We start from the raw sequence: 144,179 nt of genomic DNA on the forward strand, positions 1-144,179 counted from the left end.
ATGATTTAAATTTACATTGTGATAGATTCTACATTTGAAGGCTCTGATGTTGTCTATATTTATAAGCTATTTGTGTGTCGTTGTGTATACTTTGTCTGAAAATTAACAGAGGGTCTCAGCTGTCCCATTCAGGAATAGAGAAGAAAAATTCAGGGACTGTTCTATAGTAGTAATTTGCAGAGGCAGTTGCCACAGTTATTATTACTGTGTACTGAGTCTCCTTAAAAATGGTTTAAAATAATGGAGTCAGATTTAGAAACGGCTTTGGCAACGTTCACTCTTGGTCATGAGGGTGCAATTGGAGGTTGGCTAGGGCTGAATATTTGAGGTTGCTCACACACATGGCTAGTAGTTGACCCTGGCTGTTGGTCAGAGACTCATACACACATCTGCAACACAGCAGTACCAAGGTCACTGGGGTGCTCACCCTGAGTCATTAGCAGGCATGTAGAATGAGCTTCTGGAGAAGCCCAGGGTGAAGTGGCATGGGTGCTTAGCTTCAGCCCTGTGTCACATGGCTACCTTTGCATTCCATTGGTTATAACCAGATACAGGGAGAAAGGACAGAGTTTACATATCATGATGGAAAGCATGTCAAGGAAATTTTACTTGCTAGGAACATTCTCCCAAATGACTGTGTGCATAGGGGATTAGACTACCTTTCCCCTAGTACATGTTTTCTAGGTAATATTCCATGACTGTTTTCTGGCAAGTACTGAAGACATATATATACATTTATATATATATATATATATATACATATATATCTCATATTATATGTTATATATGTGTGGTTCAGATATATTAAAAACAGTATTTGTAAATCTATGAATAAACAGTTAAGATATATTGATTTTAATATATACATTATGTGTGTGTACATAGTTCCTGCCCTCAAGAAACTCACAATACAAGAGAGCCATGTGTTTTGAGTAACTCTATGTATATGTGCATGCAACTTGCAATATTAATGACTATGGTGGAGTAAGAACAATGTTATAGGAGCTGGGAAGGTGACTCAATGATAGAGTGCTTGCCTTGCATGCATGAAGTCCTGGGTTCGATTCCTCAGCACCAAATAAGCAGAAAAAGCCGGAAGTGGCACTGTGGCTCAAGTGGTAGAGCGCTAGCCTTGAGCTGAAGAGCTGAGGGACAGCACTAAGGCCCAGAGTTCAGGCCCCATGACCAAAAAAAAAAAAGTTATAGGAATTGGAAGGTGGAAGTTATTTCTGAGACCTGGAGGAAGGAAGGTGATGAGAGAAGTTAAGGTATCATTTGGGGACTGATATTTTTAGTGTTTTAGGCTGAATCTCTCTCTTCTCTCTCTCTCTCTCTCTCTCTCTCTCTCTCTCTCTCTCTCTCTCACACACACACACACACACACACACATATATACATATATATGTATATATATATACATACACATGGTTAGAATCAGGTATTTGGCATGAATAAGAAAATGTAGAGAGAGAGATACATTATGCAATTTTTAGCTTTCTGTGATCTGTCTAGAGCTCTCCTGAGAGGGAATGGATATTAATAGACATTATTTGACAAGAAAAGCAAGATTCAGTCTAATGAACTGTTTCAAATGTACAGAAAAAAATGTCTTCATGTCTGGTTTCTGTTTGCCTTGTTAGTAAACTACAGAAAATCAGATGAAACTCGTGAAATATTCAAAGGGAAGGCTGAGCAACTTAGTAGGCATTTCTCTTTTCATTTATTCATCTATGCCCAGAGTAGTTACTGAGTGCCTTCCACATTTCAGAAACATGCTAAACATGAAAGATGACATATTGTATCAACCTTATAGGCCAAACTTGTAAAAAATAAAATTATAATTAACATTCAACTTAATTTCATAGTATTCACCACTGAAAGAGAAGCTGATAGGCCTTACCTAGTGTCAAAGAATGTCAAACTCACACCAGATGGTGTAAGAATTACAAGCAGAACCACAAGGTCTGGGATGATGGTATTAGTGTTTGGACCACCAAGACTAGTTGTATGTAGTCAGGATAGAATTGTAACTTTGAACAATGATGCAGAGATCAGAAGGATTAATAGTGTACATTTATTAATAAATATTTCTCCTATGAGTCTTGAGGGAAGTCAACAAGCTGTTACTAGAATGCCGAAGGTAATTTTTCCCTTAACACAAAATTTCACTAGGACAGTCCACGATGAACAGAACTTCATGTCATGTTTTATGAAAGTTAAAAATCTCACTGCATAAATTCCCAATGTTATATTCCCTGTTATACTCTGTGTTATTCTGAGCTAACTAGTATGATCTCTCCTTTTGCAATAAATCTATCTAATCTATTTTCAGAAGTGTATTTTTAACATTGTGTGCTTGTTCACAATTCACTTTGTTCACGCATGTTGTCTTAAAAATGTGTATTCAAACCATTTTCAAAAAGATCTGTTTACTTGTGAAAAAAAGAGCAGTTCCTTCCTTGTAAATCCTATGACATTTTTTAAAAGGTTGAGTAGGTCTGGAGAGAATGGAGTTCACTCATTTATAAAAGAGAAAACATCTGATTGGGCTCTGGCTTCCCCTGGCTTCTCCCTATGAAACTCTTGTAATACATATCTCAAAGTATCTGTGGGACTGGGAAGGTGGCTCAGTGGTAGAGCATTTGCCTTGCATGCCTGAGGCCCTGGGTTCGATTCCTCAGCACCACATAAGCAAAAAGAAAAAAGCCGGAAGTGGCGCTGTGGCTCAAGTGGTAGAGCGCTAGCCTTGAGCTGAAGAGCTGAGGGACAGCGCCCAGGCCCAGAGTTCAGGCCCCACGACTGGACCCCAAAACAAAACAAAACAATATCTATCTGTGGTGTTTAGATCAAGTGTTTCCTGTTGGATATTAGGAGAAGAGAATGAATAAAAGTCTTTTTTGCTGATGGAAGTTATGTCTGAACATGACTCTTTTTTTTTTTTTTTTTGTCAGTCGTGGGGCCTGAATTCTGTGCCTGGACACTATCCCTCAGCTCTTCAGCTCAAGGCTAGTGCTCTACCACTTGAGCCACAGCACCACTTCCGGCTTTTTTCTTTTTGTTTATGTGGTGCTGAGGAATCAAACCCAGGGCCTCATGAATGCAAGGCAAGCACTCTACCACTGGGCCACCTCCCCAGCCCTGAACATGACTCTTAAAATAGCCTCATTCTACTTGGATCTCTAAAATGCTGTCCTGAAAACAGTGTAGTACAGAAAGAATTCAGGTCTTTGGCAATGTTCAATCAGCTTCCCATTTCCTGTGCAAAAGGTTGGTTAAGCCAGTTGAAATAGGATTTGTTGTCATTTGCATTCCAAATCTTTTGTAGAATAAAGAAGAAAAACTACAGGTATGGATGAAAATTATATGCAGAATGTACTTCACAGGGTTGGTAAAGAAAGATCTGATGAAAACAACCCTGTGAATAAATTGCTGTTTATTTGTTTGGCAAAAATTAGAACAATAGTTTGGCTTCCAGAAATTATGATAGAAATTGCAGCAAGGAGTTCTTTGTCTTCAGAGCCATGGGATACTATTTGCTGAAATAAACAATTAGCAGTCCGATTAGGATCACTTTTAAGAAAAGCCATGTCATGAACTTCTTTTAGAAGCTCAGTTTTGAACCAGAAGGCAGGTCATTTGTTGTTTTCCCTCTTTCAGAAAGAGGAAGCATCCTATAACCTCATTTGAGCTGACTAACAAATATTCTTGATAAAAACTTCCAACTTTTAAGACTAATTTCTATCAACTGAAACATTCTAGAAATTGTTTAAATTATTTTATCATCATGAAAATATGTTACCTGGAGAACAAACCTCCACTGCTCCAAGGTCCCCAGTAGAGATTTCTAGCCTACTTCATATAGGCAAAAATAACACTTAAAATTCAAAGCTGGAAATAGCTGAGCATGAACTACAACAACATGTAAAGCCAGATATGTGGATTATTACTGATGAGACACAAAAGAGAACAAGTTTCCTGTATAGTTTCTTAAAGTTCAAAATACAGGAGAAAGTGATCTATCATATCAGAAGTGAGGAAACTGGCTACTTTGAGATAGAGATAGACTAACTGGTAGTTGGCTAGAAATATTCTGGTTCTTTACTTTTTTTTTTTTTGCTAGTCTTGGGGCTTGAACTCTGAGCCTGGGTGCTGTCCCTGAACTTCTTTTGCTCAAGGCAAGCACTCTACCATGTTGGCCCTAGTACCACTTTGGCTTTTTAAAGTAGTTTATTGGAGATAAGGGTCTCACGGAGTTTCCTGCCTGGTCTGGCTTTGAACTGTGATCCTCGGATCTCAGCCTCCTGAGTAGCTAGGATTACAGGTATGAGCCACTGGCACTCAGCTCTGATTCTTTATTTTTATTATCATATGTGAATCATACAAAATAACAGGTTAATACTGTAACATCTTCATATATACTAATAATGTACTTTGATCATATTCATTCCCCCTTCTCTAATATACCTTCCCCTTGATTTCCTTCTTCTTTCCTAATAGTCCTCTTTCTACATCATTTTCCCCATCCTAGATGCTACATAAAAGAAAAAAAATACAATACTTTTCTTTCTGAGATTGACTTATTTCCCTTAACATGATGATCTCCAGTTCCATCCATTATACTGAAAATGACATAATTTTGTTTTTGTTGCTGGATAATAATCCTTTGTGAATTACTATGTGGCATATATACATATATATTTTCATTCTATGGTAGTATGAAAAATACAGGAAGTTATTTCAGTTTTGCTGTATTTATGTTTATTGGCTGCTGAGAATAATATTCTGCTGCTTTTGGGTGGAATATTCTTAAGTCAATTTGATCTATAGTGTTGTTTAAGGGTTACTGAATTTAGGGTGATCTGGATGACCGTTCTATTGGTGAGAGTGGAGTACTAAAATCACCTACTATTATTTCGTTGTAAAGTATCTGAATCTTTATGTTCAATAGTGATTATTTTAAGAAATTAGGTTCACTGCTATTTAGTATAAAAATGCGCTTATAATTATTATGTCTTTTCGATGCAGTTCCTTTTACCAAAAGGTAATAATCTTCCTTGCCTCTTCTGATTAATTTTGGCTTGAAGTCTCTTTTGTCATATATAAGCACACCTATATCTGCTTGCTTCTGTATTTCATGTGTATGGAATGTCATTTTCTATATTTTCACTTTCAGTCTAGTCTCCATTGGTAGACAGCTCAAATGACAGAGTGATCAGCTTATATTGACTGATTACCACTATTTGCAGATGATTTGATCCCATACTTAAAAGGTAAAAGATTCTACCCTACAACAATTTCTAGATCTGATAAACACCTTCAGCAATCTATCAGGATACAAAATAAATATATAAAACCCCAGTACCTTTTCTGTATACCAACAACAGTCTGAAAGAGAAATCTGAAGATCAATTTTACTTACACTTGTCTCAAAAAAAACCTCAGAATAAACTTAGCCAAGGAGGTGAATGATCTCTACAATGAAAACTATAAAACCTTTTACAAAGAAAATTGGATAAGTTACTAGAAGACAGAAAGACCTCCTGTAGCTCCAATGCTGAAAAAAATCTACAGATTCTGTATAATCCTCAATAAAATCCCAATGTCATTCTTTATAGAAACAGACAGTTCAATCTTAAAATTAATATGGAAACACATATCAATACTGGACTTCAATTATACTACAGAGAAAAGAGTGATAAAACAAGCATGGTGTTGGCACTAAAACACACACACACACACACACACACACACACACACACACACTGGAACAGAAGACACAGAAATAAATTTACACAACTTCAGCCAATTGATTTTTTTTTCTTTTTACAAAGACACACAAAACACACTTTTGTGGGAGGGAGGAAAGACATCCTCTTTAACAAATGCTTCTGGGAAAATAACATTTACATGCAGAAGAGTAAAACTAGATTCCTATCTCTCACCCTGTGCTAGTATCAATTAAAAGCAGATCAAGGATATAAGACCTGAAACTGAAACTACTGCAAGAAGTCATAATACACGTACTGGCATAAGCAGTAACTTCCTGAATAAAACCCTAGTACTTAGTAAATAAGAGTAAGGATTGACAAACGGAATTACCTTGAATTAAAGAGCTTCTATACAGCAAAGGAAAGAGTCAGTAGACTGAAGAGACAACCTACAGAATGGAAGAAAATCGTTTCCAGCTGGACATTTGAAAAGGATTTAATGACCAGAATATATAGGGAGCTCAACAAACTAACCAACCCAAAAATCAACAACTGAAATAAAAAACAGCAAAATGAACTGAGCATATAAATCTCCAAAGAAGTACACATGCTCGACACATACATGAAGAAATGCTGAACAGCCCCGTCCATAAAGGAAATGGAAATAACAACATTGAGATTTTATCTCACCCCAGTTAGTGCTGTCATTAAGAATCCAACAGCACCAAAAGCTGGTGAGCACACAATGCTGGAGGGGAAATGAGCCCATTGTTAGTGGGAACTAGGGCAACAACTATGGCAATCTGTATTTCTGAACACGAATGAACAAAATCCTAAAACTACCAGCAGATCCAGGGATAGCCCAGTTGGCCATTTTCCCAAGGGAATGTTAACTGAGCACTGAGCCTGAGAGGAGAGGGTATTTTAGGAAAGGTGTGAGGTGACAGTGTGACACTAGAGCTCTTGCTTGATTTGTCCTTTATATTGAAAAGCAGTCTAGGCTCCATCCAGCACAGTTCTGCCACTTCACAGGTGAGCTCCATATATCATACAGTTTGCCAAGAGATCATGCCAGGAGAAAGGCCAGAACTAGCCCTGGGATCTGCTGCTAGCTCTTGTTGTTGTTTTCTTTCTTTAAATTCCTATCCATGGGGAGACAAGGGGAATGTTTAAGCTTTCCCAAGGGGGTTCCTAGATTACCAGAACACCTTCTTCTGTGGCTCACGGTTGTGACGAAGGAAGGCTGACCTCCTAATGGTATTGGAATCTCGCCTTAATGTTCCCTGTGCCCACTCAAAGCTCTCTTTTTTAGAAACAGTTCTTTTCGCAGAACATTTCCCATGGAACAAATGTACATCAATTGGCATGGGATGGCAATCAGCAATCAGCTCCCTATTCATTGAAGCTAGTGACCCAGGGGCACTGGGTACCTGTAAAAAGCGGCTGGGTGACAAAGGTAACACACAGTTCTAGGGAGGCCTGGCCTCACCATTCCTGACCCTTAGGAGCCTTTCAGACACAGTTCTTTCTCCGGAGGGTGCAGATCCCCAGACAGAATCTGAGATGATGCTTTTCTGCTCTATGATAAAGGGAAGCAGTCAAGGGAAAGGAGATATCAAAGAACTTCCATCTTGTGAGGTAGAAGCGCTTGTCCCTGCAGGGCGTAACAAAGAATCGCAGCGTTGTAATCAGTTCATTCTTGTGTGCCCCACCCACGCGGCTTTGCCTTACGTTTATTCCTTAGCCCCAGAGTGGATCTGCTTCCGCTTATCTACCCTACTGCAGTCTGATGGTGCCCTCTTGAGGCCAGGTTTGGGAACTGTGTAACTCACTTTTGCAGCTACAACTGCAAACCCTAGCCTTGCATGTTCCGTTTATTCTCTATTACACACACACACACACACACACACACACACACACACACACACACACACACACACACACACTTTCTTATAGGAAAGCACTCAGAGGCACACATACAACCCCAACTACATCTAACACTTAACTCTGCCCCTTCCCCTAATCGCAATCTTAAATCAACCCAATACTAACCCTACTCTTACCCCATTAATCCCATTCCTACCGACCTCTAAACACCATCCTTACTTCTAAATCTAATTCTAACCCTACTAACCCCCAACCTACGCTACCACCCTAATGTTCCCTTTCCCCCTTTGACTCTCTTTTCAGGTAGAGTGAGGTTTCCCATGGAGAGTTGCCGGGAAGTGGGGTGGGCGACCAGGGCGTATGGGCTTTGTGAAAATGAGAACGTGTTTTGTAGGACAGCCCTTGTGGAAGTAGCAGGGTTTTGCAGGAAGTGCAGGCTCTGGAGAACCTGGCTGTTTGTAGGAGGGGCTAGCCCTTGTAGGAGGGACAATGCTTTGTTTGGAGAAATGGCTTTTGTAGGAAAAGCAAGGTGGAAGGTTCCTAGAAGGAAAAGCAGGGCCCTGCAAAGATCAGGGGGCTTTGAAGGTGGGTAGGGATCTGTAGGAGGGGTGACTTTTAGGAGAGTTTCCTAAGGTTTAGAGCAGGGTTTTGAATAGTGGAGTTTAGTTAAATGGAATGGGGCTTTGAAAGGACTGTGGCTTTGAGAGGTAATAAATAGAGGGCTTTGTAGGTGCTGCTAGGCCATATTGTTGCTCAGTGGGGCTAGGTGGAAGGAGGTCTTCATAGTAGGTGCAGGTTATTGAAGAGCTATACTTTGGGAGAAGCAGAGGATTTGCAGGAAGGAGTAAGGCTTTAGAGGAGGACTTTGTAAGACAGCAGGATTTGTAAGGAGAATGACAAAAGAAAAGGGCTTGATAAAGAGAAACATGGGTTTGCAGGGAGGGCAGGCATTTGTAGGATATATAAGGTTATGAGAGCACAGTTTGAAAGAACCAGGGTTGTGTTGCTTCTCATTTCTCCTTTTTAGACAGGAATCTCCATCTGACTTTTATGGTAGTCATCCTGACATCTTCAACTCCATGGCAGGGATCTGAGTGCTCAGTAAGGTTTTACATAGCTTCCAAAAATTCTATCTGCAAATTCCCTAGCTATATGCATTGTTGAGCTCTTCAGGCCAAGCCTGAGTGCAAAACCATCCTCCAAATCATTTTAGACTAGTGAGGCAATCAGGGATAAGGCTGGGTTGACAAAAGCATTTTTCAAGTGTGACTCATGTTTTCCTGCTTGGGACCTGGCTTCACTATGTCCTCCAGTCTTTTGCACAGTAAACCATGTTCTGTTCTGGCTGATGACAAGTGAGGAGAAGAATGTGTGCTATTATCTGGGAGCACTTTCATACAAGGTTCCTCAAACTCATTTTACAGCAAGCTTGGGGAAAAGCGTAGCTAAAAGATGGTAGGAAGGTAATCCTGCTAGATCACATTGCACTGAAGGCTCACCTTCAGGGTTCACTTGTAAGTAACAGGATAGAAATACGACTCATTACAACTTTCCAGACTTAGGCCTTACAGGTCCTGCTTTAGCCAGTAGGTGCTCAGTGTGTAATAAACAAAGCCAAGTCCTCTAAAAGGCTGAAACAGATGTCTTTCAATTCACCCTGACCTTTCTTTGGTCTTTGTTTACTTTGATTAATACAATCAGAAATCCTTCAACTCTGTGTGTGTGTGTGTGTGTGTATGTACCACATTTACCTAAGATGTTCATTGAAAGACAGTCTGTCATCTTAAAACCAAATAACACAAGACTCTATATATCAAATGCTCAATAAAACTTGCTAAGGGAATACTACTTCAAGGAGATATTGGAAACTACCATAACAATGTCAGGCTATTAATATTAAATAAATGACAAACAACAAATTATGCAATCAATTTTTTAATAACAAAGATACTATTTTTAACATGGTCAAATATACATGGCTAAGCCCAGATTTAAAAAAAAATGTATCTAGTCCAACAATACAATCATACAGCTTTGTACACAACATTCCATAGATCAACAGAAAATACATCTGAGCACAAAAATAAAAAATATGTAAAGAGAATCTCTAAGCAGCATTTTATTTCTGCAAAACAGACATATATTTTGTACTGATTAAATATCTACAAGTGCTTTCCTTTACAAAAATACATATATTCTTAATAGACTAAGTCATTAACAATGACCTGGGAATTCTTTCACTTCAATTTGAATGATTTATAAGCTAAGTTTTACAACCACAAAAAGGTTTTTATTTGTATTAAGATGTTACCACTTTTGACAAAAAGCTTAAAATATTTTATATTTCAAAGTAAAACTAGCAACGTAACTTTACAATATATGCTATGATAGCTTTATTATGAGGGCTACTCTAAGTAAGAATGATCACTGGTATGTTGTGTTGTCAGATGCAGGAAAGCAGCAAAACACTGGTACTTTCTCCACAAGCTCTTTGTCCTGGACCACAGCTTCATTAAGGACACTTAGACTCCCACCCCTATTCTAAAAAGACACCAAGAAAGAAAACTGCCCCCAAACAATGTTAAGCTGATACTATCACATTTAAATGTATAGAACTCCTGCTCCAGTAGACTGATGAAAAGTTAATTATATAAATTAATTGGTTACTAACTATGTTACTCTGGATTAGTTTCCTATTCTACAAAACTCTGTAAGATCAAAGAAAACTAGACCCAGTTTTTCACATATATCTGTTTCACTTCATTTTAGATTTAAAGATAATTTTCAGAGAGTATTTCTTTTTTTTCATTTTTTAATTTTCAGAGAGTATTTCTGAAAAAATCAGTCTCTCAGTTTTAAATCATAGAAAAAGGGGGCAGAAAATCGTAGAAACTGAGTATATAGATACAACTACATGAATATTTAAAGTAATTATTTTAAAGTTAAATGTCTAATTTCCTGAAGAGGAAATACTCAAGCATTTTAATTCTATTTGAACAAAACAAGGACAGCAAATAAACAATTTGTGAGGACTATTTTAAAGGAGGAGAGTCACTTCGGAATTATCAGAAATTAACTTTGCTTTAAAAAACCACAAATAAGAAAATTCTGTACTAAATACATTTTTATGACCTTTCAAATTCATGTTTTCCATGAAGATACTGAACTAGGATATCAAGTCAACCCAGCAATGCCTGCTTGTTTGTGCTTTGAAAGGGCTTCTGAGCCTTTAGTGTATTAAATATTTTTCAACTGTCCCATGAACCAGATCTAAGAGACATGCTACGTTACTTATTGCTCTCCAAACTTTAGTGATATGTATCTTAAAATAATGGTAACAGTAGTTTAGATATTTTGTGTTTCAAATCTATATAAGTTTTGGCAAAACTCACTCAGTTTTGAAATTCCTACCACCAGCCAGCATCTCATTGCTAACGAAGTTTTGTTTCCTAGAAAACTCCTTATGACAGACCAGAATAATGGGTTGAGGATGTAGCCAGTGACAGAGCACTTGCTTGACCTGGGCATGCAATACAGTGTGCAGCCATTTCTCTCCTGCATGAGGAGGCTTACCCAGTGACCTGTCAGAGAAGACTTTGTGACAAAGGTTTAATCCTAGGGATGGTTAAACCCCACAGCATGGACTCCCACAGAGGGCTGATGTAACAGGACATCTCTCCTGATCTTGTTTTGTGATCCATTTTGTCAAATGTTTTTTTTGCTATATGGCTAAATAATTCTAATAACAATAAAGTCATTAAAAAGAAACAAGTCAGAGTCGTTTCTTAAGAACAAAAATCCTTATGACAATTTTGCTTTGGAATATAGAAAAAGCACTTATGTAAATCCAGTAAAATGTACTATGTTCTACACAAGGAAGAAGCACGTCAGCACTTTCGTCAAAGTCTCTCTGCAATAAAATGTCGCATGTTATTAAGAGCCCAGGAGCTAAACAATTAAAATTTATTTTGTACTGCCGCCACACAATAAAAACACTTCTTAAAAATTAAAATCTCGGGGCTGGGAAGGTGGCTCAGTGGTAGAACGCTTGCCTTGCATGCCCGAGGCCCAAGGTTCTATTCCTCAGCACCACATAAGCAAAAAGAAAAAAGCCAGAAATGGTGCTGTGGCTCAAGTGGTAGAGCGCTAGTCTTGAGCTGAAGAGCTGAGGGACAGCGCCTAGGCCCAGAGTTCAGGCCCCACGACCGGACCCCCCTCAAAAAAAATTAAAATCTCAATTTCAATTTTGTTTAAAAATATGTATTTCTCCAATTTTTCATTTGCTTGTTTCATTTATTTGTTGTGTGTCTCTCTCTCATATTTGAGGAATTCCTAAGAATTATCAGATAGTGTAGAAACAGCGAACATTTTTGAGAAGAAGTGTGTTCTGGGTACTGCAAGGAAAACCTCACCAAGAAGATTTACTTCAAAGTCTTTCTTTGGTGATATTTTAGCAAATAATTAAGGTTATTGCCTAACTATACTAACATTAAGTTGTCATCTAAAAATTCACAACCACTAAACTGTTAAAACTGTCTTTCCAACATGGTTATTAACTTACAGTAAAATGTCTTTGGTGATTATCTATATTCTTATGAAAATCTTTTAAAAAGATCACTCTAACTTGCAAGTGCTTATTTAGATATGAAACTATTCATAAGAGATAGGTGCAGATAACTCAAAATTTGTGTAGTAAGTCTACAATAGAAATGCACTTTGCAATGAGGCACTTCTTTTAAATTATCCAATAAAGCTAAACACTTTCACAATATTATACAACATACATTTTTTTCAAAGAATCAGTTTAAATTTAGGTAACATTTGAGTGTATAATATAGTTGATCAAACTCATTACACTGATAAAATGTGGCACATTCCTGTGGGACAGATGTTCAATGAATAAAGAAATAATATTTAATAATAGTTCAGAGACAATACCCAAATTACCCAAATCCCATACTGAACATTACCTCATCAGTAAATCTTTAATTTCCTCTTGCCGCTTAAGAAAGGGCCTTGTTATGATTTCCCTATTAATTAGTGTGATTACTTCAGTTTAAGGTGATATGTAAAAATCATAGGCATTCTTATATCCAAGATTTCTTCACCTTTTTATTTATTTATTTTTAAATTTTTTACTGTCAAGGTGATGTTCTTCACCCTTTGATATTTGATTTTTAAAACGAATAAAATCTTTTATGAAAGCAAAGTTCTTTTAGTTTATTTCTTAAGAAACAACAGATGAAAGAATAGCTTAATTTAGGCTTATTTCTGATTTTACAGCTTTAGATAATTATAGGTTATTTATAAAAAGAATTTTTTTAGCATTCTATATTTAAAAAGCTAACCATAAAAGGCGTCTGTACATTTCTTCTATACTAGCTTCTTATAAATTCTATAACCTGATGTAAGGGATAACTAATTGGGAATTTAGTGTATGAATGCAGACAAGCAGTCCCATTCTGAGAAACTCATAGTTGACATAAGAGGTCAGGATAAAGAGTCTATGCTTCTTGTAGCAATACCACATTGTTTGTAACAGTCACAAATTGTGTACCTTTTCCCAAATGATGACTGATACCTTTATTTGTCAGCTTTTAATGTATTTTGGCACATATTCCATTGCACTTCAATAACATGTTATTAACATTAAATGAAGTAAATTATATAAACTCTTCTTAATTCCAGAATTCTTTCCTATATATTCCCTTGGAAAATAGTGGAGTTACATGTGATTGGGCAAACAGACTAAATTTCAAATGATCTTAGATGCAAAACTCATTTATGTCCACAGGCTTTGGCAAGGTATTGGCAAGGGAGCCAGGTACCTAAAACATACTCTCAGTTTTCAGAATGTACTTAGCTCGTTTGCAGTTCAATTAAAATTAACTTCCATATGTAAAACACGATTTTATATGATAGTGACAAATGATAATAACTTAAAATTCTTAGGAATATCTAGGAACTAGGTTTCACAGCAAAATAAAATTTTAAAGCAAAGAATTCAGTTTTAAAGAGTTAAAATTTGCCTTTTCAATTTTGTTTGTGAACCCTTTCAAGAACACACAGTTTAGCAAAGTGAGTTTCAGAAGTACTGCCATAACCTTCACAGACATCAGAACAGAAAACTTCAAATTTTTCTGAATTGTTCAATTCAGAAAAGATACTTCCAAACTTTCAGCATTTTATATTACAAAATACATCAAAATTGAGCTGCATGTGTATGTTTTACAATGTTTTATTTCTATGAAGCATCTTGATATCAGAAGGCATTACTCTGTGATACATTTTATTCTAGAACATAGCCTATAGCCAGGTATGCAGTGTCACTGCGCTCATGTCAGATTTCTAAAGCAAATAGTTTTCATTTCTCATTTCCAAGACTCTTTTCTAAGTTTCAGAGGTTAACTTGTTTCAAAAAATGGATAGAGCAATTTTCAAAGAGGTCTTTGAAAACAACTGCACATTTTAAGAGGTTTATAATGAAGTTTTTCATGTAATTGAAAATAACCATACTTTGGCTTGCAGACTAATTTCAAAATGAATGAAAGACTTAGCAAAATCAAGGACATTATCATAGCTCTGACATTTAATGAAGCCATATATAAAACAACAATCCCACTTTCCCCTGATTACTACAGTATCTAAAATAAAGTACCACCAAACCATTAATTTTGGCTAGCATATTCATCTACTATGCTGCAAATTATTCTATTTTATGCATCTGGTTTGGAAATGTGATAGGTAACAAGTTTAATCTACAACTGCGTTGAGACTTTTGAAATCCACAAAATAGCTAATGTTATCTGCTCTAAAAATCCTAATATTTGAAAACCCTCATATATCACCTTCTGGATGCCACAAGGACACACATCTAAGGCCAACTTAAAAACAAGATATTCATTAAACGACAGCAACAGTGTAACGACACACCTATAAAACAGGCTTACAGTGAGGTGCATGGCGACGCACCCACTTGTCATAAGGCATTATGAAAGATTAACCTTACCTACAATGTAATCAGCTGCCAACAATTCAAATGGTTGTGAATCTATCTTCAAGTGTATAAGAAGTCACACCCCATTTTCTACCTGGAGGGCTAACGGGCCTTCCTTGTGCAATTGGTAGACTACACACAGAGAAGCTTAGAATGTGTACAATAATGATGTGATCTCAGGAATAATTGGGATTCTTCACAAAGGGACTTGTACACTCAAGAATAAACTACTTTTTTACATGAAAAGCTTCCAAGAATAGGGTAGTGGCTTAGAAACCACTTTTCTTAATGTATTCCCATACAAAATAATTTCCAGGTATAATTAGTAGGTTCCTGTACAGTACTCTATTTAAACAAGAATTAATAAAATAGTTAAGTATGTGAAAATTGCAACACCACAAAGACTGAGCCATTTTACTAGTGTAATTAAACATTAGAACAATCTTGGAACGGTCAAAGCAAAATATTCAGAAGGCTGAATCATGGCTGCACATCTGTCTGATTTCAGTCATGACTGGCACACTGTGAGACAACACAAATACCTTACACAGATGGTTCAGTAGCAGAATGGCACTTGGTTTGCATTTAATAGAAACATGAATGCAACTGACAACTTACAGAGATAGACAATGGCCTTATTTGCATGCCAAAAATCTGATTGTGTCCCTCCAGTCCACACACCGTTTTTTCACTGTGCAATCTGTCGACGAGTAAACAAATAGTGCAGGATTCATTTCAGTCAAATCTAGGCCCCTTGGTCTAACCGAAATCAATTCTTGGTCGATACTGCAATACCATAGGGTATGACTATAAAATAAAAATAGTGAACAGACTATGTTAACATAAAAGCAATATGATTTACATACAAAAGGTAATACCTTTTAAATATTCTTTTTAGAGTTTGAGGTTCTAATTTATTATATTCCCAGGTACTGGTAGTGATTTCGATAGTAAGGTGTCATTTAAAATGTAAAGGTATCACTTTTAACATTATTTCTTCTGATTGCCATTACTTTTCTTGAATCAGTCAAGTCTTCACTAATATACAATAGAGATCAAAGTTCAAATGCCTACAGAGTATGTGACCAAGGTATTCCTTAGAGAAAGGCTATGTGCACTCCTTTCAGGTTTAACAAGGATATGGCTTGCTGGATTCTCCAGGGCTGGTGAGAACTACTGACACATTCACAAGAGACCCATTTTTGAATCTGTGAAACTGGAGTCTGCACAAGCTACCATGCTTACAATTCTTTTTAGCACTAAAATTTATTTCAATGGTCTTTTAAAGAATTAGAATACAAGTAACTGTTACATGAAATGTTTAGGTCCTTGCCTCCTTTCAATAGACAGTTGATGCCATTAAATACTGAGATCTCTTACACAGTATAATTAAAAGGTACCAGGCACATGGCTACTATAAAGAACCTAAGAGGAAACAATTTCCTAGAAGGTCTATGTCATGCCACCTGTGCATTTATTTTGACCTTTGTTTTCCCTTTCCTATGCAAACCAGGTATCAGTCAGAAAGAGTCTGGAGAAGCCATCATTTTCCTTTGCTTAAAGCTGCAGGTTCCCGTTTTAAAATCAGTTTCAAGGAGCTTTTCTGGTATTAAGAAAAAGGCTAAGGGCTGGGAAGGTGGCTCAGTGGTAGAGCACTTGCCTTGCACGCATGAGGCCCTAGGTTCGATTCCTCAGCACCACATAAGCAAAAAAAAAAAAAAAAAAAAAAAGCTGGAAGTGGCGCTGTGGCTCAAGTGGTAGAGCGCTAGCCTTGAGCTGAAGAGTTGAGGGACAGCGCCCAAGGCCCAGAGTTCAGGCCCGACGACCGGACCCCCTCCCCCCCCAAAAAAAGGCTGATCTCTTCCCCTGATGTCACTGAGTTGCTTGAAAGCTCCAGTGTGTTCAAGATTTGGCTTTGCTCACTGCATAGTGATCCACCACCATAACAGAGCAAGGCATTACTTCTGGAGGTAAAATAAGTACAAATACTGCTTTACGAGAGGAGCTGAAGACCAATCCATGCTCTCTCTCTCCTAGCACTTGGAATTCACAAAACTGCTAGAGCCATGGACGAGCACCAAGATCATCCGCTCCTTCCCTGGTTCTGAGCTCAAGTTTAGTGTTGGTTGGTGTTCTGCCACTTGAGCCAGGTCTCCAGCCCAGCTTTTTTCCTTGTTATTTTGGACATAAAGTATCAATGGACTTTTCTGTTTGGGTTGGCTTCAAACTTGTGATCCTCCTGATCTAAATCTCCTGAGGAGCTTGGATTATAGGTATGAACCACTGGTGCAGGCCCAAGATCATCTTTATGTTCATACGTGGAACTGTCATGAGTCTACATATATCAAGTTTGTAGAGGCCTTTTTCTGAGTTCCAAATTACCTAATAAAGTTTGATGACAAGAAGAAATTAAGGGCTTGGGTAGATCTGTGCAGAAATAGTTGAGAGAAAAGACTATGAAGTGTTGTAGTTGTGAAGTGTTTAAGGATTATGGCAAAATCATTCAGGCCAAGGATGTTGTCAAAGAGTAGGTCAAATACATGAAATGACCATATAAAAATCTGGCTCATTAAAAATGGGCTCAGGCAGGCGCCAGTGGCCCATGCCTGTAATCCTAACTACTCAGGAGGCTGAGGAGTGGTTCAAAGCCAGCCCAGGCAGGAAAGTCTGTGAGACTCATCTTCAATTAACTACCCAAAAACCAGGAGTAGAGCTATGGCTCAAGTGGTAGAGCACTAGCCTTGAGTACAAAAGCTCAGGGACAGTGACCAGGCCCCGAATTTAGGCCCCCAGACCAGCAAAACAAACAAGTAAAAATGGACTCAGATAGCCCCTGACTAATACATCTTTATCTTAGTGTAGGTGAACACAGAAATTTAGTAGGGTGAATTTCCAATTCTTTCATGTAGTTAAAAGGGTCACACTGAGATTCTAAAATCTTGAATTTGCATACTGAATTTACAACTCAATGTTTCAGCTCAGGACAGGACTGGAGGGTAGGAATAATCACATCCCAGGTTGAGCTCTGCCAACTGAAGGAAGGTGCCACTACTAGCTTTTTAAGGGGTACAGAAAAAAAAGTCTTTCTCTCGTGGTCTCCATTATCTTAAATTATTCTGGTTTTAATTTTATTAATTTTATTCTGCTCCTGCAGAATCAGATTATGTGGAAGAAAGGTACATACAAAAAATTCTGCATTTTATAATACTCTCTGTGTGTTTCTGAAGCTCATTTATCTCAGACCACTAGCAGCTATAACTTAATATAACTTCACCATTAACCATTCCAGCTCTCTCCAACCCACAGGTATAACTTGTGTTAGAAAATATAAATCATATACATGGAAATATCTACCTCCCATTACACATGAAAGAAAGAAGTCAAATGACTTGGCTGTCATTGGCTGGAATTTTCTCAGTTTTTGAGTAAGATAATTTGATTTTTTTTTTTCTTCCAAGAAACAATCTGTGTTTGTTCTATGGGTTAGGTTTAATTTTACTGAAATGTGGCAGAATACTAAAACCTCTTAAGATATACTTCAAGTTCTATTTGCTTTTTAGTTGCTTTCTGAAGTAAATGAACAACATTTACTATGGTGGAATACGCATATTACTATCTCTGTGTTAAGTGATTGTACTGAATGGACCTACATTTCATAGAGTTTCTTAGTCCTAAAAAATCTCATTGTGTAATAAAAACCAAGAGATTTTCAAATATAACAATTTTAGGAAATATTACAGGTATCTTTAGTGATAGACTTTTGCTTCTAGTTTGTTCTTTAGAGTTTCATACTAACTTTGTCCAGGCAGGCCCCTAACCACCTTCAGAACAGTTGAACCATAGGCATGTACCCTGACATCCAGGTCCTTCTAGCCCTTTTATTTAAACAAATTAAAAAAAAAACTGGAATCATGCTAACAACCATAGTCCTTGGCAAATAAGTAGTCCACTTGAAATTCCACACTTGTATTTCTATACCATTTAATGTATTATTTTTTGCAGGTAAATTATTTATAATAGATAATGCAATTTTTAAGCAATAGAATGTAAATAGGTTACATACATATATTATGTTTTAAAGTTCACATAAAAGGTTTTTAATGGCTGCATATTACACTGTTAAACGAACCATAAGTTGACTATCTCTTTTTGCAGTCTATTTGAATTTATTCTATTTTTCATAAGTTGATTTTGGCCCAAAGATCAAGAGGAACTACTAGTTCAAGCAACAGACACATTTATAGAGGTTTTTAAATAAACACTGCTGCACTGGTCTTCAAGAATTTTTTTTTGTATGAGTGCCTGCTACTCTAGTGCCTTGTCAATAATAAGTACTATTATCACACTCCTCTTAATTTGGCAACTTAATAGAGAAAATGGTATTTTATTTTTTTCATTTTTGATTTCTAAAGACATTCATCATTTATATATGCTTATTAGCCAATTGCATTCCACTTTTAATGGGGAGGAGGGTTAACTTACTTGGTCACATGCTGTTCATTTTTTCTGTGCAAAGTTAGGCTTGTCTTATAGATTTAAACAAATTCCTCATGTATTAACAACATCAATCTAACATATGCTGTAAATATCTACTTATGAGATTCTTACTTGGTGCCTATCAATATGAACCAGTAATTCAGTCTTTTCTTTTACACTAAACTAAAAGTGAAAGACCATGCCCACTACAAAATCAGTTCCTCAACTATATTTTCTTGCTGTTATGATTTCACTTTTAATATATACTACTTTAAACGAACAGAAACTTATACTTAAATGAGGCATTGGTTGCCACAGTTTTGGTACAATTCATGAAAACAAGCTCAGAATTGCCTTTTTAAAAATTTTTTTTTATGTTGTCTTCCATCCCTGGCCTCCTTGCCATTCTCCAACAATCAGAAAAACCTACAGCTGAGCGCCTCTGCAGAGTTGTTTTCTTAAGTGCCCTACACCACATATTAACATAGCTACATCTCTCACTTCCTTGTGACCAAAACACACCATATATCCAACAGGGAGGCTTCCTTTGGTTACCTTACAAACTATTTGTCTACTTTATATTTTCTTCCAACATTAAAATTTACTTGCCTGATTTTTGTCTGCTACAGCCAGAGTGTAAGTTCCACAAGATAAAAGACTTGTGCTCATTTTTACTTCTATATCCTTGTACTAGAAAGGTGGACCAGTACTTGTTAAATGAATTTTTTTCTCCATTAATGTGAAATACTATCTTTACAGATTCATATGTACATTAGAGGTATTCCTATTAGAGGTATCACTGGACTATTCTTTATCCTCGTATATCTACTGAGCTATTCTTTATCCTCATATTTCTACATGTAAGTTAGAACCTGATTTCTAACTATAATAACACAGTTTAGTATCTGGTGGTGCTTGTGTCTACTTATCAATCACTTTAAAAATGTCTTTCCTGATGATCTTTAGAATGACTTTTTTCAGGTCAAACAAGAATCTGGTAAAAGTGTGTTTGGATTTACATTTAACTTCATAATTTAATCGTGAGGAGAACTAACATTGCTATCCTGTTCAATATACTCTTTAAATTTCTTATGTGTGAAGTAGAATTTTGCATACACACAAGTAGGCCTTTGTTCTTAGGAAATACATGCTAAAATAACTACTGGTCAGTTTTCCTGGTATGTGATTTATTTTTAAATTGTTCCACAAAAAAACCCCCAATCCAGATGCATATAAAGAACATAATAAAAGAAGGAAATGGCAAGAGGAAGAGAAAATGTAGTGAAATGTTAAATACTCCAGTCAAAAATATTTCTTGAAATAACTGTTTCAATCATTTGTTGTTGTTGATCCAAAAAACTTCAAAATAAGAAGCTGATAGAGAAAAATCAGTACTTAACATTGAGTTTTATCAAGTGCCTTTTCAATATCTACTGTTGGTTTTCACTGTGTGTAAATAAAACATGGGCCTGTGTCTGCCTGTCTACCGAACTACCACTATCTTTGCACAAAATCAAGCTGTTCTAGCATTTCTGATAAAAACTGTACTAGGTCTTGGTTTGTTATTATCATTACTTGTTGTCTGATAATAGAACTTGAACTTGCTATCTGATGTTTGCTTTTGCTTACTGGCTGGTGCTCTCTATCCGAGCAATACCTCCAACCCTTGTTATTCTTTTAGTATGTTAGCGTATTATTAACCATCTTGCATTACATCCATAATGAAATTTAGCACTAGTTTTCTAATTGAGAATCCCTTAGTTTTTGCTATCATACTTAAATTGTCTTTGTGAAATAAATTTGGAAGAATGCTAAGTCAATTTTCTTACAAGACTATTATCCATAAAAATTGTTGAAAACAAAAAAAGGAAATCAGGGTAAGTTCTTTAAATCTAGTTCTTTAATCTAGTTCTTTAAAATTTAGGATCAGAGTTTAAGAACATTTTTATTCCACTACCCACCTATGCATGGGTTTGTCAGTATGATTCACCATCCACAAACCAGGCATGAAGCTTACAGTTGAAGTATGTATTTGCTTCAAATTTTATGAATGTCACTAGCTCTACTAAATTACTGCTTACCCTTTGCCCTTATCCGTGTAATGCAAAAAGGATAATACACTTTCCTAAATGATTTTTTTCTTTGCTTTTGTAGTTCTTATATTAGCTTACTCCATTTCAAAGAAACTAAGACTTAAATATTATATACCAAAAGGCTGTCATTTTAACGATACATTCTCAAATGACCAAAATATTGAAAGAAATTTTAGATAAAATGGTAATTTTTTGATTAATTGAAGTACTCTTTTAATTCTAAAACAGATTAAATTTTTTTCCAATCTCCAAATCACAACACTGAAGTTTACTTACTAATTAAACTGTTTCACAATTTCTTATTGGCTACAAGAAAATAGGACAAGGACTATTTTAATTTCTGGAATAAGAGGAACAAGGGATAGCAGGGGTAGGAATCTTATTTTCTGCCAAAAGTCATTTGTGTATTTATAACATCATTCAGGGACCATGCAAAACAAATAAAACCAGACCATTCAAAAAGAAGCTTACTGAGAAACTTGGTGACTGTCTAGTTATTCATCAAATGATTTATACTGTATGTGTATAGCCTGCAGAGATTAGGTTGTGTATAGATCATCTCTGTACCAAACAATGATCCTTACTATACTGTTTTTAGCCTCATCTTTCCAAATAATAATGCATTTTTATTAGATAAAACTTTCCTTAGACACATATTCAGATTTTCCTGGTATATCACTAAATAGCTCATTGTCATTTTATTTTTAAGAGGCACAAGTCACTTAGGGCTTATATCTCCTGCTGCTACTTAGAGCTAACTAATCTAGCATTTCATCTGACTCTGACAGAGGAGTGACTCACTTGAAAAGTATTTACACAAAGAAGATAACCTAATCCAATATGGCTCAGAGATTTCTCTGGGACTGAACTTAGTAATTACTATAAGTTCCTGACGCATAAGTAATGGATTTATTACATATAATTTCATTTTTTTAGTTCAGTACAATTAACGAGTCAATTCAGGATAATCAAAATAATGGGAAACTTATGAGTATTTAAATTTTGAAAAATAAATAAAACTGACATTAGTTTTACCAAGTGACATGCCTGAGGAGCTCAAGTTTGGGGAGAGAGCAGTCACTGCAGGCATGGGGACGGGCATATGTACCGTCGTGAGTGCCTCTTACCTGATACAAAGGGCCATCCTGAGAGCAGACTTGCGAAGCTGAGCAGTTCAGACACCGAAACTGCGGAGGAGACGAACTCATCAGATAAGAGGCATCCACAACTGGACACATATTTAAAACTGATTATTTAAAATAGTTCAATGTCAAACATAAGAGTTAACATGATTAATTTTAAATAACACTTTGAGAAAATGGCAGGGCTTGTTTGTTTTATGTTTTTGAAAAAATAGATGGGTTGAACTAATTTTAGCATCTATCTATGGGTTTATTTAATGCTCTGCAAATACCAAAAGAGTGGCTTGGTCTTTCCATTTCTTTGTCAAATATCACTTCTTGGGAAATCCTCACCTATTAGTACATGGGGACCCTTCTTTCTCCTATCCCTTCTTGATATCAGTCTCTCCTAGGTTTCCCCAAATGACCCATGAAAGAGTACTGTTCAAGATCAGAGCTATGGGTGAGCATCAAGTTCACTCATCCTATGAGGGATAGTGCTCAGATTCAATTCTTAGTCTCCATATTAATTATAATAGAATTACATTGTAAGTTCCTGGAATCTATTCCATATTCATGTAATTTTATTAAGGCCCAGAACTAGCACATGGTAGCCATTCCATGAACATTTTCTAAGTAAGTCAATGAGTTAAAACTACTATGTTAAACATACTAGGAAGTTTCATTTGCAAATTCACTGCCTTTTAATAATTAAACTACCTCACATTTAAAGAATTAACCCTAATTCTGATTTTTTAAAATATACTGCACTTGTGTTGATTTAATTATAATGGACTACAAAATGTTACATTTATATTTTTAAAAATTTTCATGATCTTCAAACTGGAAAAAACAACAATGAAAAATTAAATGCATTAAAAAAGTGAGCTGTAAATTAACCAGGAAATTTCTAAGTTACTAGAGTTTAAAAGATATATGCTGAAATAGCATACGACATTTTCCTTTTCTCGAAAATACTTCAACAATTTTTTGCCTAGATGTTAGCCCTTGATTTTTGTGTCCAGTGCTCATCCACATGCTGTAAGGCATGCTCAACAGCGATCTTTAGTGACCTTTTCCACTCTCTTGGAAGAGTCCCCCATCTCTGGCCCATCAGAGTTTGCCTAACTATAAAGCTGCAAAAAACATGCAATAGGAATACAGAGTTAAGAAGAAAAGAGACAGTCCTTCCTTCCTTCTATCCTTCCTTCCCAACCTTTCTTTATTTTCTGCTAATCTCCCTTATCAAGAATCCGTACCAAAGTGGGATCTGATTTTTTTGTAATCCCACACTCTAATTATGTAGCTGCACAAGTCAGAGGAAGTCAGTAGTGACCCACCATGCTTCCTAAAACTCTGTTATTCAAAGGATGCCCAAAGATCCTGGGGAATTTGCTAGAAATGCAGACTGATGGGCTTATCCAGACCTACTGAGTCAGAATTTTACTTTACCAGAATTCTCAAATGACTTATATTTGCATTAAAGTTTGAAAAATACTTTTTTTTTTTTTTTTTGGTTTGGTCATGGGCTTGAATTTAGGGCCTGGCGCTGTCCCTAAGCTTTTTTGCTCAAGGCTAGTGCTTTATCACTTTCAGCCACAAATCCACTTCTGATTTTCTGGTGGTTAATTGGAGATGAGCATTTCACACATTTTCCTGCGTAGTCTGGCTTCCAACCTTGATCCTCAGATCTCAGCCTCCTGAGTAGCCAGGATTACAGGCTTGAACCACCAGCCTGTGGTGAGAAATGCTATATTAGTTATTTTTCTCTCTCTCCTACTAATAAGCAATAAGTCAGTAACAACCTCGAGCTTAAGAATATTGAAATGGCAATAGTTATGAACTAAAAATATCTCCCTGTTTTGATTCCTAAAGAAAAGATTTTTCAGAGTTGTATCATGATAGAGTGGGTCCAGATAGGGCAGGGAGTCCATAGAAAAGCTGCTAAACCCACAGTGGAACTACCCTAGGATAAAAGAAAACAGTGACACAGAAGCTAGATGGTACAGGACAGATGCTTCATTACTGGAGAACTGGGAGCAAAACTAATTCCCCGGGGGATTCTCAAATAGGAAAAGGAAAGATCTAAACATGGAGCAGCCTTGTCTGAGGCAAAAGACCCATAGGGTAGTGGTGGTACCCAAAACAATGAGGAGAGAAAACTGCAGGTTTACTCAGTCATAGCTGAAGACAGTGTAGAACAGGAGAGGAGACAGTGCACAGAACTGAATAATACGAAAAACTGCAAAAATGTCAATTCCAAGCCAAAGCAACGTAGACTTATATTGCAACACAATCACAATCCCATTAAAAAACACATCTGAAAGTAGACGTGTTGATTCATCCAGGGAGGCTTGGGTGTAAGGATTGTTGAGTTCAAGGCTAGCCTGCGATGCATAGTGAGACCTTGTCTCAAAAAAGAAAAAGCCACAAATGAAAAACAATAATAACAATAAACCAACCAAACTCAAACAGCCAAAGATGAATCTAGGAGAATGAGTGAAAATGCCCAGTTAATAATTATAGTGAGTTTTTTCCGAATAGGCACTAATACTAATAGACGCTGATAGCAATACTAATTAATAATACATAATACACATGATGACTCAACTGAAAAGGCACAAATATTTTCTTCATAAGACATGTTAATTTTCACATGTTAAAATGGACAATTTTCATAAATGCTATAATATATAATGCTAGTTCAGAGTAATCCCTGCTCAAAATAATAAAATAAAATGTCCAGAGACATACATATGTGTATATGCATATACACATATATGTATATATGACATTTATAGATAATGATGACATCTCAAAACCTTGAAGGTAAAGTATGGAACAATTCAATAAATTGTATTTCTGATTAAAAAGTCACTAGGACAAATTAAGAGTTATTGCTATGAATATACGTGAAAAGAAATCAATCTCAGGTGGGTTAAAATGTTTAAGATAAAAAGTACTAGAGGAAAAACAAAGTAATAGACATGATCATAAATTTAGGAAACTAGCCAACCAAAGCCCAGGCAGAGTTAGTCAGCAATGCCTATAGGTAGACAACATTCTAGTTACTTGATGGCAGGGGTGGGAAAAGATGAGATCACACAAATACGCTAGCAGTTACGTACCTAAGAAATAAGATTGCTTTACTACTACTGCTGCATTTGTCCATGTTAAAGCCTCTGTCAGTCTCATGCAACATAATAATCTGTACTTACTAGAACCTGAGCCAGAATTCAAAAGAAGATTAACAGAAGTAATGAAAAAACTGAGATTCAAATGAAGGAAATTGTCTTTAGGCTATGTTTTGTGTAATTATGTAGTACTTTCAAACAGAAAATTTCCACTAAATCTACTTTTTTTTTTTTTGTCGATTGTGGGATTTGAATACCAGGCCTGGGTGCTGCCCCTGAGCTCTTCTGCTCAAGGCTAGCACCCTACTACTTTGGGCCACAGCACTACTTCTGGATTTCTGAGGGTAACTGGAGATAAGAGTCTCATGGACTTTCTTGCCTGGGCTGGCTTTGAAACACAACCCTCAGATCTCAACCTCCTGAGTAGCAGGATTACAGGCAAGAGCCATCAGTACCTGGCTTAAATCTACTTTTGAAATATAGTACACATTTATTCTGGGCAGGCTCTAGCTGCTAGAGATTCAAGAGTGAACAAGTGAAAATTTTAGTTGGGGGACACATAATAAACATATAACTCAGAGGCATAATGTGTCATATAGTACAACACACTGTGGGAAACAAAGAGACATGGAAAGGAATTAAGGATGCTGGTAGGAAGGGACATCAGAGACCTTCTTGAGAAGCACAATTACTTAAGTGAAGGGGCACAGCAAGCTGGCTGGATGAATAACTCAGGGAAGGCAGTGCAAGCAAGGCATACTTGAGAAAGCCCAAAGACCACTGTTGCTGGAGAACATAAGCCAAGGGAGAGGAGAAGAGGAGAGAGGAGAAAAGAGAGGGAAGGAAGGGAGAGAGAAGAAAGAGAGGGGAAAGAGAGGGAGAAAGAGGGGAGAAAGGGAGAGAGTAGGAGAGAGAAGGGAGAAAGAGGAGAGAGGAGAAAAAAGAGGAGAGAGAGGGAGGGAGGGAGAGAGGAGGAGGACATGGCAAGAGAGAAAGAGGAGGGAGATGGAGAGAGGGAAAACACTATCTGTGCAATGTTATATGTATGATACCAGGCCTTATGCTTTCACTTCCCTCTTTGCTCACAGCTGGTGCTCTACCAATTGAGCCATTCTGCTAGTACAGCATTTTACTGGTTAATTGGAGAGATGGAATCTTCAAGCCTTTCTGCCCAGGCTGATACTCCAGGTTTCAGCCTTCTAGCTGGCAGGACTTCAGTTTTTAGCTAAGTGATAGTGAACTCTACTGAGATTGGGGCAGAGTAGTAACATGTCTTCTGACTGTAGAACAGAGAATGGAGAGCTGGTAAGGAAGGATGGACCCAAAAGGAGACTTCAGGGTGGCTGGGACCAGAGTGTTAAGATTGTGATTATAGTATCTGGACCCTCTCTTCTCCTTCCCCTATCCCTCTTCCTCTCTTCTCTTGGTCTCCCCTCTCCCACCTCTGGTAGTACTCAGGATCTTGGGTTTGTTAGGCAGGTGCTATGTCACTTGAGCCACGCCCCAGCCTGGAGCAACCAATCTCAACACTTCTGGGACTTGGAAGACTGGACCAATGAGGAGTGGAAGTTGACATCCAAAAACAGATTCAGTGTAAGAGCTAGTAATTTTTCTTAGTACAGTTTCTACTTGGATGATAAAGCATAAGATTTATAATGATCTTATAATTACTGAGCTAGTTTTTTAACTAATAAAGTATCTCCCCCCAAGAAACAGAATTGAAATTATTCATAAATATGTGATCAGAAAAGCAATCACAGTAACAGATGAGTTAGCTGATATTCTATTGATAGAAAAATTCTATAAATTAGTGTTTCATTGCTTTGACAGTAAAATAACACAGTGTGGGTAATTTTTCAGCAGGGATCTTGAGAAGGACAGGTGAGTCCTGACAGAGGTCACAGAGATGACTATTTTTATCTCTTGAAATTTAGGCAAACCTATTCATAGTGATTTCCAGCAAAGTATATTGAAATGCTATCAAAGAAAGCTAAAATTACATTCACTACAATGTTAATCAGATGTGTAATATTGAAATATCCATTCTCCCAAGGACACCAAGTTCACTCTCTGCAATTTGTACCTGAAATATTTTGATTGTAAATATTAAATGAGAGTAATACATATACAACCCTTAGTAAAAATAAAATAAGACATATTTACCAAATACAAAGACAAATATCTATGTATATTTAATATACATAGATATAATTACATACACACATATATTTTTTTGCTGGTCCTGAGGCTTGAACTCAGGGCCTGGGTGCTGTCCCTGAGCTTCTTTTTGATCAAGGCTAATACTCCACTACTGGAGCAACAGCTCCACTTCCAGATTATTCTGGCTAGTTTTGAACTGCAATCCTCAGATCTGTCTCCTGAGTAGCTAGAATCACAGGCATGAGCCACCAGCAGCCGGCTGACAATTATATAAAAGCAAAACAAAACAAAACCCTAAAAAATGATTTGATGAGATCTTTAGAACATTCAACTAGTTGGTGACAGATACTAGAACACAACTTCCTTCCTGGTCTTGCTAGGGGATAAAGCATTCAGCCTCACAAGAAAGTCTTTACCCACAGGAGAATCATACAGGGAGAAAAAACTGAAGTGTTAGGTGCCTTATTATTATTATTATTACATAAATCAGGACATTTCTTCTGAAAAGTAATCAAATATTTTACCAGAGTAACATAAAAGTTTTGTGGTTTATTTTGTAATAGTCCTACAAATGTTAACATTCAATGTAAGTATGTTTTTGAACTATTAAACAAGGCAGCCCTCATTTTATCTATATTCTACACTATCTATTGTTATGGGAGGTAATATTTCTTAATTTTGTGTGATATTTCAATGTACCTTTCCAAGATGTACTAAAAAAGTTTACTAAACAGGATCATCAAATTAGAGTATAAAATGTATGGATATGTAACAGTGAAGATAAGAAATAGAAGCCAAAAACAAAATTTAGAGTTTAAGCTATGACCCATTGTACCATAAGAACAACAGCATCCTAAGGTCTAATAAAGTAAACTTGAAAGTTCTCTAGTTTGACTTTCTAACCAATCATCAGTAAGATTTATTCATGCACTCAGATCACGAGGAAAAATTTTAGCAACATTCCTACAGTATTCCTTACTCCTGGTATATGTAAATCATACAATACCTGTGCCTCAAATTTCTCTAACATCTCATGTACCTAAGTCAAGTATAAGCAAACTTAGAATTATCCTGATTACAGATATAGTTTAAAGTACAAAAAATTCTCTTTTAAAATAGCTTTTCTCCTTTGAATAATTTCTTCCACATTGCTAGGACCTAAAGGAATAAACCAAATCTGCGTCAGAAACTCCTGTAAGTTCACTTACCCTTCAGCCTAATTTTACATTTTAAACTTTTCGATGTAAAAGAGGTACCTGAAAAAAAGATGATCCTGACCTCTATCTCATCTGTGTTCAATGTCACAGCCCCAAATAAGAATTCTCCTACAAACCATTTGTGGTATTAACCAGAATAGAACTTAAGTGTCCCTGCACCACCCCCCCCAACACACACCTGCCATTCCATAGTCTTTTAAGTTTTTATTAGTTATAGGGCATTAAAGAGATGTGTCATCTTCTCTGCCTTGATGTTAGCAGAATCCTGAACATATTTTGATATACTTCAAATTTACCTTCACAAAACAAAACCATACTTACTGGACCAATTGTACTTGGACCAATTTTCAGGGTACTGGGAGAAACCAGGGAAGCAGTTTCTTCTTTTAAGCATGTTCACTTTATGTTATTTTTACTTTGCTTTTAATAGTTGTTTTATATATATATATATATATATATGTATACACACATATACATATATACATATATAATTAGCATACATAAGTGGCACATATATAATTCTATTCAAATAATATAAGTAAAAAGGCAATTTACGTTTTCTCCTCTCAGTCGCCATCTTGTCATATAGATGAATTCCATAGTATGATCCTTTCCCATAATTTCACCATTGCACAGCACATCCAACTTTAAAAAGAATAGTTATATTAACATAAGTAATTTTGAATTTACTGGTATCATGCATTTTTAAAAATTTTAAAAATCCAAATAGTACGACATTAGTACATTATTGTAAGTAATATTGGAAATATGTTTCTTTTTCCCAGATTAACAATTTAGGTTTAAGTAACATGAAGCATTATTTTCCCATACACACTTAAAGTTCATCTACCTAACTTATAAGTGCAGTATCAAAGTTCACGTCTTAGGATAGCCTTCAAATTTTAGCCATGAATTATGGCTGGGACTGCCCCTTACTTAATTAGTAGACTATAGTAAGCTCACAGTTCCTCACAGTTCTTTTGGCTTCTGAATTTATTTGCTAGAATTTTTTTGACTTCCCAAGATGGAATTTTTCTCATTAGTTTGAGTCCAAAGAGGATAATGAGTAAGGATATGGTGGTTTATGCAGCCTTTGAGACAGACACATAAAAACGTTCAGTAGTTACTAGCAGACATTTAGCAGAATGTACAGGTCTGTATATTCTAGACTAAGTGGTCTCCCTAGCTTGCTTACACAATACTTAGAGGACCCTCTTCCCACCTTGTATAGAACCTCAAAAACGTTGTACTTATAAAATGCCACTTTGCTCTCAGTTATGAGTACCAAACAAATCTTTAAGAAGGCTACAGACACTTTGTTTACAGTTCACTAATTTGACAAAGCATATTTAGCAAATGTTTATCATAAATTCCCATAAATAAAACAATATTGCAGTACTCCAGTTATTCAAAGTAACTGGCAAAATTTCATTTGAAGTGTGGAGAAGGAAAAAAAAATAAGTTTTAAGTTATTCTGGATCTGGCTGACAGAATTACAGTTTTGAACTTTTAAGTCTAAAATGAATAGCATCCTAATTGTATCAGATATATGAAATTATTGATCTTCTGATGATTTATGCTGCATATGAATTTCAAAATTGTTTTAATAACTCTTAAAAGCAGTGAATAACTTCTTTTTCTTTTTCTTATCTATAAATTCACAAGCAAAGAAGCAAGGGTTCTTACTTTTTTACTTACATTAAGCTGTGCTATTTTTCACGTTTTTTTTCTAATATAAAAATCTGTGATGTCTCTGGAATCTTTTTAAATTTGTAGGCACAAATCATAACAAAAATTTTAAACCAGACTAATTAGTTATCTGAGAGAAATGTTAAGTTCAAAATAGAGATGTTTCCTTACACATAGGCTTCTTCTCTGCCAATGCCTTTGTTCAAATACTATTTCTCTTATGATGTCTATTCTTGACATTCATAGTCATTAATGTCATTGCAGATATACCAGAAGAACTATGCTTCATTTGATATCTTTCTTTGTACACAAAACCAGATCTTGTTTTTGCTATTTCAGATGCTACTATTAAAACCAAGGGGGAGGAAGTGGAAGCTAATACAAGTTCTAAGTTTGTCATCTGGGCAGGTGAGAAATGACAGCCATATTTCATCACTATGTCACTAGTTTCTTCACTAAGATCATAAACATTTTCTGAAATGTTTCTGCTGTGATCTATATTAGAGCAATTTGCTTCTTCTATAGATAAAATGGACAACTGTATTTGTGTAGATGAAAAAGGCTTTACATAGGACCAACCAACAAACTTTTTGCACACATGGAATGAATATGAACACCTATGAAAACTGTTTTACATTTTGAAGAATTCTATACAGAATTGGTAATAATTAGCCAGGTGTTAATGGCTCATGCCTGTAATCCTAGCTATTCAGGAGGCTGAGCTGAGGATCATGATTTGAAGCCAGCCTGGACAGAAAAGTCCATGAGACTCCAACTAGCCACTCAAAAACCTGAAGTGGAGCTGTGGCTCAAAGTGGTATAGCTGTAGCCTTGAGAAAAAGCTCAGAGACAGTGCCCCAGCCCTGAGTTCAAGCCCATGACCCCCCCCCCCAATGGTAATAATTTTATGTATATGTAAATATATCACAATAAAACCTTTCACATGCTAATAAAAACTTTCACATGCTAATAAGATTAAGTTACAAAATTAGTAATTGATATAAAAAGTCTGATAAAAAGTGATATACTCTAAAGTATGTTGGCATTAAAACGAAGAGAATCTAACTAGGATATTTGTTTTAGGAATACTATTAAGTTCTTCAAATATTTCCTTTAATTTTATAACACCAAGTGCATTAGCATCCTGACTTTCATAGGCTATATTAAGAAGTTCGTATTATGTAAGTATCACCTTAAAATTACAATTTTAACATGAAAATAATCAGTTTACAAACATTGACTATATCCTCAGTTTTTACTTCTTGTTACAATTTTACTTCAAATCATAATTATCAAAATGACCATGTATGTAGATATTATTTAACTTACCTCATAAGAACTTGGAAGTTTTAGTTTTAAACTTAGAAACTTTTTAATAGTTCCCACAGTTACACGTGTAGAACATCGAATAAATTTCTTCATTAGACCCTAATTAAAATAAAAATAAAAGAACTTAGTTTTAATTAAACCTTAGGTATTATTTTCACTATCAGTTCAAGTATTTTCATAATGTAAGCATCAACTTACAGCTTTTTAGTACTTATAAGTGAAAATGTCCCTAATTACTGGAAAAAATCAATGACATTTTTCAAGACGCACCATCATGTACCTTAGAAAAATCTTGAAAATGTGCCTTTCTCTAAGACACTGTCATAAAACATACATGAGTTTAGGAATAACAAAAGAAAGTAGACAAAATGCATAAATGTTGTTACATATTGTCACCTCTGTAATGGACATTTTCTAAAACATGATGCTGTAACTATTGAATAATCTGGCAAGAGAAATGATTTGAAGCAGAACTCAGATGAGCCCTAAGGGTCCAATAGAGAGGGGCCAGTTAATCTGCAACAAGCCTCAGCAACCAAAAATTATGCAGTGTGGACTTTATGTAGAAGAAAATAAGGCTCCTGGACTGGGCTGAAGCAGCACTTCCTCCTCTATAAGAAAACAAAGTTCTGTGTGTCCTGATGTGTCAATTGAGAAGAGAGGTACTAATTTACTCTTCAAGTTTGGACATTACTGTACTAAAATACAAGAGTTAATCCAGAATGAGACAAAATGAGACAAAATGCAAGATATTGATGTTATCTCTTATTTCACATGTTGTTGTACCAACGTGTGAAACAAAATTACATTCAACAATCTGAAATAAAACAAAAACTCCAACAGAATCTTAAATTTAGCAAACTAACCTAACCTCTGGAACATCTTATTGTTCTTAAGAATAGGAAGTCAAAAGTAGAACAAGTTAATGTTTATTTCCTAGGAAATTGTATTTCTTCACAAAAACTAACAGAAACAAATCCAGATACTTCGTCACAATTCAAATGGTGAATTAAAAGAAAATAGGTTTAAAATTACTTCTAGCTGGACACTTGCTTGCACTTGTAATTCACACACACACACACACACACACACACACACACACACACACACACACACACACACACACACACACACACCTAAAAAGCTGGGCCTGGTCCTAATCCTAGCTACTCAGGAGGTAAAGATCAAAGGATCATAGTACAAGGTTAGTCCAGGCAAAAAGGTCATGAGTTCCCCTCTCAACCAATAGGGCAGAGTAGTCTGCACCTGCTCTTCCAGCTACATGGGAGATTAAACTCAGGAGGATTGTGGTTCCAGCCAGAGTAAAATGGTTCATAACATTTTATCACAAAAAATAGCAAAGCAAATCAGGCTGGAGGGTGGCTTCAAGTAGAGTGCCTTCCTAGCAAGTTCATGCCCCCCATAAAATATTACATCTAGAGCAAAGATACACTCTACCATTTCAAATGTGAAGGAGACATGTAAGACTGCATGAAAACAATGGGCTGAATGTACAAATCCATTTTTCTCTCTTATCTGTCACATATCCTAACTATCCTAGGCTTTCCTATCTATTTTCTTCCTGCTCCAGCAGCTTATAAAGCTCAGCCTGAGAGCGTTTGCCTGTTTATCCCAGCATATAGGAGACTGAGGTAAGAAGACTGCAAGTATGAAGGCAACCTGAGCTACATAGTAAGACATTTCAAAAATAAAGAAAGAAACCAATTAATTCAGTACTTAACTTTTGTACTAAAAATCATACAGAGAAATAAATTTCATGTTTATTTATTAAAAGATCTTCAGCCTTTTTATTGATTTAGCTTTTATTCCATAACAGTCTGTGTATTAGAGGATGACCACAAAGGTGAACAGCAGGGACAAACAGTTAACACCAAATCTGAGTAAAACATTTATGAAAAGGGAGAGATAGCATACCAAAACAAAAAGCAACAGATGAGTTGGTAATGCTCAGTTCTTTAAAGTTGGGTACAAGACTTTATTACATGTCTTGTCCAACCAACACCCTTAAACAAATCAATTATCTTACTATATTATTATTTTTTGCTGATATGTGTAAAGGATCTTTGTTTTTGTTTGGTTTGGTTTGGTCAGTCGTGGGGCCTGAACTCTAGGCCTGGGTGCTATTCCTCAGCTTTTCAGCTCAAGACCAGCCCCCCACCACTTGTGCCACCGCGCCACTTCTGGTTTTCTGGTGGTTTATTGGAAATAAAGAGTCTCATGTTACTTTCCTACCCAGGATGGCTTTGAACTGTGAACCTCATATCTTAGACACCTGAGTAGCTAGAATTGCAGGCATGAGCCACCGGTGCCCGGCTGTAAGGGGGGGTCTTTGAATGATGGCTTTTTACTTTTTTTCTCTAACTACATCATTATAGTTTGATATTTACATAAGGGATAAACATTCAGTGAATTACCATGCTCACATATATTCTTTGTTGGAAGATACTGAAAGGACTTAATCTGATGAAAAAGTATTTTGTTTTCATTTCCTAATAGGTAGAAAACCACTATTAAAGTAGTAAACACCAAAGAAAATCAGTAGGTGGGAGTAGTGTGTTTTAAAGAGCCTTTAAGAAAAGGGCTGGTGGGGATGTAGCCAAAAGAGAAAACACTAGTACACTGTTGGTGGGAATGTAAACTTGTTCAACTACTGTGGAAAGCAGTATGGAGGTCTCACAAAAGACTAAACACAGAAAAAGATTAAACATAGAGCTTCCCCATGACTCAACAATTTCACTTCTGGACATTTACTCAAATGACCACAAACCAGGCCATAATAAAGCCACCAATACAACCATGTAAATTGCAGCATTGTTTACCATAGTCAAGATAGGGAACCCAGATGCCCCTCAGTACATAGATGGTTCAAGAAAATGTAACACACACACACACACACACACACACACACACACACACACACACACACACACACACAAGAATTCTATGCTTCTATTAGAACAAATGATATTTTCCCATTTGTAAGAAATGAAAAGACTTGGAAAAATTATATTAACTGAAGTAAGCTAGACCCCCCCAAAAACATAAGGAGCATGGCTTCCCTTATTTGTAGTAACTAAAATGTGCCTATAAATCTGCAAGTAAACACACTGGATGATAAAAGATAAAAAATATAAGTGGACATGGTAAGTTATACAAGACTCTAGACATTCACACAGTGAGACCAAGGAGGATATTCTTAGGAAAGGATCACAAAGTTTCAATAGCTTTGGGCATATGATCATATAAAATGATATTTATCAAAATGAACTACAAGAAATGGAAATGAGGTTTTGTGTTATTTTGCTTTTTTTCTTGTTTGGCACTGTTTTTTTATTTCTGTAATTTTGTCTTGTATATGTTTATCTGTTTGGGGGAGGGTAAGGGGACTACAGAAATGGTGTGACAAGTGTAACAGTGATACTTACTAGACACTACACTGAAAATGATATTTACAACTTGTGGGGAAGAGGGATCTGGGGGGAAAAGTATGAGAAAATGAGGGAAGAGGTGACACTGTTCAAAAAGAAATATACTCGTTCTCTGACTTACATAACTGTAACCCATGTGTACATCATCATTAAAATAATAATAATATAAAAAAGAATACAATTCATAGAAAAAATGGTTCAATAATCAGAGAGAAGTTAACAGGATCAGAAATGGAGATACTATAAAAACTAATAGAGAGCCTTTAAGGAATCTGAACATTCACAATACTTTGCACAATTCTACTTTTAAATCAATTAATTATATTATTCATAAATATATTAGCCATGATGTTTACTGAATTGAAAACAAAAGTAAAACAATGAAAGACAATATTTAAAGATAATGAATAAAAGGGTTAGGTTAATCATTGCCTGACATGACATTACATGAGCTGAGAAAAGGAAGAAACAATGCATGTAAACTCACAGCAAGAGTATGAAAGAACTACAGCTGTGATATTCCATATGAGCCACTAGATGGTAGGATTGGACAAGGATGGTTTGGAGTTGAGGCAGGAGGAAACCAAACAAATGCCAAGAATGACATTCTATTAGATTTGTTAATAAGTTTTTTTTAAAAAAAGAATTAGAAAATTCTTCAATAAATTAACAAGGGTTTACTAGTAAACTGGTATATTAAAAAATACTCACCTTTACTACATTGTCCCCCGATTGTCCATTATTTCGTAAACAATCTAGACAGATAGCAATCTGTGGGTCACTTCTATGGTAGTCTTTATCATCCTGATTTTCATCACCTTCCTCATCTGCTTTTGGTTTGTCGAGTTTTGAAGTATCATCTTTACAATTTAAACAAAATGAAGACACAACTCAAAGTTTAAAGTTAAGCAAAATACATTACTTATCAAACTATTAAAAACTTTGAGAACACTTCTTAATAGTTTTAAGAATAACTGAGTAGTTTAGTATTTTTAACTACTACTTTAACTCAGCAATGGAAATATTTCTGAAAAACATCGATCAAAAACAACACAGCTTAAGATTTCTAGGCTTATTGGGACATCCAAAGGAATGATCCTGAATTAACTATATTTTGGTCACAAAAATTATTGCAATTACAGATTACTGATTACTTAGAAAGCAGCCAGTAAAGATACTTTCAAATGTAATAATATAATTTTTGTTTTCAAATTTCAAATCAAGTACTCATTGTTTAAATTATAAAATATTCTGTCTATATTTTAAAATTTCAAATTATTAAATATGCATAAAATCAGTTGGTGAAAAAATGAGACTGATTAGAGCTAGGCGAGTATGACACTGCAGAGACCCTCCCTCCAGTGAAAACCCTCAGAGAGGTGAGACAGGCTCTTTTTTCTATATGCTCTCTCCTTTCCTCTCCATATTCCCAGAGAACTCATAAACAAGCAGCCTTTACCCACATCCCCAGCTCCCAGCTCCAATGGAGGAGATGGGGAAAAACAAGTCATTTAAGGATTCAGGTGGACCTGTTGCAACAATGAGAAGTACAAATTGTCACGTCAAAAAGGAGCTTTACAATGTCGGTGGGGGGGAGCGGGGGGGGGGGAGGGAGGAGGATTGGGTGGGGGGGGAGGGGGGAGGCTAGGAAGGGAGGTGAAGGGTAAACAAAGGAGGAGGCTGCAATGCTTGGTAAGAAATGTATGCATTATCTTGCCCATGTAATTGTAACCCCTCTGTACAGTATGTTCACAAATTAAATTAAATTAAATTAAAAAAAAGAAAGATCCAAATTCTCTACTTAAACTAAAGACAAAAATGCCAAAAGTCTTTTAGAAGGGGGAAGCAATGAGAAAAGGAAGCTAAAATACACAAACCTGGTTATAGTCTTTCATAAGTCAATCTATGATACAAAACAACAACACACAAAAAGAACTAATAGACTAAACCTACATATAATTTTTGAGGACTATTCCTGTGTTTCTGGACTCTTGAATATGTTATATTAAAAACTGAAACATTTAATTAACTTTCTATTTTCTATATTTTACAACACTGCTGTCTAATTGTAATGTACACTTAATTAAAACAAGCCTTCCAGTTAAGTCATTGTAGCTTCTTTGCCCATGAATAACATTCATGCTATTTTTAATACACAGTAACACAATGGGCAAATAAGGCAGCTAGACTGCTGCCTTATTTTAGTCATCAAAACTATTCTCAATCTTCCCTCTCCACTTAGGAAACAGTCTAGTTAAATCTAACTCATAAAGCCACAATATCCACTTTACAGTATTTTCTCATCCATCTTGATGTTTATTGGCAATTCTGTGATCTTACAAGAAAACCAAGGGTGGTATGAGTTTGTAAGAACACATACATGTACTTAAAGATCTCATTAGACTTTGGACATTTTGAGTGAAAATAATTTTTAAAAAGTGAAAATAAAAAAGATACAATTTCAGATACCCCTTTGTGTGGATAATGTACATAAATTCCTTTCTTAGTCATTTATGTTGGCTAAATTATTAAAAATTACCTGGCACCCAAAGGAGGAATTTAGACACTTGACATAGGTGATGGCAAAATACCAATAAGCACATAAAACTATTTTTAAAAATGTCTTGAATAGGTAAGTTGATGTCATCTAAGCTTTGTCTATGAGAAACTTCATTCTGAGTATCAGAGCATAGCAAAATCCCCTGATCTAGATTTCAGACACAAGTCACTTCTGTCTCCTAATAAAATGAACTTATAATTTATAACAAGAACTCTCTTTAGTTGCAAGCTAAGACTTCTTAATGTGAGATTACTTTTTCTCTTCAGATATTATTGCCTATATATACTATTCGGTTATAATTACCTATTCAGTTTTCTCTTTATTTTTCTTTTCTCATTCCAAAGTTCAATTCCCTCTTTACAATTACTCTCAACTGTAATGTCTTCAAATTTACATGAATTTAGCTAAAATCTAAAGGGGTACATGAGTTCTATTGGGTGTAACTATAACTTTGAAGACAGCAACCAAAGCCTGAATTTCTGTCAGACACAGACATAGAAAGTTACCTTGTCCATTTTCTTGAGGTTTATTTTTCTTCCAAAACTCAGATTCACGCTCAAGTTCTTCTAATTAAACAAAAAAAGAGTATAAAATCCATAGCAACAAGCAGGGAATGTTTTTTAATTAGAAATACTTATTTCTTATAGCACAGAAATTTAGAATCTAAAGAGTAACTTACGTTCGCGTAGTCCAGGTACTAGTTTAAATATAATTTCCTCCAAGGTATTATCCAACCTTCAGGGGTGGGGGAGGAGAGAAATACTAACAATGAAGATACAAAAATGTAACACACAAACAGTTTGAGATTTCTCCTGTGTACTTAGTATGAAGCAGAGAACACACATGATTTTGCACACCTACAACACCAAACCCTTCAGTATACGCAGCATATCTATTTCTAGGCTAGAATGATGAAAACCTGGTCTCACTTCCTACCTCTAAGTGAACATGCCTTTGATGTTCTGATTAGAGGTGAAGTGCAGAATGCTGAGAAACCCCAACCCTGAAACTATGGACTGAGATGCATGCAATTTGTAGATCAAAGAATGCCATGCAGATGACTTTGTGCTTAGTTCTAACCCTGAGTCTCAAGAGGCACGCCAGGCTTTTGCTCGCTGTCTTGCCCCCAGAATCTGTTAAGCAGCAGAACAAACCCTGAAGATGAGAGGATGAAAGGGAGAGCCACATTGCCCTGCTTAGGCTCAGTCCCATTCTTAGATGATTCATTCCTAACACATGGCTGAATCCAGCTAAGAGCAGCAAAGCAGCCTCCTGGATAATGGACGGTGGAGCCAACTGCAGTTGCAGGAGTGAGGCAAGCTGAGTCCAGAACCAAGTGCTAAGCCAGAGAGTGGTGAGGGAGAATGAGTGCTTTCTTCTCAAGCATTAATTTATGGGTTATGCTATGCAGCGTAACAGATGATGTACCCCTTCAAAATCTCTACCACAACTTTGATCTCTATTCCTCTTTTTGAACAATTTAGACCATCTGCCATTCTGTCTTCCTAGATACAAAATTTAAGCATTTATATTGATGTTTTCCTGTGGTGGCACCCTTTCTTTCCATGGCTTCATTTCTCTGGCCCGTTCTCTTGTCCCCACAACATGTGCCTCTAACTTCATGTTTTCTTGCTCAAGAGCATCACTTCTCTCTGATGTCAAACATGCACGTTTCCACATCTAAAAAAGCCATTTTTCTTGTTTAACTGGTGTCTTTTCTCCTATAGGAGAAAAAAATCTGAAACGTATTCTATATTGTTTCTGTCATATCTTCTGTATTTTACTTCTTTTATCCTCCTGAACTCTTAATACTGAATAAGATTATTTATTTAGTTATTTATGGCTCTGGGGTGTGAACTCAGCAACTTGCATTTGCTAAGCAAGTATACTACACTGAGTCACACTCTGGCTCTTTTTGCTTTAAGTTTTTTTACGAGGCTAGCCTTGGACCACAATCCTCCTTACCAATGTCTTGTACCACACCCAACTCATTTGCTGAACTCTGTGTTCTGTATTCTGTACTCTGAAATGTTCAATGGTCCCTCTTCCTTGAAGACCTCATCTACTTTTGTGACTTGAAAGTAACATGGAGGCAGTGAACCTTTTCTGTCTGTTTATCATGTCTCTCAGCTAAGCTTCAGCTCTGTATTTCCAATAGTGAGAATAGTCAATTACCTCCTCTTGTCACTTGTGAAGAACAGTTCATCCACATGCCAACAAAATACTCAACATTCCTCATACCTTACTTATTTTAAATTAAAGTTTTACATGATACACCTCTTCCAGATAGGCTCAAAATGAATGATCTTAAGTTCCCTCTCTCTTTTTAAATCATTTAAAATCAAATAGATATATAAAATTTTAAATTCAAACTTTTTTTACAACCTAATGTTTCAGGCCCATCCTGTTTCTTGACTCCTATAGTCCTCGAGGTAATTGTTAAATCCAACATCTTTCTTCTAGTGTTTACTTTTATATTTTTATTTTTAAAAATACATTATTATTATCATTATTATAATTTTTTGTCAGTTGTGGGATTGAACCATTATTATTATTATTATTATTATTATTATTATTTGTCAGTTGTGGGATTGAACTCAGGTCCTGAGTACTGTCCTTGAGCTTTTTTGCTCAAGGCGAGCACTCTATCACTTTGAGCCACAGCACCACCTTGGTTTTCCGGTTGTTAACTGCAGATAGAAGGCTCAAGGACTTTTTTGCCCAGGCTGGCTTCAAACTGCCATCCTCAGATCTCAGCCTTCTGAGTAGCTACAATTACATGCATGAGCCAGTGACTTCTGGTTTAAAAAGACATTATTTTTACTGCTGTTTAGATTTCTGACAGGCTGGGAAGTTGGCTCAGTGGTAGAGTGCTTGCCTCGCATGCATGAGGCTCTGGGTTCGATTCCTCAGCACCACATATGCAGAAAAAAGCCGGATGTAGCATTGTGGCTCAAGTGGTAGAGTGCTAGCCTTGAGCTGAAGAGCTGAGGGACAGCACCCAGGCCCAGAGTTCAGACCCTACGACCGGACCCCCCCCCCCAAAAAAAACCCAAAGAATTATAGATTTCTCTGACTTCCTTTTAGGAAGGATAAAGGTTTAGTTTTCATCCATCATCCTGCTATCCCTTTCCTCCCAACACATTTTCCTAATCCCACCTTCCCAATATAATTTTGTTGTTCATCTATATTTAACTAACCTAGTTTTATTTTTGTTTACTAACACTGTTCAGACGATTATCATTATAAATAATTACACAGGTGGGGGCGTACTCAGTGCTAGAGTACATGCTTGGCTGGATTCAATTCCTAGCATGTGTGTGTGGGGGCTGGGGGGGAAGAGGTCCCTGCAGTCAGCTTTGTGTATATTTGTGTGTCTGTGAGTATATACATGCATAGTAACTGTTTCCTTTTCACTGTCTATAGACTTAATCTCAAACACCTTTGCCTTCCAAATAATCTCTCTCTCTTTTTTTTTTTTTTTTTTTTTTACTACATCTAAGCATCAGGAATCAATTAGTTTCAGTTCTTTTCACAGAGACGTTCCTTAATGTTCTTTGTCTTTTTGTTTGGAAGGCAGGGTCCTAAGACTGGGACTCAAAGTCAGTACCTGACTCTTTTGCTCATAACATCAGAGCCACATCTCCAACCCCATGTTCTTACATCTTTTGGGTCCTCTTAAGCCAGTTTAAGTCTGATCTGATTCATGGTCAGTCAATAAAATCTCTTCCTCACACATTTTCTTTTTTCTTCTCTTTTTTGGAAAGGATTTTAGTATGTACATCAGGCTAGCCTTGAACTCACAGTCTTTCCTCCTCAATTACATACACTATTGATTCTCCTCTCTCTTGCTCAAAATTACTTCATACAACTATAACTCCTGGTTAAGTCTACCTCTTGTTCAAAATTATTTCATAGCTATACTTATAACTTTAGGTTATCTGCCTTTTCACAAATTTGCACTTGCACTGTGTCTGGAAGAGAAAATCATCATATCCTTTTAGATTCAGATTCACAGCTCCAACGTGCCTGTGAAGCCTCCAGGAATCTCACCCAAGTTCCCTATGTGTTTATCCTCATGCTCCCCTGGATAGCACACTTCTTTCTCCTACCCATCTCCATTTTCACTCGTGGCTGATGAACTTTTTCTCCTCAATGAACAAAGCATGAAGTAAGAAAGCACTATAGCATATGCATCTGCGAATAACTGAACTAAATTCATATAGAAAGCCCCCATAAAAAGTTGGTTTACCTTGCAAATGTATATTCCAAATATGTAATAGTCTTATTTTTAACTTTTAATAAAATACTTAAAAATGAAATAAAATTCCTTGAAGTTCATAATATCTAAAACATCTGAGTTAAAATATCGAAAATAGTATGATACACAACAAAAACTAGTCTAATTAGACAAACTATACATTTCCTTACCTCAACATTTCTAATGGATTTGTTTCATGAACTTGGTTGCCACACCTTGGACAATCATTGCTATCTTCAAAGTGCTGGACAATGCAAGTCTTACAGACTAAAAAGAAATAAGATAATAGGTAAAATGTATCACTGAACTATCATTGATGCTTAACCTTCAACTGTAACCAGAAATAGTCTTAAAAATTATCGACTCTAGGTAGAATATTATTTCTTTGGTTTTTTTTTTTTTTGCTTTAATTTTTTTATGTGAAAATACCATACAGAGGGGTTACAATTACATGGGCAAGATAATGAGTATATTTCTCATCAAGCATTGCTGCCTCCTCCTTTGCTTCCCCTTCCCATATCTCCCCCCTTCCCCCGGCACTCCCTCTCTCTCCCTCTCCAGAATACTATTTCTTAATCAGATTTGATATAACCTTAAAATTATGTTCAAATGAAACCAACTGAAATGAAAGCCTATTGTTATAATACAAAAAGCATATACCATTTTACTTTATTAAATATCTTCATAAACTAAATATCACTACTCACACTCCTTTTGAGAAGCTGGAACATTTACACAAAAGGTGTTTTTCTCATTTAAAGAAGTAGGATAGAAAAAAATAAACTTCGTTGAGTTACCTTTACTTTTTGCTGAGGATTTATTTGAATGCAACAATAATAAAACTTGGAAGGGCTGGAGGTGTAGCTCAGCCTCACTGAGAAGCACTCACCTCTCCTCTGGGAGTGAGGCACTGAGTTCAATCCCCAGTGTGGGTGGGGAAAGGAGGGGGAAGAGAATTTTCAGTATGTTTGGGAGACTTTCAGGAGTGAGCAGGATGCTTCTGGGATGAAGTGGGAGTGACAGTGGAATTCCTCCTGGCCCTTTTGTACTCACAGGTAACATAATTGCACAAAAATCCCTAATTCCACAAGGTAATGGTTATCTGGTTGGTACAAAAGTACAAGAGGTAGACTGGAAGAGTGACTGAGAAGCTGAAAGTAACATTTTAAACAAAGCTCACAAACACAGATAATGGAAATATGATTGGTGAATCTGGTGCCATAAACCCACACAACCCCACATTTTCTCGAAGTAACACTAATCTCTCTCGTTACAAATCTCTTTCATCTTTTACCCATTATCTATTATGCCAACTGTTTCGCTCCATTTTACATACACACAGCACTTAACTATACATAATTTCAACCCAAATTCCTATCCTGTTACCTCTTCCTTTTATTACTGTGTATAAACCCTCATTTTCTCTGTGTATAGATTGGCTACTCATCTCTTTCTATCACTGCATTCCACATTACTCCTCTTCCTCAACTCAAGCCCATACTATTTAAAACAAGTGAAAGTTTATCTAAACTGGTCAAGAGCAAATACTAGGTAGGATCCCTACCCATATCACCAAGAGTAGCTCTGAAAAGTCAAATGCATCTCATATATTGACCAGAGCAACAATGGCCAAGAAATCTAAAATTACCAAGTATGAAATTTTAGAATCATTGTATAGATATAGAAAATAACATCTTATCATTTCTTCTACTTATGGATGCAATGGATCCATAAGATTTATTGCATGTCAGGCATTATACTAAGACTAGGAATGCATAGGTGCACTTCATTGTAGAACTTACAGTCTATCTAGAAGGGCAAGCAGATAATTTTAGTTAATGATAAATGATGTCTTTATGCTATCCAAATTCCACAAAGTTAGAGACAAAGTCCTGGGGTCTAGCAGCTACTAGACAGAGTGGCCAGGGTAGGCCTCCCTAATATGGTGATGTAGGCAGGTGTTTTGTTGGATGAGTGCACTTCAATATAGCTATTTAGGATGAGACCCCCCTTTGCTATTCTCCCAAAATTGTGGTAAACAATAGCACCTCAAAAAAATCTGTTTAAAAGCTTAAATGTGAAATTACCCTACTGTTATCAAATGCCTATCACTCCTGCCTCCTTAATCTTTTAACCCCAAGAGGATTAGTAAATGCCCATTTCCTGCTGAGTGCTGGGGATATAACCAAGACCTTGCCCATCACATGCTAGGCAAGCACTCACCCTGGGTTCTCAAGCACCATGGGTTATATCCCTGGTCATCTAAATGTCTTTGTAAAAGTCAAAATACATTTCTTGAGGAGTTGCCTTTTAAGGCAAGCTGAAGTAGAGAACGAAGAAGCTACTTCCTTTAGGAACTTGCTGGTATTTATTCTTTTTTCTGGAGACACTAGATAAGTTTCTGAAATTTGGAAAGCTTGGAAGAGAGGCAAAAAAGGACAGAGTGAAGGAGCTTGACAAAGCCTGATCCTGACAGGTGCTCTGAGCCTTCTGGTTCAAAAGCTTTACTACACTCACTGCATTTAGCAACCTCTAGTTGTCTACCAGCCTTGACCAAACAAAAAGGTACATGTCATGTCCCCAGCAAATCCTCATGTAGGGTCAGCTAAAGCACTAAGTGTAGGATCCAATCTTTTTAGGAGCAAAGGTCTAACTGAGGTTGCCTGGTGAAACAGATGTAAGGCTTAAGCATCCAAAGATAATATAGTTTTAAGAATAAAGCTTTAGTAATTATTACCGGCCAAAGAAGCACCACTACCTAGAAAAATGACAGAGAATGTTAATCTATATTCTAGATCGTGTCATGCCTCATTCCTGTAATCCCAGACACCTGGGCAGAAGATATTAGAAGTATTACAGTTTGAAACCAGCCTGCACATAAGGTTAGTGAAACCCTCCCATCCCTTCCCATCCCATCCAACAAGCCAGATGTAGCAGTACAAGCCTATAGTCCCAGTTATTTGGAAAGCACAAGAAAAGGACTGTGACCAGCTCCAGGCAGGAACAATAGACCCTAACTAAAAATATATGTTTAAAAAAAGGCAGGGTAAGAATGATGACATGACTCAAATGGTAGTGCCTGCTTACCAAGTATGAAGTCCTAAGTGCGAACCATAGTACTATAAAAATCACAGCAACATCTGATATACAGTATAGCATTCCACTTTTGAATATGAAAAAGAAAAGCTTTCTGTATGTCCAGTTACCTGCCTGCTCTAGAGAATGACAGTATAAAGTCTTAAATACAAGGTTTCTGATAAGAATTTTTTGGGTCCGGTCATGGGGCCTGAACTCTGGGCCTGGGCGCTATCCCTCAGCTCTTCAGCTCAAGGTTAGCACTCTACCACTTGAGCCACAGCGCCACTTCCGGCTTTTTTCTTTTTGCTTATGTGGTGCTGAGGAATCGAACCCAGGGCTTCATGCATGCAAGGCAAGCGCTCTACCACTGAGCCACCTTCCCAGACTTGATAAGAATTAGAGCTTCCCTATGACCCAGCAATCCCACTTTGGGGCATTATCCAAGTGATCACAAACAAGACCACACTAAAGCTACCAGCATGACTATGTTTACTGCAGCATTATTTACCATAGCTAAAATATGGAACCAACCCAGATGCCCCTCAGTAGATGAATAGATCAAGAAAATGTGGTATATATACACAATGGAATTCTATGCCTCCATCAGAAAGAATGACATTGCCCCATTTGTTAGGAAATGGAAAGACTTGGAAAAAATTATATTAAGTGAAGTAATCCAGGCCCAAAGAAACATAGGTCCCATGGTTTCCCTTATTTGCAATAACTAGATATATGTCTGAGTCAAGCAGAAAAGGTAAGATAAGTTGATGTTAGGGAAATAAATCCTAAGATATGTATTCAAATGTTTTTTTTTTTTTCTTTCATGCGATTGTTTCTAACACATTTATATGATGATTTCTTTGTTGCTTTGTATGTCCTTCCCCCACAGTACAACCCCTGCTTTCACTGTATTTGATATCGGTATAATTTGTGGAGGGGAAGGGAAAAAAACAAATCCTTTAAATAGGGATACAGGTGGACCCACTGCAACAATGAGATGTACAAGTCGTTATGTGGAAAACGAACTTTACAACTTTGTTGGGGAGGGGAGGAAAATTGGGGGAGAGGCGGGGGAAGGATGGGAAGAGAAGGGAAGGGGAGAGGAAAAAAAGAAAAAGAAAAAAAGAATTTTTTTAAAGTGTTTTTCAAAAGGTCAAAAACTAGCTTGTACTACTTCTTAATATTTTTTTCTGTAGCACTGATGATTGAACTACAAATATGCAAAATCGTGCATAAGCTAGGAAAGTGCTCTGCAACTTGAGTTATGTCCCTAGATCCCTTCTGGAATTTTGTTTTTGAGACAGTCTTCTTGCTACCTTGGCCTAGGCTGGCCTCCCACTAAATCCTAGACCAGGCACTGGTGGCTCACATCTGTAATCCTAGTTATGCAGGAGATTGAGATTTGAGGATCAAGGCCCAGCCCAGGCAGACAAATCCGAGACTTTTATCTACAATAAACTAGCAAGAAGCTGGAAGTAGAGGTGTGAAAATGGTGGAACTAAATTTATAGCCATTTTTGAAAACAGAACAATTAAACCTATTCAAACTGTTTTAAGAAGCTGGGAGACAGGATGAAGGAGAGAGATGGAGGAATTAGTTTTGTTAAAATGTATTATATGTATGCATGAAAATATCACAATTAACCCCCCTGGCAACTAATATGTGCTAATTAAAAAAAACCAAAACCTTTTTTTCATCAATAGAAAACTGACCCTGAACATAGTTTAAGTCTTAGTTTATAATCTGAAATCTGTCCTTGTGGTACAGCAATTTAAAAAAAAATTAATAACATCTCTAAATGTTCAACTTCTATACTGGTTAACTCAACTGGTCTCTGAATGATGTTAAAAATTCCTTGTGTATGGTTAGTCTATGTATGGAAACAGACTAGAGTCTCCATTCTCATCAGTCCCTCTAGAGATAAAATACCACAGCCACTTGAAACACCTGGTTCAGAAATAGAGTTAGGCTCTCCAACCACAGCCACAGTTGTGAAACCACTTACATAACCAGTGCTAACATTTATGTCAGACTAACCAAACATGAGGCTCTGGGCTGGGAGCTTTATACTATGGTCTGTTACTGGCCCCCTTTAGTAAAAGAAGAACACAAACTCAAGTGTACTGGATTTGAGAAGGCTGTGCATGGCCGCCAGGCTATCAAGCAGAGATGGCATCCAGGCTTAAAATCTAAATCACTTTGCAACATACCTTAGAATGAAAAACATTAAGGCCATTGTATCAAGATTTCACATATTGGGGCTGGGAAGGTGGCTCAGTGGTAGAGCACTTGCCTTGCATGCATGAGGCCCTGGGTTCGATTCCTCAGCACCACATAAGCAAAAATAAAAAGCTGGAAGTGGTGCTGTGGCTCAAGTGTTAGAGCGCTAGCCTTGAGCTGAAGAGCTGAGGGACAGCGCCTAAGCCCAGAGTTCAGGCCCCACGACCGGACCCCCCCCAAAAAAAAATTCCACATATTGATTGTGATGCTAGAGACCGAGGCCCAAGGCCTCACCCAGGGAAGACAAATGCTCTGAGCTACACCTCCAGTGCAAGACTATCTTTAGCTGCTTTTTTTTTTTTTTTTGTCCGTCATGGGGCTTGAACTCTGGGCCTGGGTGCTGTCCCTCAGCTCTTCAGCTCAAGGCGAGTGCTCTACCACTTGAGCTACAGCGCCACTTCCGGTTTTCTAGTGGTTTATTGGAGATAGGAGTCTCACGGTCTTTCCTGCCCGGGCTGGCTTTGAACCGCGATTCTCAGATCTCAGCCTCCCGAGTAGCTAGGATTACAGGCGTGAGCCACTGGCGTCCGGCTTCTTTAGCTGATTTTTATCTTTTGCTCATCACAAACTAAATGAGGTTTACTAAGTGAATTCCTTACTTCTTAGATCTGATCATGGTCATTATTCAAATTAGTAAGAGAAATGACCACTGTGTCATCTAAAGCAGTTTTTTCTCCAATTCAGAAAACAGGCATCACAATCACCAGTGAGTTTGTAAAGAACAGCTTTGCAGGTTCTCTCTACATCAATTAAATCACAATATCTGGAAGATTAGCACCAGGAATCTAACTCTGCAAAGTCCTTTTACTGATGTGGCAGAAAGATAACTGGGAAACATAGGCCAGGAGGAGGCCAGGAGTTGGTCAGAAACAATCTTTGTGGCTAGCACCGGTTAGATTGCTCCATTACAGGATTGGGATCTCTGCTAAAACATAATGAGAAGTCACTTAATTATTACCACCAGGAAATCAGTGTCACAGGATAAGATATAAGAAAAAGATGTGACCAATGTACCTATATAGCATATTTGCATGAGAAGCTACAGTAGTACAGCATGGCTATTCCAGATAATCTGGGAGACAGACTGCCTGTATCTGAACCAAACTTTGCCATTAGGCATATTACTCTTTCTGTGCTTCTATGTATACAGGAGATAACAAAGGTATCTACCTCACAAGGTTCTTATGGAAATTAAGTGAGATAAGGCATGTGACAATTTGTCTGATATCTTCTAAGCACTCAGAAAGCATTAGCGATTATTATAAATTAGATTGCTAGTTGAGCATAAAATCAACATAAGGAAAATCAACATAAAGTCCTGAATGGCATCATTCAGGATGATTAGTTTGATATACCTATCTTAAAAAATAGTAGATAATCTTGTTAATGGAACTTGAAATGTCTATCATTGTTGGTATTAATTCTATTAATTCTCTGCAGCAATTTCTATATCAATGATAGACTTGTAACTCAAGTATGATGTTTTGTTTCACCTCAGTGGGACTGCCTATCTTTGTGTATAGACACTTCTTTTCCTTAGTTGAAATGGAGTTGGTGGATTTCTATCCAAAGTGACCAGTACTTCTCCATTAGGAATTCCTCCCTTCATCTTCAATCTAACTCCAATATTGTCCCACCTGTCTAGAAATTAGCTTATTGTCTCTTTCTGATCACTGAATATACCTGTTCTGATGCACTATTATGTATGGATTTGGTAGGTGCATGATCAAAGCATTATCCTACTTCAGTACTGTCAAGTTCTTGGGGGCCTCTTGGCAACAGGTGCAAGACCATCTGTTGTTGCCATCTTGGATGTATGGGCCCACCCTCACTTCTTATGTGTTACAGAAACAGAGCATCTCAACTGTGAAAGCTCAAAATAATCTACACAGGGTTCTCTTTTTGATAATTCTGATAATACTGAAAATAAAACTATAGCAGTCTTTCACATGTCCTTTGCACTGGCATCCTTTAGTAATGCTGCCTACTAAGTGGCTAAGTATGACTTCCTTTGTTAAAGTCATCTAGTTGAGTTGGTTTTATCTGTCAACTTGGAAGCATGGTTTGTTTGGGTTTTTTTCCACCTTTTTTAATCACTATGCATGACTTTTTGTTTTGCAGTACTGGGGTTTGAACTCAGGGTCTCTTGCTTGCTAGGTAAGTACAATCACTTGAGCCACATCCTCAGCTTCTTCTTGCTCTATTTTTCAGGTAAGTCTTCATGCTTTTGCCCAGAGCTAACATCCAGACAGTAATTGTTCTACTTAAGGATTTCTGCATAGTTCAAATCATAGGCCATGCCTGCTTTACTGGCTGACATTGAGACTGGGTCTCATTAATTTTTTGCCAGATAGATCTGTTTCTTCATTCATTAATTTTTTGCCAGATAGATCTGTTTCTTCATTTATGTTTGTATTTTTATTTTTTGCTATTCTGGAGACCAAACTCAGGGTCTTGCACATGCTAGGCAAGCCTTCCACCATGTAGTTATATCCCTAATCTCCAAGTACCACTCTTGACAACATTCATTCTACATAATCATTCTATATCATTTCTGTTTTGAAAGCTTTACCTAGTAAGTTTTATAAGTAAGCTGTGATCATGTGCAAAAAGAAGAGGCAAGCTGGGCATGGGTGGCTTACACCTGTAATTCTAGCTACTTAGGAGGCTGAGATCTGAGAATCACTGTTCAAAGCCAGCCCAGGCAGAAAAGGCCATGAGACTCTTATCTCCAATAAACCACCAGAAAACCGGAAGTGGCACTGTGGCTCAAGTGGTAGAGTGCTAGCCTTGAGCTGAAGAGCTGAAGGGCAGCTCCCAGGCCCAGAGTTGAAGCCCCATGACTGACAAAAAAAAGAAAAAAAAAAGAAAAGGCACTAGTTTCTTGTTTTTCATATATTATAAATATATTCCTAAATATGAAACTAATATTTATTTTTAAAATTCTAGAATAGCTGCAATTTGCTTCTATGACTGTATTCTCTATTAGTGAAAATCTTGTCTCTTATGTTGTTACATATGTTACAATAGAAAGCAGAATCGTTTTTTATTGAGTAGAATGCTGAATAATAACAATTATTATTTTAGCTTGGACAAATAGGCTGTAAAATGGACTGAGTAAGACAGAATCTGAGATTTAAGTATGGTCTGGGGAGATCACACTGGGCAGGCCAACAGGTCTTTGAAAGGTCCCTAGTGTGCTAATGTAGGAGGTGGTGGGAACTTGGAGATACAAAATGCAAAGTTGTGTGCAATTTTGTCACATATTTTATTTTGCTCATAGTGATATTTTTGTCCCATGCAAAAGTGAATACACCAATCTTTTTCCTTAAAAAATATATTGGGGCACCAATGGCTCATGCCTGTAATCCTAGCTAATCAGGAGCCTGAGTTCTGAGAATTGTGGTTCAAAGCCAACCCAGGCAGAAAAGTTCGTTAAGACTCCTATCTCCAATTAATCACCAGAAAACCAGAAGTGGAGCTGTGGCTCAAAGTGGTAGAGTATCTAGCCTTGAGCAAAAAGAACTCAAGGACAGTGCCTAGCCCTTAGTTCTAACCCTATGACCAACAAAAATACTTGGTTTGGGGCTTGTGGTTGGGGGGAAGGGAAGAGATGGGTGATTGATCTTGATCTCTTAATAGTTTTACCTAAGAAGTTTGTTCCACAGGACCCATCCCTCCCTGCCCCCTCCCACCTTGTGTGATTTGAGATATGTCTTTCTGATTCTACATATGTTTCAGCTGTGGTATGGAATTGTCTGTAGGCATCACTAAAGGCCAAACTCATGGGACCACTCCATCTTGAACTTTAAACCTCTAGGATGGTGGGCTAATGTCTTTCCTTTGTTAGTAGCTACTCTAAGGCATTTCATTGTAATATTGAAAAGCTGGAGTAAAATGTTCTTCTTTGGTCTTCCTAGCTTAAATATACTAGAATCTTGGCTAAATCCAAATTCTGCTTCCACAGATTAAAGCTGGACATTGTAGAAGAAAAACATGCAACCATGGTGGTCTCTCACCTTAAATTCATGGTCATGAACCTCATGAAGGATTTTCATCTGCAAGGCAGTCATACTCAATGCCCCCAAGTCCATTATTCTCCTTGCCAGTACTTCTCCTCTCTCCTCCAACCCCCATCAAATCCTCCTCCATCCTCACTCTCCACTGAAGACCTCACTCGCTATTTTACTGAAAAAAGGAAAAAAGAAACAATACTGAATCAAAGAGAACTTGCACCAACACACCTTTTTACCTGCCAGCATCTACACTTTGTGCTTCTTGTCTATGAAAGTTTTCAGAATTTTTATACCTATCTCAAGGCAATCTCTGCCTTGCCCACTATACTTCCTTACCATGACCTACCTAAGCACCTACTGAAGATTCTTTTTAGCATGCAAACATAATATCCTTAGTGTAAGAAAACACATTGTGGACTTCACTTCCAAAGCATCAGTTACTCCATTACTTTGTTTTCTTTTGTAGTAAAATTCCTTGGACGAGTCACCTATACTTCCTCACTGAAAATCCTTTCTTCCCATTTTTTTTAAATGAAGGGTTCTGGTTAGCTCAGTGTAGAATATCTGTCTTTCATTTGTGAAGCTCTGGGTTCAATTCCTAGTATTATCACCACTGACACAAAAGAAAGATAAATACTTATCTATTCCTATCAACATGGTGAAAACTAGGGAATTAAAAATTTACCTCCTTCATCTATCCAGACATTCATTCCTGCTATTTCACTGAAACTGCTCTAACCAGAGCAAAGGAAGGGCTGACACGGGTCTTCTACACTCAGACTTTCCAATACCATATGAAGATATATTTATGGTTTCTCAGGCCAGACTCTTAACTTGACTCCTTTATCACCTTTTCATGATCCACAAACAACTCACTAGAAAATATAACTCTACTTTCAGGAAATGACAATTTTACCACCACAAACTCTACCACCACCTTGGTGCAGCCATATTTACCATGATGGACTCCTAACAGGGCTATTTTCAAGAATAGTCTGTGTGGTTCTTTTCAAACATAAGTAAGACCATGCCATTCCTCTACTCAAAACTGTACTTGAGATGAGGCTTCATTTCTCTCAGAATTTAAGTCAAAATCCTAAAGTGCTTCTGTAAGGCCTGTGCACTATGTTTCATGGCTCATACCCATCCTCAATACTAACACTTCTCTGCCCTTTCCTTTACTCACTTCTGTACTGACATATGGACCTCCTTGCCATTTCTGAAAACGTCAGACATATTCCTGCCTTCGTCTTCAACCTTAATATTCCCTCTTCCCCAAACACTCTTCCCTCAGATGTGTGATAGGCTAACTCCTTAAGTCTTTGTTCAAATGTCACTCACAGAGAATTTTTAGGCTTCCTAAAAATTGTAGCACCTCACTGACTCTCCAATTCCCTTTGCCCAGCTTGATTTTCCCTCTTCCTACAGCATTTATCACCTTCAATTATTTGACAAGACCAGGTCTCCAGTGCCTAGAACAGGACCTGAAAGAGGAAGTGCTCAGTAAATATTTATGGCTCCCTTTAGTATTCACAACAAGAGTTAGTAATTAAGTACATTTATTGATTACCTACTGTGTGTTGGGTACTCTGTTCTAGACACAATCTTGGAGGCTGGCAGGCTTGTTAAGAACAGCAAGTCAGTAGAAGGGTATTGCTATAGGTCAGATGGAATAATACAGGGTCCTTAACCAAGGTAATAAAATGTGAGATGGAGGTAGTGAAAAGTGTTTGGACTGTGGACGTTTGGGAGAGAGCACCAGGAAGATATGGCTACTACTAGAGAGGGAATGCTAAAAGGAGTCAAGTCAAAAAGCATAAACTGTTAGTTGAAGAGACACAAAAATTATGTCAGTCCAGAAGAGTGTTCTTGAATTTTAGTCTATCACAGAATCTGGAAGGCTTGTTATTCCAGATATCTGTCCTTCTCCCCAGATTCTGATTCAATAGGTCTACAATGAAGCCCAAGAATTTGTACTTCAATAAGTTCCCAGTTCCCAGGCGATGCTGTTGCTGACGGATGCTACTAATCTGGCCACTGCAACTTGAGCAGCCTAAGACTTTTAAACACTAAATAACAGTCATAAGTTCTCTGTACGTTGATGAAGTTACTGTATTAGTATCTGTTCAAGTAAAATAAATGGTAGTTCTTAAAATTTTGCCATTGTATAATTATTTCTACATACAACTACACAAAATCACCAATTTTAAAATCAATTATATTTATTAACCCTTCTTTTTTGTATGTAAAAAAATAAAACAATATTTTAAATTCATTTTTTAGTTAAGAGATAACTGTTATAATGTCTGAAAGGACTGAAGGAAGAAAGCTTTCCTTTCTTGAACCACAGAATTCATGTCTGTAAACACTTTTTGTTTGTTTCTTTTTTTCTTTTTTGTTGGTTGTGGGGCTTGAACTCTAGTCTTGGGTGCTGTCCCTTAGCTCTTTAGCTCAAGGTGAGCGGTTTACCACTTGAGCCACGGTGCCACTTCCAACACTTTTTTTTTTAAGAAAAGAATTATCTTATTCCTAATGTGACCTATTTACAAAGTTTAAGATCTAATATATTGCATTCATCACATCTAAGCTACAAAACAAATCTACTTTGTCCTTAGTTTACATGAAATCTTTCATTTTAAGTCAACCTATACAATTACTATCCTATACACTCTACATTAGCTTCAAAAAATTTCTCAAGACCTAGTACAATAGAAAAGGCATCTCTAAATCTAGGACCACCAGCCTAGCTTCTAGTCCCTTGAGTCTATCCTCTCCCTTTCTAAGACACACAGAGACCTAAGTAGATTCTAGGAGGCAGACTTTCTAAATTCATAGTTCTTAGCCAACATTGTCTACATACATTTCAAATTACCTACCACTGTTTGAATATTTGAAAAACACACAATAAAATAATTAATTAGCTATTCATTTATTCATGAATGTTTTTATTGAGTACTCCATTCTAGATAGCAAACAAATTTATGTGGGAAGCAAACTTGTAGCACATCTTGAAGGGGATGAGTTTTAAAGGCTGTGTAACTGCTAGCAAGGCCTACACGAAAAGAAACTCAGGCCAAGCAGAGTAAACAGTTGAACAAGTGTCTTCAGATGCATGTGTTAAAAGGTAGGGAAGGAAAGGATTAGGCAGAAAACAATCACAGTAAAGTAGCTTTATATTAAGGGCAACAGAGTACCTTTAGGAAAGTTCTAGGTTATCTGAAAAGTGACAGTAATAAACACTATAAGCTGTTTTTAATTACTGCCACTCTGATACACGTTAAAAATGTGCTGTCGTGGCTCAGGGAAAAGTAAATAGGTCTGGAAATAGTAATGGAGATAGAACTGGAGGGGCAGATGTGAGAAATACCAAAGAGAGAGACAAGACAGGACTTTATCAAGGTTTTGTTAATGAAGGTAAAGAAAAGTGATGATTTTCCATGGAGCAAATTTCTTGCTTGGACAACTGAGTGTTTGCATCCCATTCATTCATTTGTAAATATGTTGAGTTTCAGGTGTGTTCAAGACATCCAACTGGATATCCAGTAGGATTCTGAAGCCAATAAGGAAAGTCTAAGCCAGAAATAAAGATTTAGGAGATATCAGAATAGTATCAGAGTAGAAAAGTTCACATGAAGAAGAAAAAGATATTTCCAAATAAAATATATATTAAAATTTCTTGTGGTTTATAAGAAATATTCTTTGTTTTTGTTTTTTGTTTTTTGTGTCCAGTCGTGGGGCTGAACTCTGGGCCTGGGCGCTGTCCTTCAGCTCTTCAGTTCAAGGCCAGCACTCTACCACTTGAGCTACAGCGCCACTTCCAGCTTTTTTCTTTTTGCTTATGTGGTGCTGAGAAATCGAACCCAGGGCCTCATGCGTGCAAGGCAAGCGCTCTACCACTGAGCCACCTTCCCAGCCCTATAAGAAATATTCTTGATAGAGTGTAAGTTCCAAGTTTACATTATTTACCATTCAACTTTCGTTGACTAAAAAAGTACTTGACATGTAACTATTCCAAAGACAATTATCGGTGAACATCTTTTCTTTAGATTAAAATTATTTCACCATGGTTAATGTGGATTTAATTAATCAAACATTAAGTAATTATTTATAGATAAAATGTGTATTTTAATTTTTAGTTTTAAAACTTTACTAAATGCCTTGGCTTGGATGTGGTTACTAGTAAGTGACATCTTAGTCGAGTTCAAGTGTGGCTTAACGACTCCTTTTTTTTTTTTTAATCTCCTTTCCAGAAGCCTAGAATATAGATGCTACCCTATTTGTGCCTCCTCTTTCCTATTGATGAGCTTGGTTTGCCCCTTTCCCTTTCTCTCACATAACTGGAATGCTTTAGGCAGTCATCCTGCTCATTCTGTGGCCTTTTGTCCTACAGTCTTAGGTCAGTCAGGCAGTGTGAGCTCTAGAATTTCTATATCGAAGAATGAGATAGTGGCAGTATGTCTGACTAGAGGAGAGGTGTCTGTTGCTTTAGAATTTCAGAAACATTCTTTTGCATTCCACTCAAGTTAAATATTCTAACACTCAACTACTATTATATCACTGTTTCACTATGTTCATTACATTTATCAGCATTCACGTTTATATATCTCTTAGCCCTCTTAGTCTTTCTTCACTTAATCAGATAATTCAGGTCAGATTCCATGTCTACATTTTCTCATTAACAACCAGCTTCACTTGCATGTTACTCACTTGAATAGTAGGAACAAGATCCATATTTATACACACACACACACACACACACACACACACACATATGCTCACTCATTCTTACTTCATTCTTTATCTGTGGTTCTATAAGACTGTCTTGGTATAATTATTTTATTTTATTTATTTATTTTTTTGGGGGTCCGGTCGTGGGGCCTGAACTCTGGGCCTGGGCGCTGTCCCTCAGCTCTTCAGCTCAAGGCTAGCACTCTACCACTTGAGCCACAGCGCCACTTCCGGCTTTTTTTCTTTTTGCTTATGTGGTGCTGGGGAATCGAACCGAGGGCCTCATGCATGCAAGGCAAGAGCTCTACCACTGCGCCACCTTCCCAGCCCGGTATAATTATTTTAATATTCTTTTTATAAAGCTAAATCAAGATCTAGAAATAGCCAGGCACCAGTGGCTCATGCCTACAATCCTAGCTACTCAGGAGGCTGAGATCCTTGGACAGAGGTTTGAAACCAGCCAGGCAGGAAGGTCCAGGAGACTGTTATCTCCAATTAATCACCAGAAAACCAGAAGTGACACTGTGTCTCAAAGTGTTAAGACCACTAGAGTGCAAAAGCTCACGCACAGCACCTAGGCCCTGATTTCAAGCCCGATGGTAGACAAAGTAATTTTTTTTGTTGTTGTTGTTGGTTGTGGGGCCTGAACTCTGGGCCTGGGCTCTGTCCCTCAGCTCTTCAGTTTAAGGCTAGTGCTCTACCACTTGAGCCACAGCACCACTTCTGGCTTTTTTTCTGCTTATGTGGTGCTGAGGAATCGAACCCAGGGCCTCATGCATGCAAGGCAAGCAATCTACCACTGAGCCACTTTCCCAGCCCGAACAAAATAATTTTTAAAAAAAAGATTTAGAAACACTATTGAGTACAACTGTATCATTTCTTAATCCCTGCCTTTCTCGACCATTTTGATTTTATACCCATTCCACATCACAGTAGCACTGTATCTGTCCTGCATTGTATGTGATAAAACAAGAAAAAATCCAGAATATCACCCCCATTAAAGAACCAACAAGACAGTAAAGGAATGCTGCTTTATATCATTTATGTTATCAATACAAAAAAGGTTGTACTTTGTAAGTGAATATTTTTCCTATAGCCTCAATATAAATAAAAACACAAAGTACATAGAAATCCAAGAACCTGAGAGTTGGGCTAAATACTTAAACCCAGCATTTACTGTGGATTCTCTGCTGATGATAAGGGCCACATTTTTGATTTAGCATTTTATTTTAATCAGAGTTCTGCCATGTTCACTCTCTCTCAGTAAATGGTAAACAGGATTATGGTTATTAAAAGATAGATTTTCAGGCCAGAATAACTTGTGATAAATTGTCATTTACTTCTTTAAGCTTTAAATTGCTATTGAGAACATAAAAATTATCTTTTCTTATAAATGGACTGTATATACAGCTAGAATCTTTTGTTTCTTCCTTTAAAGAGGTGACACTTACTTTGGGATTTCAATATTTTTCCTTCAGAAGAACATATATAACATTTTTACTACACAGAAACTGGGGAATCTGTACTTTCATATCATCTTCCAGAGTTGGAAGTTTTTGCTACAGATCCAAGTATCAGGATAATGCACAAATTTTAAAGCAGTAAAACAGAAAAGAATGTGGATCATGTCCAGGTACCATGGTTGGCATGATGGGTAATACAGAAGACTAGGCTTAAGTCTCCATCCTTTCACATTGGCTCTCTCCCACAAATACCTATAGTATAATCACTCTTCATCACCTCCATCTCACGTTTTATTATCTTGGTTGAGGACCCTATACTCTTCTATCTGAGCTATAATGACAGCCTTCTAACTAACTTACTGTTCTTTAGGCCTGGCAAGTAGATTCCTACCTCAAAGGTATCTAGAACAGCACCCAACACACAGTAGGTAATCAATAAATGTGTGCTGAATGATGTTGATTAACCATTCACTTTAAATAATAACACAAGGCAATGAGACAGTAATCATTCAAAATGTTTCACAGTATTTCTCCATATATATATATATATATATATATATATATATATATATATCATTACTGGGATAGCTCTTCTGAAATATGTATGCCTAGACTTTCCCATAACACCTAGCATGTTTCCAGGTAGGATCCTAAGCACATGTATGTTTAAACAGCATTCCATGCAATTCTATTGTTTTTTAAAAGATTGTGGTAAAGTATATGTAACATAAATGTGTCCACTCTAACCACTTCCCATTCTACTTTGTACCCTAGTTTAAACTACTGGCACAAAGTACATCACATCAGCTTAGAGAGAGTAACTGAAAAATTTACAAAACAATAAAAACTCCATGTTGTATTAGAACGATCATGGGTTTTGGTGGTAACTTGTTATCATTTTGTTAGATAGGAGATGAGGACAGAGTTACTCAAACTCTTAAGTTTCCAAACATAAAATGAAGATGATTTTTATACCTATCTCCTATATCCACTGTAAACTGCTCAAAAGATTATCTAACTAAAATGAAGTCAAGCAAATAAAGATTCTACATTGGTGCACGTAGCAGTCAATAAATTTCAGCCTACTGGAATTACTTTCATTGAAATAATATAATGGTGGGAAACATAAAAAGTCTGTGTAATTCTGACATAGAGGCTAGAAAAATGTCTCCTCCATTTCCAACGTGGTAGGTAAGAATGAAATTTGTTTGGTGTTGCTTAGCTATGAGCATTCTTCAGAATTCTGGCAGGCTCCTTTAAAAGACAGACTCCTGAGCCCACTGGAGTATCACATTCAGTAAGTCTAGGATGGGACTGATAATCTTCATTCTAACAAGTTTCCAGAAGATGTCAGAAGCTGATGCTGTTTAGGAGTTATCAGAGAGGTAAAGAAAGTATACACATCCTTTGTAACAAAGCCTCTGAGTCCATTAATTCCTTCAGTATGAAAAGTTAAAATAAGAAACCATAAATAGCTCACTTTTTACAAAAGTTATACCAGTAACTTGCTTTTAAAGAGTTTTTTTTTAATTTTACAATTTGATTTTTTTAAATCAACTATGTATTAAACTTTGAGTAACAGTGAAGTTTCATGCTATTGCTGTTCCAATGAAAAATGCTCTAAAAATTAATTCAAAGATAAGGTTGATTCTTCTTAAAATATTCTTTGTATTTTTGTGTGTGCCACTACTGGGGCCAGAACTCAGGGCCTGGGTGCTTATCCCTTAGCTTTTACACTCAAGACTGGCACTCTACCACTTGAATCACAGTTTGACTACTGGATTTTTGGTGGTTAATTGGAGATTAAAAAGTCCCACAGACTTTCCTTCCTAAGTAGCTAGGATTACAGGTGTGAGCCACTGGCACCTGGCAGAATACTCTGTTTCAGTTAAAATCTAGATAAAAAATGAGACATGACAATTTAAAGGAATAAATGGAGGTACAATTTTTGCTGAGTAGGTGGCATACAAGAGTACTAAACAGAGTACTTACAGGTGTGGAGGCATTCTGTCACTGTGGTTGGCTTGATAAGATACCCTTTGCAGATATAGCAGGTAATGTAAGGATTGAAATCTTTCACCAAGTGTTTCCTTTGGGTAGCCATTCGAGGTTAACTGGCTTCAATAGTTCAGGCAAAGAGTGGTAGGTATTAAGTGGATGAAAGTCTGGTCCCAGGAGACGATGTCGTGTTCCCAATAGGATGTCTTGAGGCATGAGAACTAACATCCAGATTTATCATGAGATCAAGGATCATCACTTCTTTGGCTGGTTCTGCTCTTCCATATCTGTTCCACAAACCTTTTTTTTAAAAAAATGAGAGAAAAAGTGTCAAATTCTTCATTATGTATGTCCAAAATTGGGTGAATAAAACATATATTTTACTGTATAATTAACTCAGAATAATGACAAATTCATCCAATCCTGGAGCCTTAACAATCGGTTCCACACTAAAGATAGGCCAGAGCTATCAATTTCAGTTTCATCTCTTTACTAATAATGTTAAAAAAATAGTTAAAAATGCATTATTAGTAAAGAGATCAATCTCCTTGATTGCTCTATTAGGAATTCCTTCCAACAAAAGTTAAAAAAATTGAAAACTTTCCTTCCTATCTAAACGTCCCTATTTCTGTTCTGTACTCTAATAGTTAATAGCTAAATCAAGATTTTTTTTCTATTACATGCATATTACCTCACCACCTACAACCCAGGTTTGTTTTCAAAGAGTGTCAGTGTCTCCTCCTTACAAACAGAAAACCTTTTTAAGTTTGTCAGCTGTCACATAAGTTACAACTCTACACAGAGAATGACCTTAACACATCTTTCTTGAAGGAAATTGGGGGAATCGCTGCCCTCACATCATTAGCTCTCCTACTCAGTAAGCCCCTCCTCTCCTATGGCAGCAACATACCCAGCCTCAGAACCCTCCTCCAATGCTATCCTCTATACCCTGTTCCTCCTTCTATAACTTTGCACTCTATTACGTTTTCTTTTCATTTTGATTTATAGTTATATCCATTCTTAATCTCCACTATTAGAATGAAAAATGCTCAATAGAAACTGGTCATATTTAGTAGATATATAATCTAGGCAGTGTTATCCTCTTCTGTATCTTTTTTTTCCCCGTCTTTTTAAACTGCAAAATGAAAAAGCCAGCTCCTACAGTGGTGAGGATTCACTGAGAATATACACACAAGGCTAGCACACAATAACACTGGATAAATGTCATCATTTTCTCACAACTTTTAACACAGGACACACACCTATGTGTATACATACACATACACATAGACATGTACACACGTTTCTAGAGTTTCTTACAAAGGAGGTTCCCTGTCAGAAAAGAAAGAAATCGCTGATCTCCCCAAGTTCACTCTACAAACAGAACACTCCTCTCCGTTGGAGCGATGAACTCCTGAGCGAGTATAAAGTAACCGGAAAAGTAAAAGGCGTCATTCCATCAGCACACACTCTCTGTGATAGGCTCTGCGGGTAAACCTCTACCGTGCTGAGGGAGGAACCGGGAGGTCGGGGCCCTGGGTTCTGCCTGACCTTCAGGGAAGCAACTTGCTAGGGCTCCCGACTGTCCCGAGGGCTTGCCAGGAAGCTCCCAAGTAGGAGCAAGTCCCCGGGAAGAGGAAGAGGCAGGGTCCGCCCAGGCTGTGCTCAGACCCCGGGGCAGAGCGCGGCGGGGTCACCCAGCCGGCGAGGGAACTTTTCTGGGTGCACCGACCCTCCCGCTCGCCGGCTCCGCAGGTGCCCGGCCCGCGGCCCCGGGAATCCCAGCTCGGGCCCGGCGGGAGCGGGCCGCCCCTCTCCCTTGGCCGAAGCCCCCAGGGCCCGTCTCCGAAGCGCGCCGGGTCTAACTCCAGGCGGGTGGGGCCCCCAGCAGGTGCTGAGGTGAGGCTCCCGCCCACGGAGCACATTTGGGCGGGGAGCTCGGGCCCCCGAGTCCCGGACCCTCCCCGGCCCTGCCGGTACCTACCCAGCGGCCACAACCGCCGCTCCTAGCCCGCCAGCGCTCCGGCCGCCCAAGGAAGGAAAGTGAAAGAGAAACAGCGCCCGCCGCGGCCTGGCCGGTCCCCGAGCCCCGTCCGCCCTCGTCCGCCCTCCCCCGGCCGGCGGGAGCACGCCGCTCAGCTCCGCTCCGCAGGGCCACTGGGCTCGGCCCGATAGGGCGCGCCGGGCCTCGGGGCCCAGGGCCGGTGCCGCCTCCAAGGGCAACTCCACCCCCTTCAAAACGGCCAGCCCTGAGGAAGGGAGGCCCCGCCCAGCGCAGGCCACACCCACCCGGCCCCGCCCGCAGGCCGCGCCCCGCCCCGCCCCGCCCCGCCCCCCCAGCTTCTCGCAGGTGCCCGGGCCACCCAGTTGCTACTTCTCTGAGACTTGTACGTTTGGTCAAATTTTATCTCAGTTCTTATCCAAGTCTCCTCCTCCTCCTCATTTTTTCATCACAATGACCGGTATGTTTTCCAGGCAATGGTCAGTGTGGAGACTGAGTCACCCTATAAACTTTTCTTCTGCATCTTTCTCCAATCAGTCCCCACCCAGCAGCAAATATCCCTTGAATTATACTGAATTAAAAACAAAACACCCCCAAACCACTAGCTAACTTGTTGCTGTAGGGTAGGTCCGGTGATCAAGATCATTGCCAACTAAAAATAAATAGGAATATTGTGGGGATAGGGTTGATGGGGAGAGGCTCAAAACAAACCAACACCAACATACTCTTTCTAGTGGACTGTGAGTTTGACAAGGGACCACACACTGCAAAAAGACTCCATTTAAAGACCTGCATCAAGGAGTTCACATTTAATCCTAGACTACTATGTTCTACAAACAAATTTCTACTACAACCATGACTTTGCAAAATAACAAATTAGACCTGGTTTTGACTTCTTAGAAGATCGCAATCTAGTAATCAATGTAGTCTTTGCTAATGAAACACAAAAGGAGCATTCAAAAAAAAGTTGCTAAGGGTGGCTATAGAATTCAGTTAATACAAAGTATTTGCTTTTCCTCATACTGATAGAAGTCACCTTCTTGCTAGAGTAACAGATTGTGAAGATAAGTCTAGTGGTAAGTTAACAAAACTAACTACCATTGCATTCATGGTGGCTGCATCTGCAGTGGTATCCAGGGATACATTACAAAATTAAAAGGTACCAAAAGTAGATCAAAAGTTTTAAAACCTATCCATTTTATAATTAAGCTTATGTAAAGTAGACATAGTAAAACATATCAATTTAACATCACAGCAGAACAATACATTTTCTAAAACAGCTTTAAATGATCATATTTTATAGCCCCTTTAAGAACCATTTTGCAATATTATTATATATGTTAATTTTCAAGCTGGGATTAACTTCAATAAGACAGCAATCACGATAAGTAAAAGGAAACAAGTTAAATAACTTTTATAGTAGAAGGAGATATCATGTTTTTTTCACTATCTACATGAAAAGACATTAAGAGTTATTTTACATGTGACAAGAGAGCCAATTTCTGGTGTACTTAAAACATGCAATGGAGATCTTATTTTATACACTGCAACACATACAAAATAAAATGACTCAGTATGTATCTATTTAGTGTCTGAACCTATTTGAACTGCATTTTTAAAGAATAACAGTTCCTGAAATTGAAGAGGGAATGAATGTTATTGGTAATCAATGGTAGGTGTAGGAATGACAGGAGAGCAGATATTAGGACATACGTTTCTATGGAGAGAAGAAGCATAAATATGCTATAGAGCAGTACCTGAGACTGAAGATGAAGGTGTTGTTGCTGAAATGAACTGTGTGTATATACATATGAACGTATGTATGCATGTGTGTACATACATACACGTGTATGTACATGTCTTTTGTGTTGTTGACTACAGGCAGTGTAGTTTGTCAAGAAATGTTCTGTGACATTTCCTCTTCAGCCACCACTTTACTTCTACTTCAAAAATAAAAATGCATGTGCGTACACATAAAGATAATTCATAAAAACCTCAAACATTTGTTCAATTAAGAAAAAAATGCTCGACAAGAAATGTATTCATTACCTTACTGATGTAACTGTAACCTCTCTGTACAGCATCTTTACAAGAAAATAAAATTTAAAAAACATTTTAAAAAAAGAAAATAACAAAAGCAACAGAGGGAGGAAATACAGAAGGACAGCTTCCCTGAGTTATGTGTCTGTCTTAAGTATTCAGGCATGGAACTTTCAGCTGCTCCTTCTCTCTCCCTCTTCCTCTCTTCTCCCCTCCCCCAATCTTCCTCCCTCTATGGAGGCTGCTCCTCTATCCCTTGGGTCTGCTAATTAGGGCAAGAAATAAACCTCAGAAATCTCAATATGAAGGGTGGCTCTGAAAACATACCTCAAGTATAGTGGCACTTTGAAGCAAGCAAAGTCTTGAATAACTAGATGTCGAAGACCAGGTAAAAGGAAAAGGCAGGGTGAAAGAAACATAGCTGGAGACCCATTAGCAATTACCTGTCTTAGCCTTTGCATCTACAGATGCAGAAACCAAGACTCTGTGAATAGCAAATTCCTAATCACAGAGCTGAATTTGGCAGAACCAACATCAAAGCAAACATTTCAGTTCAGTTTAATTTACACCTGTCATGATAACTCAAGTGTGCACATTTAAGAGAGGTCTAGTAAAATGAAACAAAACAGGGTAGCTTTAAAACAAAAACAAACTGAAAAGGGAGAGAATAGATGAAGGTAGGGGATGCCTGGATGGTATTTAGATGTGATAGTCACTAGTGATTTCCCTTTCATTTGATTGTTAGCCCAGATACTCTTCCAAGGAACTAGAAGAGGTTCTTAATGGGAACTATTCAGAGTTATCTGCATATCTAGCCAATGCTTTCATTATTTTATGTTTTAGTCTAGATTTTTATTTCAGTCAAGGCTGGACAACTGATGGGTAATTCTATATTGAAAAGTTCACTTTCCTTCCTTAATAAATGTATCATCGATTAATTGGCTTTAATGGTATAACTTACTTGTAAAATGGGGTGTGTTTATATTTCCAAGAAATGTTGAATAAGACGGCTTTGTATGATAAATAATTTTATATACCAAAATATGCCGATTAATCCTTTAAAATGGAGTATATTTTCTTTTTTGCCAGTAGCTGGGTTTGAACCCAGAGCCTTGATTACCTTGCTTGGCTGTGCTTTATCAGTTGATCTCACTGCCAGCCTAAGATTTTGCTGCTTATCTTGAAGATGGAGTCCCACGGATTTTTCTGTCTAGGCTGGCTTTGAGTCATCATATCCTGAGTAGCTAGGAAGACAGGCATAAATCCCTCACATGGAAGAGCTTTATCAGATAAACTATCCTCCATAATGGAAAAGTCTCCTTACAAAGATAATAGAAAAATAGTTGAATTTAACATATGTGTCCTACTATACTTGTGTTTTTATTTATTTTTATTGTGAAAACACCGTACAGAGGGGCTACAAGTACATGGGCAAGGTAATGAGTACATTTCTTATCATTTCTTTATGTTATAAGCATATATATTATAACTCAAAATCAGTGCCTGCCTGAGCTCAATGATGGTGGGATTGAGGAGGGAGTAGAGAACTGAAGGTTCCATTACTTTCGATCTATATCTCTATTTCTCTGACTGTACCCATCTCCTACAATCTAGTAATTTTCAAGGACTTCCTCTTCTACATGTTTTTTGAGTGTTCAGATCACTATCATCTCTACTCTTCATTACTCACTGGACTGTTAAGTAGTCTCTTTTCTGCCAAACCATCCCCCATAGCACAATAGGAGGACTCTTTCCAACTATAATTTGGACCATGCTATTTTCCAGGTTTGGTTTCCTGGTTGATTATGCTGTTTATTAGTTCGTTTGTCTGATTTTTAAAGGAAAACTATTGTTCTTAAGATAAAGCCCAAAAACTTAATAAGGCCATTACAGATCCTGTCAATTCTATGCAGCTACTTATTTGAACTCCACAATCTAGTTATTAAAACAACAACAACAATCCAAAAAACACCTCAGTACCCTCTAGAGAGATAGAAGTGTCTTCTTTCAAATGGATATCCAGGTCAAATACATTCATACTTCCCTATTCAGGCTAAATCTAGTCAACCTTTATTATTCTCTGGTATCAGCTGACTCAAAGGTCAGCTCCCTAGACATGTCAAACTTGCTAAGAAGCATTCTCTTTAGACACAAACCACATACGTACATAACAAGTTCTTGTTCTCTAGAGCATCTGTATCTTAAGAGTCTCTGATTTAATAGTCTGAACTTCCTTCTAGAATGTAAACCCAGTGGATCTACCATCTGACTATGCACCCCTAGTGGAGCTGACAGCAAACGGTAAACGTATGAATAAATATTTACTGAATAACTGCACAAGACAGATCCGGAATATTCTTTCTTGTATTTCTTTTTGGAACCATCTTTACAAAAGATATGTAAAAGTATAATCTCCGGTCCTCTAGGACTATTAATTAAAATCACTCCAGGGAGTAGAGACTTATCCACAAGAAACAATTTTAGAGAAATATGCCAACTTTATTAATAAACTATTAAATAGAGCATGGTCAAGTGGCTAGAACTCCAATTGAAAGAAGCATTATAGGTAGCAAAAAAAAAATCAGGCCTATGTACCTTCCCTGCCAGTTACAAAGACTACAAGACACAATCTCCAAACTAGAAAGCCAGAATGAGGGAGACATTAAGTCAATATACTACCAATGAAGACAGAAAAAGCGATTAAGTATAGGGACAGGTTAGTCTGAGTAAGATGGAACTAGATAAATATTTCTAAGTGCTTTATACAACATATTATGCTAAAAAGAAGAGACAACTTATTTCTCCTTTAAGTGGCAGAAGAAACTAACCAGGTTTTCTTTACTATCATGCTACTGGCTAGCTGGAGCCAATTCCCACCATACTAGAATAACAAGAGAATGGAATTCCAATAGGCACAAAGTATAAGGGAGAGCTGGATATATTTCAATTATAAGACTATGACATTTCAAAACATATTTACAAAACTATAACTTGTTTTGGAGGGTCAGATTAAATTCTCAAGGATCATACATTAAGCAAATGGCTTCAAGGCAAAAACCAAGAAGAACCCATCAAATCTGAATGTAAATCACTCTAAGTTAGGAGCCATTGTGAAACTTTAAAGACATAAACAACTAAATACCAGAGGAAAAAAATTGGAGAAAATGTCCTGATTTTATAGATAGTTGAGTTTCAGAAAAAAAGGTATCAGGTCTAGAGCCAGAAGGATAGGGGAAAAACATAGGAGGAGGTAACAATGCTTGATAGGAAATGTACTCATTACCTTGCTCATGTAACTGTAACTCCTCTGTACAGAATATTTTATAATAAAAAACGTATTTAAAAAAAAAGAAACTGGTTTTGGCAGGGCAAATAATTACATCTCCCTCAGATTTGTTTTTCTCCAATAAAAATGGACATTATATTGTCATCTTAACCAGGAGTCTACGGGGAAATTTTTTCCATATACTTTTTTTTTTTTTTGGGTCCAGTTATGGGCCTGAACTCTCGGCCTGGGCGCTGTCCCTCAGCTCTTCAGCTCAAGGCTAGCGCTCTACCACTTGAGCCACAGCGCCACTTCTGGCATTTTTCCCTTTTGCTTATGTGGTGCTGGAGAATCAAACCCAGGGCCTCATGCATTCAAGGCAAGTGCTCTACCACTGAGCCACCTTCCCAGCCCCTTTTCTATACACTTACATGTTATAATAATCATGCAGTGAGATAACAGGTGAGAATTTTCTTCTTTAAATTTGAGATTGAGGATTGAATAAAAAGGGCCTCAAAACATGATCTTTCTGTTTCCAACTCCTTGGTAGCTGGCATTTCTACTCCTAACACAAGAAATGCCTTTCAAATTGTAAGCTATGAAGCACTGTAAGAAATGTTAAAGTATAGTAGTAATTTTGAAAATACCAGACATTGAATAGTACCTAGCAATGCTATTACAAAGGTTCAACAAATGTTTGGATGATGCAATATAGTCAAAGAATGTTTGTGGAATGAATACTTGGAACCAGAGTAATGAAATCAATACAAACTAAAAATGCAATGGTCAGAAATTCTTTTTCCTCTGATGTCCATATTTAGCACACCCCAAATTTCAAAATAAAGGGGGAAACCTAGATATTTTGCTAAATCCAAAGAAAACTAGTTCTTATATTAAAAAATTAAGTAGAAGTAGTGAAATTGAAGTAGTGTATAATGACTATTAAATCCCCTTTAATGAGGGGGTAACAGAATTTTTTTTCATTAAAATATAAGTTCTCCATGCTGGATCATAATTAATGAGCCTTCAGTTGAGTTATTTGTTCTCAGATCTACCAGGAATTGCATCTTCCTTAGTCCTTAGGAAGAAAGACCAAGGAAGGACATAAGGTTTTAGTTATGAGTTGACACTGTAGCAGTGTAATTACGGTAATTCCTTGCTGGCTGACAGGTGGAGAAATAAAGGGAGGAAGCTAACAGAGCACTAGGAGAGGATAAGACCTTTTCCCTTCTATTCACAATTCTAATTTGAGCCTCCTCACAAAAGAAAAAAAATTGAAAATAAAAAAGGTAAACTACTGAACTCATTCTATTTTCAACTATTTAAAGAGGTAATCTGACTTTTTCCCAGGTTTGTGGCAAACCAAAGAGAAAACTGGCTTCAATGAAAGCCAGGAGACATCAACTAGAAATACTAATTCTTGACCTTCAGGGTAATAAGCTTTACACAAGTCTCAGAAGCTGTGATAACTGGCCCTCCACACTTCAAGTGGAAAGAAACTGTATCTGTATTCAAGCTTACTTCTGTTGGAAAGGGGTTATCTCAGCTGACTGGAAAAGATCCTTCCAATTATAAAATATCTGACACCTGATGGATGAGAAAGTGATACAAGTACTATCATTAAAGCATCTTAGGTTAGATAACAGAGGAAAATATAAGATGGATGTACAGAAAAGCATTAACAGCATAAAGTACACAAGGGACAACTTTGGTCCTCACTGTTAACTACTAAAATTGAATCTAAAACGTAACAGATTCTGGTTCAATTTTTGTTGAATGGATGAACGAGCCAGTGAACAAGTAAATATAAGATGTCTGTCTTTCTACTCAAGGCTGCTCATATTCAAATATGGACACAATCTCTACTGCCTCATGTTCTGGTGCAAGCAACCAAACTCTACCTTGGGTTTCTCAACATGGCTATAGTAAAAGTACATATCACATCAACATGTTTAATGATGATTAAATGAGATAACCTAACTAATATTCACTGCATATTAGAGCAAAAGATGCTTGCTGAATTAACTTTAAGAATCTCTTATCTATACTGTTCCATAGTATTTAGATAAAAATGACAATGAAACATTAGGACATAACTTAAGGCCTCATGATAAACAAATAATTAGATCAAATACCTTCATACAACTACTTGTTTGCTTTTATGCCTTAGACAAAAGCTAATTATCTAACTCTGCTTCAAGGTATCTGTTTTTTACCCTATAGGAATTTGAAAATAAGGTTGTTTTCTATGAGGCAAATGAGTGAAATATGAAAGCAATGGATTAAGTTGGTGATGTCAATGTGAAATTAGAGAATAGTTGTTCACAGAAATCAACAAGTTTTACAAACATTCAAAACTCCAATGGAATGACTTGGGTTTAGTTTAGGTAGGCAGGAGTGGCAGAAACATGGTATACTTAGTAAAACTAGCCATAATCAATTATATCTACTCTGTCTGGAAAAAGTTTATGTAAACAGAAAAAGAATGATTAGTATGGAGTACAAAAAGAGCAATGTAAAGAGCAGTATGTGTTAGCAACCCTGCCTAGCAGTAGGAGACATTGATTTGGGCCAGGAACCAGAGATGTGTGTGTGTTTTTAAATTTTATTTTATTGTAAAGATGCTGTATGTACCTTGCATGAGTAAGTAATGAGTACATTTCTTGTCAAATGTTGTTACCCCTCCTTTGTTTTTTCCTATTATCTCTTCCCTCCTCTACCTCTCCCAGAAGTGTGTGTTTTGATGCAACTCAAGGGCAGCTTATTAGACAAAATTACCAGTCACCATTTTTAACTCTGATTCTACAAAGTTACTTTCTGGGTTACAATTTGCCTTCTCTATACATAAATATTGGAAGCAAATACTCTGAACTGAAAAATTATTATTCTATGACTATATATATCACTATGCATTAAAAATTTCTGCTTTTAAAAATAGATAAAAGAAAATCTCCAGCCAATAGTAGGCGCCTTGGCAAGTCACTTTATGAAGTGACTTGAAATATAAAATTGCTTTAGATTTGGGATACAAAATCCCTAAGGGTCCTTTCATATACTCAAACAGATTATTGTGTAATCAAGAAGTACTACCAAGGGTCTGGGAAGGTGGCTCAGTGGTAGAGTGCTTGCCTTGCATGCATGAGGCCCTGGGATCAATTCCTCATCACCACATAAGTAAAAAGAAAAAAGCCGGAAGTGGCGCTGTGGCTCAGTGGTAGAGCGCTAGCCTTGAGCTGAAGAGCTGAGGGACAGCACCCAGGCCCAGAGTTCAGGCCCCACGACCGGACCCCCCCCCCAAAAAAAAAAAAAAAAAACAAAAGAAGAAGTACTACTCAGAGCAGGTGCTGGCAAATTTTATCTGAAAAAAAAATACAGTAAATATTTTATGATTTGAGTGTCAAACAGTTTCTATGGCAACTACTTAACTCTGATCAAGGAGGGATAAAACTACCTAAAAGAATATGCACATTAATAGATATAGCCATAGTCCAATAAAACTTCATTGAAAGAGTTTTTAAGAAGTTTCATAGCTTAACTATCAAGTTATATCATCATCATCATCATCAAACACTCCAGGGACTTAGAAACATTTTGTGTTTTTGAGACAGGGGTTCACTATGTAGCTCAGGTTTGGTCTCAAATTCATGATCTTCCTTGCCTCAGTGTAATCCAAAGTGCTAGCTATAGGCATGTACTATGACACTTGGCTAGAAAATATTCTTTAATTCTGTTTTATAAAAGTTTGCAGTAATTCAACCTTTCTCCTATGTCACAATGGTGGAAGTCTTTTAAGAGAGAGAAAAGGAAAAAACTTTTGTCGAAGAGCAGGCACGGCCACACACTTGTGGCTTCCAAACACTAAAAATTCCTGGTGATATTTAAAGAGAATGTAATTTCCCATTCTGTCTAGAATTCCCAGGTACTGACCTAAGAGAAAGCAGGCTTAAAGCAGTCAGCTAGCTATCTGCTGGCATACTTACGGAGAGTGCTGTAAGCTGGCCTGACTTCAGGAAGTCATGCTGGAGTGTGTTATCTGTGAACTCCAGCCTCACCATGGCCAGCTTCAGCAGCCTGGATCCTGGGCCGAGAGGAGGCCCTGAAGAACAGGGTGGTGAGAGCCCACCATCCCATCACCTTTGAAACACAGCAGCTGCAACAAGAGAGGGTACATTTGAAAATAAGAACACTGCAGCTGTGGCAACCAGCTCTGGTTTGATCAGCTTAAGGCAAAGGAGGTGTGCTTTTATTTCAATGATGTTAAACAAAAAAATTTTAAATGTAGAAAGATACTTGCAATATTCTCCCTTTCGGGGTGTGTGTGTGTCTGTCTGTCTTGGGGCTTGAACTCTTTAAAATGTAGAAAGATACTTGCAATATTCTCCCTTTCGGGTGTGTGTGTGTGTGTGTGTGTGTGTGAGTCTTGGGGCTTGAACTCTGGGCTAAGCGCTGTGTGTGTGTGTGTGTGTGTGTGTGTGTGTGTGTGTGTGTGTCTTGGGGCTTGAACTCTGGGCTAAGCGCTGTGTGTGTGTGTGTGTGTGTGTGTGTGTGTGTGTGTGTCTTGGGGCTTGAACTCTGGGCTGAGCGCTGTGTGTGTGTGTGTGTGTGTGTGTGTGTGTGTGTGTGTCTTAGGGCTTGAACTCTGGGCTGAGCGTGTCCTTGAGTTTTGTTTTGTTTTCCCCCTCAAGTCTAGTGCTCTACCACTTGAGCCACAGCTCTCTACTTCCAGTTTTGTTTTGTTTTTTCTTTTGGTGCTCAACTGGAGGTAAGAGAGTCACTGACTTTCCTGCGTTGTCTTGCTTTGAACTGTGATCCTCAGATCTCAGCCTCCTGAGTAGCTAGGATTACAGGCCTGAGCCATTGGAGCCTAGCTCATTCTCTTTTTTTTTTTCTTTTTTTTTTTTTTAAGGTGGCTATAGTATGCAAATCAAAAAGAATCTGTGTATCTGTGTATAGGTGAAGGGATTTCAAGGCACTTAGCTGTGCTAAGTCAGCAAGACTGAGGCCCATTTATTACCTATATGTTTGTTGAATGGTAAAAGAGGAGACTTTGGCATCAGATCATTTAAATATTAAATATTAAAAGAACTGCCAAAGGAATTAAAAGAAGTAAACACATGTACTCTCATAAGTTTTAAGGACTGTTGATGCTGATGTGAACTTACAATGATACTTCACTTTCTAAAAATGTTAAAAGGATGGTGCTTATCACAAGTACTGCCAGGAAGTTTACTGCAAAATTTGCTTATTATAAATTGGTAGGTCACAGTATTTTCTTAAATATTCTTTAATCCTTTTTAACCCATGAAGTCAGAGGTTTTAAGTTGAACACTGATTTCTACTAGAAATGACTTTTTGTAGTCATAAACTAAACTTATAAGCACAAGCATAAGTTCTTGCATGAAGTCTTTTTTTTTTGATGGTGGTACTGGGATTGGAACTCAGCCTCACACTCGCTACAAGTGCTCTATCATTTAATATACCCCTCCAGCCTAAATGAAGTCTTTATGTCAACTAAGACATCTCATGTTAAAAGCATCCAACAATAAATTAGCCATTAAGAAAACCAACTAGTAGAATTGTTTTTAAAAGTTGACGTTTATAATATCCATACTTGACAACCATGTAAACAATTCATGTTTTTTATATTTTGTTTAGTAATGTCATCATTTTAATGTGCCACATTAAATGTTAAGTATCTCCCATTAAGTACTGCATAAATCCATTCTAAATGCCTGTTATGAGTTGAACTGTGTGCCCCTAAAAGAAACGCTGAAGTCCTAAAATCTGGTACGGGTGAATGTGATTTTATTTGGAAATACAGTCTTTAAAGGTGTAATGAAGTTAAGATGAGGTCATGCTGGAGTACTTGGGCATTTAATTAAATAGCTGATAAATGAGATGTGAAAACACAATGTACTCAGTTGCCGTCCTTTCTTGTTTTGGATCATGTATTCAATAAAGAATTCCCATTCCCTAACACATGTTAAACACTGTTTTGGGCACTGTGAAGGATGTTGACAGTCCTAGGTTTTTGGAAGCAGGTCTTCTGAGAATTTTTCAGTGTCAGAAAGAATAAGATATTCTACATTTCAATGAATGAATAGGTAAAACTTTTCCTCTTGTTTCCCATTAGCTAAAGAATCCATGTCCTTTTCATAGATTATAAAGAGATATATGGAAATGTGAGCTAGACTATGAAATATTTTTAGGTTTCAATGATTTTTTAAAGGGTAGCTCATAGAAGAGAGGGAGAAACCAAACAGCAGAAAGCAGGTGTGATCTAATTGGTACCAGGTGTTTAGCACTAGAGGCACTGAACAGCCTTTCTTCTCTCCACAGGGCTGGGCACTCAGCCATGGACAAACCCTAGAATACTGTGATGGTGGCCTGCGCAGACCAGAAGTTCTGTGGTCCTTGCTTCTATAGTAACAACTGGGCCCCTGGGACAATGATCTCTTACAAGTTTAAGCCAGTTATGCAGCTGGAGACTAGAAACCTTCAGGTGAATCCTCCAACAAAGAGGACTTAAAGATATCTACTTAAGTAGCTTATTAGATTTTAGGTAGGTTTGAGAGGAGGTATTTTCCTAGTGTGGCTATATTAAACACCATTCTATTAGACATATGTTATTGAGGGAGGGAGAATGAAATTCTAACTACGTTTTTATTATCGAATGAACTTTCTAAGTATTGTAATGTGATCATGGGACAAATCACCAAAGCTGTAGCCCTCTCTCGTACAGACAAGGGCTATAGCAGCAGGTAGGTTCTTTCAATAAGGGAAACAAATCTAGCCTCGCTCTCCAGGGATGCAAAGAATGGGAAGCTAAGAGAGAGCACTGACACCTAAGAAATTATGAGTCATTTATATCAGAACTTGATGAAGCTTTACAGAAATCTGATGTTATGATCAGCTATCTTATTTAAATGCCAGAAAAGCAAAGAACGAATGGTAGAGATTAAAGGAGGGAAAGAAAAAGTGAAAGGACTCATTTTGGAAATCTTTCAGATTCTGTTAATTGAATTGACATAAATGCCTTCCACATTCATTCATTCCCCAATTCCTACTTGTGACTAATAAACTACGTAGTCATTATTTTATATCAGCAGCTTTCCTCTGATTTCTAAAGTATCCTTTAAGACGTTTTCTAGGGGAGTCCCTCAGTTGTAAAGTTTTCTTCTTCTATAAGAAAAAAACACTGTCAATTCTTAACAGAATGAACCAAGGAGAAAATATATGTCCAATAACAGATCGGCAAATAAAATTATGTCAGGGAAATAAGCTAAACAAGGTTATTGAGCAATTAAAAAGTACCATGTATATTTGGAATTTTTATGAATGTAATGTTTACAAATTACAAATGACCATAGTACTGACAATAATCTGTCTAAAATGAGTTTTAAAGAGAAATTATTCAACCAAGAGATACTGAAATCTGCCAATGGCAGTTATCTCACATTCTCAGAACAAAAAGAACAACCTCCCCCACTACTCCCCCTTCTCTCTCCTCCTCCGCCTTGGTCTTCCCAATCCTTTGGCAGTACTGGTGTTTGAACTAAGGGCCTCAAAATGACTAGGCAATTGCTTTTATCACATGAACCATGTCCTCATTCCCAAATTTGAGGAGAGTTTAATATCAATAAATAATAATAACTAATGAAGAAGAGTGGTAGATTCACATCCATTACTGAAAATGTCACTATTTCCACAATCCCAGATACCAAAAACTGAAGCCACCTCTCTGAAAAGTCAACATTTTAAGACAAATGCAAAATCAAGCATAAATGTGGTGATCACAGTGATCCTAGTAATCCTACTTTCTGGGAATCAAGCAGGCAAGGTGTCTCTTCCCTCCCCTGTGCTACCAGAGCTCATGAATTTACAAAAGGTCATTCTCTACCTTGCTAATGAGGTAATTCTTATAGGAATACAAAAAGCAAAAATGTTTTTCTTTAACTCTTTAAGGCCAGCCTTCAGAATGAAATGGCTTTGATATTTTCAACTGCAGTCCATGGACTATCATCATTATGAGGGAACTTGACAGGAATGAAGAATCTGGGGCCCAGGATCTTCATATGCAATTAAAATCTGAGAAACACTCTGAATAGGCTAAAAATGCTACTCCTCTCTGCACCAAGGATTTGTCTCCCTAGTTTGGAGAGAAATCTTAGGGATCAGTGAAGTTACATAGGCCAATTGTATGATAATATGAGCATTACAATGAATGATAGCAACTGATTATATGATACACTTAAAGAAAATAATCCTCAGTCAATATTTATAAGCAAGTAGTCAATCAAGCAAACAAACAAATGGGAAAGAAAAGCCTCTTCTTTTCAACAGAATGCCAACTTGTATAAGGAATGAGTTATGTAATCCATCATTTCGCAAGGATATTATTTAATTGATTCAGGCAACAATTTCCAGGGATCCTAAAACTATGCAGTTAAAAAGTTCTTGGGAATAGGATATTTACATAGTTTTACAGTATTCTTCACAGAGAAACTATAACTTATATAATTAAATTCTATGTTACAAATTTATGAGTTATAATGAAAAAAAGATAGCTTTACAGGGAAATCTAATGAACACCATCCAGATTGAGTGCTCAAAGTTAACCACAGTAGTGATGGCGCATCTGACATCATGTACTTGCTGGGTGGTATACTTATGAAGACACAACGTCATCTGTGTGACATTTCTTCCCAGATTCTCTATTCTGATTCTCTAATCATGGACAAGTATAAAACAAGCTTATATTGAGAGTCATTTTAGAAAACAAATGATCTATATTTTTCAGAAATATTAACGTCAATGAAAGACTGAGAAAATTAATATTAAAGAAACATGACAACTAAATCTAATGTGTGATCCTGGACTGTTTCCCTGATGGGGACTTCATGGTAGTTACTATTACTGGTATAAAAGATAGATATCATTGAGACAGATCTGCACATCAGATAATACTACTCTATCAATATCACATTTCCTGAATGTGTCAATTGTATCTCCTTGGGTGATACATATTCAAGTATTTAGAAGTATCCTATCTAGAACTTATTAAATGGTTCAGTGAAAATTAGAATAATGTGTACGCATACAAAGAAGTAAAGACAATGTGGCAACTCTAAATGAGGGATTTATGGTTTTTCATTAAAATACTTCCACAACTTTTCCATGGGCTTTGAATCTGTCAAATGTAAAATTAGATATAAGAAAGTCAGAGATGGAAAAGCAGCACAATAACAAATGTTCCTCTTCCTATAACTGCTCTGTAGAAGTATCTTCTCAGCAACTCTACCTTTCACTAAAGTGGTCTTGAGATATCTCTAATATAAAGATGATTTTAGGAAAAAAGAAACTTCTTTTTTTCCCCCTAAAAGCTTTCTCTTTTTTTTTTTGAAAATAAACAACCTAAGTTCTTCTACAGCATGATAGGCCATGTTCTTAGCCCTGAAATAAGGCAGGGAACAAGACAGAGTCATTATTCTCTTTGAACTTACATTCTAACATGCAGTAATCAAAATAAGTAAGTCAGATAGTAACAACAGCTATCAAGGGGAAAAAAAGCTCAGAGAAACTTCAGGGCAATGGTATTTAAAACAAGGAGGTTAGAGAAAGACTCTAGTCTGGTGACATTTAGCAAAGGCCTGAATGAAACAAGGGACTCAACTGTAAGGTAGGTAACTAATAAAAGAGTATACCAACAAATGCAAAGCATGTGTAAAGGCACTGAAGCAGAATGTTATAGGCTACAGTGGACAAAATAAGGGGTGAACATAAGGGTTGGAATGCAAGATCATGCAGCCATTCCTGGCCATTATTGAGACTTCACCGTTTACTCATACAAGCTGGTCAGTGGGTCTATCTTTTCTATCTATTCAACATCATTTCTCCAGACAGATAAGCCGTTCCAAAACGAGAGGACCACCCAGGGGAAATGCAGCCAAGTTTATTCCACAGAGACATTCCATTCCAATGTCCCCCAGTCACCTTGGATGATAGGTGCCTTCCTCATGCACACTTTTTTTTCTGTCCAACCTGGCAGGTAGTAGAGCCGTTCATATAATGGCAGACAGGAAGCAGAGAAAGGGACATATAGGAAGGTGCCAGAGAAAAGGGTAGTCCCAAGGACACACCCCTGAAAAATCTACCTCCTCTAGCTATGCCCCACTTTTACCTTTCCAAAAATAATCTATCAAGGTACTAACCCAACAGATCAGAGACTTCATGATCTAACAGTCCCTAGAAATGTCTTTGTGTGTGTGTGTGTATTTACACACACATATATATACACACATATATATGTATACATACATATATATATATATATATATGTATATATATATATATATATATATATATCCTGGAAGTGCATTTTACTAATCTTGTGTTTCCTTTTTTCTCTTTCTTTTCATTTTTGTAAAAATCCTGGGGCTTGAGCTCAGGGCATCATATTTGCTAAACAGGCACTCTACCACTTGGGATATGCTTCCAGTACCTTTTTGTACTGGTTATTTTCCAGATAGAGTCTTGCTTTTGTGTTCAAGCTGGCTTGGCTGTGATCCTCCTACTTGTGCTTCTCTATGTCACTGGGGATGACAGGAGCATGACACTGTATCCAGACAGTGTATTTCCCCAGTATCTAAGCTAACAGTGTGAGGAACACAGAGCTCGGCAATTGTTTAAGTCTTGTGAATGTTCATGCCTAGGCTAGCCTCGAACTATGAACTCCTGTTCTCTGCTTTTGAAGGTACCTAGGATTATTGGTTTGAGCCAATATACTCAGCTTCTTTACAAGCTGGAAATAAAAATTAACCAGAAGCCCACTCTTTATCAATTTGACAATATAACATGAGTTCTTAAACCGTAACATTTCAGCAACACTCCCCGCAAAGTTACGTCCATTTCCAAATGCAAAATGTGTTGGACCCCTTGCCAAACTCACGATAGTCCTAGTAGTTCCGACACTGTTTAGTCTCAGTCCACAGTTTCTTTTGGGACTCACAGCAAATTCTTAGTTGTGCGTTTTTATAAAATAAAACAAGAAAGTAACGTAAGATACAATGACAGGGAGTAAACATTCCATTCCAAAAGAAGAGATGGGAGAACAGCAAGGGAGGATCAAATCAAAGCACAACTGAAACCCAAATGTTAAATCCTGTAATTCCATATCCAGCATCCAAGGGCACTCTGTGGTGACATGATGTGAGCTCCAACTGTTCCGGGAAGCACTGCCCCTATGATCTGGCTGTTTGCAGCTCCCAAGAGGCTCAATGGCTTTACTCATTGACTGTGTTTTTCCCCTAAGCAGGTATTTCACATTCCTGCCATCTCCCAACATGCTGGGGTTCACTGCATCTTAGGCTTCACTCTCTCAGTTTTTTATACATTGCCTTCTTGGAGCCTCTTTGCAAAGAATTTGACCTGGCTACACATTGTGTGTCATCCCAGGTCTTCCTTTGAACTCTTGGTGGAACCCTCCATGGCCCTTTAACTCCTAATTTCTGCCAATCAGCAAAACCAGCACCAAATGAGTGACACCAAATTCTGAAACCAGCTCAAGTGGAATACAGGCCCACTTGGATCATGGCTGCAGTGGCCTGTGAGCACCTGAGCAATTAAACCCAGAAAATAGTTCCTTAAGATGGCTGTAAGGGAGCAGAATCTCTCAGCAACTCCTTCTTCTCAAAGGAAGGCCTTTTTTTTTTATTTTTTATTTTTTTGTCAGTCGTGGGGCTTGAACTCTGGGCCTGGGCGCTGTCCCTCAGTTCTTCAGCTCAAGGCTAACACTCTACACTTGAGCCACAGCGCCACATCCAGGAAGGCCTTTCAGAAGAGTTTACAATGTTATATTCTGGAGCCCCGGATAGGAAGAGTCTGGCCAATTCCCAAGATGCTCTCAAGATTTCTTTTCTGGGTCCTAGAGCATGGTTCTCAGCTTCTTTTTAAGGTGTTAAGCTTTTTAACAACTCCACATCCACAATTTCCACCTTGCTACTTTTCTGGCTAAACTGCACATTTTGCAAGTCATTCTACTCTGCTTTTTACTTTAAAAAATTCTTTTTGCTCCTGAATCTCATTATAAACCTGGCTTAAAGCAGTTAGAAATATCAAATACCACAGCCTGAATACTATGTGGTCTTCAAGTTTTCTCTGCCAAGTTAATTCTTCCATTGCTTTTGAATTCAGCGTCTCTCAAAGTTTGAAGACAAAGTCAAAACATAGGCAAACTCTTTGTCAGAATGTAACATGAAGGACTGTTAGTCCAGTTCCTAATAAAGTCCTTGTTCCCAAGTGAAACCTCATGAGCTAAGCACTTAGTCTCTGAATTCCTGCAGGCAATGTCATCTACAGGAATTGCCCAATAAGCTTTACTTATAGCATCAAGGGCTTTCTAGCCTGCTTCCCTCACTTTTCCACATGCCACCTGAAATGAAAATCAGTTCCTAAGGCTTATCAACCACATGGTCAGGTCTACTCACAACAGTGCCTCCACTGCTCTATACTAATTTTTGCTATTAAGACTTTTGGGCAGTTGCTGTGATGAAATATCTCACATAAGCAACTTAAAGGAGAAAGGACTCATTTTGGAAAGTGGTTAACATGGTAGCCAGGAAGCAAAAAAATGCTGATTCCTGTTGGCTTTCTTTTTTTTCTATCTTGGCTTACAGTCTATTGGATGGTACATGCACATTCTGGGTGGGTCTTCCCCCTTAGTTAATAATCTCTGGAAATGCCCACATAGACACAATCACAGGTATGCTTTACTAATCCACTAAGTACCTTCAAATTCAATCCAGTTGACTAGCACAAAAGTAACCACCACATAACTGTACAAGCACATTATGAGAACCAAACAAAAGAGTTACACTAGCTAACACTGACATAGCACTCTTTCAGAAATGTGTATCTTACTGAAATCATTATGTTCTCAAAAAATAAGCAACCTAAAATAATCAGGTTAAAACTTTTAGCTACCTATACTGATGTTTACAGAATGCCTACATTAAAATAAGACTTATTTCAATTTCAAAATCAAACAATGCAAACAAAGCATGTTAGAGAAAGTAGGAAAAAATAAATAAACAATAGTTTTACAAAATAAAAAAATGACTTTTACACAAATATATATTGAATATATGTTAAAATTTTATTTGGTTAATTAATGAAGAATCTAGAAAGATGACCCATTTGGTTCAGTGGTGCACAGCAATGACAAGCATACAATCGATGAAAGCCAAAATAGTGAAATTATATTGCTAATTTAGCTATAAAATAAAATCAGTTGGTGTCCTATAAGGCAATAAAACTATAACTTTTGGGGAGTATCTTCTCCATCACAGATGAATCATTTCCAAATTTCATACCTACAAATTACAGAAGTAGGTCTCAGTGAACAGACAATAGTGAGTTATACAAAGACATACTGCCCTAAAGAATTATGTGATCGTTGGCTAGTCCTGTCTAAAAATGTTCCAAGATAACAATCATCCTTGTGCCTCATTCCCAGGGACAGATAAATTTCCTAAACATTTAAATATGCAACAAAACCCAGGCTACACAAAACTCTCACAGTAGGCTACTTTTGATAGGGGCAAGACCTAAATTACCCTTAAAATGCTTGCTTTAGTGCTAGCTTGTAGGCTGAATATCCATCCTCTCTTCCCCCCAACAATTCTGTGAAATCACTGGGTTTTGGATTTTTGTTGTTGTTTGCTTTCTTGCCTATTTTTTTAAAACATGGTTGGTCTCTATTCTCCTGTACCAGAAAATCTGCTGCCTAATCTGTGTTTAATCATTTCCACCAACAGATTTCTTTACTGTTTTTCTCCCTTTGAAAATAATCTGCTTGTATGAACACTAATCATGTCAACCTTTTCAGCAAAGAATGACATAATTCCTTCAACATATATGCATCTAGAAGTTTTGAATCACAGTTTGATATTAAGTATTACATGATATAGCAGACATGGCTAATCTCTCCATGCTTTGTCTCAACATTAAGAAGCCCACTGAAACACATCATATTTAGAATCAATAAGTTAATAACCTCTATCAACTGAAGCCAATAAAGTAACAAAAAACAAACTTTTCAAAGAATTCTAAGGAGTCAGATACATGGTAGTGGGTATTAAATCCAGATTATTTTGCTTCACAGCTCACAAGTTTAATCATTACGTTATATTAAGGAAGACAGAAAAACTAACCTATAACAAACAGATATATTACCATTAACTGCCACCACCATTAATTACACCATCATCAATATATTTACCATTTTTATATGCAGGTATTATTCTAAGTAATGACTATATGTCATTACTTTAAAAAAAATATCACTAAACAGAGAGGGTAAGTACTCTTGCCCAATGTCACGATGCTAGTAAGATGCAAGGATACAGCATGAATAGCCTGGCTCCTGTATCTAGAAAGTGCCCCATGTTATACCTAACAAGTCCTTAAGTACAGTGAGTATCAACCATTCTAATTCTCCAGAACCTCTGAGGTTAGAAAACACCACATTAAAGCATATAACCATAACTAAATGCTCAGTAGTATAATAAAAAAATCAATAAGAATAGATTAAAAGTTTTCACTCAGCCTTGTTAAGAAGGCAAAAAAGTAAGCTTAAACAAAAATTTATACTTAAGCAACATTTTAGCCGAGATGAATTTTCTTTTAAAAAAAAAACAACAACCACAAAACAACTGTCTTCTGGAAAGCTAACTCAATTCAGAACAAATGAGGTGTTACAGTAGTCTTTTTAAAACATCCTTCTATAGAAATTGTTTTGGTTCTTGCAATCTGGGGTTTCTCAGAGTTCTCTGAGACTGTAGGTGGTTAAAGGAGAGGAGAGGAACGTGGCTGCCCACCTCACTTTCAATCAGTAGGTCTAGCTATACATTTTACATATTGGGATTCCCCATAAGCGTCTGCTTGATGGGAGTCAGGCTCCCATGAGAATTTGATCTGGGTGGGCAGCCCTTTACAACTGTACATGCCTTCCTCATCACTTCTCAGTCTCTGAGAAGCTGCTCTTCAAGCATTTCTTTTTTTTTCATGAATCTCCTGCTCACCCAAGCCAATCATTCCCTTGTCTAACCACCTCCATTCTTCTCTATCAACAATAATCCCCACGATAACTGTGTATCAAACTCCTACATGGAAGCTCTGGATTAAATGTTTTTACATCAATGACTTCAGAAAGTGTTCTGAAACTCTGCTGAATTAGGTTTTACTACCTACCCATTCCATGGAGGAGAAACACAAGTTTTGATTTGCCCACTGTTCAATGATCAGTAGGTGGTGGAAATAGGATGAAAAACTAGTCAGCCGATGCCAATCTTGTTTCAATTTCTACCAAGAATCTATTCTATACACAATCTCTTATGTTTGCAAAACTGGGGTTTGAACTAAGGGACTTGTCCTTGCTAGTCTGGCCCTTAATCACTTGAGCTATACCCCTAGCCCTTTGTGTTTTAAAAACATTTTCAGGTAAGGTCTGTCATTTTTTTGCCCAGGTTAGCCTCAAATTGCAATCCACTTTCTTTATCTCCTCTTTCTACTTCTCTAGTAGCTGGGATTATAGATATGTTCCACTATTCTCAGCTTCAAAATTAAATCTCTTAAAAATTTTTTTAACATGATAGAGGGAGAAAGACTGATGGGAATACAGTGTGAACATATGCAGAGATGTAGCAGTGAAACCTTTATCCCTGTGAAACTAATGTAAGTTAATAATTTTTATTTGGTATTACTGGGGTTCGAACTTAAATTTTCCCAATTGCTAGGCAGGTGCTCTTCTGCTAAGCTACACCTCATCTTATTTTGCATTGGCTCTGTTGAGAAAAATCTTGTAACCTTTTCCGCCTAGGCTGAACTGGAATTGTGATCCTCTTAGTCTTAGCCTCCTATGGAAATGGGATGACAGGTGCCGGCTACTATGTCCAGCTACTGGTTGAGGAATCTTACTTGGTTAACCTCAAGCTATAATCCTCCTCATCTCAGCCTCCCCAGTAGCTACTATTACAGGCATGAGCCATAGATGCCTAGCAAGACTCAATGGAGAAGAAAAACAGACACAAGAAACACTTTTTCTTCCATACCAACCCTTTACAGCAGCGCCTCCACACTGACATATGTTATGTATAGCTCTTAGTGGCATCATCTGAACTTGCTGTGGCCAATGCCCACTAAATCTCTTCTTCTTCCAGGTATATATGTATGCATGGCCCTTCCCACAAAGGACCACCTCTTCTACTCTGCCTGTACTTCTACTCTAAGTAGAAATATTTGGGGCTAAGAATAGGGTGAGGTTCAATAACTGATGTAAAGAACCTTGGCCAGAAAACCCTAAGCCAGTAAACTCAGGATACCCAGGTTTAATTTGGGGCAGTCCCTTGAAGCAGATGCTGGCATTCCCCTCTCTGTGTTCCTTCAATGGCTCACCTCTCAATGCTGAGAGGCAGCTTTCTTAGCCACTTGTGACTTTTACCTGAACTCTGGGAGCAGGTTGAGCCCACTCACAGAGTGAGGTGAACATGTAAATGAGCAGTGGATGAGATGAGGTCCTAGTTTTCTTGCCCTTTGGGTAGGACACCCCTAAAATGTGTAGCAATGTGGCTGGAGTTTCTGAAAGACTGAGCTCTATTCACAAAACCTCCAGTAATAGTGCATAGAAATGTAGTACTCTTTCTTTTCCTTTCCTCTCTCCATCCCTCCTTTCAATAAAATCCAAAACTCTCAAAGGTTCTTCCACATTAAGTCTTGGAATGAGTGGTGAATTAACAACTACATACACATAAGATGCTGAAGGCATTGCCTAGACATACCTCCAGCAATACTTTCTTGTCCTTGCTAGGATAACTCTGGCCTCTGCAGTAATAATGTCAGCTACCGAAATCCTCTTTGCCTGAGGTCATTTTTTCAAGGCAGTCAGCATGCAATGACTGAGAGGCTGGGGAATAAAGACCTGACTATCTCAGCTAATGTTAAGACAATTCTAAAGGTCTGTTCAGGCTCCAGAGCTTCTCATGGGGCTGACCCCACCGCTCAACTTCTCTTGTGTCCCCCTAGGTTTCCTTGACATCCTTCTTGCACATAGAATATTATCTCAGAATCGTTTCCCCAGGAAACCCAACCTATGACAAGCATATTTTACATTTCGTTTATTAATGCCGCAAAGTCCCCATACTGTGGAACTTTACCTGTGGAAGCAGGGGCTTTCTTTTGATGTTGCAAGACCAAGAAGTGATAGAGCCAGAAAAAGAAGTTAAAGATCCAATAAAATGGGACTGAGGGGCCTGGGAAAGTGGCTCAGTGGTAGAGTGCTTGCCTTGTATGCATGAGCCTCTGGGTTCGATTCCTCAGCACCACATAAGCAGAAAAAGCTGGAAGTAGCACTTTGGTTCAAGTGGTAGAGCACTAGCCTTGAGCTGAAGAGCTGAGGGACAGCGCCCAGGCCCAGAGTTCAGGCCCCACGACCAGCCAAAAAAACAAGGGAAAGAGGCAGATACCAGCCAATTATGTATGAGATGCAGTTTCTGTTTCTGAACAAAACAAAAAATACATAAAAAGGTCAGCACAGCCAGTGAAACTGAAAGCTGAGAAGACAGATGAGGTAACTACAGAAGATGAGGAAAGAGAGAAACATCTTAGGAAGAAAACAAGAGTGGCCTTCCTAAAGGAGAGAAGCAGACTGAAAGCCTAAACAATACCCAACCCAAAATCATGGAGCAGACTCAGCCATCTGAAAGAGGGTCTATTATACCAAGAAACTACATCCAATCCACACAAGCAAGCCTGCAGTATGACAAGGACAAACAAATACCATGCTGGGAATTCCCACAAAGTAAGCTCAAGGTTGAATCAATGCTAATGCAGAAGTCAGGGAGATTCCCATGGCATTTCCACTGGGCAGAACCTTTATAGAGAACTTTCCCAGCAAATGAAAGCCAGAGGCAGCACACCGCCCTGCTTCCTGGTGAGAAGCTAGTAATATTCTGCTCTGCCCAAAGTTCTTCCCAACAGAGCTTCCAGTTACTCTTCGGCTAAGCTGTCACTTCCCTGAGAATAGGGGTGCTGAGAGTAAGGTAAGTAGGGTGACTGAAATTTAAGATAAGCTCATCAGAAGAGGCACTAGAGAGAAGATGCATCTGAGAAAGACCAAAAAGGGTTATAGGGCTCTGCAAGGAGGGATCAGAAGCCAGTCTTTCAGAGATCTGAAGATTATGTAACGAGAAAGGAGAATGCCATGAGTAGGAACAAGGCTGATGCCCAAGGTTTTTCCAGCCAGGAGGAGGTGTGGCTAAGGATGAGAGAGGGACTAGATTATATAGGACCTTCAAGGTTTCCACTAGTAGTAGAGGAGAAGCCATGGGAACATGACTGAGTAGAATGACATGATCTAACATTCCTGTTAGATCCATCCTCAGGATAGGTATCTTCCCACAGTATTTATATGTTGTTACACATGCTGTTTATTTACTATTGACCCCTGAGGGTGTAAGCTCTGTGAGAGCAGATAGTTTCTGTCTATATGTTCACTGACATAGAGTCATTCCCTCAGTGTCTAGAACTTAGTGAATAAACATTTATTGAATGAATCCATTGTTAATCTGCAGAAGTACCTAGAACTCTTTCCTAAATGGAATAATGAATCTAGGCAAAGAGAATAATGTTTCTACATCTGGCTACAAAAAAATTGTATTCACTAGTAAAAATAAATATGACACTTTATTTATTTATGTATTGCCAGTCCTGGGGCTTGAACTCAAGACCAGGGTATTGTCCCTCAGCCTCTTTGTGCTCAAAGCTAGCGTTCTACCACTTGAGCCACAGCACCACTTCCAGCTTTTGCTAAGTAGTTTACTAGAGATAAGAATTTCATGGACTTTCCTGCCTGAGCTGGCTTTGAACCATGATCCTCAGATCTCAGCCTCCTGAGTAGCTAGGATTAGGCAAGAGTCACCAGCACCCAGCTACATGGGTCCTTTTATATCAAAGTTTCTAAAAAACGAATAGTTTATTATCTCCAAAGTCTTAAAATCAGCCTAGGTGGCTTTTCCTAACAGTTTCCAGATTAATCCACACACTGAAAGTAGAAGTAAAATGATTTATGCTTTCAGCTCAAAAAAGAAGTAGGAAAGACATCATTGAAATATAATTAAACAAACAATATGTTGATATTGTAGGGAGGGGAAAGGAAGCTCTGTGTGTGTGTGTGTGTGTGTGTGTGTGTGTGTGTGTGTGTGTGTGTGTGTGTGTATAAAAGCTGCCCTAGTATGCATGGCAGAGGAGCAGTAGAGAACTATGGTTACACTTCTCTGTGTGCAATGTTCTCTATCACCTGCTACACGTTAGTCCTTTCATCAATAAATTCAGAAGCCCTTGTGGACTTATGCCAGCCTTTAATCTCCCTGAATCTCCATTAGTTCATTGTAAAAACAGGCTATCTTACAAATCACACCTGCCAGAGGTTAAAGACTAGACTATCCACACTGCCTTTGCATGATGCCTGTATATGATGAGCCCTCCGTGAACCTCAGCACTCACTGTCACAAAGACACTGCCCGTGGAGCTCTCATTGCTTACAGCTTTATACTGCTGCAGCCATCCTTGTGAAGTAATACTCATGGAGAGGGCCATGGCCAGAAACCTGGATGTCTCAGATTAGCACCAATCTTCAGATGATCCCAGCTCCCAGCTCTGAACCTACACTGTGGATGCTTATTTAAGAATGGCCACACAATCCAGAGGATGCCAAATTCTCAACTCAAGAAACTGTAGGAGATAACAAATGATCATTTTTTTAAGTTACTAAATTGTAGGATGACTTGTCACTCAGAATCACACAATCAGACCATTGATACGCCAACTTCTAAAAGAAACATATCTAATTTCTCTTATTTAAAAGAAGAAGTAAAGCCAGGAATGGTGGTGCACACCTGTAATCCTGGCAAAAATGTCCCAGGAAAATTTAACATGACATACTATCTGAAACAAACTAAAAGCAAAAGGACTGGGGAAGGGAGGAGGGGTCCTTGAATGAGAGCTGAAGAGTTCTTCGAATATGATGAATTCAACCCTTAGTATCATTAAAAAAATAAAATGTGTGCTTCTATTTCCTGGATAGGGTATAAAGTACCTGGAAATTTCCACTTCCAGAACAGACTGTGTCTCTTTAGGAGAGAGGCTGTAGCTTGTCTTCCAGTGATTCATCCCCATCTCCTTCCACTCCACCTACCCACATTATCCCCTCAGTTCTCTCAATGGCTGTCATAATAAACTATGCACTCTCCTGTCAGATGACCCTACTCATGCTCCACACATCTCCAAAGATATTTCCCAAGAAAGTCTCTACTTTGTCTTTTATCAACTTATGCTATCTAGTGGATAATTCCCATTAGCTTACACACATATCCTAATTCTGTCTTAAAAATAAAGGACTTTGCTTTTCTGATAGCAGCAAATTATTTTCCTTAGCATCACCTTACTTTTCATGATATCTTCACATACAACCACCCTCTCTCCCTTGATAAGCTTTATGTGCCACTAGAATCAATCTCTCCCCCCTTCATGTCCCTCCATCCTTTGATTTATAATGTCCCAAATGCTTTAATGTTTCCTTCTTTCCACCTGGCCTCTTGATGTTGGGTGCCAAGGGCCCTATCCCTGGTTCTCTTCTGGCTCTTATTTCTACTCATGCTACTGGTGATCTCATTTAGTCCCTGCATTTAAATGCTGCCTCAATGTTTTCAAATTCCAGAACTTTCTCTCCTTACCTCCAGATTATTTTATACAATTGTTTGCTCTCTATATTCCCCCTTCCCACGTCTGCTGTAACAAATGACCACAGACTCAGTGGCTTAAGATAACACAAATTTATTATCTTATAGTTCTGTAGGTTAGATATAAATTTCCTTGGGCTAAAAGTCAAGGTGCTACTGGGAGGACTGTATCCTATTCTTGAGGCTTTAGGAGAAAAATCATGTCCTTGCCATGCCTACCTTCTTTTTGCCAGGCATATCTACATTCCTTGGCCCATGAAATCCTTCTTCCATCTTCAAAATCACAATGTTACATCTCTCTGGCCATTCTTTCCATGGTCACAGTCTGCTCAGACCACCGTAGGAAAGATACTCTAGTTGTAGGGATTCATGCAAATAGGCTAAGGTCATTCAGGTAATTGGGGAAATTTTTGCCACCTCAAGGTTAACTTCACCTCATTTGTCAAGTCCCTCGGGCCAGGTAAGATGATAGGTTATGGGGACTAGGATGCGGACATCTTTGGAGGCCACTCTTCTGCCAACTACATCCTTTTTTTTTTCAGCTGTGGGACTTGAACCTGGGCATTGTCCTCAAGCCTCTCTATGCTCAAGGCTAGCACCCTACTATTTGAGTTATAGTGCCACTTCCAGTTTTTAAGTGGTTAATTAGAGATGAGAGTCTCAAGCCCAAATTGGATTGGAATGATGATTCTCAGATCTCAGACTCCTGAGTACCTAGGATTACAGGCATGAGCCACCAGTGCCAGGCCTGCCTACTACATTCTGCATCTACAGGTGATATCTACCAGAAAACACATCTTATACACAATATTTCCAAACTGACCTCTAACTCTTCTACCACAGGTATCTCCATTTGTAGCCTTCTGTATCTTAGCTGATTAGCAACTCATCCTTTCAGTTATCAGGCCTGACCCTGTAAATCATCTTTGACCTCTCTCTGTGTCTGTCTGTCTGTCTGTCTGTCTCTTCCTTTTTTCTCTCTCTCTCACAAATGCAACAAACATCACACACACAATTGTACACATATTAATTTAAGGAAGTACCATAAGAAATTAGACTAATTATAAATTTAAACTTAAGACACACTGATTGATATCAACAGATTTAAGGCTAGAGAAAGAAAGGAATTAAAGGGGGGAGGAGGGAGAAAAAAGGAGAGAAAAAAAAGAAGAGACAAAAAAGGAAATAAGCAATAGAGAGAGATGGAGGAAAGAAGAAATATGAGTGTATTTTGGAGCCAAAATTTTATTTTAGAAATAAAATCCATAAATAAAACTATTTTGGAAAGAAAATCCAAATTTATGGAGGAGAAAACTGAAGCTCAGAGACAGTAAGTAACTATCTAACCTCCCAGTGATGTGACATTCTAGCTATCAATTATTGCACAATAAAGAGAGTGAAAACTGTATTTCTGCTACTTCTGTAGGCATTAAAATGTTTGTTTAATGAGATGATTCTCTACTTCAAAGGGCTGGATCAAGTGCAAATGCTCACATACCGGGAAACATTGCTTACCAGCTGCAAGGCTTGTCTCAACTACAGCAAGATGTTTCACTTCAGATGGAACATTCTGGGTAGGGAACAATCACCAAACAGCATTGCCATACATCTTGTATCCTCAGAGTGACTTCAGAGGGTCGTTTAGGACATAGCTGCACAATAGACAAGTTTATGACACAATACATCATGAAATCAAAAGGCTTAATGGGTAAAATGTGAGGGTGTCTGGATGGAAAACAATAACTACCGACACAAGGATCTTGACAAAAACCTATATTTGCAGATACGGATTTGTTGCCAGCAGAAAGGCAAAAATAAAGGGAAGCATATTTTAAGAGAAGATAAATAAGTTATTTTGAATGAGGCTCTCACACAAACACAAAAGACAGCAGGACCTGAAGTGAAATACTTTCTAAATTTACCAAATCACCACCTTCTGGGTTTTTTTGAAATACCTACAACAGGAATGAAAAACAGCACAATCATTCAGATCCACATTTAAAACATGTGTTGGGTATTTCTTAAGACAGTCTTCTATTCACTTGTGAGCAGCTGGCATCTCAAAAAAAAAAATCACAAAATTGGTTTATTAAGGCAATATACACACAGTGGCTTTCTCAATGAGAAAGCATCACTGTTACACAGAAGGACAAAATAAGTCTATTTTTAGGGCTACCAATCAACTTCCCTCACCATGGTTACAGGCTATGTCTCATAACTTTCTAGAATCAGAGATGATTCAGAATGACCTTGGTAGTAATTTAGAACAAATCTCACATTTTATACACAGAGAATGGAAAGCTTAGAGATGTGGGGCAGACAGTCTGACATCACAAACCTTTAGTAAAACATCACAACCAGGACACAAGTCACACGTCTCCTCATTCCTAAAGAATAATGTAAAATTATTTTTTAAATTTATTTTTACAGCTGGGGTTTGAACTCAGGCTTTATGCTTGGTAGGCAGACAATCTACTTACTATATGAGCCATACCTTGTATTTTTGTTTTGTTTTGTTTTGCTTCAGTTATTCTTTGGATAGGGTCTCATATTTTTGTTTAAGGCTGGCCTTGGACTGCAATGCTCCTATCTATGGCCTCCTGTGTAGCTGGAATTATGAGTAATGAATCATCACACCAGGATTATTTGCTGAGATGCAATTTGTCTTTTTGCCCAGTCTGGCCCAAACTGCAATCATCCTGACCTCTGCCTCCCAAATAACTGGGATTACAAGTACGAACCACTGTGCCCTGCCTCATACAGTAGAATCTTCACTTCCAACATGATGTTATCAGAAGAAGCCTTTGGTTCCTTTTATGGAAGAGAACCAGAAGAGCCAACTAGTTCCTTCTTGTGAATTCCAGAAACCAGAAAGTGCTTATCAGACCAATTTGTCCATGCCACAGTCTTGGCCTTGTCAGTCTCCAGAAGTATGAGAAATAAATTTCTGTTGCATACAGTCTCTCCAGTTATGACATTTTGTTATAGTAGCCTGAATAGGCTATCACGTTTTTTAAACTATATGACATGTTTCATCAGTTAAAATTTCCATGTGCTTCCATATGACTGAAGGAAAGCTTTCAAATGACACTTTTATAGTTAAGTTGTACATTCAACGCAACTTGAGAATGTATTCTCTACTGGTCTGTGTGTTTCTTCAGGCTTTCATCTGTGTCCTCCTAGTCAGGTAGGCCCATCTGAGAGATTATAAATCATGTGCATTCTGCATGCCTCTATGAAGTTTGTTACTACAAATAATTAAGGATTATGAAGAGTCTTTGATCATTTTACCTTCCTTTTTTTTTCTGGTCCTAAGGCTTGAACTCAGGGCCTGTCCCCTCAGCTTTTTTACTCAAGGCTAGTGCTCTACCATTTGGGCCACACCTTTGAACCGTGATCCTCAGATCTCAGTTCCCTGAGCAGTGAGTAGCTAGGATTACAGGCCTGAGCCATCAGTTCCCAGCTCCATTCCATTTTTTATGTAGATGGGTAACTATATATATATATATATATATATATATATATATATATATATTCATATACATGCATGGATGGATATATACATATATGTACAGATACATGTCTATGTATCTGTATATATACATATACGTGCATAGCTGAAACAATCTTATTATTAACTTGACATCTTGTTAAGAGTATATCAGTATAAAAATGGAAACAACCTAATTTTTTTGTTATTTATTACTACACAGAATTCATTTTGAACGCTCTAACCCAGCAAGTGAAGATTCACAACAATACACTGATAAATTGCTTATTAGTGTACTCCATATTTCTCGCATGTATTTACTATGTATCAGGCTTCCTAATATAAATTGAGATTTCAAAGATCATATCTTTAACCTGACTGAGTATACAATCTAGGAGAGATACTTGTTGCAGAACAGTAAGTGCACTAATTGTAACTGTTTATTGGAACAGTGGAGACAGTGGAGGGAGAAGACCAAATCCTATGAGAGAAAAATGAGAAGAAAAAAGTGCCATGTGGGGTCTTAAAAGGTAAAGAAGATTATCGATAAAGTACTTCAGGTGGAGGTCCCAGCATATATGACACATAGGATGTCCTAGTTAGGTGATGGAAGAATACAAGGTTCCACCTCCCTCATACCTGTCCCTCTGCAGTCACAGGTCAGCTGCTCAAACTGTAAACCTGTGATCACTCAACTCAGAGACTGAATGCCCAGTACTTCTGTGGAGTCCTCTACCCTTCCTCCACTCCTACCCTGTTCTTCCATGTCTCATCATCTTTCTCTTTCAACTCTCCAATATCATTTGCCCAATCCTCAGTTTCAGCTCAGAAATGAACAAAGTGCTACGTGACATATGACCAGTGATGAAGACAGAGAAGGAGTAAGGCCAGGGCCAAAGGCTCTAAATGACACTCTGTAATTTGGACTTTTCTTTCTGAAAAGGAGGGCATGGAGAGGCCATAGACTTATTTTCACAAGATAGGACCTGACACAAGAATTCTAAGGGGCAAGATGGTGGTAGGAAGGGTCCCTGTGGAAATTAACATAAATAACAAATAATGAGCCTCTGATTCAAATCAGTGGCTATGAAGTAGACAAAATGATCTTAAGGAAATAAATCAAAGGCCTATTTTAAGACTGAATAGTGGGAAGATAGAGGGGAGAATTTACTCAATCTTCTGACTTCATAGTTTATTGTCTCTAAGAAGTTATAATGTAATTCTAACATATATGAAACATTTTCTCTGCTTCTAAAATCACCTTTGTAATAATATTAAAATAACATTTGAAGTCAGACCTATGTTTTTTGAGCAGATCAAATAATTAATCATAAGATCAACGCTAAATTATTCAAGTTATTTTTTAAAGACACTAAATTTTTCTAGATTATTGGCAAAGGAAAAGCTACAGAGAACTTTGTAATATCTTTCTATATAAGTATATGCAGAATATTAAAGAATAAATGTATAGAACTTCTCGATAATCCAGAAAGAATCCACATTGATCTCTCATTCAAAAAAACAAACAAAAAAAACCCAGAAGAATAAAAAGCGATCAAATTCTCATTCAGTCATCATTTCCTCTATTGGATGATACCTAAATTCTTTATGAAAAGATATTTTTTCTTCCTGTGTTCTCCTGATAGTCACCTGTATCTCATCTCTGGGACTCTAGAAATAAAAAGAAACCCTTTCTCCATGGGCTATATCTACTAAACAGGTATACTAACATCAGAAAAATTATCTAAAGTGCTTCCTAGATTGCTACAAAATCAACACATGAAGATGTTTACCTATGAGTCACAGTGAAAGTGTGCCTGGCTTGTAGCCATGGTTCTTAACCTTATTTGCAAGCTAAGATCAAATCTGATATATCAACGTGTCAATCATATCTGTCTATATACACATTATTACTAAGCCCCACCCTAGAACAATTAAATCACCATCATTATAGATTGATTTCATACACCAGTATTTTTTTAAGCTCTCAAATGATTCTAACATGCAACCATTGAGAACCAACTATTAGTCAGACTTTGTTTCTCTAAGTGTAGTCTGCAGGCTAGCAGTGGCCCCTAGGAACATGGCAGCTCTTTTTGAGAACAACTGAATCAGAACCTGCAAAGTAATGCTATTCCCAGTGACTGATGTGCATCATCATGTGTGTGAAGCACTAAGGTCTTAAATCAACTGAGCAAACTCTAAGACTTAATGAGATAGGCCAATCTCTCACTGTAAAGATCATTCATACTCTATGCTGAACATGGTAGCACATACCAATAGTCCATACTTGGGGAGCTGAGAGAAAATCTAAGTTTGAGTCCAGACTGTCTCAAAAACAGATCACACCCTGGGCTCAGTTGTTTAAATGTATATAAATATATACATTTATAAATATACATGACAAAGTAAACAAGACTCGAGAAACAAAGGACCTCCATTCATCTGGTCTAATCATTACTAAATGACCCCACGCTGCTGACCACATATATGGTATATATGTTATATGTGCACATCAAAGGGAAACTAGGAGGAGGACACAGAAACAGAGGGAAACGGGAAAACATACAACAGCAGGACCCATCAGCTGCACTGGTCATTGATAAAAGTGAACTAAGCAACTCAATGACAGCAATGGGAGGGAGGGAATGAGTAGGAAAGAGGGAAAAGCTGACACTAAGCAAAAGAAAAGAAATGTACATATCACCTCACCCAATGTGGAAGAAATAACTGTCAAAGCTCATAGAACTCATAAACTTTATAGACCATAATAAAGACAATTTGCCTCATGAAGTTTAGAATGTGTTTGTAATTTAAGTATCACTATCTCACAATACTGTGAAATTTGTGAAATTTATGTAATCACTTATCACAATAAATAAAATTGCTAATAAATAAATAAAAAAAATATATATATATATATAGCAAGCCTCCAAAAACCAGCCAGAATGCTAGAGTCCAGTCTTAGCACACCTGGCTCAAGGTGAACTGACTTTGAGCAGATCACTTAAATATCTGATTCCTGAGGGCAGATGACTCTACAGAAGCAGAGAATGGAACTTTGGAAAGATAATAAGGACATTTTATCTGAAACTTGTTTTGAAAAAAGTCTAGTTCAATTTTTTTATTTAAAGAAGGTTTCCTCTGATACCTGAAGTATTTATCTCATTTATGCAACCAACTTTCCTTCTTTCTTGTATATAAAATCTCTGAGGTTCGAAGTCCAATAATCTAGGGAAATATACAGTAAGCCCCCTCCTTACTCACAGATTTAACTCACATGATTTTGACCAAGTGTGGTAAAAAAATAGCAATAGTAATCTTTAAAAAATCAAGAGGTTTCCAAAACAAAAAACAAAAAAAAAATTTTTTTGGTCGTGGGTCTTGAACTCTGGGGCCTGCAGCTCAAGGTTAGCACTCTACCACTTGAGCCACACCACCACTTCTGGTTTTCTGGTGGTTAACTGGAGATAAAGAGAGTTATAGACTTTCTTGCTAGGACTGGCTTTGACCCTCGATTCGCAGATCTCAGCCTCCTGAGTAGCTAGGATTACAGGCGTGAGTCACTGGTGCCCAGTTCAAAACCAAAAATTTAAGTGCCCATATGCATTTCGTCATGCTTAGATTGCTGTGTGATTAGCTGGGGTGTTCCTTGCCCTTAATTTTGTGAAAATAAGCCTCCCTCAAAGAATGGTAAAACTTAATATGCCTAAACTTAAATGATAAAATGAAAATTTCAGATTTTTTTGATAGGAAGTGTATTTTTAGCAGAAGTTGGCTGTATTAAGGGAAAAATAAGACATTTTGGTACAGAACCAAACATATACTTCCTGGGTATTTGTAGATTTTCCTCCATTGCAGTCCCCTTAGAAATATATACCTATAGATACCAAGGATCCACTATAGTTCTTATATTTTCCCATCTCTTGCTTGCTATGCACTTGTCTAAGAATTCTTTAACAGAGAAACTAATGAGCTATAAGAACTGCTGGTGATCTTAGTTAAAAACTGCAAATGCTGCTAGTGGTGAATACCACTAACTGGGAAAGTCAGGAGGAAAACCAAAGAGAGGCAGAATAACTGGAGGGGAATCTGATGGTACAGATGATGTGCCTGAAGAGGCAGCAATAAAACAAAATGTTATTAAGTTCAAATTCACTTGAACTTGAGCTCTAAAATTACCCCATAGGAAATTCAAGATAAGGTCATCAAATTTAAGTGGTTTCTGCAAAACAAAAAGAAATACTAGCTCTCTGACAGGCATTAACATTATTTCATGGTCATTTAAATGACTTCTCCCTTGTTTCCTCCTATTCTCCTGACCTGAAAGGCGCATCAGTTCACACCTGAGGGTGGAGAAGATCTGACTAGATACAGAAACAGTAAGGACAAGGTGGGAAGAATGCAAAAGATATTTAGGAAGCAGAAACAAAGACATTTAAATACTACTTAGCCAGGAGAGCTAGCCTGTACTGTATCAGGAGCATCTAGGAGCTTTTTAAAATGACTGATTTCCTGGGACCTACCAAAGCCAAGTAAGTCAGAGCTTTGGGACAAGGCAGTAATTTGAAGTTGCAAAAAGCTCCTCCAAAGATTCTGAGACAGAATGAGTGCTGGAATCATAGTTGGGAGGGAGAATTCTAACTTCAAAGCTATAAGGTTTCTTTTAATATGCGTAGTTCTGAGGATCTGAGACATGTAAATCTTCTCTGGCCCACTTATTACACTGAATTACTTTTCTCTCCCTAATTTTATTTTTACCTAAATAACAGATCAAAATTATTAAAAAATCCGAAGTGTACTACTAGGCTTAAATTTTTTAAATAGTAACACCTTGTGCCTCACTCTCCACTCACCTTCAAAAACAACTAACACAGAAACATTTTAGCTATTTCTTCTGACATTTAATTTTATATCCATAAATATGTTCTGAGTTAATTTTAGAAATTAATATGTTTATAAATGTATCACTATAAACCAGCTTATTAATCTAAAATAATCATATTAATTTTTTCCCAGTCTCCATTGCAATCAGGTATAAGCCAGGGTCAATATTTCCTGTGAAGTTTTTGGTAGTAATATACCAATTGTTATTAAAATATTTCCAAAGCAGCTGGTAAGTAACTTACAATAAGCCTTTCCCAATTCCTCTTCTAGATCTTCCAATTTACCAATCCATATAATCCAGAAAAGAAATGGTTAACATCTGATACTGCAAGAGCCTTCAGGACTTGCTTCCCAGGGCAGAAGACCTGTGTTCTGACTTGTCAATGGCTGGGCTACCAGTTGTTAAATGTTCTGAATACTTCCCCTAGGTGTGATCACGTGATTACATGTTTGCCATCTGAATGCAGGAAAGTGATATATGTTATTTCCAAGCTTAGATCTCAATTCTTTACCCCATTTTTTTCTTTTCTATTCTTATGAGCTTACTGACCAGGTTTTAAGTATAGGCATTTAAGTCAATGACTTAAGTAAGGATAGCAGGGAAGTAAGATGAAGAATCTTAGCTCCTGAATAGCTATGTAGAACAGACATCCAAACATATGTGAGTCCTTTACTATGAACTGACACGAGATAAAAAAAAATACATTACTTTCTTAAGTCACAACCTGGGGGTTGGAGGAAGGGAACTGTTTATTACAACAGCATAGATTTTTTTACAAGCTAACTGGCACACTAATGTGATTATGACCTATGTATATGTATATATCATCTGCTGAGAAACTTGCATTCTGTTTCTTTTCTTGGGCAATTTCTTTTCCCCATTTGCCAGGTTTTTATGAATTCATAATTCATCTCAAATGGACTAGAAAATCCCTTTGAAGAAGTATTTTTTTTTTCTTTTTGGGGGCTGGCTGTATGAGGGGTTGAAGTCAGGGCCTTGAGCTTGCCAGGAAGAGACTATTTTACACTCTGTTAAAGGTATGGAATTATCTACTCTATTTTTTTATACTTGGAAACTTCTTTTAAGTTACCCTTCCTGGAGTCATCCTGCCTCCTATTCTTATCTGGACAGACTTCTCTCTGAGACTATTACACGTTTCTATTTACTGTTATTCTAGAATTTTGTTTCATTTTTCCTGGGTCTGACTACCTGTTTCTGGAATTCCATGTACTGTTCTTTGTTGGTTTATGCCCATGTTGTGATTTTTTTTTAATGGCATCCAATAGCTTCATTTGAAATGATGCATAGAGAATAAAGTTTTAGATCTTTCATGCCTTTATAATGTCTTTGTTCTTTCTCCCACACAATAGTTCAATATTAAAGATTGAAAAAAAATTCCCTCTGTATTCTGAAGGAATGAATCCATTAATCTTAGAATTCCAATGTTGCTTAGAAATTTAATAACATTCTACTTTCCAATCTTTTTGCATGTGACCCATCTTTTCTGTAAGATTTAGCACATTTACGTTTTCCTTAGCATATGAAATTTTATAGGACAAGCGTTCTACATTGCTTGTCTTTTGTGACTAATCCTCAAATTAATGTCAGAGTTCTTGGAAATTTTCGTGTATTGTTTCTTTGGTAATTTCTCCCCCTTTCCTCTGCAGTCTTTGGAATTTTTACTATTATGATAATATACCTGTTAATCCTTTAGTTCTATTTTTTTTGTCCTATTTTCCATCTTTGTTTCTGATTTTTACTTTATTTCCTAGCCTGTGCAATGAACTATTTTCCTCCCTTCCTCCCTTTTCATTTTATATTTAACAGTACTGGGGATTGAGCCCAGGGCCTCCACTTTGCTAGGCAAGAGTTCTACCATTTGAGGTATGGCCCCAGACATTAAAAGAAATTATTTACTTATCTGAGGTAGGATTTTACTAACTTTGCCTGGGCTGGCACTGAACTCACAACCTTCCTGATTCTGTTCCTATGAAAGGTATAAGCTACCATTTTAATTGCTATGATGTTTTGTATTCCCTTATTATGATATTATGGTCTCTGTTACTATTTTATAGAAGGAATATTTTCGCATCTATTTACATATTAGTTGTAGGCATGTTGGCTGTTTTATCATTTTCCCCTTCTTGCACTTTTGCTTTCTCCACAATTTCTTTTCTCTCTTCTTCTTCTTTTTACTCTTTCTTGTTGAAGGCTTCCTTCATGTTTCCTAACCATTTGCTATTTATTTTTATTTTACAAACAAGACACAAATTCTGTTTCAACTTTCAACTTCATGAGGGAAGAGAGAAGTATGGAGGTTGGTTTGTTGACTAATGGTTTCAATTTAGGAAGGAATAGCAGTTAGCCTTTTTCCTCCCATGATAGCACATCCAATGTCAGTATCCATAGGTCTTTCCTTTAAGGCTGCTCATCTTACCCACAGAATAGGCCTTTGATGTCCTGCCTGCTATTTTCCTGGCTATCCTTGAAACAGTGGTGAAGAATACAGGGCTCCACTCTTTCGTATGCAGAATTTCACTAAATTCCTGTCCTTTCATTCGATCATTTCACACTTTTCTATTTTCTCTGGCATTTCCAAAGCCAGAACCTGTCATTTATTTCAATTTCTCCAGAGGGAAAAAAATTCTAGTCTCTGGAAAGGATTTAATCTGGCTACTTAGGAGTGAAGTTCTAGTTTCTTTTTCAGACTTTCAACCTGTCCTTCATTTTGAAGCTTATTCTCTGCTCAAAGCCTCTAATGTGGAGCCTTTCTGAGGGATTCTGGGGGATAAACTCTCTAATTCTTCCCAGTTTTCACCCTAGACCCAATTAAAGACCACTATAAGTCAGTTTTCCCTATTTGGTTTTCATCCTCTAAAACATTGCTGACATTGTTCACTTAGCTGTTTCTTCTTCTCATGTTCACCATTATTACATGGCATGTATTATACTGTTGGTCTAGAGTGCCCCCCAAAAGTCTCACATGCTTGGCTGGCATCTGTGGCATTATTGGGAGGTGGTAGAAACTTTAGGATGTGGAGCCAGCAGAAGGTAATTAAGTCATCAAATTGAGTGTCCTTCAATGGTATAATGGGATATATGCCCCTCTTTTCTGTCTGCTTCCTTAACACCATAAGACGAGGGGCTTTTTTTCTCTGTCACACACATCTTGCCACAATGTTCTGCCTTGCCACTGGCTCAAAAGTAACAGGCGTTAAATGACGCCGAACTAAAACCTCTGAAGTAGAAAGCCAAAATAAGTTTTCAAGTTGTTTATTACAGGTATCTGCTGTCATCCTGATGCACAGTGTTTCAGGAGATACTGGCTTAAGCTACCAAAACAATTATTTTTTGCACTGTGAAACCAAACCCAGGGCTATACATATGCTAGGCTAGGTAGATTCTTTACTACTGAGCCACATCCCTAAGCCCTCAATCTACCAAACTGAATCTGAAGCCCCATTAACCAAATCTCATAACCATAGAAACTACTACAAAAAAAAAACCAAACGAATCTTTCTAAGCCCTTTAGCATTCATTGCTTTTGGGATCTGTAGACATATCTGATTGTGCCCACTTACCTTATTTGCTTATATCTGATGTAAGGAATGTAATTTCCTTACTTATTGTCATTTATTTCACTTAACAGTAGGAAGTTTAAATGTTCCTGTATTTAAAAATGTAGAAACAATTTATTTTACTTAATAATCATCAGATGTTCCAGTGCTATTTCAGGTACAATTGGGAATTGGGAAATCTTGGTGAACCTGATAGTGTAACAAACCTTGCAGGCAAAATACCATGCATACTTTTTTCCCTCATTTTTATTTTGTGCCAGTACTAGGCACAACTCTGGGCACTGTCCCTTAGCTCTTTTGCTGATGGTTAACATTCTACCACTTCAGCCACAGCTCTACTCCTGGCTTTCCACTGGTTAATAGCAGTCTCACAGACTTTGCTGCTCCTGCTGGCTTTTCACTGCACAAACTTTAGACTTTAGCCTCCAGAGTAGCTGGGATTATAGGCTCAAGGTAAGTGCTCTAACACTTGAGCCACAGCACCACTTCAAGCCTTTTCTGCTTATGTGGTGCTGAGGAATCAAACCTAGGGCCTCATTTTTTTTTGTCAGTCATGGGGCTTGAACTCTGGGCTTGGGTGCTGTTCCTCAGCTCTTCAGCTCAAGGCCAATGCTCTACCATTTAAGCCACAGGGCCACTTCTGGTTTTCTAGTGATTTATTGGAGAAAAGGGTCTCACAGACTTTCCTGCCCAGGCTGGCTTTGAACTGTAATCCTCAGATCTCAGCCTCTTGAGTAGCTAGGATTGCAGGTGTGAGCCACTGGTGCCCAGCCAAGGCTTTATTATTGTTGTTGTTTGGTTTGTTTGTTTTTTTGGGGGGGGAGGTCCGGTTGGGGGGCCTGAACTCTGGGCCTGGGTGCTGTCCCTCAGCTTTTCAGCTCAAGGCTAGCGTTCTTGAGCCACAGCACCACTTCTGGCTTTTTTCTTTTTGCTTATATGGTGCTGAGGAATGGAACCCAGGGCCTCAGGCATGCAAGGCAAGCGCTCTACCCCTGAGCCACCTTCCCAGCCCCTGGTTTTTTTTTAACTGTTTTTTTTTTTTTCTTTTCTTTTTTGGCACTGGGGATCAAACCCAGGACATTGCACTTGCTAGGCAAGCGCTTTGCTACTGAGCTACGTCCTAGCCCCTTGGCACTCTTTTTACAATACATTCATGACCATCAGATGATATCAATTTGACACACATGGCATTAGGGCCTTAATAGCCACATAGGTTTTTCTCCTCTTTGTTCATTATGTTCATATCCAATTCTACATTGCTTCCACGGGAACTTTAGCAGTTTCTTGTCAGCCTCACGGCTACTGTGGCTTCTGTGGCTACTGTGGCCACTGTGGTTACTGCAGCAGTTTTCCCCCCCACCCCCACCCCAATGTACCGCCACAGACCAGGCTCCAGGACTGATTGTTCCCTTACCCCAGCAGCCTTTTCTTTTTTTAATCATAGAAATATTACTGAAGAGAATCCTTTACTAAAATAAAATAAAAACATTTTATCTCTAATACTTTATTCATAATACATGGTAGAATTTATCACACCAGATTAAAACTAAAGGAAACAGGGTTTAACATACACACTTCTTCCTATCTTTCTTCCTATATACTCTACGGTGCCTTGAGCTGAAAGTTCAGGTATTTCCAAAAAGACCTGTATCTACTGCACAAAGTCCTGGGTTGCTGGCTACTTTGCGTCTGAAGCCTGGTAGTGGAGAGAAGATGAGAACTGTTAAAATAAAATGATCAAGCATGAGGACTTTTCCATCATCCACAGGATCAGAACCTTTTCACTTTCATCCAAAGGACACAAACTGAACATACTTGGCCTGAAGATTTCAAGCTTTGGGGAGGGGGGGGGGGGGGGGAGAAGGATTGGGATTGGGGGAGGGGAAGGGGGAGGCTGGGAAGGGATGTGAAGGGTAAACAAAGGAGAAGGCTGCAATGCTTGGTAAGAAATGTACGCAATACCCTGCCCATGTAATTCTAACCCCTCTGTACAGTATGTTCACAAATAAAATAAAATTAAATTAAAAAAAAAAAAAGCAGAGGACATAGGGCTGCCCTGACTTCGACCTTGATTTTCTGAAGGCCATATTTTTTTCATTACTGATTATTACCTGAAGATCTCAAGGTTTACCAAGGGTTTCCAATCTATACCAGGATATGGATGCCATTCAAAGAATCCAACTGCTTTCTGACTGACATTTGCATATTTGGGTAAGAATGTTGAAAACAGTGACAGTGATCATGATGCTATGTATTCATAAGTTGCTTTGGTCAATGGCAACTATTTTGTACAAATACTTAAAGGTAATAAAAATATTCAAAAAAAAAAAAGATTTCAAGCTTTAAGGATGAAAACCCAGACCTAAACACTAGATTTCCAGCTATGAGAACAAATTTTAAGAATGACTGCAAAGACTAACATTGTACCTTTGATAATTCCAATTGAAAGGAACACACATTCTGGGCCTGCAAAAACTTAAGAACTGCTTCCTGCTTACTCATGACTAACTTGAAAAAAAATAAATAAAACCAAGTATCTACCAGGAGAAATTATTCCTCATGGGGAAAAAATAAACTGGTCTAGTTCTTGAGCTGGATAGTGGTTAAGTAGATGATCACTTTTTTACAATACACAGGTAGATATTTATATTTCAGAAGTATTGTGTATAATGTGTGTTTAATACTTTACAATAAAAGAACTTTACAAGAAAAAGTTTAAAAAAAGAAATAGATGAGACAGAAATTTCTATAGCCCAGAGACACACTACCTAAACCTTGCTCAGCCAGAACTATAATGTGGTCTGATATGGACAAAGGAGAAAAGTTGCTACTATTCATTTAAAAAGCTAAACCAAAGGCTGGGGGCCATAGTTCAAGTGGTTAAACATGAGGCAGAAGAGACAATATCAACGTATTTGGAGTAGAGTGAAGAGGCGAAGTGTATAAGATCATTTGGGGCATTATATCAACCTGTGTTTTCCGATCTAACTTTCATTAGTATGTCTACTCTGTTTATCCACTGATTCTTATCTGGTTTTTAGTTGGTGGTGTTTTTTATGGGTCCTCCTCAATATTGATGTCTTTTAGTTAGAAGTCAGAGCACATTGACTCTCCTCAGCTGACTTTTGTGTCACATACACTGATGTGGGGAAGTTACCTGTCAAGGAAGCTTTTCAAGGTTTTGTTCACTGCATACATACTTTACTTCTCCTGCCCTAGTCAGCCTTACCAGCTGGGGTCCAGGATCCCAATTCTGGACAGTGCCAGTGCTACCACACCTGTCTGTAAACTTGTGCATCTCACACATTTCTACAAAGTGTTGAAAAAAACTTTACAGCTTCCTCATCTTTTAAATGAAGAACTTAATTTCCTTATCTTTTCACTATCTTTTACCATTCCAGTTCCATGGATTAAATGCTCAGAAAGCCTTTAGTATGTATATGCCACAATTTTAAAAAGAAACCAGATGCTGACATTGGTACATAATCATTTTAATACATTGGCATCATGGTTCCTGAAGACCAATGACCTTCAGCCTCCAATGGCTTGGGTCACTTCCCATCCTCAAATTCAACTACACCTTGTATTTTCATCAGCACTCAGAACTAAGCCTTCCAGAATTGTAAACACTCTGAAATTTCCTCATGTCCTTTATCATTACTCTCAGAATGCTTCCTCCCCAACATTTCTATTTCTCCTTTCCTTTCATTCTTGCAGCAGTATCAGCCATTACACATTCTAATCCCACATCCCCTCCCTGTTCTCCAAATCCATTCTCCTTTCAATTACACTTTAGCATTGAATAACATTCCACTGTCTACATACACCACAGTTCACTGATTCTGAAGGATATCTTAGTTGCTTCTAAGTTTTGGTAGTGAGGAATAAAGCTGTCATAAATACCACCACTCAAGTTTTATTGAGAAGATGGTTCTAACTCCTTTGGGAAAATACCAAGGAATGCACTTGTGGAATTGCATGATATAAATATGCTTATTTTTGTAAGAAAATTTGTTTCCTCTTGTAAGAAACCACTCAACTGTCTTTCAAAATGTCTGTGCCATTTGACATTCCTACCAGTAATTAATGAAGAGTTCCTGTTGCTCTGTATCTTCCCCAGCACTGGGTACTATCTGTGTTCTAGATTTTGGGTATTACAGTAGCAGTATATGACCATTGCTTTGATTGCATTGTTTTCTGATGTTTCTTTGCCACATGTATGTCTTCTTTGGTGAAGTATCTGTTCAGGTGTTTGACCCAGTTTTTAACCAACTTGTTTTTAACTGAGTTGTGAGATTCTAAAATATTTGTTGTAAAACTGTAAAATATTCCTATATTTTACAAATATTTGTATCTTTTGTGGACACTGTCTCCCAGGTTGTGGCTCATATCTTTTGCAGGGAATATTTTAAAAAAATAATAAGCCAAGCAAAGATTGAATCATGCCTCAGTTGTTCTATTTAAAAAGTCATCATGAAACTCTAAGTTGTCTATATGTTCTCTTGTGCTGTGTCCTAGGAATTTTTATAGTTTTACATTCAGATGCCTGGTTTATTTTAAGTTAGTTTTGGGGGAGTAGTATAAGGTTTGTATCTAGAATTTTTTTTCACACAATATGTAGTTGTTCTCACACCTTTTGCTGAAAAGACTCTTTTCTCCAACACATGCCTTTGTTCCTTTGTCAAAGATCAGTTGACTATCTTTGGATGGGATCTCTAGAGTTTACTGTATTCCATTGATCTATCTGCTTAATCCTTTGCCAATACAACATTCCTTTGATGAGTTTACCTTTATAGTAAGTTGTAAAATTAGGTAATATCAGTCTTCTAACTTTGTTCTTCAATAATGTGTTTACCAGCTAAAGTGGCTCATACCTGCAATTCACTACTTAGGAGTCATAGAGGGGGTGGAGGATCATGAAGGCCACTTGGGCTACATAGTAAGTTCCATGGAAGTCTGGGCTAGATCCCATCTCAAAACAACAACAACAACAAAGTGTTAGCTACCCTAAGTCTGTGACATTACTGTATAAAATTTTAAATTAGTAAATTCCTACAAAATAGCTCTCTGGAAGTCTCTCTGACATTGCATTAACTTTATAAATCAAGTTGGGACGTTGTGACAATATTGAGTGTTCCTGGCCATAAGTATGAAATCTCTTTCCTTTTATTTTCACTTTGATTTTTCATCCATTTTACAGTTTTCACCTAATAGATCTTATGTGTATTTTATTGCATTTATACCTAAGTAATTTCCCTTTTATTTTTTTATATTTATTTTGTATCTGAGTAATTTCTTTTTAGGTATTAATGCAAATCTTACTGTATTGCTAATTTCAAATTTCTGGTTAAACACTTATTTCTAGTTAAACAGAAAAGCCTTGAATTCAACAACTGTTTCTTGAGTCTCTAGATGTTCAAGGGACATGTGAGGTACAAACTAGATAGGATTTTACTCTTTGAGAGTTCATTCACTAATGACAGAATCTATTTCTTCCCACCTCTGAGTGTTCTGGCTAATTTAGAGCTTCCAAAAAGATAAGTTCCAGAGTGGAAGTCAAACTTCTTAGTTCTACTGCCAAGCCTCAATCTTGAACAATTTCACTGAGCCTCAGTTTCCTCAGAAAAGGGAATGGGAAAAAGAAAAGTATTATGAATTCCTCTCTGAGCTCACTTGAGTGATTCCAACTATGATTACAGAAAACAAAAAACAAACAAACAAAACACCAAAACTGGAGCCAGTAGTCAGTGGCTCATGCCTATAATCCTAGCTACTCAGTAAGCTGAGATCTGAGAATTACCATTCAGAGCCAGCCTGGATAGACAAACCCAACACTCTTAAATCCAATTAGACAGCTAAAAGCTGAAGTGAAGACAGCTCAAGTGGTTGAGAGTCAGCTGAAGGAGAAGGTGGAGCCTGGAGCTGAAGTCCCAGGTGTGTTAGCAAGACCAGAGGGGGCGGGAGCTGGAGAATGCCTGCTCTTCTTTAGCAATAACTTTGTCAGTATTGAGATCTGTAAGTATTACCATAAGATTGAAGCTGATCAATATGCCTATAAAACTTACAATTTATAATGATCAAAGTATCAAAGTTGAGCTTCTAAAAGAGTGTCTAACACTACATTCAAGTCCTTCTTCTATTGTTACTACCTTATAACTTTAATTCTTTATAGTTTAAGATGTTTGAAATACTTTCCAAGTGTGGCAGTGTATGCCTGTAATCGCAGCATTTAGTAGTTGAGGAGTTACAGGCAAGCCTGAGCTGTACAGTGAGCTTCCAGTCAGATTGGGCTATGTAGCAAGACTTGTTTCAAGATAACAATAGAAATTTAAAATACAGTATTAAATAATTTTATCTACTGTTCTGTGGTTACCAGCATTAACAATTAAGAGTAATAGCCTCTATAGAAATCTCATATTCATTTGAATTAATATTTCATATTAAGTGCTACCTACTATGGAGTTTTCCATATTACAGTTAAATCTGAAGTTGGTCTAGATGTAGTAGGTGGAAGAATCATAGAAATATCAATATCTCATATTGTTTTGAAGAATTTTACTTTGCTGATTTTACTTCAGTATTTTACCTTTTTTTAAACTAGCAGATTTTAAAAAAATCCTCTGACACAGCAATGAACTTTATTTTGACCAGACTCTATGTGCCTTAGGCTTCTTTATATTAGCATAGGCTACTTGAACCCACTTTGTGCTAAAACATAATAGCACAGAAGAGAAAAGAAATCAACCAAAAGAAAATTAGAACTGTACTACCTTGGTAACTTGCCCACAAAACGCATGACATTTCAACTGTCAAAGACAGTCCTATCCAACAGGAAAAAGTTATTCATTCACTACTTAACAAGTAGAGTGCCTAGAAAATGCCAAACACTATTCCAGAAGCTAGGGTTTATAGCATTGAGCAGATAGGGCAGCCCCAACCCTACTTTCTAATAGGAAGAGATAATATTAAGCTGTGATGGAATGCTGTGAAGAAAATAAAGTAGGACTGTGGATTGGCTTCAGACAGGAAAGGTCAGGAGGTAAAGTGATCACAAGGGCCTCTGTGGGTTGATGCCATTTGAGGTTAGCCCTAAGTGATGAGAAAACTTTACCCTTCATCCTGCAACTGTGGGGTGAGATGGGAATGAGTCAAGTTCATGTTGAAGAACCATCACAGGCAACTTGTGGGTGGGTACGGTAGGAAAAACTGGGAGAGAGCGAGGGAAAGAGTGACATTGCCCCAAAAGAAATGTACTCATTACCTGACTTATGTAACTGCAAACGCTTTACAATAACAATAAAAAAAAAAGATCACTGGGAGGAAAAAGAATTGAGGATTCATGAATGGAAATCTAGATTCCCTTTAGAATCTGTGCTTTAAAGAATTAAAAAACAACCCAGCAAAACCCCAAATCTAGTCTTTTAAGACTTTTGTCTATTTAAGGAGCCACTTATTTTTTAATATCCACTTGATTTTCACACTTCGTTAATTACTTCCCTGCCATTAAAGTAGACGCGTTCAGCAGAAAGATTCCTTCAAAAGTCTGACACCTCCCTCACTAGACTCCATCCAAATTCTGAATGAGACTGGACCCAGCCTTGCAGCCAATCAGCGCTCCTTCCACCAACTCATTAACCCAGCCAGGTGGAATTCTGTAGCCCTTCTAAAACAAAACAAACAACCAAATAAACGGGGGGGGGGGGGGAGGCTAAGATGGAGAACCTGACACAGTCAAAGTTACAGTATGAAGAAGGGGAGACCAACTCCCAGGGCCCTTTTGCCAGGAACTCTTTCCCACCCCTCCAGGCGTCATCACTGCAGGCGAAGGGCCGCTCAGCCGAGGTCGGAGGCACAGGGCGGGTAGGCGCGGGTGTATGTAACCCCGCATGAATCACCCGAGCCCCGTCCGCGGGGCGATGATGATTCATTCACCGCCCTGGAGCTCACCCGCCACACGTTCCGGGTGTACTACGAACGGCCGCTGGCTGCTTCCTTAATATTAAACAAATGTTTCAAAGTACAATCGCCTGGAGTCAGAAACCTATAGACCCAAGCGAGATGGCAGAGGGGAAACGGCAGGATTTGGCCGCCGCTGGAGTGTTCTCAGGGTTGGGGCGGTTGGGGGTGAGGGTGGGGGGGTGGCGAGGTACGCGGCGGTCCCTACCCCACTCCACCCCACCCCACCCGGGGCACGCTCGCAGGCGGGGCCCGCCGGGGCGCACAGGTGGGTCCCCTCCCCCCCCCCCCCCCCCCCGCCGCCCTGCCTGCCTCCTGCGGGCGCCCTGCCGCTCGCGGAAGGCCAACGCGCCCTCGCCGACGCGCCTCCCGCTCTCCCCTTTCCTCTCCGTTGACATCTTATATAATAACCCGAGCTAATCAAAACGGAAGCGACGCGCGCGGCCAGAGCCGATCTGCCGGCCAAGAACCGATGCTCACACCCCAAGCCTACGAGACCCCCCCCCCCCCCCGCACCCGGCCACCCCTCCAAAAACGAACTAGACTCCGGGACGCGCGGCTCCCGGGAGGGGGAAGGGCCCGAGCGCCTTCTCGACTCGTCCCTTCCACCCGCCGAGGCGCTGGCTGTGGCCGGTCCCCACCAGGAAGCCGCGAGCGTCACAAACTGCGTCAGCTCCTTCAAACACAGTGCACCGTCTCCCTCCAGCCCCGGGAGCCACCGCTCCCGTGCCGGGGCCGCGGCCCGAGCTGGGAGGCGCCCCTCTAGGGAGGAGAAAGTTCCTCCGGGGCCCTCCCCTTGCCCGCCACAGCGCCCGGCCCTGCCCGCGCCTCTAGTCCCCGATCTCCGCGCGCCGCCGGCCCGCGCCAATGTCAGGTCCGGCAACTTGGGACCCCCCTCCAAGCCTCCAGCGCGGCGCGGCGCCCCTCCGGCCCGCCAGGCTCGCCGGGCGTCCAGGGCCTCCCCGGCTCCCCTCCACCCACAGGCCAGCGGCAAACAGTCATGCCAGAAACTTCCTCCGGCCTCGCGGGGCCGAGCCGCCGCCTTGGTCCCCGCGCGCATCGCCCTTACCTTGCTCTCGAGAGGCCACGATCCGGGCGGGCCGCGCGGGGCGCGTGGTGCGTGAGCGCGCGCGCGCGTGGGGCGGTAGGTGAGGGAGGCCGTGCCGCCGGGGGCGGGGCGGGGCGGCGGGGTGCGAGCGGAGCGGGGTGCAGGGCAGGGCCCGGCGAGCGGGCAGGCGGGCCGGCGGGCGGGCGCGAGGAGAGCGGAGCCGGCGGTGATGATGGTGGTGGCGGCGGCGGTGGCGGCGGCGACGGGCGCGGGGCGAGCGCGCCAAGTGGGCGGAGGAGTTGCCGTGGGTTTGTTTACGCATTGCTGCCCGGCTCGGGGCACAGCCCGCACTCCCTGATTGGACACAAACTGGGGCACAGCCTCTCGCCGCCGCCGTCGGCCAGGCCTCCTGGAGCCGCTGCCGCGCCGCTCCCGGGAGCGCCTGCCGGGCACGGGCCCCTGGTGATAAGCTAGGCCTGGAGGGGACGAGCGCGGCGCCCCGTCCGGGGCCCGGCAAGGAGCCAAGCATTCGCGCTGGGTTCGCACTCGCCCACCTGTAGTGGTCCGACCTTGGCAAGGAGAAACTCGAAACTTCTCAGGCTTCCCACTATCGAACTGCAAAAGCCATTTCCCGCCCAACACACACACACACACACACACACACACACACACACACACACACACACACACACACACAGCTTGACCATCAATAGGTTAAAAAGAAAAAGCAGCTCAAAGATGAATATTATCCTTTGGTGAAGTCGAGGCTTTCTATATACCCTGCCATCGAGAGTTTGCCAATCCTTCCCTACCTCGTGCTTCTCTGCTTCTAATCGGTCTTCTCCACAGCACTCAAAGTTGCCTTCCCAGAAGTGACCTGACCACTGTTTTATTTTTGTCCCGTACTGGGGCTTGAACTCGGGGGTCTGGGAACTGTCTCTTCGCTTTTTCGCTCAAGGCTAGTGTTTTACAACTAGTGTCATAACTCCACTTCCAACTTTTGCCACTCTGATGCTGAATCTCCTCCCCTGAGTCTCCATGGCCTCAAGCTCCAATGCCTTAAGTTTCAGAGACCACCCCTCCCCCCCACCAGCTGGGCCTTCGCTTGCTTTTCATCCTTCTGCCAACTGCCTAACAGTCACCTCAAAGCTCCTGTCTACAAACAACACTTCCCTCACATGTCTGTGTCTTTTCACACTCTTCCAGTTGGAGCCCAGCTCTGTTCTTTGCTAGAAAACTCAGAACACAGCCCTCCCTGCACCTGAAACTCTCACTAGACTCAGCTCCTATACCATCTTCCATTTCTTCAGGACACCGGAGTAGAATCTCCCCCCTCCCTCTAGTACCCCCCACCCTCCGTGTTGCTGCCATCAATCTGATTTGGGTGTCAGTGATGTGACTACTATGTGCTTCACTAACCTGAAGATCTGTTAAGAAGAGGGACTTGGGTTTTAACCTAGCTTAAGCCACAGATGGGAAAAAGGAAAGCTGCTTCAGAACAATACTGCTTTGTCTCTCAGCGTCTGAAGCTCTGCTGGGACGGGAGGAATACAAGAATCTCTGTTAAGTGTCTGTCCTGATTGATATACACCATAAACCTCATCTTGCCCAAAGGAAGCATTTCCGAAAAGCAGGCCATCCCCTCCACTTTCCCTTTTCTCTCTACCCCCTGCCACACCTTACTATGTGCCTCATAATGGGCACTTAGCCCTGGCTTAGAGGAATAAAACTAAATTCGCCATGTTCCTTGCGGCTCAAAATGATCAAAGTGAATACAGTAAATCATGAAGGAATAGATATGAATTCAGTTATTTTACAGATATTATCTAGGATAAGCTCTTCAAGTCCTAGTAGCTAGTGTGGATTTGTTTGATCAAACACAATTTCTTATGGGCCCTTAACTCATGAGATGGCTGAATTTGTTTCTATGTATAAATGTCTGCCTGTTCCCCCACTGGGAAAGTGTCTTTGACCTAGGGAGGTGAATCCAAGTGAAAGTAAAGTTTTCTTTAGCAGATAATCCAACAGTGATTATTTAATGCCACCAATTAGTTACAAATGTGTTGAAAGAACTGGAAGTGCAGGTCAGAGTGAGGCAATCTTGAGATTAGCAACTGCTGGAAACATCTCCTCCCCCAGGGGCTGAAGGGAAAAAGAGAGGAAGCTGCCAGAATCCAAAAAGGCTTGTCCAGTGGGGAGCTGAAAAGATGAAGGAAGCATAGCTTCTCCTGGAGACTCCTTTTAAATCAGTGGCTAGAGGAGAAGTTCTTGGCTGCCTCCTTCCTTCCACCCTCCAGGGCTATCTCGTCACAGGAAGCAAGAGAAGCAATAAGAGTTAGACCAGAGAAAGGAGAAATCATTTGAATGCATAGTACCAAGTGGCTGGCATCCTGGTCTTGGGTGTAGCACTCAGTTGCTTCTGGGACTACTCCTCAAAGTCACGTTTTGCAGTACAGCCTTTTCTTCCTGAACCGAAACTTCCTTTGTCTTTTTCCCTGGTGCCTTTTCTCCTTCTATTCTTTTTTTCTTCTTCATGACTTCTTTACATTTCCTTTTTGTCTTCTCTCTTACCAGAGTTCTGGTGAGATCGTTCTTACTTGCTGGCATACAGCCTACCAGTTTCTCCTATCCATTCACAAGGCAGAAAGAGAGCAAGTAGAAGAGCGATTTGGGATTACTTTCCAAAATGCACTAATCCCATTCACAAGGGCTCCATTCTTAAGACATAATCACCTACTAAAGGTCCCACCCCCCTAACCATCACATTGGGGATTAGGATTCCTAAAGGTGAAATTGAAGTTTCACCATTCAGTTCATTATCAATATAAAAGCACAGTGTATAGTATATAGTCAGTACTCAGTCAGCAGAAATGAATATTAATATATACCTATGCCCACCCTGATGCATCCCCCCACATCATTCCATTTGTGAAAATATGGTGCTCCTCTACTTTGCTCTTTAAAGTTCTCTACTATTTTCAATGCCTTTACATTTCCTGATGTTTTCTCCTACCAGCTGTTTTCCCTCACCAGCCTCAGCAGCCATGGCATACTATGAAGTTCCAGAGGGAGGCAGGGAACATGAAAAAATAGCCATAGACATGTATTTCATTGTCAACCATCTAGCTTAAAAATTCTAATATAGTACAATTTTATTAATTTGAATTTCAGAGGGCCAAATATCATTGATGTAAGTGGATCTGAATAATCCATTGATACTCAGCCCAGGATCAACCTAAATTTTTAGTAGATCCTTGGTGGACTCAAAAGGGTACCAAGAAAAAGCCTTCTTAAATTTAGGGTGCCTAATCCATCCACAAAATTGTGGTGGAAGACAACAACATTTTCCCCTCTGCCCATTTTCTGGTGCTCTGCCAGTTGAATCACCGTTCAAACTCCCCCAATTCCATGATCTTCATACAGCCTGTTCTTTCTGTACTATAAGCATCTTAAGACAATGAACCTAAATGGAACTTTGATCTCAAAAACCCGTATCTAAGACAGGTTCCCAGGTGTTGAAATGACTGACTTGAGCAATGCTGTGAATTGGAAGGCATCCCTTGTTCCTGCCCATTCAAATCTTTTATCTCCTCAACTGAATGACCATAGATAGCTTTCATCCTATGTTAATTCACCAGAGATCATGACAACAGCTGAATGTAGAATAAATGCAATTTACAATAAAAAAGTACACTCAAAGAAGTTTGCTTCAGTGGTGCAAATCAAAACAGTATTTAAGAGGTCAGGAAGACTTTTTGTTTGTTTGAGCAGTTACTAGGCTTTCCTAAAACTTCACGTTTGCACCACATAATCCCAAGCTTTCTGCTCCAACAAAGCCTATTTGACTGTCATCATTATACATTTTGCTTTAGATTTCTTAGGCTAATTTTTAGACAGCCTTGCTTCTACATAGAGCTGTATTAATTATCCTGCCCAGGCCATTCCTATAAAAGGCACAATTTTACTAAACTTCTTTCAAAAACACAATGATTGTCCCATTTTTCTTCTTCTACTTCAAAGCCAAATTTATAATCCAATCCCTTAATCTCTAAAACTCTACCTTCCAAATTAATCCATACGATTAATTCTAGATTATCTTTTTGATTTGTGAATGAGGAAACAGTGGCATTAGCTAAGAAATGTTAGGGGTAGAATCTTGAGTTCTGAAGTAACTTATTCAATGTTCCATCTACTTATCTCATTTGTCTCAAAAACATACCTAAAGGTGGAGCCCCATTCCCCACTCTCTGACTTCTCAATTTCTGTCTGTCACCTCCATTCTGTTGTGATCATTTTGGGTTAAAATTGATAATCTTTTATTCTTCCTTCTCTTTAGACTTTCACTTACGGTTCAGTTTTTCCTCCCTTACTTGTCTTTTAAATCTGAACTAGATCATAATTCAGAGCAGTTTCTCTTTACAACTGTGTTGCTACAATAGGTTGTTAATGGTTTCACTGTCTCCAACCCCCACCATATAAAATGAACTTAGCAGAACCATCTTAACACAACTCAACTTTTTATAGTTATAATAAAACAGTGCCATTTTGCTATATAAAAATCAAATCTAACATACTTTTAGGCTATCAATAAAATATGAGTTTATGATTGTCAAGCCTTTCAGTTCTGAAATATATAGTTGTAGCTAGCTGTGTGACCTTGGGCACATTTTTCATTGAACTAGAATGTCCTCAGTGTGAACTGATGATATTAATGTACATGTGTCTACCTCAAAATAGTTTAAGAATTAAATGATATAATTAATGTGAAGTGCTCAAAATTATATACTATATTGGTATTATTATACTAGCATTATACTGGCATATATATATATATATATATATATATATATATATATATCAGTACTGGGGCTTGAACTCAGGCCTCTCACTCTTGCTTGGCTTCTACATTCAAGGCTGATGCCATGCCTCCTCAAGCCATACCTCTACTTCTGACTTTTTGCTGGCTAATTGGAGATAAGAGTCTTATGAACTTTTCTGCCCTCGCAGGCAGGCTTTGTTTTGGATCTGTTTGTTTTTTTTACCACAGACATTTCAACCTCAAAAGACAAATTTAGGAAAGGAAATCTTCCAGTGGCTTCCCAACAAATAGTTCTTTGGTCTTTACTACAGTGTTCTATTTCCTTCCCTTAGGCATGTTTTGCACCATAATCATCAAAAATCCTCTGGTTTAACTGTCTTCTGTCCTTTGATGATGAGAAAAAATAAAACAAAATACCCATTTCCTGGTTTTGAATTCCCTTTTTCAAGAGTTCTTCCTTAGCCCACTGTATTTCTGTATTGTATATGACACACATGCCTTCTCTGCTCCTGTTTTCCTCAAGTATGTGTGTGTATTTCTCCCCAAGCATCTGGTTATTTATGTTTGAACATCTGGTCTTTGTGATTCATAGCAGAAATTGACCTTGACCTTCTTAATAATGAGATTTTTATAGATCCTAGAATCATAAAATGTTAATGCCGGAAGGACGTTTGTAGATAACAGAGGCCAACAGATTCCTTTTATAGTGAGGATCCATGATCCAGAGAAGCCAAATGTCAGAAGCAAATTTCTGACAGCTAACCTTTGGTAAGAGGAAGCTAGAACCATACCCAACACTTCTGTTTCATTTGTTTCTTGAGTTAGATGGGGATGCTTGGAAATATTCATGTGAGGAATTCACAAAGTGTCTTCTATAAGTTTTCATACTAGTGCTATTCCTAGTACATTTGTAAGAGGCAAAGAGGGGTTAGAATTCCATGATTGAAAAAATTCAAACACAATGAGATATCCATTATAAAGATGTGACTATATTCTTTAATGACCGTTGTTCTGTTCCAGTGGTACTATGAACAGTGCCTGGTGCACAGTAAATTCTCAACAATGTTTATGACAATGATGGTAAATGATGATTGGGGCCTCATACTATTCTGCTCTCAATCTTTTCCTATTATTTTGTTCTCTATAATCACAGTGCTGTTTCAGTGTTTCAAGTCTTCTAGAACCCTGACACATCAAGTGTAGGGTTCTTTATGAGGGCATGGGTGGGTATTCAGCAGCTGTCTTTTCTGGTAATGACAAGGGTGATAACTTTGAATGGTTGCAGATCCCCTCCTGAGCACATAGACATATTTTTAAACCTTTCTAAACTGGAGGAAGTGTATTCCTAAAATTTAAGCAGTTATTGTATAAATGAAGCATATTTTAGCTAGGTAGTTTGGAAAATACTGGATGAAACAAAATTAAGTGGTGATTTTCTTGTTGCTTTATTTTATTTTTAAAAAAGTAAGAACGTTCAGGATTTTTCCAACAATAATGCGAATTCTAAATTTCTAAAGGAGAAAGGTGATAAAATATAAAGACGTCTCTAAACATATTTGACCATAAAATCAGCTATTAGTTGGCCACCTTTCTAATAGAATTAGGATTGGTGTAACATGGAACTAACTTTGAGAAATGCTCAATATAATTTGGGTTTCAATTAGGTAAAGTACATACTCAATAATTCTAAACTTGTCTTTTCAAATGATAAAATACCTTTTCCTAGGGCAGAATCTCCCCCTTATTCACACTAGTGTAATTGCTAAATATGTTTCCCTTTCATATCCTTTCAAGACTTAGGTGCTGTTCCTTCTTAGCCTGAATTTGTTCAGACAGAAAAATCATTGGTTAAGTCTGACTTCATATGTGAGCTGCTGAATTCCCATAATCATTTCAGCTGCCCTAATCATGAAGTTTTCAAGGTATAGAGTAAAAAAAAGTTAATTATAGCAATACAAACTAACTTTTGTTGAGTGTGCACTGGGGACAATATATTGTGTTAACAGCTTTACATGTAATATCCTATGCTGCTCTCACTACAACTCTATGTAGCAGTCATTATTAATATTCCCATGTTCCATACAAGGAAACTTTAGAATTTAAGTAATTGTGCCCAAGAAGGTTCCACACGAAGGGGTAATGGGGTGGTAGTGGCAGGATTGGAGCTGGTACCAGAACCTATGTTTAACCCTTAATGATTACCTAGCACTGCTATTTCAGTGTTGGTTCTGTTTTTCTCCTCCTCAACCAGCATCCTGTAAGAACAAAGGCCTCTGGGTCCAACCTTCAATAGTTTGGCCTCGCACCTGATACACTGTTACCAATGCTCATTTAAAAGAGTCCAAACCATGCAAGTTTTGAACCTACATCCATCAAACACATGGAATTTTCATCGATGTGCCAGGTGAGTTCAAGCTCCTTCCTCTTGCAAATCACCCCTCAGTGGCTTTTGAGCATCCTAAGTAAGTAATCTTGTCCATTCTTCATTCATCTTAACAGACAATGGTCCTGGCCCTGGCCCTGGAAACCGAATTTACCTGTAAATAGCAAATGCTTTAGAAAGCACTGTTGTTGTCTTTGCTAGTTTTATTGGCACTAGTTGGACAGACTCTTGACCTTTGGGAACCCTTTCAGGCCTTAAGATCTTTCGATATAAAACAAAAATGCAACAAGCAAACTAAAACAAAGAAGTCACATAGCCGCAGGGGATGGGGGGGTCAAGCGGAGCTGGGGGTCTCCCTGCCCCCCTGGTTGCCATGCGACGTCTGTGACCTCACGCGCGCGTCTCCAGCGCCCAGCGAGCAAGTCGGTTATGAGCGCCAGTCAGTCTTTTAGGCTATCAAAGGGCATTTATGAGATAAATGTGACCACCTCCCAGCCGGGGGCTCTTGGATCTATAGTGGAGGCTATGCCCCAGTCCCCCAGCCAAGAATGACCAAAATCCCTGTGAGTTGCTGGGTCGTGGTTGGCTGGATGCTGCCTGGGAAGGACTTTGGCAACAGTATCTCTCTCTGTGACCTTGGCCTCCGCAGCAGTCAGGCCCAGCAGCCGCCCCAGCACCCAGGCCAGCGGGACCTTGTTTTCCTCACATGGGTTTCCTCTAAACATCATCATGTGGGGGCAAAATATTGCTGCTGAGAACTCGCACAGGAATGCCCGGATGTCTCCGTACCCTGGCTCTAAGGTGGTGCGATGCCATGTCCCCAACGAGAAAGTGAGCTGGCTGGTTGAGTGGAGAGAGTACAACCCGGTGGAATACACGGCCAGCTTGGTCTTGGCCAGGCCTCAGTGGGCAGATCCACAGCTGGGCGAAAGAAACTTCTGTCCGAGATTTAACGAAAGGGATGGCAATGTGGAGAGAAGGAGCCAGGAAGGCTTTTATGAGGTTAGAAATGGTAGACCGAAAAATCCCGTAGGTAGGACAGGGATGTCTGGCCGAGGGATTTTGGGGCGCTGGGGTCCCAATCATGCCCTTGAGCCCATTGTCACCCGGTGGAAAAGGGATAGCATGGGAAACACAGTGACCCATCCTGTGTCGAGGAAAAATATTCTGCAGTTCGTGGCCATTAAAAGGAAGGACTGTGGGAAATGGGCAATTCCGGGGGGGATGATGGATCCAGGAGAGAGCACCAGCATCACCCTGAGGAGAGAATTCGGCGCCGAAGCCACGAACTCTCTACGCAAGTCGAAGGCGGAGAGGCAGATGCTGGAGAAACAGTTACACAGACTCTTCAGCCAGGATCAGTTTGTAATCTATAACGGCTACGTGGATGATCCTCGGAACACGGACAACGCGTGGATGGAGACGGAGGCGGTGAACTACCACGATGAAACAGGTGAAATAACGTGCCATCTTCCCCTCAAGGCTGGCGATGACGCCAAGGAGGCGAAGTGGGTAGACATTTTTGACACACTCAAGCTTTACGCCAGCCATTGGCAATTCATTCAATTCGTGGCTGAGAAGCGAGGTGCCCACTGGAAGGAGGAGCATTACCATGGGCATCAGAGATAGATCTTGGAGTGTCATGGAAGCCAAATGAACCAGGGTGGATTAAAAAAAAATAGTTTAGAACCTCTGCTAAACAGCTCTCAAACTGTGCACAGTATGAAACCTTGGTTATCAATGAAGAATATTAGACAAATATGGAAGAATGGGGTCACAAACGTTTTGGCTTTCCAATTAAAGAATATCATCACATATTGTATATGTCGTATACATGGTTTAGAACAATTTAAACAGTTAATTGTGGGTAAAACAGAGATGTTATTCTTATGCCACTATTTCTCATCAAATTTGCATTTGTCAGTTCTGACAACTTGCAATGAGACCTCCTCCAACATAAAAATCTGAATTTGGGGGTTCCATTTGTTTTTCAAATTTAGCCTTAGGTAGTTTTTCTGTTTGTTACCCTGTGAGCAAAGAAGCTATCTGGCTAGTCTCACTTTTAATACCTTCAGCTTATGAGAAACCTTCCATCTCTATTTTTAGTCCATAAAGATCAAGTATTAGCCAGACCAAAAAATATATATACAGCAATAAAATAAGCTGGTCTTCTGTTTATCAGAACTGTTTCTGTCTGAAGAGAATGGACTAAGTCGGGACATTGGTTCCTTCTTATCTCAGAAAAAAAAGGTGCCCCAAAGGCAGATTACTAAATGTTATTCATTCCTACTTTTTAATAATAATAATAACCAAAAGTCCAAATAGAGAAAATTGCTAATGCAGAGATGTCAGGTTGCCCTCTGATGCCAAGAATGAGGAGATTCCAATAGCAACAGACAGGCTCCAAATGTTTTTTTCTTATTACCTAAAACAAGCCAGTTAATTTTACTTATAACACATGGAAAAAATAACAAACTACCACAGTGACCCGTTGTGGCTTAGGGGAAAAAAGACTATTGGAGCTAGGTGCTGGTGGCTCACTCCTATAATCCTAGCTACTCAGGAAGCTGAGCTCTTAAGAATTTCAGTCTGAAGCCATCCCAGACAGGAAAGACCATGACTCCAATTAACCACCAAAAAGCCAGAAGTGGAAGTGTGACTCAAGTGGTAGAGCACTAGCCTGAGGAAAAAAGGCTCAGGAACAGCACTCAGGTCCCAAGTTCAAGCCCCAGGACTGTCACACACAAAAAAGACTTTCAGGATATGAAGATCACCTTGGTAATAATGCTTATATTACTCTCCCTATGTGTGAGCAATTTTTCAGTATTTTATGTATGGCTATTTATTGCTAAGGCTCTATAAGGAGGGCACATTGTTCATAGTTGTCCATGCTCAGAAGCAATACTCCCTTTTTCCTTGTGTATTCTACCACTACTTGTATTTAGGATATAACCATTTGTCATATATATATATATATATATATATATATATACATATATACACATATATATTTCATCTCAGTAACTTTTGCAGGTAATGTACTAGTTTCTATTTGAGTAATTCAGGTACCTTTTGGTATACATTTTTAAAATGTACAATTCTAAAAAATAACCTGAATATTATATAATCATTGGAAAAAACAAGAAGAAACAAAATTCTAAAAGTCTCAAATTTAATATATTTGGAATAGAATTCTTTATTTTCCCCCAAGATAACGATTTCTTTTTCACTGTTACCTGGAAAAGAGAACCAAAATCCACCCATGTTGGACAAGAAAACATAGAATTACTCTGATTCCTTTTCTTTCCCTCAGCTCCCACATCCAGTCCATCTATAGAATTCAATTGCTTCTCCAGCAAACAGTATCCAGACTCATTCTCTGCTTTCTATCTTCATTGGCCACCCTAATCAAACACCATCCCTCCTGTAGGCATATACCTCACACCATACCTGTCACCATTGTAATTCTTCATGTCATTTCTCATCAAACATGAAGTAACATTTTTGAGCCTTATTTACCATCCATCCCTCTTAAAGCCATTCAACTGCTTTCCTTGTACACAAAACATAAACTTTTTGTGCTGACCTATTCTGCCTGATGCTCCAGTCTGACCAGGTAATATTCCACACTCTACTAGGCTGGCTTTTTTTTCCCTTTGGCACACTTCATGCTTGCTTCTGCCCCAGAGCCTTTGCTTTGATTTTCCTTGCCTAAATTGTCTATTCTCTTTATAATGTTGACTCCTTGAATTGTTCTAGTTTCATTCAAATAACACTTCCTGAAAGATAAGTTTTGTGATCAGCTAATGTAGAGTAGTCCACGCAGTCTGCTTTTACATTCTTATCCAGTTTTATTTGCCAATACTACTTAGTACCAGATGATATTGTACATATTTTCTGTCTACCTTTTAAGAGAGCCTATAAGAGTAAGGATTTTTCTCTCTTGCAGACTATTGCTCCTAAATCAAAATAGTATCTGGCTTGCCAACAAATTATTTTTGGAAAATAAATGCTCTTAAAAGTTTTCAAACTTTTCTTAAAAATTATAAATGCAATCACATCACACTTAGCTTATTTAAAAAACTATTTTGAAATAATTTCAGAGTTTAAAAATAGTACACAAAGTACTTGTATAACACTTGACCTTGCTTTGCCTAGGGTTGACAAAAGACAGTTCTTGGAACCAGAAAATTAATATCGACTTAATTCTTTTTACTATCAAGTACTCAACAGAATTTATTCAAAAAGTCCTAGAACTTCTACTAATGTCTTTTCTAAAACACAAAGATTCTATATCTCATTTAATTCTACATCTCATTTAACTATCATGTTTTACCTGCTCCAGTCTTTCTTTCAAAATCTTGACATTTTTGAGGCTCCTGGCATGTTATTTTTATTAGAATTTGTCACTATTTTCAGAAGCTGGTAGTCCTATAAGAAGATCACCTTCGCAGTAACAGCTAACACTTGCATTGCCCTTCTTACAAGAGCGTTTTCAGCACTTTACAACACTTATTCCTAACGTTCATCCTATGAAGATGATTTTTCTGACATTTTCTCAGGAATAGATTGAGATTCCATATTTTTTCCAAGATTACTATGGACATATTACTTGATTGAATTTTCAAATTGCAAAAAAGTAAAATTTTCAGTGCAATTGCTTCTAGATACCAAATAATATATGCTGTATTTAAAAAATAACATTGAACTGGTTAAACTTCCAACCAATTTGTAGTAGTAGTAGTAGTAGTAGTAGTAGTAGTAGTTGTTCCTCCTCCTCCTCCTCTTCCTCCTCCTCCTCTGGGAGTTTTAAGGATTGAAGCCGGAGCCTCATACTCGATCGCTGAGTACTCTTGTCACTTGAGCCATGCCCCTGGACATTCTTGCTTTACTTATTTTGGGAATAGTGTCTCATGTTTTTTTTTCCAAGATTAGCCTGAACCATGATCTTTCTATTTATGCTTTTCATATAGCTTGTATGGTAGGTACGTGCCATCATACCCAGCTGTTAGTTGAGATGGACTCTTGGTAACTTTTTTCCCAGGCTGTCCTCAAACTATAATTCTTCTGAACTCCTCATAATGAGTAGCTGGGATTATAGATATAACTCACCAGGCCCAGCCACTACTTTTTATTATTTTTTAATCAGGATTTTATGTATATATGCACACACAATTGAATATGTGTATATATAACTCTCTTAATCTTTTTGGCTAAGAGACTCTAACATTCAATGTTTTATTCTCTCATCTTTTCCTTCTAGTACCTACATACAATTGAATGCTTATTTTATCAGCTGCTTATTATATGTGCAAGCATGAATACATGTGTGCATGTGCACACATACACGTGTACACACAAATGAAAATATAGCCCCAGCTAATCTGAGCAAAAACATACCCCAAATAATGAAAGTAAAACGGTCTAGGTGTGTGGATCAATACTGCAAATAACCCCAAAACATAGAGACTTAGACAACAAATATATAATTCTTTCGTTTAAAGATTGACAGGGATGAGTTTGAATGGTGATTTTTTCTGGTCAAAACTGGGTTCATTCACGTCTGAGAACTGGTTATTGGCGGAACTAGGATGACCTGTTCATCTCTGACTGGATGAAGAGAACCTTCCCTGTGCCACCTATTTCTCATGCTCTGTCATGCTAATCAGGCTTCTTATGGCAATGGCAGAGGAACAAAGGTCAAGTGGAAACATGCAAAAGTTCTTGAGTCTACTAGGCTTGGGTCCCAGGCACCAGATCACTTCCCTACTTCCTATTGAAAAAAAAAAAAGTCAAAAGTTCAACCCAGATGCAGTGGGTGGAAAATGACTCCACCTCCTTAGTGAGAGACAATGGGAAGCTACCTGGCAAAGGTCAGGGGTGCAGATGGCTAAAGAATTGAGGCCATTTGTACACACAATCATTAGCTGTGCTTTTTCTTTCCTATGAACTTTATTAAGCTATACTTCACATGTCACATAAGTTGCTTATTTAAAATGTACAATTCAATGATTTTTAAAGAGTTGTATAACAAATAGCACAGTCATTTTTAGAATGTTTTCATCACCACATAAAGAAGCTTAGGTCTCATGAATAGTCATTCCCTTTGCAAACCTGATGCTACCTCTTGGAGTGGGGTTTGGAGGAACATATACATCCACACTGTAGCAGATATTTATGTATTTATCAGATAATCTGTGGCTCTTGTTCTCCTTCCCTGCACTTTGAATGTACTGAATATTATTTTGAAACAAATCTGTGCTGCTTTTCAGGGTATTTTAGAAAAATTAATGGCAAGCACTGAATTTAATGCAAATTAATTGTATTTCTCATCAGAAGAAGTTGTTTCATCAAAGGAGTATTCTTTTACTAGTATTTCTGGCATATGAGGGCCTTTTAAATTTTTTTAGGTTGCTTTTGGGAGAGAAGATATTACAGCTACTTGCAGTTTAATAAAGGAAAATTCTTTTATGGCTTCTCAGTTTGGAATGATGTCAGACTGTGCTAGGAAGACTGTAGGAAGAATCTTATATTTAAGGCTTATGTAATCTTGGTGTTTTTAGTGTTATCTTAGATTCTAAGGTAGCATAGATTCCCAGGTACAAGTTTTATTACAGAGAGATACTATTTCTCTACTCCATCCCATCATTTGAGTCTGATTTAATTAATAATGAATCAAAACAAGAGCAGTAAAATTTTATTTATTTATTGGCCTCAAACTCAAGTTCTTCATGCCTCAGCTTCCCAAGTACTGGAATTATAGGCATACACCACCATGCTGGGCTCACTTTTCTTTTTTTTCAATCTTAAAAGCACTAACTTCTTTGGTGAAGACACTAAGATTTTCCACTTTATTTGAATTTTATTGCCTTAGTTTGTTCAGGACTGTCCTGGACTGTCACTGAATGTGCTATGTCAGGGAAACCCAAGACAGTGGGGTCACCCCACCAGTATTGTTAGGAAAAATGGTGCCCATTATTTGCCAGGATTAGAGTTCCAGAGGTTAGCAAAATACACATTGTCCTTACTTTGATGGGACTTAAAACCAAGCTATCCACATTTTGTGGAAATGCAACCAAGATGAATAAGCAGTCCAGGAATAGATTTGGCTTTGGTGATATGTGTGTGTGCACATGCATGCACGCATGTGCATGCGCTCACATGCACGTGTACACACACACACACACACACACACACACACACACACACGCATTGGTACTGGGACTTGAACTCAAGGGCTCAGCACTGTCCCTTAGCTATTTTACTCAAAGCTGGCACTCTGCCCCTTGAGCCACAACTCCACTTCTGCTTTTTTGTTGTTGTTGTTGGTTATTTGAAGAAAGGAGGAAGAAGAGGAGGAGGAAGAGAAAAAGGAGCAGGAGGAGGGAGGAGGAAGAATAAAGGGAAGAGGAGAGGGAGGAAGAGGGAGAAGAACTAGAAGAGGAGGTGTAGAAAGAAGAGCAGAGGAAAAAAGAAGCAAATGCATAAAAATAGAAAAATGCATCAAATTCAAAATTGTGGCTGTCTCTGAAGAGGAAGAGTAGTTTATGAGGGTGCATTGGGCACTATTTATTACTTTATTAACAATTGGTATATAATTTGAATTTTTTTGTCAGTCGTGGGGACTGAACTCTGAATCTGGGCTCTGTCCCTCGGCTCTTCAGCTCTAGGCTAGCACACTTCCACTTGAGCCACAGTGCCACTTCCAGCTTTTTCTGCGTATGTGGTGCTGAGGAATCGAACCCAGGGCCTTATGCATGTGAGGCAAGCACTCTACCACTGAGCCACCTTCCCAGCCCCCTAATTTGCATTTTTACAGAGCATGTTACTTTGACAATTGGGAATTTACCCGCAAAGCATGGAGTGGATCAAGGTGAGGCCTTGTGTGAACATTCCCCTCAGCAATGTTGGTATTATCAGTCTTGATCCATTAAGCCTCCTGTGTGAATGGCAGCCCTGTGCCTGGGACTTTGCAGTAGTGGAGGGACTTGGCAGCTGATGGTCAGATGTTAGGATGTCATACATAACAAAGGTCTTTTACACCTTCTGTGATCATCATGCCTCCAGGAAGACAATTTACTGTGAAGAGAAAAAATATTTTTCTGTCAACCCATGGATGATAGGTTAACTTGCCCATCTTTTCCCATAGTCTCTCAAGCTTGTGTCAGGTTCCTTGTCAAGGAGGACAGAGCAAGAGATATGTTATCTTCAGAGCTTTAAAGTAACTGATCAAGTGCTTTCTCAAACCTTATAATGGGATAAAAATATTGTCACAGCTTGTGGAACTTCTTTCTTGGTGCTAATAAGGGTGCCCGGCCCTAAAGGTTATGGCAGGCAGGGCCACAGTGTGGTCCACGGTGGGATTTCAGGTATCTACTAGAAGAAATACTGTAGAATACCACTGAGAAACCTGCCATAAGGGACTATCATAGGAGATAGAGGGTATCAAGTGTGACTGTTGTTACGTGGGCCCCATTGCTTCTAAAAGTGGCATAGCTCAGGGAAACAAGGACTACACCTTTGCGTTGTACATGATGGAGAACCGCAAGCACAACCAGCTGTCTCCAAGAATGCAGCTGTGTGGCTCTTGCCCTCCTCGGCCCCCACAAAACACTGTGTGTGTATCAATTGGAATTGTTCATGTCAGCCTCTGCCTGCCCTGGTTGACTGAACTCCTGGAGGTCAGAGGATATCATCATATATTCTATCCATTGTATTGTCTTCCCTAACTCTATAGCCCCACAGCCTTTATAGCTATTGAATTCAATGATGATTCTGAGCTGCTATGTTTTAATAAGGAGAAAAGCTGCAAAATCAGACCAAGTGAGAAAAACCTAGGGGGGTTATATTACATTGTAGCAATTGTTCTTGAACATATAGAGAAATAGAGTTTGGGATAGCAAAAAAATTTTTTTTAAAAAAAAGACTTAAATCTGCAAAGAAATAATTTCATTTCATCCTGAGCGTTGATTAGTATCTATGAGTGAACTATTACACAAATGATCCTATGATTGAACCCAGAATCTAGGAGGAGGAGGAAAAAAAATGAAGATCCTTTAAAGAAAATAAGACTAAAATAACAGTCAAGTTAATGCCACAAAGGGGATCTGAAAACTTTAAAAATACTTTTGTGAGAAATGATTGTCACCACTTTTACAATTAGATAATGGAGGAAAAAAATCATTTGTTGTTCACAAGTAGAAAAGTCATTGAAGGTAAGAGGGCTTCAAGAAGAAAGGGAGATTACAGAAATAACAGAAACAAGGAAAGCATGTAACTTATTTCATATCAACCTTAGATCCGAAATTAGGCAAAATTTTTTTTAAATACATAGAACAAAAGAATGCAATTTCAGTGTGAACCATCTTAAAGTCACAAATCTAAATAAATCACCTGCGCTTCAAGAATAAAACACGCTGAATTAAGCATAAACTATATGAGAAATTTGTTCTGTAAGGAGAAATCATGGTTGAAAAAGCCCTTGGGAATTCATTCTCAAGGAGTTACATGTGTTCACATCATGTCTGGATTCAAACTGTAACAGCAACACAAAGTATGAATATATAAAACAAAATACAAATTTTCAATTATCCAGCACCTCTATATCAGCGTCTATGGGTAGGGTTGGGGCAAGAGGCTGTACCATGTGGCTCTGAGAGTCTGACCTACCCATTAGTCAGCACTTAGACACTGAATAGTTAGTAAGCCTCAGACTTAGTTCATTGCTACCCCAACTGCAGACAGTTGGGATTCACAACTGGCCAGGGAGACTGGACCTTTTGAGAACTGCCATAGCATCCCAGCTGCCTCTAAGGATACCTCTGCCAGACGTTTTGAGCTACTTGCTCTGTACTCCTCCATGGACAACTAGAGCAGCTGCCACACCCAAGCCTCTCAATTATGTCTCCACAGGGAGCCAAGTCTCAGTCACTGCCAGACATCTAAATTGTCAGCATTGCTTCCAAAGTTTGAACACTGTGGGGCCCTGTCATACATTCTTCTTCTCAGCCACTTTTTATAACCAATTCTATACCCAATTTTATAACCAATTTATACCCAAATTCTATGGCATGCTGTCCTGCTTGAGCCAGGTTTGCTTCTTATTCCCAGGCCTCCAGGGTAACTCAGTCTCCACTAGTCACTTTATCAAAAGTGAATCTTACTATCACCTTTCAAGGTAAAAGGAGCAACAGAATGCTTTTCTTCACCAAGATTTAGTCTTCCACGTCAGAGTAACTGCCACGTAGTAACTGCCTCACAAATCCCTATATTGAGATTAAAGATCTGGGAACATGTAGGCTTTTCCTACACCTAGAACTAGCAGTCTGTCACCTGAGCTATCTAATTTACCTTGTAATGGTGTTTTCAGTCTCTTTCCTCCTCCTGAAGAACCAGAGATGGGCTAGCAACTCCGCAATGCTTTTCTTCTGAGGGGTTTGTTCTCTCTGGTTTTCTGCTTCCTTTCTACTTCTATTTGGTTCCTTTTTTTCTTGCTCTCTTTTTCTTTTCATAATCCAGCCTCTTCTGTGTTACTAGTCTTTTCATTCGCAGAGTGAAAATGGTAGATGCTTCTACTCTGTCATCTTGCCTCACCTTATAGAGTAACACATTTTTAAAACACACTTTTAAAACAATTAACACCAATGCTCCTCAAACTTTTATTACGTAAAAAGAGAAGGAATGCTTCTAGACTCATCTACTGAATACAATGAAAATAACTATAGGTTAATTTCCTCGATGAATATAGGTACAAAAAATACTCCAAAATTTGTGAGCTGCATTCAACAACATATTAAACAGAGCATACACTAGGGTGAAGTTGTTGATCAGAGATGCACAGCTTATTATGCAAATCAGTAAATACAATATAGCACTGAAACAATGAAGGATAAAAAAATCACCCAATAATTTTAATAAATGCAGAAAAAGCTTTTGAGAAAATCTAACATCCCTTCATGATAAAAGCCTCAAAAGCAACTAAAAACAGAGTTAACTTGTTTCAATATAATAAAGACTATACATTAAACCTACAGCCAACATCATACTTACTGGGCGAGAAACCGAAACTGTGTCCTCTTACATCAAGAGAGAGATAATTTACAGAATAGGAAAAAGTCTTTCCCATTTATCAGACAAAGGACTAACATCCAGAATATATAAGAGCTAAAAAATTTTAACACCCACAGAACATGTAACCCAAGTAAGTAGGCAAATTAATCCGGCAGGCACTTCTCAAAAGTATAAATACAAATAGCCAAAAATACATGAAGAAATGGTCAACATCCTCAGCCATCAGGGAAAAGTCAAAACTAATTGAGAAGCCATTTCATCCCAGTCAGAATGGTGGTCATCAAGAAAACACACAACAAATGCTGATGAGGATATGGACAAAAAAGAACCCTCACAAGTATTGTTTCAAATGTAAAATTAGCCCAGCTGCTATGGAAATCAGTATCGAAGTTCTTCAAAAAATCTAAAGATAGACCTACCATATCATTCTGATCTAATATTCCTGGGTACATACTCAAAGTCATCAGAGTCAGCATGTTATAGATACCAGCATTCCCATGTTTGGGAATGTATTGTGACTAGCACTATTCACAATAGCTAAGCTATGTAATCAGTATTGATGACCACCAACAGATGGATAAATACACTATGGTATATATACATATACAAGAGAGTATTCTTAAGCCATAAAGAAGAATGAAATTATGTCATTTACAGGAAAAGGAATGGAACCAAAGATCATCATATTAAGTAAAGTACTCTATACTCAGGAAGAAAAATATCTCATTTTTCTATATGTAGAATAAGGAGAAAAGTCAACATGAGTTTGGGAAAGAGTGAGGGAGGAAGAGGGAGAGTGATGAAAATGTTGAGTCTGATCAAGGGCATTATATGCATATATGGGCATATCCAAATGAAGCGCACTTGTGTAACTAATTGATGCTAATAAAAATGAAGGGGGAAAATCAAAACAAGTAAACAGGAAGGGTATTATTAGGGCAGCAGAAGGAGATCTGGGAGAATGGGGAGGGATTAAAGGGGGAGGGAACAGGACCAAAGTACTTTGAATGTATGTATAAAATGCCACAATGAAACCAATTATTTCTGTTCAATTAATATGTGAGAATAAAAAAGTCTTTCTGCATTTAGAAACGGCTCAGTTCTCCCCGAGCAATACAAGTTTTTGAAAGCTAGAATTTTGTCATCGGCAACAAATTATGTCAGTTTTATTTCTTTGAAATAATAGGCTTCCTCCATTAATTTGGAAGAAAGTGTCTGCCAAAGCCTATACCCATATTTTGTCTGTCAGTCATTCAAGTAAAACTGGTGTTGTGTGAAAAAAGCAAGGAGTATAGCTCACAATTCTGCTGCATGCATTTCCTCAAGACAACCTTCATATTGTTAGTGTGGCAGAAATGGTTTATGTGTAGTTTTTGTTTTGTCCCTGAGGGTATTAAAAAAGCATGTTCTCAAGGCGCAAATCTTAATGAAATTAATAGTCTTTTGTGATTCATCAAGGACGCTCTTAAGTGAAAGTACCTTATAAGACAAAAACAAAAAACAAAGCAAAAAACAAGTGCACAATGCAAAGGACACACGTATTACCAGGAGTAAGGAACCAGCAGTCTCAGCCACTGCAGCTTTAATATTGCCTCTGCTGAGCTAGCAGAGTGACCAATCCAAGTGACTCCTTCATATTACTATGAAAATAGTTTTTACCTCGGTGACCCTTTGAGAAGGTCTTGAGAACTCCAAGGATTGCAGGCTATGCTTTGAGACCTGAAAACATTGCTGAGACAGAGCCCTGAATACATTGCATCACCTAAAATAGACAGGAAAACACAGAGCTTCATCACCCTGGCATAGGAAATTAAACAAAAGTCTTTCATAAAACTTAAATATCTGCTTTAAAAAAAAACATGAGTCTTCTGTGACTGAAATAGATTTTTTTGCATCTAAGGAAGATTATTTGGGAAAGTAATATAAATATTCAGGGTTAGAGGAACTACCTATGAGAGAAGAAGACTTAGAATACTTTGGCTCTTGCTTTGGGAAGATAGGGTGTTTGTCTAACATGTAAAAGTCATGATGTCATTGGCTTGGAATTTCTCAAGCACTTGAAGAGTTTTATGTGTTATATAATGAAGTATATATCCAAGTTCCTGCTCATATAAGAACTGTGTGTAGTTGGCAAGGCATACTATATGGCTGTCATGAGGGAAATCATTAGAATTTCTCACAAGGTAACATATATGCCAAAGTGGTGCAGAGAGTCATCAGGACTGTGATGTCTTAGGTGAACCTCACCAGTCCTAGCAGTGATGTAAAACCACATGTCACTAGGAGCCTCCCCTTACCTCCTACCCCATTCAACCACCAGTGAGATCTCAGTCCAACACCATTGAAGTGTTCTCTTGGCTGATATGACAGCCTAATTTATGGAGATTTTGTTTTTGATGTTGCTCAACTTTTCTTGGTGACCCTGACCTGTAGAGAATTTGCAGGCAGGTCTTTGCTCCGGAATCTGCCCGAGGGAACATTCTTTTTGTTGGCTTATTTGAAAGCCTAGACATTTAAACTGAGAGAATTATGCTAGATAGCACGTACGGGGAAGAAATTGAGAGGAAATAAGGGGGAGTGGGCCTGATAGGGCTGGACTGGAGAGGCAAATCTTTAGAGAAGTGGCAGGAGTGTGGCAGGACTGGCTATACATGGAAAAAGGCTTCCTTGTACTTTTTAAAAGATTAAACATGTATATATCTATATCTATCTCTCTCTATATATCTATATCTGGAGTGATCCCTATACAGTAGGCACTGTGGAGAGAACCCTGGTGATGAGCTTAATTGTTGTTTGAGGACCTACTTTAAAAAAAAATACATCTGCTTTTTAAATTTCCCACTATAAATGCCTGTATACTCTGTCTAGCTAGAAAATTCTCTTTTATTCAACATTGCATATATACCATGATGTCTTAATGTTCTTCATAAGCATAAAGGTAAGGCAAACCAAACTTTGGTTTACAGACAGACACTTTCCTCAATGGAAGGCAGACCTTTCAGCTGTAGAGAAACATAGCAAAACCTGCCTGAGGATAGGTGTGGTGGCACACATCTATAACATGGCACTGGGCAGGTAGAGGCAAGAGAACTGGAGTTCGACAGCCTAAGGGACTGCCTAGCAAATTGAAGATAAGTTTGAGCTACATAGAGAGACTCTGTATTAAAAGCTCAAACCCAAATGAATTAAAACAAAAGATTAAAAGTTCCAATCAAGCTTTAAATTGGACACTTGGCTTATTGGTCAGTGTTATAGAAAAATGTTTTATGTCAGGCAGCCCTGAATTTGCCATGAATTACAAAGAGGATTTTGCTAGTGGAGAGGGAAGAAAGGGATAAGAAGAGAAGGGGAAGGCAGAAAAAAATTGAGATGAGAGTAGGAAAGAGATGTTGTTTCCCAATGTATGTATAAAATTCTAACAGACTATAGTATTTTATAGCCTTCTCTTAGCTCTCCTTGGGTTTATAGGCATGCTGATCAACCCAGTTGTGAGCTAGGAGGCTTTTTCCTTCTATTGGCTGACTCCATTCACTAACTCTGTTAGTGGTTTGTTTAGTTCCCGCATGACACTAATAGGATATAAAGGGCTTTTTCTAAGAAACTAGGATTCATTGATTTCTTGGGCATATTAGGCAATTCGTGAGGCTGATAAGAAAGATACTCCCCTCCCCCCTCAATGAAGAGAATTAAGGTGTAACCATTTGGTTCAAAAACAAATGGTAAAAGAAAAATGGAGTAATTTTTTAATGTAGTAATAGTAGGGGTAAATAATGCTAGAACTAGAATTATTGCCTATACATACTAGAGAAGATGTAAAATAATGATCAGAACAGCATTATCCATAATATTTTTCAATGGAGAAACCTAAAGTACAATCATAGTAAATTTTATAAATAAAGCAATATATATTCACACAATAGGAAACTTAACAGAAGTGGTGTGAAAAACTACAGATATACACAACATGGATAAATCTCACAATACTGAGTGTTAGAGTCAAGTCACAGAATGACATTTCACGTGAAATTGGACAGATGGGAAAAGGTAAGCAATATATAGTTTAGGACAATCAATTCTTGTGCTACAATTATGAAAAAGGGTATAATTATCATGAAACACAGGATAGCCGTTCCCATTGAGATAGGTGGAAAGGAGGAGGGATCTGGCTATGAAGTCACATTTAAGGAATTTCTAAGGTATTTGGAATGCCACATTTTTTAAAAAAATTAAATTTTAAATTATTTTATTATACATTATCTAATATAGCATATAACAAAATTACACTTTAACATAATCTGATTGATAAATTAATCATACCTCTTTTCTCTTGGGTAAGCATTTATCTTGAATTGGAGAGACATTTTATTCTCTTCCCTTTTTGGTAGATTGTTTCCAAAGATGGAACTTTTGCAACGTGATCTTGATGTGCTTCCTGTTAAGAGTGAGAATATTTCCTCTTACTTGGATTCTGGGTTGATTCAATGGCTTATTTTGGCCCACAGAATGTGTTGGAAAGGGCACTGTGCAAAATATGAGGCTGGGTCTCAAGAAAAAAAATGCACAACAGGAAATCCTGGAAGGAAGATCATCCAGAAGGAAGATCTCATGGAAAAGAGGCCCAGCTGTCATTGAACCAGCCCCTAGCCTATGCACCTGCTGCATGCAGACATGGGAATAATCCAAAGATCAGCAGAAGAACCATCTAACCAACTTCCACATCATGAGTTCTAACAAACCATTGTTGTTTGAAGCTATGAAGTTTGCAGAGGTTTGCTAACCAGCAGTGTGTCACGGATATGGTCCCCTAGTGATTGATAAAGTTGTTCCTTATGCACAGAAAGGCAGCAAACCCAGCAAAAGTGGCCAATGCTAGATAGATAGACCATGGAGAGGATCAGCACTGGACAGAGGCATTCCGTTGTAGAAGAGCCAGTGACAACAAGAACAACTATATAAGAATTAGATCTGACTATTTGCTCCCATTTTCCATGTGTTATACCAGGTGAAAGGTTTTTGTATGAATCCGTTAAATGGAAATGTTCACTAATTACTTAGACAACTCCAGCCTCAGGATATGTAGACTTCAGTCAGACTTATTCTAGAAAATGAGAGGTAATGTGTCATTTCTTATATATGAGAGCAATTCTCATTTCTTATACTAACATTGTAGCTAGCATTATCTTGTTCCTCTCCTACTTTTCCAATACTGCCTACTTCTCCTTTAGGAACTCTGCCAGAATCTGAGTATATCTGACAATGATATGAAGAGGTATAGCTACTAGGAACACATGCCTGAATTCATTATCAGGCCTGATGGTACAAGGGTAGAAACCAGGTCTTAGGGAGTAAGTGAGAACATTGTTTGGAAGAAGCAATGAAGCTGTAGCTTTTGTAGACCTGCTGATATTCACCCTACCTTGGCCAAGTTTGACTGATGCCAGAGGATAAAGGAACATGGTAAAGCAGGCCTCTACAGACCAGCTCACACAGGCACAGAGCAGAGTGGAAAAGAGAAGAGAGACGATTTGTAGAAGCAAGTGGCTGGTCCCAGCATAGAGCACGTTTCAAGGCCAATCAATATGGGTTTGCATTTTCCTCTGGCAGTGAGGATCTATCTTCCACATGTAAGAATAGAGAATGGAGGAGGGAGGTGGTAGCTGGTGGTATGCTAGGATGAATTCAACAAATTGATGAGTGTGGAAATTCCTTAAGAAATATTGCAAGGAATTGGGAAGAACTCTGAGCAGTCAGAGCAGTGAGACTTTATCACCATGACATATGAAATATTTGTCTAAGTAGAGAAAGAACTTTGAGAGCTCTTTACAAATAGCTTTTGGCTGTATGTTCACATGTAATATAATTACTAAAGAACTCACTCAATTTCTCTTTAGCTGGATATTTTTAGAATTAAGGTCTATCATATAGACAGTTATATTTGGCTCTTTTCATTTACTATTATGTTACAACTGTTTTCCTGAGTCATTTACTATTATGTTACAACTGTTTTCCTGAGTCACTAAATACTATGTGAAGAGTATTGCCCCTCCCTCACCCAGCCCCCCCTCCCCCACCCCCCTGCCCAGCACCATGATCCTAGAGACAGACTGTCCCTTTATCACATGACCCTGCTCATTTCCAAACCTTTTTTAGTCATGGCTATTTAGACCAGAGGATGGCCAAAGGCCAAAAATCAAAGGTCCAATTACAACAAGTCTCCCTTAAGAATTTAGCCTGAAGTGAACACCTGATTCATAGGGTTTGCATTTTTGTATGATTATTCATTTAGCACCTATTCCTGGAAAGACGATTATGTTGTCAGAAGGATTTGCAACATTAAAAATATTGATGTTTATTGCCAAGTCACTCTTTAGGAAAGTTGTAGAGTGGACATATCTTCATGTGCCTGGCTGTCATCCCCCTTTCAATTTGCATTAGGATGGAAAAGCTCATTTATTTCAGAAGTCATTCATCTAATAAAAAGTAGTAATGAGGGGCTAGGAAGGTGGCTCAGTGGTACAGCACTTGCTTTGAATGCATGAGGCCCTGGGTTTGACTCCTCAGCACCACATAAGCAAAAAGAAAAAAGCTGGAAGTGGCGCTGTGGCTCAAGTGTTAGTACGCTAGCCTTGAGCTGAAGAGCTGAGGGACAGTGCCCAGGCCCAGAGTTCAGGCCCCACGACCGGACCCCCCCGCAAAAAAAAAAGTGGTAATGAAAGCCTATGAGGAAGCTTACTCAGGTGGCTTGCTTCCCTGTATTGGTAAATTTATACTTAACATCCCCATCCTCCAAAAAAAGTTAATGGAGCCCAAGTTGCTTGCAGGGTCAGCTTCAATTGGTTACCATGGGACCTAGGTTAGGAGGAAATATTATAGCACTAAGAAGAAAGATATGGGATAATATCCATTTGCAACTTGTATAGCTCTTTCTAGTGCTTTTTCTATGTATATATATATAGATATAGATATATGCAAGTGTTTTGGTATGTTTCTGTTATATGTCTATAGATTATATTAAAATAGTTGAACACACGTGTTCCACAAGTGGACATGTATATATGCGTTAGTTGATAGACAGGTTTTGATAAAGATGATGGGATGGTGAGAGAGAAAAGTGACAATGGAGGCTATGGCCACCAGGTTTCCATGAATTCAATCTACTCTGTTTCTTTGTCTCTCTTTCTTTTCTTCCTTCCCTGCCCAGAGAATTGGGGGTATCAAATAGGCAGTCTACTTCTCTTGAAAGAATTAGCACTGTGGGGGCATTTAGAAAACCCCTTTTTTTCATTTGGTAGCTGGAATAAAGAAAAATGATAAGATATTAGAGAGAGGGCAGCATTCTTCTGGGGACAGGGTCAGTGACCTGAATGACCTCACGACTAATATAGAGTGGAGGTAAAGGTTTTCTGAATACTGACCCCAAGTTCAGCCAACTAGAGCCCACAGACTATGAGCTAAGGATGGGTTTTGTATTTTTAAACAGTTGGAAAAGATAAAAGAATATTTTAGACTGCGTGAAAGTTTTAGAACATTCCAATTTCTGTATTTACAGATAAAGTAACTGGGCAGTTGAGTAGTTGTAGTAGAGACTGAATGGCCTACAGAGTCTAATATATTTATAATTAATTTATAATTAGATCTTTGACAGAAAAATCCACCCATCTTTCCTATGCTACAAAAATCACTTCCATTTCTTGAACACTTATTGAGTGCCAGGCACTGGAGAAGTTACTTTACATACAAGTTGTCAATTTTTGTAGCCCTTCCTATAAAATAGTGTGTATATCCTTCATTCACTCCTTATAATTAAGAAAACTGAGCTTTTTAATACATTTTCTACACCTGATGAAATTTCAGAGCTGGGTATATGACCAGAGAATCTAAGAGATTTTTGTGTTGTTAATAGCAGTCTTTCTACAATGCATCTTAGGCTCTCCTGACCTCTGAAACTCCTATATTATGTTAAATGATGTGATGTGCTTGGTGTGGAGTTTGTCCCTAATCATGAATTTAATAAGGGTTAGCTAATACTACTATGAAATTATACTATGATGATTATAAGAATGAGGTATTCAAATGACTTATTTTTGTCCCAGAACCGATAATCTACATTTGGTTGACAAACTATCATCGCCTGTTTCTCAGACATACATTTGAGCCTACACACACACACACACACACACACACACACACACACACACACACACACACACACACACACACACACACACACACACACACACACACACCCCCCTATATCTTCAAGAATTTTTGTCTTAAGATAAAGCTTTTCCCCTACCATTTCTCCTTGGTGTGGTAATGTTTTCTGTCACCTTTTAGGGTAGCTGTTCCTTTTGAGTAATCGAGACTTTAATTTCTTCCAACAGTGCCAGCTCTTTCTCTCTTTCTCCTTCCTTGAGCCCATCTCCATTTCTGATCTCTCTGTAAAACTCAAAGAGTTTTCTGTCCCTGGAAAAAGGAAATCTTTTAGCATCAAGAGGTTTGATATGCCCATACTCAGTGGCGCAACATAATGACACCATTAAGTTTTTGACATTTAGATGTCTTTTATGAGCCATTTAGCTTTGTGAACTCTGATTTTCTGTAATCAGAGACTCTCAAAGGTGAAAATTTTATAAATAATTTAAACCAATTGCATGACTATTGTTAGAAACTCTTCCGGTACATCCTTGACAGATGGATACTGCCAGTGACTGAGAATTCTGTTTTCTTCCAAGTCAATCTACTCCTTTGTGAGTTTGCTACTCTGTTATTCTACTCGCTTCTCTCAGGAGTTGAATAGAAGTCTACTTATTCCACAGGACAATCATTTATACAGCTGGGCTGTAGTCATCTCTCCCTAAACCCTCCCTTCCATTCCTCCACAAGAATGTTGGTGTCCAGGCCTCAACATCTGTCCTTGGAGAGATTCGTTGCATCATCATGATCTCCTTTAAGGCACCTAGAGTATCACTGGACAGAAGGAACTTGACCTAGTGTGTCCAGAACTAAATTCTGTGAATTTGGCATCTAGTAAAACAATGGCTTACAGATTCAGATTAAAAAGTAAGGCAAAACTTGGAGAGATAGCGAAGATTTAATGTATATCCTACGATCAGTTGTAAGAGATGTATGATCCTAAAGCCATCCTAAATACATGAAAAATAGATTATTTCACCAAGTACAAAGTATTTCAGACTGGGTAAAAATGGCATTTATCTTAAGAGCCAAGGAAATGCAAAATCCAGTCAAATATTCAATTTTGCTAGGAGGTATAGACATCTGTGAGAAGAATAAAATCTAGGAATGGTATAGAACCTGAGTCCAGGAAAATGAATGGCTTATACTCTTATCTCTGCTGCTTCTACCCCATAAACACTCTGAACTTATGTAGTCACAACAATAAAAAACTAATTGGGTTCAAAGTATTCTGTCAAGCTTTCCAAGGGAGAAAATGCGGATAGCTCCCCACTAAAAACTCTAATCATTTTGTAACTTCATTCTGAGAAGGCAATTTTCACATTTTATGAGAAGGCAGTTTCTCAAACTGTGCAGAATAATAAAACAATTAACTCAAAGCCTTTCCAGCATTAGAAGTTTAGGATTATGCACATATGTTTTAAGAAAATCAAGCCCCGGGATTAATGTTTTCATAGCAAGAGATGGACATATATTTATGTATTTTGAAATAATTAGAGTGTTCTGATGGGCATTCTTATTACCCCAACTTAAAATACATATGAGAATTTGACAGACTTAAAAGATTCTAAGTGAAAAATCTTACTAAGTATATATACATATATTATATACATGCATATATATATATACACACATGTGTATGTGTATATAAATACATGTTATATACACATATATGCTCTTTTATATATATGTTATTTTATAATAATTACTTAAGTGTTTGGGAAATTTTGACTTCATCTAAGACATACAAGAAATTTGCAAAAATATAAGATATATGTAAGACTAAATCTAAGACTTGCAAAAATTCTAAGACTTGTAAAAATATAAGACTATATGTGAGACTATATTAAATTTTTACATGCAATGATTTGTACAAATGTTTCAGTTTATTAATAGGAACAAGTATTATTTCAAAATTCCTTAAAATGGTTGTTAAGTTTACTAGAACTGAATGATAAACTTTGTAACATTAACTTAAAAGTTTAAGAACTAAGTTTCTAAAATATATACCTTAAAGTATTATATACTAAAAATTTTAAATTAAAAGAATCCCATGAATGCTCTTTTCAAGAGTCATTTTAAGGGCACCAAAAATAAATTTTTGTTGCCATCCTCATGGAGATTAATCCAGTAAAGAAGAAAGATAATAAACAACAGAAATACACAAATTCCAATACTTAAGAATACTAAGAAATTCCTATCATACTACTACATTCCCACTTTACAAATAAGGGAAACATGGCCAAAGCTTTACAGGATTCAACCACACAAGCCCAAAGCTTGTGCTCAGGGTGGTAACTGTGTTTCTAAGGAAGATGTATTCTCAAAGGGAATAATGTCTAGCAAAGAATTTGGACTTGATACTGGAAGGCTTATAACAAACATAAAGAGAGGACATGTAGCTATATCAGGTAAGTTCAGGTTTCTAGATTGAGACTTATCTTAGAAGAGAGGGGTTGTAATATGTGCCCTTGTCAGGAACTTCTAAGAAACCTTTGGGAACTCATTAACAATGAGCAAACATCCCTTTTTAAAATAGAGATGAAGGTAGCCACTTGCTATAGAATTGATATTGATCTCTCTGCAAAATTTGGGACTAGCATGCCAGGTTCAGAGTACAAGTTTTAGGGTCGGACAGACTTTAAAGGAACAAATTTGAGCTCTTCTGCTTGTTAGCTGGGAGCTGTGACCTTGAGCACCTCACTTCACCTTTCTGAGCCTCTGGTTCTTCATTTGCAAACATGACAATGATTGCTTTATAGAGCTATGGTGATGGTGCAGTGAACATGTGTTTATTGAGCACTTAGCTCAATACAGATAGAAAGTATTTGATAAACTACAATAATTATAGTTCCAATTTCTCAAATATATTATTAATCAGATGATTGAGGAGCACTTAAAAAGGAAATGATAATAGTCAATCCCTTATTCTGCAAATATAAGTATATTGAATACGCAATAGGGATCTTTCCCAGGAAGAAAAGAAGATGCAAAAGAGAATTGGGATTTATATTCTTTCCGTAAAAAGGAAAGGTTTAGCTTATTCATTAACTATTCCAAATTTCCATTACTGGTTACACTATACACCGTTCTTTCTGCTTGATCTGACAGGGCGGTTGTAATTCTGCATTTTTGTGTGTGGCATTGCAATCTATCTGTTGCCATGGAGAGATAAAGTGAAAAAGAAGGCAAACCCTGGCTTCAATACAAACAGTGTCAAAGAATAAATATAGAAAAAAGTATGTAATGAAAACAAATGGAAAAAGCAAAATGGCTTTCTGCTTCACTGTATATGTGACAGCATGAAATCTTCTGGCATAAAGTAAAACAAGAAACACAATCAATGCCCCATATTTTAATTGTTGTTTTGAATTTGTATTCTAAATCATAAAACTACCCATGAAGATATCACAAGCAGAATGCAGAATATATTAATTGTAAGTCACTCTGTACTTTATTTTCCCAGATGGTTCACATGAATTTTTTGAGGCTTCTAAAAAATTTTTACCTCTGGGATTCCAACACCTGGATCATTTTAGTTGCAAAACTAAAGTAAAAATATATGTTTTCTTTTAATTTAGACTTACAAAAAACAAATTTAGGAAATTTCAGTCATAGCATATATTCATATAAGTTTTCTAAACACACTTTCCTGTGGAAAGGCATTGTTCAAGGGATTGCATTAGGTACATGAGAGAATTACTGTCAGTTAACCACATCATCTATACATTTGCACATTATTTTACTTGGTATGGCTTCTTAGTAAACGCAGTTAAGGATGTTTAACTCAGATCTTCTGGCTCTAAGCTTGGGGTTCTTACCACTTCATGATATGACCTCCTATCAGCCAAAATAATTTAAAGGACACACTGTGAGAAGCAGGAGACCTGAGTTCCATTCCTAATGCTATAATCTATAGGATAATGGAGAAACTAGTTTAAATTTCCAGGATCATTTTCATTTGTAAAAGAATTAAAAGAGGGTTAGAATACTTAGAGTCACCTCCATTTCATCTACAGTCCATGGTCTGTTGTTAGAGGTGAATTTAGTGTCAGCTAAGAAGGTTTGCACTCTAGAAACCCTCACCTGAGTGGCCCATGCCACGAGAGGGGTGCAGAAGGTAGGAGAGGGCAGAAAGAATGGTTGGGGTCCCACTATTCTCCTTTGAGAACATGTTTCCAATAGCCTAAAGACCTCCCATTCGGCTCCTAAAGTTTCTGCTAACTCCTAATAGACACCTTAGAGATCAAGCCTTTAACATATAGACTTGTGACGATATTATCCATATTCAAACCATAGCTGTTTCCTTCTGTAGGGACCGGCGCTGTCCAGCACAACTTCTTCCTGTGTTTGAAATGTTCCTTGTCTTTGCTGTCAGAAGTAGTAGCCACTAATCACATGTAGTTGTTGAGCACTTGAGATGTGGTGGTAGACTGAAGAACTGAAATTTAAATTTTATTGGATTGTAATTAACCTAATTCAATAGGGCAAGTGGCTACCGTGTAGCACAACTCTAGGTCACAGACGGCAAGGACCTCAACCTGTGGATCAATAACTGTTTTTCAGAACCAGAGTAATCAAGGGAGGGCAATTAACACACTGTGAATGGGCAGAGTCAATGTTATTAGACTTTCCATAAACATTTGAAATGGATTCTTTACCCTTTTTGCTGTAACTGTTATTAAAGTAAGATGAAAATTCTTATTATTAAGTGGCTATCAGGTGTCAAATACCATAGATACTATATGTATTTCTATGTGTGTCTGAGACAAAATATACTTCTACCTTCTTCCTCTCCAGTCCTTAACAAACTGTCAGGCTGAGGAGCAGAGGTGTAAATGCTCCACTGAAGACACAAGAAGCAGAGAAAGGGACATACCACATTACGTATGGAAGAACTCAGGCTTAGAGGGATGAGGGATAACGACAACTGTAAGGCAGGCAGAGGGCATTAACCAAGGAAGCAGGACTGTTAGGGAGAGAGAGATGAGAAAAAAGCAGCTGGGCTGGGAAGGTGGCTCAGTGGTAGAGCGCTTGCCTTGCATGCCTGAGGCCCTGGGTTCGATTCCCCAGCACCACATAAGCAAGAAGAAAAAAAGCCGGAAGTGGCGCTGTGGCTCAAGTGGTAGAGCGCTAGACTTGAGCTGAAGAGTTCAGGCCCCACGACTGGACCACTCCCCCCCCCCCCAAAAAAAAAAAAAGAAAAAGAAAAAAAGCAGCTGCCAGTGGTGTAGGACATTAGAGAATTGATAGTATACTAGAGTTTTGAAGAAATTTTGCTGTGTGTGACATACTGCAATAATTATCAGGACTAGTGTTTTTAGCACTATGTTTCAGATACTGTCTCTTGTATCTATTAATATATTTAATCTTGATCCTCAGCTTTTTTTTCCTAGAGAAGCCACTGAGCCCTTGGAGTTTCACGGACCACTGGAAAAGGATTTTATTTATTTAATTAATTAATTTATTTTTATTGGAAAAGGATTTTAGAGCAGAAAGGAAGGTGGTGGGAAAGGGAGTGAGCACAGATACAGGTACTGCTTTTGAACTTGGCAGGCTCTAAAATCAAGATAAGTCTCCAAGAAACAAGGCAGAAAGCCTAAAACAATACTCATTCTTCTTCAGCTGCCTACCTCTTAGAATTTCCCTTTCTATGAGATAGAAGACAAATATTATGTCCTTCATTTTACAGAAGAAGAGACTGAGGATAGCAATAACCTAGTAACCTGATCAAAGACACACGACAAGGGAGGGAAGAAGACAGTATTTAAACTTAGGCAGTCTGGCTCTCTACTACATGGTTATGTCATACAGTATATATTACTGACATTTCTAAGTCCTATTTGCCATCTTAAAGATATCTATCTGTCTGTCTGTCTATCTATCTATCTATCGATCTATGTTGCTTTCGATGTACTTTGGGATTTCTGTTTCCTGTGATACCCTGGATGTGCAGGATGAGAAGGGGAAGACCTAGATTTATTTGAGATCTGTACATGATCTCCCAACCACTCAAAGGGGTGTCTATGATGATTCCTTTCTTACAGATTCTAAGAGGTTAAATGACTTAATTAAAATAACATCACAAGGGTTTGAATAATAGGTATTGAACTTTTCACATTCTTTCAAATATACCAGTGAGTCCTATCTCTACCATTACAGAGACATTTCTGAGTCTTAAGGGAAAAAAATCACTGATTTTTCTTAACCTAGACATTGAACAAGTGAGATCTTTGAGGATGTTCGACAGGAGGAAAGCAAGACATATATTCTACCACTGCCTTTTGGAACTGGCAGACTGGTAGAGGGCTACTCTATATTAATTATGAGGGTTGAATCCCAAAGGGAGTAACAGTAAAATGAAGATGGTTTGCAGAAAATAAGATTCATGAGCAGAAGCCAAAGGAATTAGGTTTTTAAGCATGTTTCTCAATTCTGTCTACATAAAAATGCCCAAGGCATAGATGAAAAATTCTAATTAAGTGGTCTGGGACCTGCCCCTGAGCTCTGGCTTAGAGACAAGGAAGAAAAGGGACAGGCGTATACTCACTCAGCCTGATACATTTTCTTAGAAATCTCTTAGCAAAGGCACTTCTGGGCACTATGGGCTGAAGGCCGGGTTCTAATTCCTAATAACTATGAATTTACCCACATCCACAAACATTTTGTTATCTGGAGAATGCGGGTATTTTGCTGTTTAACACATGTTGTGGGCATTTAGGTTTGAGGATTATTTAAAATACCTATTGCCAAGTTTACCTGGCCCACAGCCAATGCCCAATGATTTTGATAAATTCGATTCAAGGATAAACAGAGAAAATCATTTAAAATGAAAATACCTGTCAGTCATGGAGATATATACCAGGAAAAATAGCAAATTGCACTCTGGGGATTTTAAACAATTTGTGACTTTTCACAGCAGTGGCTTAGTATTGCCCTATACTTTAAAGTTTCCTTATGATTAAACATAAACATAAAATTATTTTCTGAGAAAAATCAATTATAAGACATACTTTTCATTTGTAAACCAAGTTTAATCAGCAATACACCCTCCTTTATCGATGACTACTCACATTTTAAATTGCATAACTGTGCCTTAAACAGGATTCTTTTCAAAGGCTACAAAGCATTGGGCATTTCCTGAAAAGTCTGCTATCTGTTAAATGGCTGCCTTGGAAATTCTTTTAGAGGCTGAGTAAAAACCAGACCTGCATTAAAGTGCTTTAGAAGTATCAACAGAAGAGCTAATTAATTCTCTTCAAAGACATTAAAATAGTTTGGAGTTATGACTAAAGCATTGAAGGAAATGAGTAGCTGTCCTACTAGCAAATAACTATTCCCTTTTCTGGCAAAGGTAAAGTTATAGAGTGCTAATCCTCCAAGGAAGGTAGCAGAAATACCAGAATCTGCATGTGGTCACATACATAACTGGGTTTCATCCACAGAAGCTAAACTGGGCACTTAACATGAAGCAGTTGTTTCTTTTACTTTTTCAGAATGTGGACCACCAATATCTAGGCGTAACCTTTGGGACAGTTACCTGCTTTATCCTGAAATTTTATAGAAACCAGAGGGGATCTTTTCCAAAGAAGTTGAATTTAATAGGCTCTCTGGTGTTTCAGCCACCAGAGCCCCAATAAGCAATATCTACCTGTTCTCTCTATACCAAGAGGCCAAGGATGGTTCTGCTTCTTATTAAGTCTGCTCAGTTGCCTCAGTTTCCCTATTTCCTTCATTTTCCAATCATATCATTGCAAGTTGAGTTGAATAAGAGAGAATTCTTTTGCAGAGAGATAGAGAGGCCTGGAAAAAATTATGTAAAGTGAAGTAAATCAGACCCAGAGACAAAGAATACATATTTCTCTCATATGTGGGAGTTAGATCTGATTTATAAATATATATGGAAACATATACAGGATCATATGCATATACACACAAATGTATTAACTAAAGGATGGTATATGCAGGGGAGAATTACTGTGGTGTAACTCCTTTTAAACAACTAACCTACAGTCTGACAATATGAATACCAGGAAGCTGGAACATGAGGTGAAAGGGGGGAGATGAGGGCAAGGGGATTGGGGGCCAGAGAGGAAGGGTAAGTGAGTGCAGTCGTGATGTTCAACGTATATATGTGAAAATGGATCTAGGAAAAAGGGTGAAAGGGGTGACACTGATCAAGATGCATTGCACTCATAAACTAATATGCTGATTTGAAGCCTCTCTGTACAACTACTTAAAGACAATGTAAATAAATAAATAAATAAGAGGACTGACTGGTAGTGGTTGAGATCTACATAGATTTTCCTGTGTGGATTTCTATCAGACATTCACCCAAATTCTGGACATAGATAGCATGGTAATGGTGTGTTTCTTTTACTTTCCAGATTATATTATTGGCAATGTTAGTAATTATTTCTGTGTGCCCCAAGTGAAATCCTCCTTTACCTACAACTCAGAAAATTACAAAGAGTTACATCTTGCCATCAGACAGATCTGAATGGATCTGCTGCATCTCATTGATGTGTACTTGGGTGAACTTCCATATCTCTTCTATAAACTGTGTAAGGGTTAGCTGAGGTGATGCATGTAAAGCTTCTAGCATACAATAGACTGCCCCTGAGTCTGAAATACAATTAAAAAATGTATTCTTCTTGTTCCTTGACCTCTCATAATCACTTGTTTGGCAAATGACTTATTAAATCACAAAAAGTTGAGAATGTAGACTAGGAAATCTTGTATCTCTGGAAAGTTATTGAACTATATGAAAGCCATAATTAATCAGTTCCTCAGAAAAGTACATTATGAAGCTACATGTGAATCTTATGCATGCTTTTTATAAGCACCAGCAAACACATACATTCATATTAATGGAAAATATGGAAAGTATGGAGAATATGAAATAAATGATCAGCGGTTCTCTATGAGTGTGATGATAATTCCATCCTTTTACATAATAGGTTTTCTATTTTTTTCTTCTGTAGGTATGCATTACTTTTGAAATTAGA

The 144,179-nt window shown here is 38.2% G+C and overlaps 2 protein-coding genes across 6 annotated transcripts; one reads left to right on the forward strand and one right to left on the reverse strand.

The window, feature by feature from the left end:
* Positions 1-12,822: 12,822 nt before the first annotated feature.
* Pcgf5 (polycomb group ring finger 5) lies at positions 12,823-108,819 on the reverse strand. Of its 5 annotated transcripts, XM_042689350.1 has the most exons (12): positions 108,725-108,819; positions 89,259-89,395; positions 70,932-71,101; positions 59,639-59,944; positions 42,252-42,348; positions 38,500-38,555; positions 38,327-38,386; positions 35,972-36,120; positions 31,812-31,910; positions 29,349-29,438; positions 22,289-22,348; positions 12,823-15,399 (listed from the first exon to the last, which is right to left on the reverse strand). In XM_042689350.1, the coding sequence occupies exons 4-12, from the start codon at positions 59,748-59,750 to the stop codon at positions 15,352-15,354; spliced, it is 771 nt and encodes a 256-aa protein (XP_042545284.1). In that variant the 5' UTR covers positions 59,751-59,944; positions 70,932-71,101; positions 89,259-89,395; positions 108,725-108,819; the 3' UTR covers positions 12,823-15,351. The 5 variants fall into 5 exon arrangements, with proteins under 5 accessions (XP_042545284.1, XP_042545285.1, XP_042545286.1 ...); XM_042689351.1 differs by lacking the exon at positions 89,259-89,395; XM_042689352.1 differs by lacking the exons at positions 70,932-71,101; positions 89,259-89,395.
* Positions 108,820-116,493: 7,674 nt separating this feature from the next.
* On the forward strand, positions 116,494-117,534 carry LOC122115861 (ADP-ribose pyrophosphatase, mitochondrial-like). Its single transcript, XM_042689432.1, has one exon. The coding sequence runs from the start codon at positions 116,635-116,637 to the stop codon at positions 117,532-117,534; it is 900 nt and encodes a 299-aa protein (XP_042545366.1). The 5' UTR covers positions 116,494-116,634.
* Positions 117,535-144,179: the final 26,645 nt, after the last annotated feature.

Source organism: Dipodomys spectabilis, unplaced genomic scaffold (assembly GCF_019054845.1).
Source record: "Dipodomys spectabilis isolate Male_0828 unplaced genomic scaffold, ASM1905484v1 ptg000125l, whole genome shotgun sequence".
NCBI lineage: Eukaryota > Metazoa > Chordata > Mammalia > Rodentia > Heteromyidae > Dipodomys > Dipodomys spectabilis.

Coding starts and splice junctions, on each gene's coding strand:
- Pcgf5 (XM_042689352.1), bottom strand. CDS start 59,750: ATGGCTACCCAAAGGAAACACTTGGTGAAAGATTTCAATCCTTACATT. Junction 36,121..38,326: donor ACCTCAAGAAAATGGACAAG/GTAACTTTCTAT, acceptor TAAATTGTAAAG/ATGATACTTCAAAACTCGAC. Junction 29,439..31,811: donor AACTTCCAAGTTCTTATGAG/GTAAGTTAAATA, acceptor TTCTTTTTAAAG/TTGGATGTGCTGTGCAATGG.
- LOC122115861 (XM_042689432.1), top strand. CDS start 116,635: ATGTGGGGGCAAAATATTGCTGCTGAGAACTCGCACAGGAATGCCCGG.